Below are 144,179 nucleotides of genomic sequence, written 5' to 3'. Positions count from 1 at the left end.
AACTCGAATATTACCTATAATTTGGATCTGAAAAGTTTGACAAAATTAACTTTGCTCAATAATGTATAAAGAGAAAATGGCCATTAATTAAATAAACAATTAAAAATTCAACCTTTCATATCTTGAACCATGATAAATAATTTCCCATTCTCTTCTACTACTCTGTTATATCCAACAGCTGTAGTTCCCATATCCTCTACTTGACTCCCTGAATTCATAAACCAGTATTTCATCTCAATAATTAATAAGCATAAAACTGATTCTCAAAACACACAACTAACTCACAACCAGAAGGAAAAAAAAAGCATCAATCCAAAAGGTAAGAAAGTAACAAATGAAGCCATCCAAATTCAAACACAATGCCCTTTGGAATTTTAGAATAGTTCCAACACAAATCTTAATTGATCACATACCAGTGCAAATTAAAACACCCCTTTAACAACCAAATTTATCAAGATGGTTCCCATCCTCTAGCAGTATTTAAAGTATTCTGCAAAACAAATTAGGAGTGACCTATTTACCGTGATAAGTTCCTAACAAATAAGAAATTGCAGACTGAACAACGAAAATTCATAATAATATCTAATTGCTCAAGCAAGATCTAAACATAATAAAAAATGTTAACAACACTTTTTCACTTCCTCTACTGAGTAATAGATATTTTTGTGATACCTAACTTCACCTCCATCACGATCGTCACTGCTGCCACAGTATCACATCTTGTTCGTCTTGTTCAAATGCTGCTTATGCTTCTCCTTCTGCTCCGCCAGCACCACCGGAGACTTCTTCCTCTTCCGATCCGACTCTTTCTTCGCCAGAATTGCAGAGAGAGTGAGAAGAGATGTGTCACTGACAGGGCTCCGAATCAGAATCAGCTTCACAAAAAGGAAAGTAGTGAGGAACCTTGGTGCTTCACCAGTATGTGGGATGCCCTAACCTCAGCTCCATCACCACCATCGCTATTGCCACAGTACGACATCTTCTTCGTCTTGTTCAAATGTGGCTTATGCTTCTCCTTCTGCTCTGCCGGCACCATCAGAGACTTCTTCCTCTTCCGATCGGACTCTATCTTCGCCCGAATTCCAGAGAGAGTGAGAAGAGATATGTGACTGAGAAGGCTCCGAATCAGAATCGGCTTGACGAAGAAAACAGATAGTGAGGAAGAGATAATGTCTTCCCAATGGAACACCCCTGTTCCCCAATCAGATTCATTCTAACTCCATCGTGCGGTCCACATCTATTGATCTAATCCATCCAGTATCCTAGAAATTTTTAACCTTTTTTTATGAAAAAATATCTATCTCTACACTATTAAAGTAGTAAGATAGATAACTATGTTAAATATATCAATAAACTAATAGAAGCAACTAAGTATTTGATTAGGGATGACTAAATCGAAAAAAAAATGGATGAAAAAAATATTTTTACTTACGTTTTAGTGCAGTTGATAAATTTCTAATAATAAAAGTCAAATTACTAAAAAATTCATTATAATTTTTTTTAGAAGTTCAAATTTATATTTTTAATTTTTTTTGAAATATACATTTTCACATGATAAATAAATAAAAAATACCTTTAACCAATTTTACTTAAAAATATCTTTTTATATGAGATATCTAAATATAAAATTATAACATGGTTGAAAAAAAATACATTTTTTAAATGATTTTGGGATCCATTATTTAAATTATTCCATACATTTTAATAACTTATAAGAAAACAAATATCATTATACACTAGATAGCCGTGGTTTCATCTCCGAGCTGGAGACCTCCCCGCGTTCCAGGCCGGCTCCTATCCCAGGTGGCACCTCTCCTCCAGCGTGGCAACCCCACCTCAACGCGCATGTGCTTCCCTCTGTTAATTTGATTATGGTTTCTCCTTTTTGCTAGCTGTTAAATTGTTTGTTGCATGTGGTTTGGGCATTTTATAAATTTTTGGGGTTTTCACTTCATTCTTTGGAATTTCCTGTTAATTTGATTATGGTTTCTTCTTTTGCTAGCTATTGCCACTCTTGCCTTCCTGCCTCGATCTTCTCTGTGGGTGTTGTGATCCCGATTCTTCCATCTCCACCGTGTGACCTGTCTTTCTGTCCTTTTTCTCGGTTTCTCTCTGCACGGTGTTAGTGTCACTTTGAAAATCCTGATCTTCAACCCAGTTTTCTTTATCCCCATCCAGTTCGTGTTTCTGGATCCTTTCTTGGATTATCCCAGTTTTCTCCATCTAGGTACATTGTGCATCAAGGTGTCCGACTTCGATCGACGTTTTCTGTCTCGAATGACCCCTCAGAACAGTATTGGTATCATCATGGTGTTTTCTATAATTTGCTTAATTTTGTTTCAAATAAATGCTAATTTACTAATTTTTATACTGTAATGTGTTGGTATATGAAGATGTATAAGAGAAGTTCAAATTTATATTTTTAATTTTTTTTTGAAATATATATTTTCACATGATAAATAAATAAAAAATACCTTTAACCAATTTTACTTAAAAATATCTTTTTATATGAGATATCTAAATATAAAATTATAACACGATTGAAAAAAAAGACATTTTTTAAATGATTTTGGGGTTCATTATTTAAATTATTCCATACATTTTAATAACTTATAAGAAAACAAATATATATATATATATATATATATATATATATACACACCAAACAAAGCCCAGGTCTATATATAATAACCATGCTTTATTCAAAAACACAGAGAAACATACTTACACATACAAATTTAAGCATAAGAAAGAGAACAATAAGTTTCATAAAGATCACAACTCCAGAAAATGAGTTGATAATTACATACCAAAATAGATCTGTTGACAACATACTTTACCAATTTTCCAAATACTTAACACAACTAAGCAAAATTCTAACAATTCTTTAGAGGCTTGGAATTATATATATATATATATATATATATATATTATAATGTAACAAATGATTAGCCACTACACTCGTCCATCCTTTCAACAGCGTCGCCAGTATTTTCACATTGTCCAAAGGCACTCCGAAACTCTTCCTTAATAGTGAGAGGCTGATGATTCCCAACTAAATTAGAACCTTGTGAGGACGAGATTCTTGCATGAAAATCATGGTTAATAGTCTACAGAGAACACAGCAAAATATAAGAAGAAGGAATGCAGAAGCCAAAAAAAATTTGAGATGAGAAAGAAATCAGGTATGATAAAAATTTGAAGACTAATAAAAGAAATATTAAACAAATAAAGAAACAAAATTTAAGCGATATACATGTATGCATATACATATTACCGCAAACATAGTTTACTAACAGATAAAGAATCAAAGTCCATTAGATCAAGAAATACCCAACAATTCCAGTTCAAAACAGAAATCGGTGAAGCCTGACGCACTGGAGCACTTGAGCTCGACGAACATTGAATGCTTGCATTCGAGTGAAACTCAACTGGATTCTTAAATTCGAAAGGAAAATGAGGAACAAAGGGATCCAGATGAAATTTCTAAATGGAACAAGAGAGGAATAACATCAGTAACAGTTAACACATCACGCATGAAAAAACACAAAACAATATAGCCAATTGAGGTTAACTTGATCAGAAATAAAGTGGGCTAACTCAACATCAGATTTACATAATAATGTTATCACCTGCTGTTGATTATCATGGGTGGAGTGAAGAACTGAAGATTGATGGTTTAGAAGTTATAGTAAACTCTCGTTGCAAGTATAGTTACTAAACCAAGCAATCAACCTTTCTTACAAACGTTTTGGTTGTCACAAGTAACAAACCCCTTAAAAATTGATAACTGAAGTATTTAAACCTCGGGTCATCTTCTCAAGGAACTGCAGGGAAGTATGTTCTTATTATTGATTATGAAGATTGTAAATTGGGGTTTTGAAGATGAGGAATAAGTAATTTAAATGGCAAGTGAAATAAATAAATAACTGTAAAATAAACTTTTGGCAAGGTATGAAAAATTGAAAGTCCTATCCTAGTTATCCTTATCAATGATGATGAAGATTAAATCTTAATTCCACTTAGTTAGCCTTTACTTAAAGCAAAGAAAGGTCAAGTGACTAATTAGTTTGATCTTCAAATTCTAGTTAGTCCCTAAGGAAAGATTGGGATTATTGAAGTTCAATTCAATTAGAAAAGATAACAATTATCAATCATGTTGAGTTTGATAACTCCTGAGTTACTGATTTCTTAACCAAGACCAAAAGGGGAAAAGTAAATCTACTTGAATAAAAATGTCTTCAGATTGGAAGCAACAGTAACATAAATAAAAGAAAGCAATCATAAACTGAAATACCTCAAATAACATTAATTCAAAGAATAATCTGTAACATAGAGGAATTCATAAATTAAATTGAGAAAATAAGTAATTAAAAAGGAATATTGAACCTGATAAAAAGGGGCAATCATGAAAGCAAGAAAAATCCTAAATCCTAATCTTAAGAGAGAGAGAGGAGAGAACCTCTCCCTCAAAACTACATCTAAATCATGAAAAGTAACTAATTGGAGACTCTCCTTTTGAATGGATGCATTTCCCCACTTCATAACCTCTGATCTGTGCCTTCTGGACTTGGATTTGGGCCAAAAAGGGCTTCAGAAATTGCTAGGAGCGTTTTCTGTAATTTCTGGTGCGTGGCCTCTGTCATGCGTCCGCGTGGGTCACGCGGTCGCGTCATCTGGAGTTTTCCTTATCACGCAGTCGCTTCAATCATGCGTCCGCGTCATATGCGTTTCGCTTAAGGCGCGCGATCGCGTCAATCACGCGGTCGCGTCACCGCGCGCTGGCATGCGGCCGTGTCGTCCATGCGATCGTGTCACTGCCAGTTTCTCCAAAAACTCCGTTTTGTGCTTTCCTTCCATTTTTGTATGTTTCCTTTCTATCCTTTAAGTCATTCCTGCCTTAGAAGATCTGAAACTACTCAACACATGAATCACGGCATCGAATGGAAATAAAGGGTAATTAAAATAATTATTTTTAGATACATCACATAATAAGGAAGGGAAAGTAAAACCATGCAATTTTCATGAATAAGTGAGTGAAGGATTGAATAAATCACTTAATTTGAGCACAAAATATATCATAAAATATGGGTTTATCAACCTCCCCACACTTAAACAATAGCATGTCCTCATGCTAAATCCAAGATAAAGAGTAAGGTAAGGTTAAAGTGGTGGAATCTCATGTAATGCAATCTATTCTAAATGCAACTACCTAAATGAATCATGCAATTCTAATTTTTATTCACTTGTATATAAAATTTACATGTTGTTAAATTAATTCACATTCTCAAGGAATCATATATGCATAGCCAAACCTTAGATAATGATAAAGCACTTTTACAATTGAGATAGGAAAGAAAAATATTTTACAAACTTGCAAGACAACTAACAATTTAAGCAGAGATATATGTTGATGAGCTATTGAACCCTCACTGGATTTTGTGTTTGCTCTCTAGTCACTCAGTGTTTATTAGGTTAATCACTCTATTCTTCTTTTTATCCTTACTTTCCATAACTTTGTTCTTCATCTAACCAATCAACAATTATAGAATATAGGCATATAAAAATCATGAGGTCTTTAATTAAGGTTGTAATGGGGCCAAGGTAAAGGTAAGGGTATATGTATAAGGCTAAGTGAGCTAATAAGTGAATCCTTGATTAGTCTAAGATCTCACCTAACATACATACTTTGTAAAGCAAGAATTTCTTTACCTATTCACCCAAATTTTCCACTTTTGATGTTACATGCTCATGCATTAGTTTTAATTTTGTCCCATGTGCATTGCTTTATTTTGCATTTGGGGAATTCTTTTGTATCCCCTTTATTCAAATACTGAAAAATAATTTTTTTTAATGCACATGATAATTCAATTATTTTTATTTCACATGAGCATGCTTCCCAAAAAATTTTATTTTGAATTATTTTATTCTTTTTAACTTTCTACCCTTTGTTTTTATCATCCATGTTCCCAATAGGTTTCCCACACTTAAACAATACACACTTTCTATCTTAAGCTAACCAAGGATTCAACTTAGGATTTTTATTTTGTTTTTCTGCTTAAGGCTAGTATTGTAGTTTATAGAATAAGAGGGGATTTAAAGGCTCAATGGGGCTAACAAGGGTGATGTAAAAGGTAGGCTAATTTGGGATAAGTGAGCTAGAATCAAACAATGGCATCAATCACTTTCTTGGTATGTATCTATATTCTATAATCGGACATATAGATTAAAACAAAGTAAAGAATACCAGAATAAAAAAGAAGGGCGGAACACACAGGAATAAAAATTATGGTTTGAATGTAACCATACAATTAAGCTCAAAACTCACAGGCTGTATGTTCTCTAACTCAAAAATCATATATCAGTTATATATGTCATGCAAGTAAAAATTAAGAGTTCCCATTATTCTCAATGTAAATCTTAAGGTGGCTTTAAAGTTTTAGTGTTTCTCCTTGATGAAATGTTGTTAACTAACTAACATGTAATGCTATATACAAGGTGTGTGGATTGTTTTTTTATTATGTTAAAGTCTCTAGTTTACTTCCTTTTTATATTTTCAATTTAAACTAAGTTATCTTATGCTAAAAAGGGTAAACTATACTAATTAATCCACATTTTCTATAACTAATAAGTTAGAATTGCAACTAAACTAAATGGCTAAAATATGAACTAAAGTGCAACATGCAGAAATATAGTAAAAATACATGAAAATAGCAATGTATAAGTACTGAGAAAATAAAAAATAAAAAGATAAATACAGAAAAGTAGCAAAATAAAGTAAAAGAGTCTGTAGTGGTTCACCAAAAAAAATACGCCAGAGATGGCGACCTCCCCACACTTAAAATGAAGCATCGTCCCTGATGCTCACTCAAGCAGGGTGTGAAGGCGTGTCATCACTGGAAGGATGGGTAGCCGGAGTCTCTGTGGTGGTGGTCTGAGGATCTGCCTGCTGCAGAGGGGGTGCTGACTAAATAGGAATTTCTAGGTCTGCAGCCTGAATCTGAGGCGGGGCCTCCTGCTGTGATGCAGCCTACTCCGTGCCTGCCTGCGCAGCCTATCTCTGTGGATGGGTCTTCGCCTTGTGATCATCCGCCTCCTCTTCAGATGGCTCTGATGGGCTGTCAGGCTCGGAGGGGATGTCGCTGCCAGAACGGATCATCAGCTTCAGGTGCTCATAGCGTCGCTTGCTGCGACGCTCAGATCTCTCATATCGGCGCCGGTTGCGGCGCTCCATCTGGTCTAGCTGCTGAAACAGGCGGTGTACTAGGTGATAAACTGGCTCTGAGGCAGGTGGAGGTGCAGTGGTGGTAGCAGGGGTAGCTGGGGTAGCTGTAGAGGAAGAGGTGCCAGCAGACGGTGTGGCTGTCTCACCAGGAGTTGTGAGGAATGGAGGTCTGTAGCCTAAAGCCAGAAAGTTCCTGCTGTGAGGGATAATCTTCTTGTATTCTGCAGCAGGTGGCTTCTCATCAGCATCCTCCTAAGGCACGTCAGCTCGACGACCTAGCTGTGTAATCAGATATGGAAAGGGGAGAGTGCCTCGGACGTGGACCCTGGCCATGTAGTACCGGATGAAGCGTGGCAGGTACAGGTCCTTACCCTCCATCACACACCATATGAGGGTGATCATAGCGGCAGGTAGCTCCGTCTCATGGGTACTCGGCATAACAAAGTTGCTCAGGATCTGATGCCATAGCCGAGCCTCATCATTTAAGTAAATCCGCTTGATCCCCTTAGGCATGGTGGTGTTCTGACCCATGACCCATGGAACAGTCGGGTCAAGGACTATCCTTGCCTTGATGGCATCCCAGTCAAACTTCATGAAGCGCATGTCCTCCTCAGCCTTTTGATAACCATCTGGCTGATCAGATTTAGGCAGAAGCTTCAGAATATCCTCAATGGCCTCTTCAGTGACCAGTATCTGCTTCCCTCTTAGGTTCACTGCATCTAGGGAAGTTTTGAAGTAATTGCAAAATTCTCTTACCCAAGAAGCATTGACCTCAGTCAGGTTTCTCTCCAGGAATAACCAGCCTCTTTGTTTGATCTGATCAGAGGTGTATTGCTGGAGTTCTTCCGGAATTTTCAGAGTCCGCTCCAGGTACAGGTTCCTGGAGGTTGCAAACACCGGATACTTTAACTCGCAGTATTTGTTTGCAAAATTGATGGGATCAGTAGCAGGGAGTAGCTGGTCAGCCTTCTCCTGCGGGGTAAAGTGTTTCTCCCGCCAGGAGTCATCATGCATGATGTCCAGGATGGACATAGAGGATTCTCCTCTTTTTCGTTTGCCAGTTGTTGCCTTTTCTTTTCCTTTTCTTTGGGTGTCAGACATCCTGAAAAACAGAAATCAAGGATATAATAAAAACAGGAAAACAAGGAGGCAAATAACAAAAGAAGCACATAATGGCAAAGAAGCAATAGAATGATGAAAATGAGTTAAGTAAATGTGCATTAAGGATTGTATAGGAGTTAGAAAACTGAGAAGAAAAATTCACAATCCAAAATGTAAGATCCATAGAATTCATGTTAATTAGGAAAACCACAAACATGCCTTGAGTTAAAATAAAAGTAAAGAGTGAGTCAAAAAGCAGAGGGGGTTGTTAGAAAGTTAAAAGTGGTGTGAAATTGAAAAAGATGTTAGAAATAAAAAATTAGTGAGTTAGTAAAAAGAAAGTTAAGGTAAGCGACATGATGATTGGTTATCTAAGTAACAAGGATTCACAATTATAAGCTACAGGCAACTCATATTCAAACAAGGAAGTTGATGATGATTCATATGGATATAGAAATAGTAGAAATTGGAATCTAAACATCAAAAATGCAGATTATTATCCAGGAAATTAAAAAGAATAAGAAAGCTGGCAATGGTATTCATGAATTGGTTTGGTAAAAGCAGAGTTCAAAGTGCCAAAACCAAGACATGAATGGAAACAAAACAGTTTACAGAAAATTGGGCAGCATTCTGGCTAAAATTGGATGTTCCCGGAAAATAAACAGCAACAGAATAGTTCATATAAAATAAAACAAACTACAATTAGGTATGAACAAGAAAGAACATTCGCAATAGCAGCATGAACAGTAAGAATAGCATATGAACAATACTAACATCACAGCAACAGCAGAATTGCAAAAATTATAAAGCAAGTAGCATGAACAGCGCAATTAATCAGGCCTAAATCCACTAACCACATCCTAGGCTACCTAACCACCTAGAATCCACTACAACATGCATATCTAACTAGCCTAAATATGAACATAAATAGAAAAATATGGTATTAACTATGAATTGAAAGAAAGGTGGCGTTCGGCAGAACCTGGTAGGCGTATGAATGAAAGTGGGGCAGAGAGATGGCTGGGGGATAGTGGTGCTGGTGGCTGACGCGGCTGTTGAGGGTGGTTGGCACGGCGGTGGTGGCTGTTCGGAGGCAGGGGGTCTCGGGTAGGGTAATGGGGGTAGGGTATAAGGGGGAAGGAAGGGGAGGGGGGTGTGGGTGGTGGGTGGAGGCGCGGCGGTGACGGCGGCGCAGTGGGGGTGGTGGTCGCGGAGGGGGCAGCGGTGGTGGAGGGAAGAAGAGGAAAGAAGAAGAAGAAAGAAAGGGAAGGAAGAAGGGGGTGGCGTTGCGGTGGGGTCTGGGTGGTCGACGGTGGGGCGGTGGTCAGTGGTGGTGGCTGGAAGTTGGTGGTGGTTGGTTGCAGAGAAGAGAGGAAGGAGAAGGGGGTTAGGAGGGCGCGAATGGGTAGGGTTTCGCGTGGCTGGGTGTTATCGAATTTGAATCCACGCGATCGCGTGGGGCACGCGGTCGCATGGCTGGGGTGGAATGGGGGTTGACGCGATCGCGTGAGTGATGCGATCACATGGAATGGGTAAAAGGATGAATGACGCGGTCGCGTGAGGCATGCGACCGCGTCGTTGGAAATTGTGCTAAACGCACAATTCCAGCGTCGTTTCAGCCCAACTCTCTGTCTCCTTTGGGGTGTTGTGCAATCCACGCGACGCGATCGTGTCGCTCATGCTTTCGCGTGGGATGGGTGTTGTGCAAGTGACGCGATCGCGTCAGGGACGCGACCGCGTGGGTCGTTTTGTGCGAAACGCGCAACAGCCACACGATTCCAGCCCAACTTTCTGGGCGTTGGATCCTTACGCCGATTTTCAGATCATGCATCCGTGTGAATGACGCGGACGCGTGGGAAGTGTTTTTCGCAATTGACGCGATCGCATGAGTGATGCAGTCGCGTCGCGCACCCTTTTTTCTTTTTTTTTGTGCAGGTATGCAATTATGCAGTATGCAATGCGAGTGAATAATATTCAGGTTCAATTGAAAAGGAATTAAAAATAAATAACACGAAATAAAACTGAAAAAGGAACGACCATACCATAGTGGGTTGTCTCCCACCTAGCACTTTTAGTTAAAGTCCTTAAGTTGGACATTTGGGGAGTCCTTTGTTATGGTGGCTTGTGCTTGAACTCATCCAGGAATCTCCACCAATGTTTGTAATTCCAGTAGCCTCCGAGATCCCATACAAGGCACGTAAAGCTTCTGAGCAGCTTCAAACAGATTTTCAGGTTCCCGGGGTGGTGAATGTCAGAATAGATTCCAAGATCCCAAACCTTGCTTTTAAATCCGCCTCCATCTTGATCTATATTTTTCCATCCGTGCGGTTTAGAAAGTAGATTCTCACCACGGTGACCAAACATTTTCCGAGATCCATTCGATTGATCATGATGCCAATCCGTGCACTTCGAGTTGAAGCGTGGAACCTTATTGAACCTTGTGCACCAGCTCTGAGTATGAGCCATTTCCTTCTTACTCTTAAAGCCGCAGAGAGCTCTAAGCTGGCCATCTGTTTCAAGCAACCCATATTCAAGTGGAAAAATAAAGCGAAAGGTTAAGGATTGTACCCACTTGAAGCTTGTATTGGGTGGTAATGGCCTTGGGATAGGTGTTTCCAGTGGTTCTGTAAGTTCTACTCCCTTGTGCTCTTCTGTGAATTTATTCACTTTCTTGCAGACTTCTTCAAATGCATCCATGTCCTTATCAAAGCCTTCTATGTCTTCCTCGTCACTTAAGTCATAAACGGGAGGTTGAGAGAAATCTACTTCCGCATCATCTTCGTATTCACTTGGGGAAGATTCTTCGATCTCAGAGAATTCACTTGTGGATGCAAGTTCATTACTAGGAGAACTTGACTTGAGGTTATCATCATCAAGGAAACTTGCTTCTTGGATTATTCCGTTTAGTTCTTCATAAAAGACTTGCTTTGGGAGTTGTGCACTATCCTCCTTAGCATCAATTGTAACATCCCTGACAGAATTTTCCACAATTCTGGATTCCCATGGAAGTTCAACTTCTCCTAAGTCTTCAACCAACTCTTCTTCTTTTACAATGATAGCTTCCTCTACTTGTTCCAGTACGAAGTCATGCCCTGTTCTGTCCAATGGAGTTTCTAGTATCTCCTTCATACTACGCTCTTCATTAGATTGTTCACATGGGGCTGTGGGAGGTCCTTGAATGTTCAAATGTCTAGAAGATAATTGACTTACTGCTTGCTCCAGTTGATGAAGGGTTGTTTGAAGTTGATCTACTGTTTTCTTGAGGCGAACCTCTGATTCTCAGGGTGATGGATTTGGACGTGGTACATGGGGAAGTGGTGGTGTTTGGGAGTAATTGGATTGGAATTGGGGTAATTGAGGATCATATGGTGGTGAATGGTGAAAAGGAGCTTGTGAGTGTGGTGGTTCGAGGTTACGTTGAGAGGATGGCCTATAAGCACAGGGTGGGGCTTGTTGGTAACTACAAGGTTGTCCACCATGTCTATTGGCTTGGTATGCATTGTAGAATGGCCTTTGTCCATGATATCTTGGAGGGTGTTGTTGCCTAAAGGGTTGATCAGATCTTCTTGGCTCCATCCATCTTTGATTGCTCTGACCTTGATGCATGTTCTTGTTATAACTTTCACTCCTTTCAACAATATTAGAACCAAACTCAAAGTGAGAGGAGTGAGAATTCATAGTAGCTAATGGAAATAAAAGGAGAAAATAAAGACAAATAAACAAGTAAAAGAAAAATATTTACAATAACCAGTAATAAGGCACACGATTGCAGTTCCCCGGCAACGGTGCCATTTTGAGGAATTGAAGATTGATGGTTTAGAAGTTATAGTAAACTCTCGTTGCAAGTATAGTTACTAAACCAAGCAATCAACCTTTCTTACAAACGTTTTGGTTGTCATAAGTAACAAACCCCTTAAAAATTGATAACCGAAGTATTTAAACATCGGGTCGTCTTCTCAAGGAACTGCAGGGAAGTATGTTCTTATTATTGGTTATGAAGATTGTAAATTGGGGTTTTGAAGATGAGGAATAAGTAATTTAAATGGCAAGAAAAATAAATAAATAACTGTAAAATAAACTTTTGGCAAGGTATGAGAAATTGGAAGTCCTATCCTAGTTATCCTTATCAATGATGATGAAGATTGAATCTTAATTCCACTTAGTTAGCCTTTACTTAAAGCAAAGAAAGGTCAAGTGACTAATTAGTTTGATCTTCAAATCCTAGTTAATCCCTAAGGAAAGATTGGGATTATTGAAGTTCAATTCAATTAGCAAAGATAACAATTATCAATCATGTTGAGTTTGATAACTCTTGAGTTACTAATTTCTTAACCAAGACCAAAAGGGGAAAAGTAAATCTACTTGAATAAAAATGTCTTCAGATTAGAAGTAACAGTAACATAAATAAAAGAAAGCAATCATAAACTGAAGTACCTCAAATAACATTAATTCAAAGAATAATATGTAACATAGAAGAATTCATAAATTAAATTGAGAAAATAAGTAATTAAAAAGGAATATTGAACCTGATAAAAAGGGGCAATCATGAAAGCAAGAAAAATCCTAAATCCTAATCCTAAGAGAGAGAGGAGAGAACCTCTCCCTCAAAACTACATCTAAATCATGAAAAGTAACTAATTGGAGACTCTCCTTTTGAATGGATGCATTCCCCCTCTTCATAACCTCTGATCTGTGCCTTCTGGACTTGGATTTGGGCCAAAAAGGGCTTCAGAAATTGATAGAAGCGTTTTCTGTAATTTCTGGTGCGTGGCCTCTGTCACGCGTCCGCGTGGGTCACGCGGTTGCGTCATCTGGAGTTTTCCTTATCACGCGGTCGCTTCAGTCATGCGTCCGCGTCATATGCGTTTCGCTTAAGGCGCGCGATCGCGTCAATCACGCGGTCGCGTCACTGCCATTTCGCGCTGGCATGCGGCCGCGTCGTCCATCCGATCGCGTCACTGCCAGTTTCTCCAAAAACTCTATTTTGTGCTTTCCTTCCATTTTTGTATGTTTCCTTTCAATCCTTTAAGTCATTCCTGCCTTAAAAGATCTGAAACTACTCAACACACGAATCATGGCATCGAATGGAAATAAAGGGTAATTAAAATAATTATTTTTACATACATCACATAATAAGGAAGGGAAAGTAAAACCATGCAATTTTCATGAATAAGTGAGTGAAGGATTGAATAAATCACTTAATTTGAGCACAAAATATATCATAAAATATGGGTTTATCATGGAGTCCTCCAAAAACTTGACAATATCAATATCATCACATATTGCACGAACAACATGAAGTGATGTATTCAATTCATATCCAATGGGTCTAGGATCCACTATGAAGACAATTTTCTTGTTCATCAACTGAGAAATCATTCTATTCGGAACAGTGTAATCATCCTTTGACTAAGGGAAAAAAAAGAATAGGTATATTAGCAAAATTCACATACCTGAACCATAAACACTAAATTGAAAACAAGGACAATTAAATTAAATTAAAACCAAAATGATTACTTGGGAGGAATTTCCTTCGTCTATCAAAAATTCTGAGCAACTCATTTTGAGTATTTGCATCACCTCATCATCCTCAAGTATGAAAATATTGCTGCCATTTGAATGGGAAACAATAATTTTGATGCGATACCTAAATAATGTAAACAAAAGCAAAATATACACTGAGAAACAGATGCAGAAGATGCAATAAAGCAAAAAGAAAACTGGTACCAAAAACTCCGAGAGATAAAATAGATACCTTCTTATGGCATCAACACACTCAACTCTACACAGATAACAATAAAATAAATTTCCAACATGCCAAATAGGTGCATTACACAAACAGCAGTAGTACCACCACTTCTGATGTTTCACCACATCAATAATCTCACCGATCAAAAAACAAATCTGATCCTGTAGAGAAACAGTAATTGGTATATTATGATACATGTTTTATCATACTACACATATTGAAACACAGTTCAGACAGGTGAGAACATAAACATAAATACTAACATTTCTTGATGCAGAAGAATATATTTTAGCACAAAGAATGTCAGCAAGCATCTCTTTAATGCTATGCAGTTGTATTGGAACACCAGATATGACTTGGTTGTTATAACTTCTAAGCTGTCCACTCTGAGAGAAGTCTTCAAGTATTGGGCTAAAGGCCAAATCAGAACTAACATCCTTAAAATTTGGAAGCAAAACATGAATTACAAAACGTAGCCAACTTTGTAAAGTATGAGGCAAAATCATGTTGGCATGTAAAGGATACCATTCAAAACAACAACCAAAGAATTAGAAACTGGGGATCAACAAACTATATCTAAAAATGATTCCTCCAATTCATTAATATTAATATCTAACATAAAGAAAGAGTACTAACCTTGATGCACTGATCAGGCTGAAGTTTGTTGAAAAAATGTGCATCACTAATGACATTGACGATTTTAAAGGTACCGCAATAACCGGGACTGTTAATCTGCTTTGCTTGAACTTTGAAAATAATCTCTTTCCCAATGAGTTGATGAAAAACTGTGGACAGTATCGATGCTCAATTTTCTGTCATAGATATTGAAAAGTGATCACTAATTAATGGACGAAATTGAAGAATAAGAAATAGTTATTGATACAGTATACAGAAATAAAACTTAAGAACATTAACCATACCTCCATTTCATCTTCTAACAACAAAAACACATCAGAACAGGTTCTTCCTAATAGCTTAGTGACTGCACTGTCTAACAAGACAAACATTCCACAAGAAGTCCCATCTTCAACAAGTATCTTAATCCTGTAACTATAACCAAGAAAATAAACATCAGATTAATCTATTTGTGAGTCTCACAAGAAGCTGATACGTGAAGCTTACTTATATTATTGAATCAGAACAGATGAAAGAAATTTTCTAAATCATAACTTGGATTTACCTGGTCATAAAATGTTGGACCTCTCTCCCGCACAGTTGACAATGAAACACATTATCATCACCTACAATTGGATGACCACAAACACAAGAAAAGACCCACCACTCTGGATCTTCAACAATCTCTTTAATTTTTCCAACCACAAAGAATTGTTCATCCTATTAAAACAAAAAATTTATGAATTGAATGGACAAAGCATGTCTACAATATCGAAAAATCAATTAACATGAGTACTTCTTACATAGCACTAAAACATGTTAAAAACCTAATAGTACACACCTCATTGTTTCCCTTAAGATTAGCAATAGTCCGTATTAGCTTCCAGTCAAAAGATTCATCATCGATTATACATACTAAATCCCCAATCTCATTACTACACAGTCTACTGAAATGGTGGCTTGCGAAACGGTATCTATGAAAAAAAATTAATATTAGAGTAAAAGAATTTCAGGAAAACAGCTAGAGAGAGAGAGAGAGAGAGAGAGAGAGAGAGAGAGAGAGAGTGAGCAACTAAGCAATAGAGAGAGAGTGTGTGAGCAAGTGAGGGATGGAGAGAAAGGCAGAAATTTTCAGTTCAGTGGGACAAAATTTGAGGAGAATTGAATCGAACTAACTCATTCAAAAAATTCACAGTTTCCTGCATATTAGGGTTGATTGAAACCCGAGAAATATTGATCACATTTTGGAGACTAACTTTATCTACAAATCACAAAACACAATAAGAAGAAAGTAATTCATAAAGAAACAATTCATTGGTAAACAAAAATATATAAACAAATCAAACTCAGACATGTGTTCAACATGGACAACTTTTCACCTCCATTGACTTTGATCTTGAAAGATTGCAAAATAAGAACTGGTGGTCTGTGATACTTTTTCAAACTATTGATGTCTATAAGAGCAGAACAGTCACCAACAAGATTGCAGGGGATTTTCTTCCTGGGTAATCATTATAATAAATGAGCAACAACAATAGAATAATTCAACAGTAATAAAAAAATGAAAAACAGGCATAACATCATTTAAAAATAGAATGAAAAACAGAAAGGCAAGGGATACCCATCAGCAAAAACTTCAAGGACAATAACTTTCAATATCTTTCCATTACACTCAACATCCGTTTTCCTTTTCAATCCACACAGGACCCCAACAAAATCTGTTTAATCATATTATAGCAGAAAAGATTAAACCGTCGGATACAATACCACAAGACATCTGATTGAGCTGTTATTAATCTCATTTTAAAACACCTTTATTCTGGGTCAATTTTGAAAAAGGAAAACTTACCTATTAAGTACTCATAATCAGTGCACTTTTAAAGAATCTCGTCCATAGATGTTAAACTTAAACCAGGATTAGGTATGACTCTATTTGCAGCTGCAACAACAGAGGTACTACACTTGAAAAGGATGCGGAACCGATGTCTTGTAACCCTAACCAATCCACCATTAGGTATCACTTTGAAATCAGAAATAATGAATACATGTCCTTCTTTTAACTGATGAATAAAAGTTGTGATCAAATCATCCTCAACAATTGCTTGGACCTTGTCGTGCTGGAAATTAAAAAAAAGGAAAAAAAATCATCTGACCATTTCTAAATATCATACCATGACATATTACATGCTAAAGCTGATCACATACACAATTTAGTTAAGTAAAAACTGAGTTTTTGATAGCGCGCGCGCACACACACACACACACACACACACACACACACACACACACACACACACACACACACACACACACACACACACACACACTCACCTGCTTATCCATCAAGACCACATGTAACAGTTTCTACATATTTTCATTAACAATGCTAGCATCTTCCCAAATGGTCAAGATCTTAACCTCAATACTCCAAGTTTCCTTCTATGGAGAGATTTTCTGAAGAGGATCAAACTAAGACTCATCTTATCAATAAATAAATAGTAAAGATGAAAGAATGTGGATGAAAAAAACAAGTTAAAGAACAAAATATCGGCAACAGAAAACTGTGTGGGATCTGAGATTTATCTCAACAGAAAGGAATGCAAGGGAAAAAAGACAAGTAAGGAACAAGTGATAGCTCTTGAAAAATCTCCACAATACTCCATCACCTCATTACTACTTATATCAGAGGAATGAGAAAGTTTGTAAGACAAAGCTTGTAGAATACGTTTCTCTTAGACTCCTTGGCTAGATTGATTGATTGATTGACATATGACATTCAATGTGTCCATAGGTAATTAAATTAGATTTACTCATACCTCTATATAATATAGATATGTCATATCAACCTATCTATGAATCTATATACATCTATCTATCTATCTATAAATCTAAAAAGAAACCATACATACTAATTGATCCTGTCTTTGACTATATAATAATACTATTCCCAATAAGTATGACTGGTGAAATAGAAGACATGTCAACTTATTGCCAATCAGAAACATAGATTCCATTATTGAAATTGAAAATTGATAATCAACTCTTGAGCCCAATCATTAAATCAAGAAGACGACAATAAGAAACTAAGAAGATTAACTCACAGGAAAAATATTTTATCTAAACGAATGAATTAACCCTACAAAATGAAACCAAAGTAGCACTGGATTAGAGGAACTACAAAATTAACTAACAGATCCAAAGTACAACCATGAATAATTAATGACATCAACCACAAAAATAACACAACAAAAAACCCTCTCCAAACTTAAAAATGAAACGAACAAAAAATTTTACCGCCGCACGGTCATACGGATGATTGAAACGGCAGCGAGAACCATAGCCATAGAATCCACTCCTCAAATATTAGATACAATAAGACTCATCAAGCCTTTGGCAAACCCATCAGCAACAGAAGAAGAACCCTCACCTTTGCAAAGGAGAAGATTTTTTTCATTTTTGGAGAACCCATGATAAACGTTAGATTCTGCGGGAAACCCATTAATCAGTTTGGGAAATAATAACCCATGATAAATGTTAGGTAACGTGCTTCAAGCCTTGTGACAAGTATAAAAACCTGTTTTTGGGATAATTGGAAGAGACAGAAGCCCCCTGATTGATGAACAGCATCCATCGTGACTCTCATTGAATCACACAACCAAAATACAAAATCGATGACCTCAAGAGAACCGTTCCCAGCTCTGCGTACTTGGCTTTCTGATTCTGGAGAGGACGAGTGCGAGGGACTGATTGTTGAGCTGACAGAAACGAATTCGAGTTTCAAAGTGAGAAAGAAAAAGAGACGAAGGGACCCGTAAATGAAGAAAATGAAGAAAAGGAACAAGATGACTTATGTGTAAATGGGAGTATGGCACCCTTAAATTGACATGTTTTTGCCAAAAAAGAAAATTAAAAAAAAGATGAGATATATATTTTTTAATAACAATTAAATTTAATCTTAGGTTGAATACATTTAAAAATAGTAATGAAAACCATTTTATTAACCAGTATCTATATTTTTTTCCCAATTGTCAAATTTTTTTAATACTGATTAATAATTAATTAATTATTGCATGGGTTTATTTGAAACTGGTAAAATAAACGCATATTTTTTTTGTAATTAAAAAGGGATTTTATTAAATACATAAAAAAAAACTAAAGAGATATATATTTTTTAATAACAATTAAATTTAACCTTAGCTTAAATACATTTAAAAATGGTAATGAAAACCATTTTATTAACCAATATCTATATTTTTTCCACAATTATCATTTCTTTTTTAATACTGATTAATAATTGATTAATTATTGCACCAGTTTATTTGAAACTGGTAAAATAAACACATATTTTTTTTGTTGTAATTAAAAAAGGAATTTGATTAAATATATAAATATCATAGTTATATCCACATTAGAATTCGGAAGAGACTAACATTGTATTACAAATCAAACAACAATTTAAAGTAGTATCTGAACATATTAAACTAAAAAGCATGAAGATCCTCCACAACAACAACTTAAAGTAGTATCTTAACATATTAAACTAAAAAGTATCTAGATCCTCCACAGCCTCATGATCGCTTCCACATTGGCTGAAAGCATCTTCAACTTTAGGCATAGAATCAACCAGAACATGAGTCTGAACAAAATTGAAATCCTCTCAGTTATTGATATTTTTAAATACTAATAATTGAACAAATTATAAAAACTATACAACCAAACCTTATGCTCATTCATCTCAGCAGCAGCCTCGAAAACATTAATAACAGATGCATCATCCCAAATTTGTTGAACAATATACACAGATCGATTCATCTCATAACCCACAGGCCTAGCATCAACCATGAATACAACTTTTTTGTGCAAAAGACTTGAAATGAGTTTCAATGGAACAACTTTGCAATAAGATCCCTAAAAACGAAAAAAAACAAACAAAATAGTTAAAAAATAGCATAATAATAATTTAGTTTTTCATTAGGAATGTCAATAGATACAAACTAACTATATCTATATCTATATACTAATTAAAACCACAGCTGGATGACAACCTGATTCAACTCTGGGTGATTATCCGAAAAGCTAGAGCATCTTGTCTTTATTAGTTGCACAACTTCACGATCTTTAAGAACAAATATATTGTTGCCATTTGCATGAGACACTTCAATCTTCAAGCAAAATCTTGAAAACCAGGAGAAAACAAGGAAATTTTGAGTTAACATTGAAATAATAATTACTTACGAAAATAGAATAAAACTAAAGAAGAAAACACCTTGGGACAGCATCAATGCATTAAAGCTGACATAGATCACATGATAAAATTTGTTTATTAGCTGACACATAACGTCAAGATACCTACTGATAGCAAAACAAAATATATACAACATATATAAATTTGTTTATTAAACAAAAAATAAAATATGTCCAAGACAACTTAACATATAATTCAAAATATCCATCAAATAGAGTTATACATAGGAGGCCTAATGTCGCTGAATCGATAACTCTATCTGGCGGTTAGCTATCGAGCCGAGTTTCAAAGTAATGATATCACCCTCCTTTAAATTGTATATTCTACAACATTCACTCCACCCGACTCCAAATTTCCATTCTCCACCTCTTCCTCCACTTTTCAGTAAGTGGAAAAAGAACACATTCTTCTCTACATTGGAATCTGGACCGGTGATCGTCCAAATCGAGCCATCTCCAGATAGTTTAAGATATGCAGTAAATTTTGAAGCCAAATACTACAACGAATAATTCATAGTTAACACAAACATAATATTTTCATACACAATGAATAACAGATTTAGGAAGAACATCCAATAAGCTTGCAAGAAAAAAAATAAAAGAAAACACTCTTTTGAGATCAAGTTACCAATCTAGATTGTCCGACATCCGAAGCTGTGATTTTCTTTTCATAAGAAACCTCTGGAGCGTATCTAATTCAGGATAATATGAATATGTTAGTCACCACACTAAAAAATAGCAAGCTATCCCATGATATTAAAATCCAAAACACAAGGAAAAAAGTTACATCTAGCATTACCTATGATCAACCAATTTGTTTGCCGCGTTACTTTGTTCATTGACCTCCAATGATAAACTGCTTCCACTAGACAAATCTATCGGATTATATAGATTATCCCCTACCAGTGCCCCATCTTGATCATTGTCTTCATCACCATCTGATGAAAACTGATCATCCGATGGTTCAGACCCAGATAGAACAATCACATCAGGTGATGAGTCCTCATCCATCCTGGTATACTTTATGTGGAAGACTCTTGATACATTATCAAGTGTCTCTGGATCCATTAGCTCAGGAACATAGCAGTCAGGATCAAGGTGAACTTGGATGGGTTGGTTGTCCTTATCCCACAATGAAATAAAAAAAAATTCAAAACTGACATACCTAAATTGAACAGATGCCCCTCTATCGATAAGATAGAAAGTTCTAATATGTTCAAATGAGGAGTCAGTTATGAGCAACTGATCATTATTTCTTATCACCTCTAGCACTAAACAATTATCTAACTCGTCAATGACGTAGAATATTGGCCCTAATCGTTCCCCATGAGTTGAAACAAAATTTGGGGGAAGAGCTCTGTCACCCTATATTCAAATTTCTTCCCAAAGTTAATTCATGTGTAACAAAACATGCTAAAAAAGCTTCACATAATTTTACCTAATTATTTAGCAAAGAGAGGTATTTTAAATTACCATTATTACCAACTGAGCAACACAAGAAAACAATAATCACGTAAATGAACTAACATTATAATGAGAAGAAAGCTATAGCATAAATAATTGAGAAGATTCTAGTTCAGTAAACAGCTCAATGAATTTAAACAAAATATCCATAGAAAAGGGGCAAAGGGGCAAAGCAATCACTCACAGACATGCAGAAAATAGTAGAAAATAACAAATTAAAGAATATAAAGTCAAATCAGGAATATAATTAATTGAGATTGATACTACTGGCCAAAACTGCACATTGGCCATCAAGCTTATTAAGAATCAAAGAGAAAACTGAGAGATTTCAACAATGAAAAACAAATTTCTATTATGTTGATGGATTCTAAAACCAAATCATGTACATGAACTTCAAATCATCTTTTCAGGTATTAATAAATGTTGAATCTTTAAAGTCAGTATGAATATATGTATGATTAGTAAACATTATATTATTTATTTTGAATGGACATTGATAATTTATCAAAATTAATCTTTTTAGAGTTGTTGTAGTCTACACCCATTTGAGATTAGAAAGATCAGAAACTCAGAATTAACTAATCAAACTCATCTAACAGGGAAAAGAAACTATCAAGAGGAGGAAAGTAGAAAAGACCACTAACTGAATATAAATTAAAAACAAACCATTCGAAGTTAAAGATTTAACCCACCTCTTTAATCGGTTAACATGCATGATATAATATTCCAAATAAAACCAAATCATGTACATGAACTTCGAATCATCTTTTCAGGTATTAATAAATGTTGAATCTTTAAAGTCAGTATGAATATATGTATGATTAGTAAACATTATATTATTTATTTTGAATGGACATTGATAATTTATCAAAATTAATCTTTTTAGAGTTGTTGTAGTCTACACCCATTTGAGATTAGAAAGATCAGGAACTCAGAATTAACTAATCAAACTCATCTAACAGGGAAAAGAAACTATCAAGAGGAGGAAAGTAGAAAAGACCACTAACTGAATATAAATTAAAAACAAACCATTCGAAGTTAAAGATTTAACCCACCTCTTTAATCGGTTAACATGCATGATATAATATTCCATAATATATTTCGTTACCTGCTTACTGAAAATACGAATTCTAAAAACCAGTTCTTTTCTGTTGGGCCAGTATTGCTGGGTTGCTAAAAACCTCCTATTAGCACATAATGGTACGATTAGAATTTAAGACTGAGACTTTTAACCAAGAAAACAACTAACTAAGTATACAAAAAAAATAGTAACAAACTAAAAGCACATTAATGAAAAATACCCAAGAGACCACGTTGGAAAACTACTACACAACATATTTTACAGATTACAACAACTTCTGAAATCTGGCCTACATATAAATGACAAGCCAATAAAATTAAATTACAACATGAAAAAATATCTGAGTAAGAATTTAAAAAAAAAAACTATAGATGGCATAACATCGATATTTAATTGACATTAAAATTTTCAAAAGTTAATCTGAAATATATTGAATGGAAAAGTAAATGAGACTTCAATCGAATTGAAAATGCAGCAAAGAAAACATCTTCTCTAATGCTCAACACCATACCTGTTTGGATCTTCTCTATTAGCATCCATGGCCATTTAGACTTATCAAATAGAGAGACTTGGTATAAAGATTCAAGAAGAAAGAAAAGATCTTGTCTCTTACTGCAAAAGAGAGCATTATAATAAAGTAAACCATAATAGGAGATTTCAACAAATTCAAGAAACACAGGTGATAAAATTGAATCGAGAAACATAAAGAACAAACATAAAGAAGGAATAGCAACCATTCATAAAGAAAAGAAGAAATAGAGGAACAAAAATATTATTATTTATTCTAGTAAATTAAATTTATACTAATGCTAATTATAATGTTGAGAAGTTTCAGAAAGCTAACCACTACTACTAATAATAATTTAATGAAACAATCATGAATTATGAATTTGTTAATTAGAATATGCATTACAAACGATATGAAAAAAGAAAATATACAAAAATTAGATCAATATTAAAATATAAAAGACCATAATCAATATTAAAAAATTATAAATACGATTTTCTTTTTTTTACTCTTAAAAATGTTTTAAATTATCTGCTTAATATTTTTTCTTATTGGATACAATATAGTAATACCAAAATTACCGAATTTCACACAGCCAATACAACCTCACTGAAACTGAATTAATTAACTTGCTAAAAAGAAATTAACAAAAAAAATAGCTTCCTGTTATTATCCTTTGAACTTCTCTCATGTTAATAACTTACATTATAGTATGTTACCTTAAATGTAGCTTCCTAATCAAGATGATTAACAAAAGTAGCAGCTACCCACGTGTGACAACCTGCTAACAAAAAGCATAAAAAAAAAAACTTAATAAGAATCAGACGTTGGCATTATCCAAGTATCAGAGATCAGTTATTTCGGAAATCAAAAATTTCTTTCTTTCTTTTTAAATCGGGGAAGAACGTCTCCTTGAATGATACATGCATGCCAAAATATATGACAATCTCTTATATTGGTTCAAGTTAAGACTCAGCAAGATGCGAGAGCAACAAAAATTTGAGTATCAGTAAAAAAAATACTCAAAAAGGATACTTGAACTGAGGCTATTCACATAAAGGTATTAACTGGATATTTTCAGAAGACAAAACTTTAGTTGATGAAATCACCGAAAGAAAAGATACGAAAAATGAAAAGAAAAGCAAAAGAAAAAAAAGTGAAGAGAAGATTATGTTGGGACTGCAACAGTTAGGGAAAAATCTTAACTTGTTATTCGATTGTCAGAAAATTTTCCTGTTCAAAGAAATGGAGACGCCGGGACCACTGGAGATGACGACAAGTTTGTATCTTGTAGGATTATTTGAGGTTTAACGCTGCAAAAAGTAGGGCGGTGTCTTTCTGGGTTGAGTGAGCTGAGACCCCAGAGGGAGAGGATGGACGGTGACGACGTTAGGTCTTCTTTCTGACCTTCTTTTTTTTATCGCGTGTGTGTGTCTTGTTTGTGAACTTTTTTTTTATTGCATGTGTGTGGGGGTAGGAAGGGGAGTGGGAGAAGAGAGAGACACATTTGGTCTTTTAATCTTTTCTTGGTAACGTTAAACAACCAAAAATACTAATAGAAGATATAAGATTATAATTAAAATAATGTAGATAATTCATTAAAAATAAATGACACTAAAAGAATGGTTATGAGAAATGAATCATTAGACAATACAATTAATTTCACAATTATTAATCAGAAAATTTTTTAATATTTATGATAGCTAAAAATAACTAAATATTGAGAAAAATATATCGTAATATAAGTTTTTCTATTCATTTCAGAATTTTTGATATCAATAAATTTTATGTGTCCCAAAGTTTAACTAATTTTCACAATTTTTTCTATTTTTATTTTTTATTGATAATTAGAGAAAAAAATGATGGAAAATCATAGGAAAAAAATGAAAGAAATAATTACTTAACGAAAATTGTACACAATATAAAACAGATTAACATACAAATTAACAAATATAAGTAAAAAAATAAGTAAGAATGCATTTATTTTTTTATAAAAAAATATGGTTCTTCCTCTTAAATATAAAACTTGTTAAAAGAAAAGTTAATTATTGTTAATAATTTTATCAGTAAAAATTTTTTTAGTAATAAAATCTTCCTAACAATTTTTTAAACTAATATTTCCTTTTTTCTTATATCTGACCGAATCAATAACTTTTATAACATAAAAAAAAGTAAACTTTGTGTAGATATTAACTGTTTATATGTACTATAGAATGAAGTTTCTAATTAACCCACAAACCAAGAAAAAAAGAAGAAGAAAATTAAATATTAAATATACCAATTATCTTCAAGTACAAAATGAAATCTAAAACTTCTATCAAATTAAGATGACATTTGAAAACTTAAAATATCCATTTTTTCAAAAATAATTTTATAAATAAATTGAATCTTGTGAGAATTAAAATTATAATTTAGTCTAAAAAAAATATATAGTTATAATAATGGTATAGGAATTACGAATTAAAAAAAAAAACAAACTCCATCAAAGCATATGATACAAAATCATTAAGTAGAAGTTAGTTTAAAAGAAGGCTAACTTTTAAAATTATCTAAACATAAAATAGAAATGCTTCCTTTAATATCAGAAACGTCAGCCAATACCCATTTCAGCATCCATAACAATGCAATATTAAACTAACCCGAGGAATGGGTCAGAATAAAGTTGCTCCAATCTTTTTGTATCCTAAATTAGAATTTATAACTGAAACAGTTCACGGAAAAAGTAAAACAATTATGGTCATGAAAGGGGAAAAAGATCATCTAAAATGTGGAGGTTTGGAAACTGAAAAAGTAAATTTCTAATCACCTTTGAATTTGTAAGTTTTATTATTTGTGAGCCCTAGTATCTTATTTCAAGGTGATTAAAGTCTTACTTCATCACTTTACCAACCTCCTCAAAATAGATCAACATAAGTCAATTTTTATCCTACTATACCAAACATAAGATAACTTTTATTACTAAAGGAAACATGAGAGAGAGACAGAGACTCTATAAGGTAAAAGAATTCAAGACAGAATCTTGTGCAATAGAAGTCAAGATAAAATTCAATAGTGTGTACCTAAGGAGAACTACAAAAGAAGTCTGAGTTTGCTATTTGTATATGGAATATGAGAATTTTTTTGAGCTAGTGCTGTGATCACATCTCCCAAACAAGAAGGAGACTTGTTAATGAATTGCACTTCCTTTAGTCTTTCCCCTGTGACTTAAGACTTGTCTACTCATTCACTTCCAGAAAGGTATATCAAATGCATACAACTGCGAATGGTGTTACCGGATGTATCTTTTCCGTGAACATGCACGGTGAGCCAACTGGATTAAACAGCCTTTATTATCAGTGTATGCGTTAAACATTTAAATTCAAGTATGAATAATAAAACATAATTTATTGACCGGTAGTAAAAATTCATCATAATGTACAATTTTTACCTCCATTAAATGTGAAAAGGTGGTAAAGATTGAAGAATTTTCACCAATAGTCCACCATCACTAGGACTTTCACCTTCCTTCCAAACCTTGAAATCAGAAGGAAAGTAATTAGTATCACTTCAACGTTTTAGGGAAATTAGGTCAATTGGTCCTTGTACATTTCCCTTTGGATCTTTATAATACCATATCTTCAACTGATTAAAAGGTTGAACCTCTTTTGTAATGATTGGTTGATCACTTTCATCATCATCGTCGTCGTCGTCGTCATCGTCACTCAGCTCTATAACCTGCGGTTGAGATGGTGGTGCTGGCTCGGCCTGCTGTGCTACAGAGATCCTAAATTCATTCGATTCAGCTGTCTTAGACATCCCATTACTCTTCAATTCAAAGTTTAATAGTTGTTCTTCCTTAGACACACCATCATTCTTATGTGCAAAGTCTATTAATTGTTCTGGCTTAGACACAACACCATTTTTATATGGAAAGCCTATTAGTTGCTCTGGTTGCTGTTGATGATTTTCTGCGAAGACAGACATACCACTGAATTATACAATGAATAAAGCTTAATCAATTCTAATAGGCAGAATTAGTTTGATATGAAATAGTTATATTCATAAGCAAATTCGCATAGAGCTACAGACTCATTTATTTCATTTTCTTCTTTTGCTGTCTAACCACATGAAAGCAACCTCATCTAGCCAGAAAATTAAATAGAGAGCATCATGGAATAGAACAAACCTGAACAAATTTTAAAAATTACCGGTGGGAACGACTACTCCTATTGTTCAGTGCAGTGGAACTGACAGCATAGTTGACCTCACCGAGTTTCATCAGGGTCAAAACATCACTTGTAGATGTCACCGGACTCAATGTAGCATCAAGAAGACTCAATCCATCATCATTGCAGCTCCTAATCTCTATTTTATTACCTGTTTCGTCCTCAACAAGTAGGTCTCTAACTTGTTCATTGTAAATCTCAACCATTTGAACATAAATGTCATATGTCATAATGTCTTTCCTGTCATTACACATTCGAAACAAATAGTTAAGAGGAACATAATTGATCCCCATATCCTTAGAGGTTCAACCTGATGGACCACTCTGCCAAAAGAAACAAGAAAAAAAATATTAGATGGATATATAATTGGTTTAAGTTTGCATATATAGTAAGCAGACATTGCTTCTTATTTGATTGGTCTGTGTCCGCGTTAATTAATGTATGGAAGAACAAATGGAATGTGTATCATACTTCTTTTATCTTACCATGGTGTATGTCTTCCCAGATCTAGTTTCACCATATGCGAAAATACAAACATTATATCCATCTATCAGGGATCTAATTAACGGGTCTGTGTCCATAAAAACCTCATCTGTGTACAAAGTTAGAATAAATTTCAATAAGATGATGTAAAAGAGAGGGAAGGGAAGGGAAAATTTCTGTAATCAGCATGTGGAACTCTACTTTAGCCAGCCTTTGCACCAAAAACCCGATTGAAGTGAAAAACTTTCCTTCCATCTTTCAATGTTTTGGATGGATCTAAATTGAATACAGAACCATCCTCCCCAATGAAATCAATAATATTCTTGGATTCAGCCTAGAATGTGGGTCTGATTCTATAGTAAACTCAAATATTACCTATAATTTGGATCTAAAAAGTTTGACAAAATTAATTTTGCTCAATAATATATAAAGAGAAAGTGGCCATTAATTAAATAAACCCAACAATTTGGATTTTAGATAATTATCTTTTGTTCCTTAGATAATTATCTTTTGGATTTTAGATATGTTATCTTTTGGACTTTAGATACAATTTTATTTGGGCTTTAGGGTTTAATGGGTGCCATGCTCAAATATAAATAAGCCTTCAGTGTTTCGGTCCCCAATATACCAAAGCCGCCTTTGTTGCTCTTTCTCCATCAAAAGAGTCACAATTCAGCCGCCTAGGGATACAGAAGGCTTTGGTTGAGGAAGACCGAAGGAACCACAAGACTGAGACAATCCTTTCGTTTAATTTCTAATTTCTATTAGTAAAGGTACGCTTCTGCATTATGATATATTTTTTGTGATTCAATATGGATAATCTGGATTAATAAAATAATTTATTCCAACAAGTGGTATCAGAGCCATCCATAATTAAGTCATCGAAAATATTCGATTTTATCTTATTGGATCAATATATATACATATGCGTCATTTAAATTACATATAAAATTGTTGCGCGTTTGGTGAAATTGTTTCCACTATGCGCGTGCGTCATATGTGTATATGTATATTGGTGATTGCTATGATGACTAAAAGTGTTTGTCTAATTTATCAAAAATGGTAAAAAATTAATATTTAATTTTAAAAATATAAAAGTAAATAATTATTAAATATTCAAAAGTTGTCATAAAAAGTAAGTTAGGCAAAAGTTAGGCACCAAATTATAAGCACCATAGAATTTACCATGTATATTAATACGTTCACTGATGCATCATGGATTCTTTATTACCATGTATATTAGTACGTTCACTCATGCATCATGAATTCTTGATTATGTATGTGCGACTGTTCGTATATATATATATATATATATATATATATATATATATATATAAAATTTTAGTATTGTTTCAGCATACATGTTATTGTCGTCATTTGGATTGCTTTATATATATACTTTCGGCTGCTTATATATATATATATATATATATATATATATATATATATTTTACCGTATCCATTTTTTAAATTTGATATGGTAATTGATTTATTTTGAAAAAAAAAAAAATATATATATATATATATAAAACTTTAGTATTGTTTCAGCATACATGTTATTGTCGCCATTTGGATTGCTTTATATATATATACTTTCGGCTGCTTATATATATATTTTACCGTATCCATTTTTTAAATTTGATATGGTAATTGATTTATTTTGAAACATTAGTACAAAGTATTACTATAATTGTCTCGGATCTAATTGTGTATGTTATCAATTTGGTATAAAATTAATTAATTATTCTTTTAGGATATAAGGATTAATATGTATATGTCACTTATGCGAATATTGATTGATTCAAAAGGAGATTTATATTTGGTCAAGTTATGTGTACATATTAATAATAATAATAATAATAAAATTGAGTAATAGAAAATACAAGTGTAATAACCCGTGTCATGCACGTAATAAAATTGAAATTTTAATTTTAAATTATTCTATTAAAATTAATTTGAATTGTAATAATTTAATTAATAAATAAATAATATGATGTGCATTATTCGTATTTTTTTAAATATTGTATTAAATGTATTAACTCGAATGTAGCTATTAAGTGTATAAAAATTATGTTTGAATTATGAATTCTCTAAATGAAATTATCCCGTTTAAAATATTTAAATTATGATTTCAATCATAAATTACAATTATGATTTAAAAAAAATTTTTTGATATAATATTACATTTTTTTCTTCATTTTGTTATTAATATGTTGATATTGTAAGTCTAAATTACAGTATTTTACTTAATCTTGACTGAAAAAGAAAATAGTTACGTATTTCTATTATTTAATTTATTTAATACACAATGTGCTAACACTAACGATATTTTAAAAAATAATATATTGATAAAAATAGATATAATACAATTACAAATATAACATAAATAAATAAAATATATAAATAAATGCGAAACCAATATGTTTACCAATGTCTTTGTTAAATTATAAATTAGAGAATAAATTATGTATTTGGTTGCTTGGTGATCACATAGATGATCAAGTAATTGGATTGTAAATTGATCTCATAGTGTATATCTTATTTTTTTCTCATTTTTGAATGAAAGCGAGAATTAAGGGAGTAAGTAGTAATATATAAAGAAAAAAAAAATTTGCATCACAACACATAATTATAACCTAAAGAAATATTCATATTAAAATTTTACATACTGCAAATCATGAAGATTAATCACAATGTACTGGTCACTTCTCTCTATTTTTTACCATGATATGAGTTTTTCTTTTCTAATCAAGAATCTAATAACATCTAATTTAACAAAAAAAAAATGAATTAAAAGTACCAAATTAAGGACAAATGAGTGAATAATATAAAAAATTATAACTTCGAACGTGTATAAAATAAAAAGAATTTACTGATTTATTTTATATTAAACAATAAAACTAACAATAGTATATTAATAAAAGGATATACCTTTAAAAAAAAGTCACAATATAATTTCAAATATTTTCATAAATAAACTGTTAAAATTTTTGTTATCGATAAAATGATGCTATTATACAATTTTTTGGAAAAACTTAAAATCAAAAGGAAAATAATTTTGTGTGGGTTAATATAAATTAATTACGTACCAAATAAGTAAAATCGTTCATTTATTTGTTTCAATATATCAGCATGAGCAAGCAAATTAAAATGATTATCCAGAATTTTACGATCATCGACCAAATGTACTATACCTGACTCTATCTTAAAAGATATTTTGCACGTGTGTACAATCAGAAGATATATTTCGCTTGATTTCTCGATCTCAAAATTTGAGAAAACATAGACTTTCCTTTCTACCAATTCATTCTTAAATATTTTTGTCAAATAATTCTTGATTGAACAATGAATTTTATCGTATTGCAAAACAAATTAAATATAAAAGCTATTAGCATTTACAAAGCTATTAAAAAGAATTGTCTTTGACTTGATTGAACAATGAATTTTATCGTATTGCAAAATAAATTAAATATAAAAACTATTAGCATTTACAAAGCTATTAAAAAGAATTGTCTTTGACTTGTGAAATGGTGTACTTATAAAATTAACTTAAAATATGAACTACAAATATTTATAAGAATTTAATTTTGATGCACTGACAGTGTAAAGTAGTTTTACACGTGTATCCAATTACGTAATGACACATCAATAAAAATAAATACATTTCACATTGACCGCGTGAATGGTCATCCAAAAGAACGGATGTGATTGCACGACTATGTAAAACGCTTTACACTATCAGTGCATCAAAATTAAACTCTATTTATAAATTGAACTTAGCATTACTTGAAAAAATCTAGTAAATGAATCAATGAATCTTATCATCTATTAGAACTATTTCTATGTAAACCGTCTTATTCTTGTCAAACTTGAATGGAACTTTTTATAGCCTTATAATTCTTGTCTTTATTTTTCATACTTTCTCTTCGTATAATCTACTATAAGTGATACTATTAATAGGATCGTAGTCAATAATCATTAGGTATGAAAAAAAATAGAATAAAGACTATGTGAAAATTATAAATTTTTTAAATAATAAACATGAAAGAAAATTTACTGCTTATTATATATACTAATAATATGTCAATAATTTTAAAAATTTACTAATAATACTAATAGTTTAAAGATAATTTTACTATAGTTATAATAAATTTAGTTATTACTCTAAATAAATAAAATAAATAATATATTTAAAAATTAAAGAAAAAAAGATTAGCGATAATCATGTTTAGAATGTTCCCATATTTTTTTTTCATTTTTTTTTGTTTGCTATTCTTTCACTGCAATGTTAGATCAAAGAAACTCTAAATTTAAAATATAATAATAAATATGTCATGTAATGAAAAAATAACAAACTATATATATATATATATATATATATATATATATATATATATATATTTGCTTCTTACATTGTCTAAAATTAAATTGGGATTATGTCTAAAGACTTAACATGGTAAACAGAATATAATTAATATCTAATATTTTAATAATTAAAAACCTAAAATAAGTTAATAGATAATAATAATTAATACCTAAAATATCATATATATATATATATATATATATATATATATATATATATTTTTTTTTTTTTGATATTGTCCAAAATTAAATTGAAATTATGTTCAAAGTCTTAATACCGTAATTGAGGTATAATTAATACTTAAAATTTTAATAAGTAAATACCTAAAATAAGTTAATTAAATAACAACAATTAATACCTAAATTATTGAAAAGAAATTTTTAATAAATGTGAGGAATAAAAATAAAAAAATTAATAAATAATATTAGTGTTTAAATGAAAGAGTTGATAAAGAATAATAATTATAAGTAAAAATAGTATTTTATTTTGAAAAAAAAAACACATGAGAAATTGTTTAATAATTCGTGCCATGTACATGATAATAAATTGTTCAATAATTCATACTATATACGTGATAAGTTTGAAATTATAATTTTAAATTATTATATTAAAATTAATTTAAATTATAGTAATTGCGTTTATTTTTTCTTAATCTAGTGTTATGTGTATCAACTCTAATATAGTTATTAATCATTTTTGTTAAGCTACTTTTTTTTCTCTAAATTTATGATTTAAAATAACAATTATAAATATTAATAATTAAACAAATTATTATATTATAATTATTTACGTTTTATTCCCAAAATTGAAAACATACTATTTTTTTTATTTAATGGTTTTTTATTTATTCTACCAGTATATATTAATCGATTAGTCAATGATTTTTTTATTCGTAGGATATATTTATTTATTTTGTTTAAATAATTTTAAATCTTTCCTTATTTAAGTACACATATATTAATTATTTTTTGATTTTTTTATTATAAATAATTTTGGGTAAAAAACCCTAATAAGCCAAGTCAAGAATCATGTAACGTAAATACGCCAAAGTGAAAATCGTTTCAGCAATAAGCCAGACCATATTTTTATGTAATTCGAACCAAGGTGGTTCGAACTCCATTCGTTAATAATTCGAACCAATCCAGTTCGAATTACAGAGAGAGAAGATGGTTCAAGTAAATCGAACCAAGCTGGTTCAAATTACAGAGAGAGAAGCTGCTTCATATAATTCGAACCAGGCTGGTTCGAATTATAGGGAGAGATGCTGCATGAAGTAATTCGAACCAAGCCGATTCGAATTACACAACTCCTAATTCGAACCACAATGGTTCGATTTAGTGGTATACAGAGCAGTATATATAGGGTTGTAAACGTGAGTTGCTCTCATTAGAGGGTGTAAGATGGCTAGTAAGGAGAGTTTTGTTGTTTTGGTTCACCACAGAGGATCCATTAAGAGGAAAACTCGTTCCGGTTTGAAGTTCACAGATAAGGATCCTCTCTGTATTGTCGTGAATCCAACGACAAGCTATGATGACCTTGTTAGATCTGTGCTGATGAAACTTGGTCTGGAAGGTGCGAAGCAGGTTAAGAAGTTTTTCTATCGCATTCCAGTCACGGTCCTGCAGGATACCGTGAAGTATGATTGTTTCACGATTGGTAGTGATGAGGACCTGCAAGTCATGTTTCTTTGTCGGAGGCAGTTTCCAGAGGTGAGGACACCAGAATTATTGGCAAAGCTGGTTGATGTGGTATCCAGCTCAGGGGATTCGAACCGGAATACCACCACTGTAGCCACGGTAGCCGGTTCCAGTTCCAGGCCTACCGTTGCTTCTTCGTCCGTCCCTGTGTACGAGCCAGCGGTCCAACCTGTCGCCTCCCCGTCTTTTGCTGTTGATCTCAATGACGGAGTAGGCGACGTGGTAGGATCATTTGATATTCAGCCGAACGCTTTACAGGGCGTTCCACCGGTTGGCATCGGAGACGGATTGTTGGGTGATGCAGAGGAGGACGACGTCGAGCCGGATATGATTGAGGATGACAGCGGCGACGAGGTCGGAGCGACTGAGCCTGCATTGGGGGTCGGTGGTTCTAGTTCTAGCACACAGCAGTATCCACCACATTTTTCCTCTTTGGACCTGGACGCCATGAGGCAGGAGGGTGTTTCAGGGCACTCCGTTGGATTCGGAGTTAGAGATGCGGAAGGGACTGCTGGTCTGACAGAGTTCCAGGTTGGTCAGCAATTTCAGGATAAAGATGAGGCCCTGTTAAGTGTGAAGACTTACAGCATCCGGCGAGGGGTACAGTACAAGGTAGTGGAGTCTGATCATCGCCGTTATGTGGGCAAGTGTTCTGAGTTTGGGAATGGGTGCACATGGTTGATTCGACTGAGTCTCAGGCAGCGCAAGGGCATTTGGGAGGTCAAACGGTACAATGGACCTCACACTTGTCTTGCGACCTCCATCTCGAGTGACCACCGGAGCTTGGATTATCATGTGATTTCGGCGTTCATTATGCCAATGGTTAGGGCTGATGCATCCGTCAGCATCAAGGTGCTCCTAAGTGCCACGGCAGCACACTTTGGGTTTAGGCCGACTTACAGGAGGGTCTGGATGGCGAAGCAGAAGGCTATTGCTCTCATCTACGGTGACTGGGATGAGTCATACAACGATCTCCCCAGGTGGGTGTTGGGAGTCCAGCTGACGATGCCCGGTACTGTTGCAATCCTACGGACGAGCCCCGTTTGAGTTGGTGGACAAGTAGACGAGTCTCAAGCTTTTTTTCACAGACTTTTCTGGACGTTTCCACCGCTCATCGAGGCATTTCGTCATTGCAAGCCGCTAGTTAGCATTGATGGCACCCATCTGTATGGGAAGTACGGGGGTACTATGCTCATCGCGATTGAACAGGATGGGAACTCCAACATTCTACCTGTTGCATTCGCACTAGTAGAGGGTGAGAATGCAGAGTCTTGGTCATTCTTTCTCTCCCACCTTCGACAGCACGTGACATCGCAGCCAGGTCTGCTGGTTATATCCGACAGGCATAACGGCATCAAGGCTGCGCTTGAGGCTCCTGACGGAGGTTGGTTACCTCCATCTGCATACCGTGCATTCTGCATTCGACACGTAGCGGCTAATTTTGCCCTAACCTTCAAGGGCAAAGACGCACGAAGGCTTCTAGTGAATGCGGCGTATGCCAAGACCGAGGTTGAGTTTGATTACTGGTTTGATATTCTGCGGTCTGAAAACCCGGCGATGTGTGAGTGGGCGAACCAGATTGATTATTCCTTGTGGACTCAGCATCGTGATATACGCACGAGCATATCGGCGCACAGTCTCATCATCGGCTCCCTCGGGGCACTCACCAAAAGTCTCCTGAAACCAGCTGCAGTTCACTGCGTACTTCTGAACCTGGCTAGGAGGAGGTATCACTCCAAGCAACTCTTGAAACCACTCCCAGGCTGGACGCCCACCCTGGATGTATATATGGAACTCTGATAGGCAGCCGCTAACATAACGCCCGTCCACTGGCAAACCCAACTAGTATGCCACGTCCTGGAGTGTGATCGTGCACTCTCCGAAGGGCATATGAAACGTGTGCGTTTCCGGACGCCAACGCTCGACGAATGCACTGACAAGGGCCTCGTCTAACCGGAACCATCTATCGTTCAGCCTTGCAAGATGGTATAGACCGGCCATCTGCAAGTACGGAACGTATCTGTCATCCAGTCGCATGCCCTGCTACCGCCGCATGCTCCTGATGCATCGCTGAGGCTGCGCATGAAATGCACCGCAATGTTAGAACCAGCTTAATAAACAACGACAAACACCACCAACATGATAAATCATCAACAAAACATTATACTAAGTAAAATCGCATCATAATACATCAACAAGAACCACATGCAAAACAAACCAATAGACCGCACAACTAAACCGCTAACATAGAACAGCTTAAGTAGAACCACTGACATAAAACCACTAACATAAACCACTAACATAAACCACTAACTTAAACCACTAACATAAACCACTAACATAAACCACTAACATAAACCACTAACTAAAACCACTAACATAAACCACTAACATAAATCTCCTACATAAACCACCATCTAACCCGCATGCAAAACCACTAAGTCACATATACCGCTAGCACGAAGTTATTTCTGTACTAACTTCCTTGTTGATGACCCCGGCTATATGAGCAACTCCGTCCAAGCAATATAACCGTGCCGGATCGTCCCCCATCAGCAGAGTATTCCGTTCAGGTCTTCGTCGGAGAGAATCTGGGTCGTTTTCTCTGGGATTTGGTGGGGTAGGGCAAAGGAAGAATGGTTCGAATGAGGCTGATTCGAACTCCTTATATAGCCAAATCACGAGTAATTCGAACCAGGTTGGTTCGAATTACTAAGGAGCCACTTCAAGGGTAATTCGAACCAGGTTGGTTCGAATTACATGGGTTGATTTCGAATGCATAATTCAAACTACACCAGTTCGAATTACATTGATTTTGAGTTCGAACCACCTTGGTTCGAATTACGTTCAATGTTTCTCTCACCCTAATTCGAACCACCCTGGTTCGATTTACTAAGGATTGTAGTTCGAACCACCCTGGTTCGAATTACATTAAAATAGTGTTTGGCTTATTGCTGAAACGATTTTCGCTTTGGCGTATTTACGTTACAGGATTCTTGACTTGGCTTATTAGGATTTTTTACCCAATAATTTTTTTAGCCTACAATAATTATACTGATTTTGTTATTCAATTAATACCATCGTAGGCATAATAATATTCATAAATCATACTAATTTCCATATTTATTTATATATATCAATTGTTTGGTTAATAATTTTTTTATTTTTATAATATATTTATTATTTTAAATAATTCTAAATACTTCTTTATGTAGTTTATATATATATATATAAACTACATAAATCGTATATATATAAACTAAATATATTTGTATGTAAATATATTTAAATCGTATATATTAATTAATTTTTTATCATAATTAATTTTTTTGAGTCTACAATCATTCAATAATTTTTTATTCTTTATTATTAATGTCATTGTATGTGTACTTTTTATAAATTATAATAATTTCTTTATTTATCTATACATATATATTAATTTTGTTAAATAATTCTAAATATTTGTTTATATATATATATTAATTGTACATATAAAAATTTAAGTCACATATGCTAATTATTTTTTTGTTATGATTATATATATATATATATGATTATTTTTTATTCTATAATCAAGTAATAATTTTTTATTTTTTATATCCATGCGTATTCCTCAATCCATTTTCATATGTATGATTAATAATTTTTTTTAAATGATGATATTTTAATTTTTTCTTTCACGTATTTTTATATATTAGCAAGAAAGCAAAATCACGTATTGTGACTCTTTTTCCTTTTTCGTGCCTTAATTTTAATTAATCAATCTTGTGTCCAAAACAGATGTTAGTTAATCTTAATTAAACTTTTAATCATTCTAATTTATTGATGAATTACATTTCTCTTAATAATTGCATTACTAATCTGAAATACAAAAAAAAGGTGATACATATATCAAAAAAGAAAACAAACTTAAAAAAATCATATTAAAAAGTTTAAAAATAACATATCCATAAAGAATAGTCATAATATATAAATGGAGACAACAATTTAAATTTCTCTAAAACTAATTTAATTAACTACCAATATTAGAACTAAATTATTTAAATAATATTTAATCTATTCTAATCCTTAGATACGTATAGATTAGAGTCATTCTCGTAACAACCAACCGAAATAACATCATAAGATCGAATACTTAGAATCGGTACAAATTCAGACTATCTTTTTGTTAAAATTATCAAATTAAATTGACTTTATTCTCTTCAATGGCATTGCATTAATGCACCAAAAGACCAGTAGTTTCTGAAAAAAATACAATATGTTATAAAATTATTTTTAATACAAAAAGCTTAAGAGAAAAAAATTTAAATATAGTACCAATCTTTGAATTGCATCTTCAAGGTTAGCACGAATTTTTCAAAATTGAACTTAAATTGAGAAAATTCGATCTCATTATATGCTCCACTTCAAATATTTTTGGACAAACGTAGATGGGATGTGACTTGAACTTGACCTACAAAGCTCTTTAGAAACAATTACCTAATCAAAAAAGAATAACAGATTAGAAAAAAAATACTTTGATTCTTAGATTTAGACTCACTAACCACAAAAAACACTATATGTAGCCTTTAGTAGTACAAAAATAATTATAAAAATTAATTATTGCAATATCAATTTACCACTATGAAGTTAGTATCATATTTATAGCAATTAGAATTATAAATTTATGTTTAACTTTTTATATAATTATAATTAAGATATTTTTTAAATCAGTATAATTATGCATTATTCATTAAATGCGAATTGTAATATAATTCTAATAAAGATATTTTTTAAAATAAATTTAGAAGAGAGAATAGTGCCTTTATTTTGAAAAGAAAATAAATTCATAAGAAATTGACACCTTACTTTCATTAGTTGGGGGAAAATCCAATTTTAGAATATTAAGTATATTATTTTATATAATTATAATAAATATATTTTTCTAAATTGGTATAATCATGCATTATTCGTTAAATGCTAATGTCATATAATTATAATAAAGATATTTTTCTAAAAATAATTTTAGAAGAAAGAATAGTGCTTTTATTACATGAGAATAGCACTTTCTAAAAATAAAGATATTTTCCTAAATTAGTATAATCATACATTATTCATTAAATGCTAATTGTAATATAATTATAATAAAGATATTTTTCTAAAAATAATTTTAGAAGAGAGAAGAGTGTTTTAATTACATGAAAATAGTACTTTCTAAAAATAAAGATATGTTCATAAATTAGTATAATTATGTATTATTCATTAAATATTAATTATAATATAATTATAATAAATATATTTTTTATAAAATAATTTAGAATAGAGAATAGGAAAGTTCATTTTGGAGGAAAAACGGAGTCATGAGAGATCGACACATCACCTTCATTAGTTGGGGGAAAACCCAGTTTTAGTATATTAAGTAGATTATTTAATTGTTACATAAGGAAACTAGTAACAATTTGGATTATTATACCCACCCATTTTTTAAAGTTTTGGTTTTGGAATAAATTGATTGAACATTATGCTGCCAAAGTAGCCTCTTTTGTGAAAATTGATTTATTTAAAACATTAGGGATATGATGATATGTAATTCATGCGAATATTGGTCAGCTTAAAGGAAGGTCTATATTTGTCCGAATTACATACACATATTGATGGTAAATATGTGTTTGGATAACTAATTAAGAATAAAGTAATGCTTATTATTTATGCGGACAATAATCGGCCCAAAAGAAGTTTATTGTTTGGCCAAATAATAAGCATTACACACTTTTGTTTATTTTCTATTAATTATGCGGTCAATAATCGGCCCAAAGGAAGATTATCGTTTGACCAATTAATAGAAATTATATGCGGTAATAAATAGGTTGCGAAGTTTAAGTTTCCATGTGCGCATTCAGTCGGTCCAAAGAAAGGCTTAATGTGTGACAGGAATTTTGACAATATTTGATTACTGCAATGAGAGTATCACTTACAGTTAATTTTTCTATCCAAAGATTGAAAACTAAGGTTGTTCTAGATATCTCAATATAGATTTTTTCCCATTATTTAACTAATGTTTACTGCATGTTCCTTTTGTTCTAATCCAGAAACTATGTCTTTAGCTACCAATGTTTCTGCACAAATTAGCAGTATTCCTATGCCGAATGATTCAAACTTTAAAGTTTGGAAAGATACCGTAGAGATTGTCCTCGATTGTATGGATCTAGATAGAGCTCTTTGAGAGGAGAAATCAACTTCCACTCCTGAAAACCTTAATGAGGTTAAAATAGAGAAGTGGGACAGATCCAATCGAATGAGTACTATGATCATAAAATGCTCAATTTTTGAGGCGTTTTGGGGCTCAATTACTGAGGATAAAGATGCCAAACGTAAGAACCCGCATTTTCACGTAAAACCCTTTTAATAAAATAATTTTAGTGCCCAAAATAGATTTAAAATTTAGAAGTTTTAATTTGAAAATAAAAATGTGAAATTTGATTTCAGTGAATTTTTCTGAGCTGGAAAATGTATTTCTTTTGAAAAGTTTTTGTAAAAATGCGTACTGACACTTAAGCTGGCAGTACCGGCTCTAGACTGTCCAGTATCGCGTATTTTGGAAAATAATATTTTGAAGATTGGTTTATTGTTTTGAAAGGACAAAAATAATTTTGGAATCGAAAATCGGACACTAATCTTAAAGGTTTTGGGCCAAAGTGGGCCAAACGGACCAAAAATGCTAACGGATTGGAACGGGCCCAAACTGAGCCCAAGGCCAAATATATATGCTCATTTAATGAGCAATCAGCCCATTCCACTCTAAAACCAAGAGGGAGGGCGCAACTTTGAGAGAGGGAAGAAGAGTGGAGTTTCACTATTCATCTCCATCTTCCGGGAGCCATAACTTTTTATCCGGAATTTCGATTGACGAGTCGTTTGCAGCCACGCGAAGCTCTTGACGAGCTTTTCCTTTCTATTTAAAGAAATCTGGTAAGAGATTTCATCTCACTCTCCAGTTTCGTGCTCTAAGCTCTGCGCATTTTTGGGTTATGGTTTTGAGTAGATTTTGTAGTTTTGCTTGTTTAAGTGATCTCTAGAAGCAGATAATTGATAGAGTTTACCCCTAATCTCATTGGGTAAGGTAAAGTTTCACTAAACCCTTGTGTTTAGTTGTTTCATGTATCTTAGATTTTGATTTTGGTGATATATGTGTTGTTAGTTTGAGCCTTGGTATTGGTTGGAGTTGGTTGAGGCTTTGGATCAAGTTTGGTGGTTTCGTTTGGGAATCGGCTAAGGTATGGTTTCAGTTTCCTTTATGTAATATGTAATGTTCATGGACACTTAGACAAGTGGCCCATAGGATATGATTGAATTAGATATGTGGTTGTTGTGGTATATGTATGATGATGGTAATTATTGAGGATTATTGGTGCTAATGATGTATTATGATATTGGTTAATGTTAGTTATTGTTTGGTGATAAATTGTTGGAATTGATGAGGATTTATAATGGTTATTGATGTTGGTTTGTTGATGATGCTTGATGAATTGATGTTGCAAATGTTGTTAAATAGTGATATTGAGGTATGAGGTATATTGAATTTTAAATGAATATGTATTGTTGATTATTGGTACGAAGTATGAATGAGGTTGTTGACGAAGCTTGCTAGTGAAAGAATGATGATTGGTAAAGGTGTTGGTGGAAGATTGATTATAGTATTTTATATTTGATGTTTGGATTGATGAGTGTTGAAGGGGTTGATAATTTGAGATATTAAATATTGAATGGTTTAGAATGTTGTGTGAGTGAAAAAATAATTGAGGTAATGTTTGTATAAATTTTAGACTGTTTTGGTTTGGTTGATATGTGATTGAATTGGTATTGGATTGAGGTTTGGTTAAAAATTGAGTTTGTGAGATTTTGGGTACAAATGGATTTTGGTGAACTTTTCTTGGTCATAACTTTTGCCTCAGTTTTCCAAATTGAATGAAATTGGTTTAGAATTAAAGATCTTTGAAAACCCTTTGATTTGATATAAAGTTTGTAAAATTTAGAATTTTGTAGAGGAAGTTATGATCATTCAAAGATTGGTGTTGAAATCTAAAAATTTTGCAGAGTTGCAGAATTTTGTGATTTCTAGTATGTGCGCACGCACAGCCTTATGCGCACGCACAACCCTGTAAGATTTTAGACCTGTGCGCACACATAGGCAGGGATGGGCATGCTATTTGCAGCGCTAGCACAGCTTGTGCGCGCACTAGGGGTGTTCGCGGTGCGGTTTGGTTCAGTTTTTGAGAGAAAAGTCATCCGATCCGATCGTCTAATTAAACTGCGGTTCAGTTTGGTTCGGTTTTTTTATCAATGCCATCCGAACCAAACCAAACCAATTAAAATCGGTTTGGTTTGGTTCGGTTTGTTCGGTTTTTTCAATTAATTTTAAAAAAAATACTACTATACTATTTTACAAAGTCATAACATTGAAATCGACAAACACAAATACACAGTAGCTAACAAAGTATTGATCTAATGAAATTTAACGACAAAAGGAATTCAAAAATGACAATAAAAAAAGTTTAAAAGTTCAATAGTCAACACAACTGAAAATAAAAATAAATTTTTATTAAAAGATAGCCAAGTTATAGTGTCTTCTCCAACAAAACAGCTAAACTTCTTAACGCAAACCAACCTGAAATCAAAAGGCAGTAACACTATTAAAAAATTATTCTAATCTAGTTATACATTCTAATAATAAAGAGAACAATTCAAATGTTAATGTAATTTAACATTGGCATTACTCACTGCTGCTCTCATTTGATTGAGCCCTCCATTGCAAGAAACCAGAAGATAACCATTGTTCTTATAAATCCATGATATCAACAATGTACCAACCAATTAGTAAATTAAGAAAATTGTTAATATCAATAACCATCATATGACAGTTGAAGAACTTACTTTTGGGAGGGAGAACAATAGCCCTATTATGTGGAAGAACAAAAGGCTTTTCTACTATGGCCTGAGAAGATGAATCCGAAGGATGGTGATTAAAACAATAATAAGGCATACCCTTCAAGAACCTTGGACCCCATAATTCACAAATTGACATAATCTGAACCACACTAGTCCAAATTAACACTAGTCCAAATTCACAAATAAGGCACGAGCCATCCACACCTTAATCCTACTAGACCGTATAACCAATCTCTTATTATTATTGGATTTGATTACACCATCATCTCCAGAACCCAAAACATTGAACCCTATCACATCCATTTCCTCACTCTCATGATCATGCTCCTTTCCCCACCTCAGCATCATTCAAATCTAGTTATACATTCTAATACTTCAAACATGCTTCCATTATCTCGTTATTCAAATTTATCTTTTACCATACTGATTTCAATAAATTGAACAATAAATCAATAACCAGCAACAATACCAACAATAAAATAATTCAATAATACTAACATTACCTGACAAATAGCAACAATGAATCAATAAACAGCAATTGGTAAATAATGAATCAACAAACAGCAAGTCAGCAACAATGAATCAACAACAACAATACCAACAATAAAGTAAACAAAGCCAATAAACTGCAACAATGAATCAATGATTATTGAACAAAAATTAGTTAAATTACATACCTGACTGGCTCGGGCTCCATATTGACTTTAAATGACTTGAATCGGTGGCTGGGTAGGGGACTCGGAAACGCTGCTGGGTGGTTGCCAGAAATGCTGCTGGCTAGTGGCGTCACTGGCGTGGTGCTGTGCTGGCCTGCTGGGTCAGTGGGTGGTGGTGTCGTGCTGTGCTACTGCTGCGTCGGTGGCCAAAAATGGTGCTCTGTCCGCTGGGTGGTGCTGAGCAAGTGCAACTACTGGGTGCGAGCCTGCGACGGTGGTGCTGGCTGTGGCTGGGGCTTCGTGGACCGTAGTGCACGGTGGGGTGAAAAGATCCTGAGAGCAGTGGGTGAAACGGCTTCGGTGTTGGGAGGAAGGCTTCGAGGTGGTGGGAGCCTGGGAGAAACGGTCTCTCGCCGTCGACCTTGAGACTCAAGAACATGGGTGTGGGTGACTGGGTGCACCGGGTGACTGGGTGCAGAGAGCGAGATTGTAGAAGAGACTCAAGAGAGCGCTAGGTTTCAATTGGGGGTGGGGGTTAGGTCACATAGCCGCAGCGCTCATTTGGGGGTGGAGGGTTTAGTTTTTTAGGATTTTTACTTATTCGGTCCGGTTCGGTTCGGTTGGGGTTTTTATAGTCAGAACCGAAAACCGAACCGAACCGCAGAAAAACAGCAAAATACAGTTTTTTTTTCAGTTTTTTCGGTTTTCGATTTGTTCAGTTTTCGGTTTTTTTTGTTCGGTCTGTTGGTTTAGTTCGGTCCGGATCGGTTTTGAACACCCCTAGCGCACACACACCAATGAGGAATTGCAACCTGTGCATACGCACAGCTCTGTGCGCACGCACAAGTTGGGAAAGTAAATGCCTGTGTGTACGCACACATCTTAAAATCTTCTGGCATGCGCGTGCACACCCCTATGCGTAAGCACACGTCCTGTTTTATGACTTATACTTTGTTTTTTTTAAACTATTTCACTTTTCCAACAAGGTTGTAAGCTTCTATAACACCATTTTAAGACTTTTGGGTCTAGTTTTGAGTATTAGAACATGGGATATAATCTAAGGGTTCTGGTAGATCATTTTATGATAAATTAGAAAAACGGAGGCCTAGGTTTCTGGTATGCTGAGAATGGGTTGGGTGGAGATTAAAGAAGAATTGTTATATGAGATGAGAACTAAGGAACTATGGATTCGGAATGGAAATCATGAATTGAGGACGTTTGAGATGAGTCGAGGACTCGAAGAGAAATGATGATATTAATGAATATTGAGAATTGATAACTGAGAGTGATTTGAGATGAGGAATGGTAACGTCTGGTGATGTTTTGATGATGAGTAAATGATTGGATTATATGAGAGTGTGCGGAGCCTATATCTCCGGTGTGGCAGATTGTTTTGCTGCATGACCAGTTTTGTTGAGAGTGTGCGGGGCCTATATCCCGGTGTAGCAGATAGTTCTGCTGCATGATTTGTTGTGGTTATTTCCTTCTCTGTTGCAGGAAGTGTGTGGGGCCTATATCCCTGGCGTAGTAGACTCCCTACTACATGAGTGTGTAGGGCACTATATCCCTGGTGTAGCAGAAGAGCTGCTGCATGAGTGTGCAGGGCACTATATCCTTGGCGTGGCAGAAAAGGCTACATCCGGGAGGATGTGTCGGGTTGCCATTTACGGACCGACAAGTGATATCACGAGCCAATAGGACAGGCATTCATCATATGCATCTTCTATATGCTTGCTTGCTTTGATTACTTGAGTTTGCCTAATTGTATAATATGCCTACTTGCTTCTTGACTTACCTGTTCCATGTATGAATTCTACCTGTGCTTTCCTTGCTTGCATTATCTGTGTTTGTTTGGTGCTGAGGAGGTTAGATAGGCGGTGGCGATGGGATTGCACGGAGGTTCGGTTGGCGAAGGCTGTGTGATATAGCGGTGTGACTAGTTCTAGTTAGAAATCCCCTAAGTTAGAAAATCCTGCTTATGATTTATGGTCTAAGTTCTTTATTTATTTATATTTATTCTAAGCTTGAATATCAATATGTGATGTGAAGTTCTAGGATTGCCTTCGGCGTCCCGGAGCCTTACATCTTACATCATTGGGCACTGTTACCATACTGAGAACCTCCGGTTCTCATTCCATACTTTGTTGTTATTTTTCAGATGCAGGTCGTAATCTACTTCGGTGAGATTGCGGATATGGTGACAGAGCGGAGTATGGTTCCTTGTTGGTTTAATTTATTTTACTTTGTTATTGTTACTCTCACATCTTTTGTATTTTATCTTTATGGCCTTAAAGGCTATGTTGAGAGATAGGTTGTATAAGCTATTTTAATTCTAAAACTCAGTATTTTTATATTTGTAACTAGTCGGCTTAAACTCCGCAAGGTGCGGCTAGTTCCCTATGTTTATATTACTATATCTATACATTTGTTCTATTCTCTTGCACCTATATCTTGTTTCTTATACGTTAGCTTCGTGTGAACATTTTGCGCTTTTCAAATCTTATTTTTGAGCTATATTCTTCATCAGGCTTCTAGAATATATTATTTCCTTCTATATATAAATATGTATAAGCCTTAGGACTGTCATAACCCCTGATTAACCTTTGCTTTACGGCTAGAGGTAAGGCTTAGGGTAATTGGGGTGTTACATTTAGTGGTATTAGAGCGGTTCATTCTCGTGAGCCTGAGGAATAGACCGATTGTGCTTCGTTGCACACTTTGGATTATTTTTCTTTCATGCTATTTAGGTTATCTACTTGATATTTCATAGCATGCTTGTTTGTGAGTGCCTTTTTGGGATAATTGAAGCACTAGACTTTTGATATTGAGACTGATCACCTTGATATCGACTGTTTGGTATGGAAAGGAAACCCGAATGGCAACTCACGAATGAGGTTGGTCACATTAATGGAGAGGTAGTGAGGATGGCTAACCCACCGTATGCGTTACGAGCTCCACATGTTTCGGAAAATCAGTTCATGGAGTTGTGGCATATCGGATGATGGGTGTGGCTTAACACTTGTGGCAACTGAAGTAACGAGTGATGCTTTTGCGGCTTTTACTTAATATTTTCAAATTCTACACGGTATGGCTTGGATTATTATTAAGAAGGTTTTAAAGCTTAAAACAATTTTGAAAATTTGTTTGAAACTGTTGAAAAGAGTTTGAAAAATTGTTGGTTTGATTTATTGGTAATGGGTTGAGAGTTGGTAACGATTTAATATTAAAGTTGGTTGGATTTTGAAAGTGATTTGACATTGGAATTATTTGATATTGAAGTTGGATGAGAATGGATTGGAAAACATGGTTTTGGTTGGGACCCGAAAAGGGTGGCAAAGTCCAAGTTTTAGGAGAGATACTGCCAAAATTTGTATGAAATTTAAGATTTTATTTTAAGCATGTGATTTAGAAAAGGAATGAATTTGAGAGGTTCTATTACTTGGTTCTTGATTTATTAAGAAATAGATGTTTTTCGAATTTAATCTGTCCACGGGAAGTGGATGTTTTAAGATTGATTTAAATGAGAAAGGACCTATGTTTTGAAGTTTGATTAAAGAAGTACTTTTGGAAGAGTTTTAGTGAATTTTAAAAGAAGTTGAACTTTGATTAATTAGGTTCGTTTTGCTTTTGAAGTATTCTTTAAATTTTGACTCAGCAAGAATAAACAACTCCGAGCTTTAGAAAGGTTTTCGATTTACGAACGAAATGGAATTGGCTTTTAAGCATTTTGGTTTTGAAAGTGGCTCAAAACTTTTGGCCTACATGCCTTGATTTTGATTTTAAGTCTCCATTTTAAATGGTTTCAATTTGAGTAATTGTGATTCCGAGGATTTCTAAAGAGTTTAAGAAGTGAGGCAGGTTATTCTTCCCTAGAGTCTTGTGTCTTCTAAAAGAAAGTTCCGTTTTAAGGTGATGATTGAAAGTCTCTTGGAAGTTTTGTGAAATGTTATATTAAGTGACTAAGATTTGAAAGGAAATTGATTTTGAGGAAAAAGTTGAATTATGAGTTTGAAGAGAATTGAGAAATAAAAAGTGACTTATGGCTTGAATAATGATTGGTTTGATATTGATCTTATTTTGAAGGATATTGTTTAAAAAGAAAAAGTGAGTTCTATGATTTTATCAATTTGTGAACTTGGTTTCTAAATGATCTTGTTGAATGCGAATTTAAATTGAAAAGTTTTAACCGAGGAAACTGTGATTTCAAGTATTTGATTTGCGAACAAATGATTTTGACTCCTTTGAAAAAGCGTTAACAAGGAATATGTTTAGATTGAATTTGTTTTGAAGGTTTTGAAAAGTATTACCAAATTGGTATTTATTTTAAGGAAAACTTCGGGTGCGCAATGACGATAATCAGAGTGACGCAGCGGAAGGCGAAAGGAAACATCGACACGGTGGGATGTTTTGATAGGGATATGTCGCGTAACTCGAATTTTCGAGGGCGAAAATATTTTTAAGGAGGGGAGGATGTAAGAACCCGTGTTTTCACGTAAAACTATTTTAATAAAATAATTTTAGTGCCCGGAATATATTCAAAATTTAGAAGTTTTAATTTAAAAATAAAAATGTGAAATTTGATTTCAGTGAATTTTTCTGAGCTGGAAAATGTATTTCTTTTGAAAAGTTTTTTGTAAAAATGCGTACTGACACTTAAGCTGGCAGTACCGGCTCTAGACTGTCCAGTATCGTGTATTTTGGAAAATAATATTTTGAAGATTGGTTTATTGTTTTGAAAGGACAAAAAATAATTTTGGAATCGAAAACCGGACACTAATCTTAAAGGTTTTGGCCCAAAGTGGGCCAAACGGACCAAAAACGCTAACGGATTAGACCGGACCCAAACCGAGCCCAAGGCCCAATATATATATTCTCATTTAATGAGCAATCAGCCCATTCCACTCTAAAACCAAGAGGGAGGGCGCAACTTTGAGAGAGGGAAGAAGAGTGGGGGTTTCACTATTCACCTCCACCTTCCGAGAGGCAAAACTTTTGATCCGGAATTCCGATTGACGAGCTGTTTGTGGCCATGCGAAGCTCTTGATGAGCTCTTCCTTTTTATCTAAAGAAATCTGATAAGAGCTTGCATCTCACTCTCCAATTTCATGCCCTAAGTTCTGCGCATTTTTGGGTTATGGTTTTGAGTAGATTTTGTGGTTTTGCTTGTTTAGGTAATCTCTAGTAGCAGGTAATTAATGGATTTTACCCCTAATCTCATTGGGTAAGATAAGATTTTACTAAACCCTTGTGTTTAGTTGTTTCATGTATCTTAGGTTTTGATTTTGGTGATATATGTGTTGTTAGTTTGAGCCTTGGTGTTGGTTGGAGTTGGTTGAGGCTTTGGATCAAGTTTGGTGGTTTCGTTTGGTGATTGGAGTGTTGGAAATCGGCCAAGGTATGGTTTCAGTTTCCTTTATGTAATATGTAATGTTCATGAACACTTAGACTAGTGGCCCATAGGATAGGATTGAATTGGATATGTGGTTGTTGTGGTATATGTATGATGATGGTAAATATTGAGGATTATTGGTGCTAATGATGTATTATGATGTTGGTTAATGTTAGTTATTGTTTGGTGATAAATTGTTGGAATTGATGAGGATTTATAGTGGTTGTTGTTGTTGTTGGTTGGTTGATGATGCTTGATGAATTGATGTTGTAAATGTTGTTAAATAATGATATTAGGTATGAGGTATATTGAATTTTAAATGAATATGTATTGTTGATTATTGGTACGAATCATGAATGAGGTTGTTGACGAAGATTGCTAGTGAAAGAATGATGATTGGTGAAGGTGTTGGTGGAAGATTGATTATAGTGTTTTATATTTGATGTTTGGATTGATGAGTGTTAAAGGGGTTGATAATTTGAGATATTAAATGTTGAATGGTTTAGAATGTTGTGTGAGTGAGAAAATGGTTGAGGTAATGTTTGTATGAATTTTGGACTGTTTTGGTTTGGTTGATATGTGATTGAATTGGTATTGGATTGAGGTTTGGTTAAAAATTGAGTTTGTGAGATTTTGGGTACAAATGGATTTTGGTGAACTTTGCTTAGTTGTAAAATTTGGAATTTTGTACAGGAAGTTATGATCATTCAAAGATTGGTGTCGAAATCTGAAAATTTTGCAGAGTTGCAGAATTTTGTGATTTCTGGTATGTGCGCACGCACAGCCTTGTGCGCACGCACAACCCTGTAAGATTTTAGACCTGTGCGCACGCACAGGCAGGGATGGGCGTGCTGTTTGCAGCGCTAGCACAGCTTGTGCGCGCACACACCAATGAGGAATTGTAACCTGTGCGGACGCACAGCCCTGTGCGCACGCACAAGTTGGGAAAGTAAATGCCTGTGCGTACGCACACATCTTAAAATCTTTTGGCGTGCGCGCGCACACCCCTGTGCGTACGCACACGTCCTGTTTTATAACTTAAACTTTGTTTTTTAAACTATTTCACTTTCCCAACAAGGTTGTAAGCTTCTATAACACCATTTTAAGACTTTTGGGTCTAGTTTTGAGTATTAGAAGATGGGATATAACCTAAGGGTTCTGGACTTCTGGTAGATGATTTTATGATAAATTAGAAAAATGGAGGCCTAGGTTTCTGGTGTGCTGAGAATGGGTTGGGTGGAGATTAAAGAAGAATTGGTATATGAGATGAGAACTGAAGAACTATAAATTCGGAATGGAAATCATGAATTGAGGACGTTTGAGATGAGTCGAGGACTCAAAGAGAAATGATGATGTTAATGAATATTGAGAATTGATAACTCAGTGTGATTTAAGATGAGGAATGGTAACGTCTGGTGATGATTTGATGATGAGGAAATGATTGGATTATATGAGAGTGTGCAGAGCCTATATCTCCGGCGTGGCAGATTGTTCTGCTGCATGACCAGTTTTGTTGAGAGTGTGCGGGACCTATATCCCCGGCGTAGCAGATAGTTCTGTTGCATGATATTTTATGGTTATTTCCTTCTCTGCTGCAGGAAGTGTGCAGGACCTATATCCCTGGCGTAGTAGACTCCCTGCTACATGAGTGTGCAGGGCACTATATCCCTGGCGTAGCAGAAGAGCTGCTGCATGAGTGTGCATGGCATTATATCCCTGACATGGCAGAAAAGGCTACATTCGGGAGGATGTGTGGGGTTGACATTTATGGACCGACAAGTGATATCACGAGCCAATAGGACATGCATTCATCATATGCATCTTCTATATGCTTGCTTGCTTTGATTACTTGAGTTTGCCTAATTGTATAATATGCCTACTTGCTTCTTGACTTACCTGTTCCATGTATGAATTCTACCTGTGCTTTCCTTGCTTGCATTATCTGTGTTTGTTTGGTGCTGAGGAGGTTAGGTAGGCGGCGGCGATGGGATTGCACGGAGGTTCAGTTGGCGAAGGCTGTGGGATACAGCGGTGTGACTAGTTCTAGTTAGAAATCCCCTAAGTTAGAAATCCTGCTTATGATTTATGGTCTAAGTTCTTTATTTATTTATATTTATTCTAAGCTTGAATATCAATATGTGATGTGAAGTTCTAGAATTTCCTTCGGCATCCCGGAGCCTTACATCTTACATCATTGGGCACTGTTACCATACTGAGAACCTCCGGTTCTCATTCCATACTTTGTCGTTATTTTTCAGATGCAGGTCGTAATCTACTTCGGTGAGATTGCGGATATGGTGACAGAGCGGAGTATGGTTCCTTGTTGGTTTAATTTATTTTACTTTGTTATTGTTACTCTCACATCTTTTGTATTTTATCTTTATGGCCTTAGAGGCTACGTTGAGAGATAGGTTGTATAAGCTATTTTAATTCTAAAACTCGGTATTTTTATATTTGTAACTAGTCGGCTTAAACTCCGCAAGCTGCGGCTAGTTCCCTATGTTTATATTATTATATCTATACATTTGTTCTATTCTCTTGCACCTATATCTTGTTTCTTATACGTTAGCTTCGTGTGAACGTTTTGCGCTTTTCAAATCTTATTTTTGAGCTATATTCTTCATCAGGCTTCTAGAATATATTATTTCCTTCTATATATAAATATGTATAAGCCTTAGGACTGTCGTAACCCCTGATTAACCTTTGCTTTACGACTAGAGATAAGGCTTAGGGTAATTGGGGTGTTACACCAAACAGTTCCTAAAAAATGTTAAAAAAATTCTTTACTAAGAATGAAAAGGCGGAGGCAAGTAGTCTTTTGAGCAAACTTGTCTCCATGAGGTATAAAGGTAAAGGGAACATAAGGGAGTACATTATGTAAATGTCTCATCTTGCTTCAAAATTGAAAGCACTAAAGTTAGAGTTGTCTGAAGATTTACTTGTGTATTTTATTTTGATTTCCCTTCCTGTACACTTTGGGTAATTCAAAGTGAGTTATAACACTCTGAAGGACACTTGGTCCTTAAATGAGCTTATATCTCACTGTGTGCAAGAAGAAGAGAGGCTACAGCAAGATAAGACTGAAAGTGCTCACATGGCTTCATCTTCTAAGTATAAAAGAAAGCGTGATACTACTGCAGATGTGCCTTCTCAGCAGAAAAAGGCTAAGAAACAGGATCAAGTTTCAACTTGTTTTTTCTGTAAGAAGGTGGAACACATGAAGAAGGATTGTACCAAATATGCCACCTGGCGTGTAAAGAAGGGTATAATTCTTACTTTCATTTGTTCTGAGGCTAGTTTAAGTTATACACATGTTGATACTTGGTGGGTAGATTCTGCTGCTACTACTCATGTAAGTGTTACTATGCAGGGTTGCCTGTGGAGTCGACCGCCAAGTGATGCCGAAAGATACATCTATGTGGCAGACGGCAGTATAGTTGCAGTCGAAGCTATAAGAACCTTTAGATTATGTTCCACGAGTAGATTTTACTTGGATTTATTAGAGACATTTTATGTACCGTCATTTAGACGGAATTTAGTTTCTGTTTTTCGTTTGGACAAATTAGGTTATTTTTGTCCATTCGGAGACAATAAAGTCAGTCTCTTCTATAATTCGAATAATATTTGCTCTGGTCATTTGGTGGATAATCTATATAGGATTGACTTAAATTCTTATAATAATGAAATACTGCAAATGGATACAAAACGAAAACTAAATGAGAATTCGTCATCATTATGGCACAAACGCCTAGGTCACATCTCTAAACAGAGAATTCAGAGGCTCGTGTTGTATGGAATTCTTGGACCCCTAAATTTGGCAGACTTTGAAGTCTGCATTGAGTGCATGAAGGAGAAAAGGACAAACGAAAGGAAACTGGGTGCCGAGAGAGCTAAAGATTTCTTAAAACTGATACATACTGATATATGTGGCCCATTCCCTACTGTCTCTTGAAATGAGCAATGGTACTTTATTACATTCATAGATGATTACTCTCGTTACAGGTATCTATATTTAATTCATGAAAAGTCTCAAGCATTGGATGTTTTCAAGTCTTTCAAAGTTGAAGTTGAGTATTGTTCCGCAATACACCATGCCAGGCAAACCTAGCACGAATGGTGTTGCAGAGCGAAGGAACAAAACTCTTAACGACATGGTGAGAAGTATGATTAGTCATTCTTCCTTGTCTGAATCACTCTGGGGAGAAGCCTTAAAGACCGTAGTGTACATCCTTAATAAGGTGCCAAGCAAAGTAGTTAACAAAATCCCTTATGAAATTTGGACTGGAAAATGGCCAAGTATAAAGCATTTGCATATTTGGGGATGTCCAACTGAGACGCGACCTTATAGGCCACATGAAAGAAAATTGGACTTAAGGACAATTAGTTGCTACTTTGTTGGTTACACTGAGCGTTCACGAGGGTACAAGTTTTACAATCCTGCATCAAGGTCTATTTTTGAAACGGGAAATGCGAGATTTCTTGAGGATGTTGAGTTTGGGGGGAAGGAAAAATTAGAAGTGTTGCTTTTGATGAGGATTCTGTAACTGATAATAATAAGGTCTTTGTACCTATTATTGTTCAAGATACAGTTATAGTACAAGAGCACAATAAGAATCCTACTGTAGATCCAGTCACAGTACAAGAGAACAATGAGAATATCATTGTTGCTTAAGATACTGCTACATCACAGGAAAATAACGAGAATCCTCCTCAACCCCAATCCATGCAGCAAGCTCAACAACCTCAAGAAGTACCATTAATGAGATCCAACAAAAAAAAGGAGAAAATCCATCTATGATCTCAAACAAGCTTCCCGTTAATGGTATCACAAGTTTCATCAAGTTATTACCTCATATGGTTTTGAGGTAAATATTATAGATAAATATGTATACCGCAAGTTCAGTGGGAGTAAATACTTTTTTTGGTCTTATATGTTGATGACATTCTACTTGCCAGTAGCGATATAGGCTTGTTACATGAAACTAAGAAATTTCTATCGAACAAATTTGAAATGAAAGATCTTGTTGATGCCTCTTTTGTATTAGGAATCGAGATACTAAGAGATCGCTCTCAAGGTATTCTTGGATTATCACAAAAGAACTATATCGAAAAGATTTTAAGTAGATATGGTATGGAAAGATATAGACCAATGAACACACCCGTAACTAAAGGAGACAAGTTCAGTCTCAAGCAATGCCCTAAAAATGATATTGAGAGGACAGCAATTCATGATAAACCTTATGCATCAGCACTAGAGAACTTAATGTATGCTCAAGTCTACACACGTCCCGATATATCATTTATAGTGGTAGTGTTGGGTAGATACTTGAGCAATCCAGGCAGGGATAATTGGATAGCTGTTAGACGCGTAATGCGTTATTTAAAGAGAACAAAGGATTACATGCTTATTTATTGGAGATCAGAAAATTTGGAGATCATTAGGTACTCTGATTCCGATTTCATGGCATATAGTTGCGAAACTTTGTCACTGAGCTTCATGTAGTAGATGACATTGAAAGGCCATTAAATATATTTTGTGATAATAAGTCAACAACACTATACTCCAACAACAATAAGAGCTTGACAAAATCGAAGCATATAGACATCAAGTTCTTAGTTGTCAAGGAGAAAGTTTAAGAAAAACATATTTCCATAGAACATATAGGAACAGAGTACATGCTAGCAGACCCATTAACCAATGGATTGATCCCTAAAGTCTTTTATGAGCACACTCCTCGGATGGGTGTCAATAATTGTGATGCCTTGGTTTAGTGGGAGTTTATTTTTTATACTATATGTTCTATGACAGATATTGAATTATTTTTCTGTAGAATTAAGTTGATGGTTTATTTCATGTTATGTGAAATGTTCATTTTGCAATATTTGTATTGTGTTTGATCTCAATAAAGTTTTAAAGTTAGACCAGCTAGAAATAGACATGCATGAGATCACTTGACATGTAATTTCCATATTACTCATCCAAATTTGATCTCTGTCGTTTAGTATATTAGGATGGTGATTGTCATGGTTTAGTCACAACATTAATGTGATAAAAGCTGCGGTAGTTCCATATCTAATGTATGAGACAGACCAGATTGTTAAAGTAATGAGAGAAATACATTCAAATGCGCACATAAAGTTTATAAGATGTGATTATGTCAAGAAAGAATATATGTATAGCCCAGGTGGGAGATTGTTAGGAAATTATTTTAATTTTCTAATTTGTTTGTGGGTAATACATATATTAATTATAATCATAAATTATGCTATTTCAAATTAAATGACTTATATAATGGTGATCTCATTTATTGTTATAAAGGCTAAATTGAATAAGTCATTATTACTTTTGATTTGGAATTAAATGAGAATAAAACCAGATATTATCTTTTGTTCTTTAGATAATTATCTTTTGGATTTTAGATATATTATCTTTGAGACTTTAGATACTATTTTATTTGGGTTTTAGGGTTTAATGGCTGCCATGCTCAAATATAAATAGGCCTTCAGGATTTCAGTCCCCAATATACCAAAGCTGCCTTTGTTACTCTTTCCCCATCAAAAGAGTCACAATTCGGCCGTCTAGGGATACAGAAGACTTTGGTTGAGGAAGATCGAAGGAACCACAAGACTGAAATAATCCTTCCGTCTAATTTCTAATTTCTATTAGTAAAGGTACGCTTCCGCATTATGATATATTTTTGGTGATTCTATATGGATAATCTGGATTAATAAAATAATTTATTCCAACAGCACCCTCACCCATTGCACCCGTCTTTGTGCTCCTATTAAGAGGGATCTAAAGTGTGGTGTTGTATTTTTTCTTTTTTCTTTTTCTATTTCTCTTCAATTTGTTAATGTTAGTGATTGTTAATGTTGTTTGTTGAGGAGGAAGAACGTTAGTAGAGGGAAGATGGTGATGGTGATGGTGAGAAAGAGAAGAACCAGATAATAAAATGTGTGGGTGTTGGTGGATTGTGAATATTGTTGTTTATTGGGGGAGGGAGGATGTTGGTAGAGGGGATGCGGTGATGGCGATGGTAAAAAGAAGAGACATATGGTGAGATTTGAGTGCCACGTCATCACTCCAGTGACGGAGTTGGAAGGAAAGGCCAATTTGAACTACACCTTAAAATTTTAGGATATAAATTAGGTCAATTAAAAATTTAAGAATTAAATTAAATCAGTGGTCAAATTTCAGAGGTCATTTTGAGTATTAGTTCAGATAACTTCTGTTAATGAAGCAGATGAAATAAAAAACTGTAACCATTAAGTATTTATTTATGTGAATTTTTAATAAAAGATTTTTTAAAATGATCTTTTTTAAAAAATAAAAATAATTTTATATTTTAATATTTTATATAAAAAATTTATTTATCAGTTATATTTAAATACAATAATATAAAAATATTATTTTATATTTTTATTTATTTATTATATAAAGTTTTTTAATATTTTTATTTTTATTATTTAAAATTTGTCAAACAAACTGAAAATTAAAAAATATATTTTTTATTAAAAAATTATTTTTCTATTAACTTAATGACTTGTAAACCAACACTAAAAACGATTCGTTTTTACTGAGCCATACATCACTATTCTGTTGTGTTTCGCGCACTGAATATAAGAAAAAGACATCAGGTAGCGTTACGCTTAACAGCAGTACAACACTAAAACGCTTGATTAATATTCTATATTCTACTATTTTAATAACACATCGCACGCTTAATAACAGCTATTAACGCGTTTTTAAACCCATTCCACTACAATCATGAACAATATTGCGATATCAACAAGGCGCAATCCTAAACTGTACAAAAAGATGTTAATGAAAGCCAACAAATGCCTGACTTGTTGCACATTAATAAAGACAACATTTAAGGAACTTTAGGCTCGTGCTATCAGTTTCAGAATCTCAGCAGCTTCCTTCAATCTCCTCTGTGTTATCTTTTCTTAACTGCACTAGCACTTCTACCATTTCTGCATTTCACAAAACAAAATAACATGTAACTAATTGAATTGAACTATTTCTCTAAAATCAGAATGAATAGCATGCAATTATTATTTTTTCAATATCCTGACTTTAACAACACCTTTTCTCGTAAACTGCCTTTCTTTTAAGCCCCTTAACCGAGGAATATCTACCCCTAAATGTCTCCTGAAGGTGGTGGTCCGTAACATCTGCAGCCAAATCTCCAACAAATATAGTGTAATATGGACTGTCATCATGACGCCTCTCGCGCCAGCGCTAAAGGTTGCCCAGTTCAACCTGAAATCTTGCTCGCCATTTGGCATAAGGGCGCCATTGAATGATTGTAGTATTCTCTCAGCAGCAGCACGGCTTGTAAACTCAATAAACCCATAACCCTCGGATTGACTAGTTTGCTTATTCCTAATTACTTTAACAGATATCACCTGCAACCATATAAGTATACAACCTTAATTTATCATTTTTACACACAATATAATGAGTAATGACAGATATATAGTCCATCTAAACAAAACGCTGTTTAAACAAAAATCAAAGCTAATCAAGATCTCTACATTTTTTTCAGAAATAAAAAATATATATATTTTTCAAGAAACCATTTTTAAACTTTAATTCCTCAAATACGATTTTTTTTGTATAGAGCAAGTTCGCCGCACACGACGAACTCTATAAAAATTATAGAGTTAGCCTAACCCCGGCGAACTCTCAAACAGTATACAGGAGTACACAAAAATACACCGACAACAACCATGACTTTTTAAGAAAATTTTAATTATAAATTAAAAAAAAGCCATATTTAACAATGACAATCATTATCATCGTCTACAAAAATACACAGGTACACTAGAATAAGCCATATTTAACAAGGATTTTTTAATTATAAGTCGTATTTCACTTTGAAAAAAAATTAAAAAATATAAATAATTTTTTTCAAAATAAAATACGACTTATAATTAAAAAAAGGTTTAATTACTCTACAGGTCCCTATAGTTTCACCGAATTTTCAATTAGGTCTCTATATTTTTTTTTTCTTTTCAATTGGGTCCCTATACCTTAATTTTTTTTCAATTAAGTCCCTGTTAAGTGTTAACGTTTAACGTTCAAAAAAACGTTAGTGAGTTGTGAAATGACTTATTTACCACTGTCTCCTCCCTATAAACACTCTCGTTGAACTATCTGAGGTTTCTCTTCTTCTCCCTTTTCCATTTTCAGTTTTTATATTCCCCAAATTTATGGCTTAAAATCAAGGAACCTCATTCATTCTCTCTTCAGGAAGCTGTGTTTCCAGGAGCTCCAACCTGAAGGAAAGAAGACACCTGTGTTTTTGTAGAGAGGCAGTAACCGTCCGCCGTTTCTCAGCCGTTTCTAACCATGGTAGGATGTATGTTACTTGTGGGAAGATACCAAAATGCAACTTTTTTGAGTGGATTGATGATTTTGATTGGATTGAGGTTGATAACGGTGCAAAGAATGAGTGGCCAAAGAAAAAGGAAAGATCTTGTTACATAGGGTGTTTCATAATTTTGTAGGGACGATACGATGTCTGCTGTCCTATGATGTCAGCCTGGGATCTTCATAAAGCTTGGCCAGAGGCAGATTTTAGGATATGACTGAATGTTAGTTGCATTATTTTTTCGGTATAGACTTTGAATTCTAATCGTAATTCTGCCTAATGAATCATGCTATGAAGCAGGTTGTTGATGATGCGGGACATTCAGCCAATGAACCAGGCATAGCTGCTGAACTAGTGGCTGCAAATGAGAAACTAAAAAACATAATCAAGAATAAAGGGAACTGAAGTTACTCAACAAACAAACGAAGAATAAAGGCGCGCAACGGGAGACTGATCATCCGCATGCTGCAAACATTTCTGGTTTATGATATTGTTATCCTATTGGGAATTGTTTGTTTCAAAATACTAAGCATACTGTACCATAACCTCGAAATTTTCTTTCATTATTGTTTCAAGGGAAATGGGAGGGAGTTTAATTTATTATAAATTTATTATTCTGAATGTGGTCTGTTGATTTACTTAACACGAAACACAAATCAATGGTATTATATAAATCATTGTAACTTTGGTACTGTAAAGAATCCTGTTATTACACAAATCAATAATGATACAACAAAAACACACATTCACCCTTTTCTTCAATATTACACCAAAGCCACTAAAAATTCAATGATGATATTGAACAAATCTCTCTAATGCCCCATAGGAGCCCCCTATGTAGGATTCCTGATGGTACAGCTCCTTGGTACATGGAGACTATGAAACTTTGGTTCCTTTGGAACAGTTAAAGTCCTCCTTCCTCGTGAACAAGGTTTCGAATTGGAAGCAGCACCGTTACTTGTAGGTGAAGAAGCATCATTTTGACGTGGCTTTGCTGTGTCCTTTGGTGAAATCATGAAACTTGTCACCATGATATATGTCTATGGTGAAATCTGAATCCCCATCACTACAGGTATTAAAAACAGAAACATAATCCATTTAAAGCAACATCATCACAACCACAACAATGAACATTCAAGAATAAACAAAATTCATCATCCAATGCCATAGTAGCTCCATTCAAGCACATAATTAGAAAAATAGGTTCAGAATTGAAGTCATCCCAGTTCAACATACATCCAGAACATAGAAAAGAATTAAGGCAATGATTGTGAAACCATCAACACAATTTATTATTTGAACATGGAACCTATCATAACATAAATTCCCAGCTCAAATCTTGCGATACATCTTCCTATCTTGTTTAATTCCGTAACTCAAAACATGAAAAAGGAACCGTCGATTTATACATCTTCACAAAATTAAACTATTGCAAATCACACTTTTACACTTTCACAAATCACACTTTCACAAATCCCCCATTGAAAGCAGAATCCATTTAATAAAAACAGAAGCAGAATCTATTTAAAGCAGCACCATCACAGCAACAACAGTCAACCAATGCCATATTTTTTTTTAAAAAAAATAACATAAACATCAACTTTTAAAACTGAAAAAAGGAGGCTTTTTTTTTGTCACCTACTTGTAGAAAGTTCGAGTGCAGGGGGATGGAGCAGAGGCACAACGCGGGGACAGGAGGCCAGGCGCTCGGAGGCTCGGCAAGGGGTTTCACCGCGAGGGACAGAGACGCCTTGGCCGGACAAATAGTGGAGAAGACCTCTGACAACAACAACGCAGATGGGCCCAGCGCAGAGGCAAGGCGACGGAGAGCACACCAGCAAGCGTCCGTTGCAGTCGATGCCAGACACAGACGCCGACGACGGACCAACGCAGGAGACGGGAGCAACTTAGGGTTTCTTTTTTTCTTAGGAGTGAAATGCGAGGAGTTCTTTGGGTATTTGAGAAAAATTCAAATGAGTTCACCTAGCCACTCCAGCTAAATGACAAGAATATTCTTTTTTTATCAAGAATATTCTGTTATCTCAAACGTTATACTGACGGCAGGGGCTTAATTGAAAAAAATTAAGGTACAGGGACCCAATTGAAAAGAAAAAAAGTATAGGGACCTGCAGAGTAATTAAACCTTAAAAAAATCCTTGTTAAATATGGCTTACGATGTACCTGTGTATTTTTGGAGACGATGATAATGGTTGCCATTGTTAAATATGGCTTTTTTTTTAATTTATAATTAAAAAATCCTTAAAGAAGCCATAGTTGTTGTCTGTGTATTTTTGTGTACTCCTATATACTGTTTGTAGATCTATATACTATTTGGAGATGATGATAATGGATTAAAAATGCAGATTTCAAAAAAGTTAAAGAGAGTTCGAAGGGGGTTAGGCGAACTCTATAATTTTTATAGAGTTCGTCAGGGGTGCGGCGAACTTGCTCTATACAAAAAAAATCGTATTTGTGAGCAAAACAGGTGTAGAGGTAGTTCTCACCCATCCAGTACTGCAAATCACCGATCTAGAGGGTTCGGACCTCATCGGCACTGGTGGGCTGAACGGGCTGGGAAGGAGGCACGGACTGTGTCAGAGCCTGGGCGGAGGGGGCCCATATCTGTGGTGGATGAGCCTGCGGAGGCATCATCATGTATGGCTACTACTGCTGGTACTGCTAGTTGGGTTGCTGGGCCATGATGATTGGAGGAGCCATGCCAGCTCCGGGCTGCATCATCTTCTTCCTGTGCTTGAATCTGGAATTCTTGAGAGGAGAGAGTGAGATGGAGAGAGAAAAAAGGGGGAAGAGAGTGAGTTTCTCGAATGGGTGTGTGCTTTAAACAGTGGTTGAAAGTTGAAACTCAAACCCTAACCCCGTCCGTGACGGTTGGCTGGTTCTCTTTCTACTTTCTATCTTACCCTTCGCACAATTTTCTTAATTTAATTCATTCAATTTCGTTAATCAGGGGTGAACACGGGTGGGGTTACTAGATTACTCGTCCAAATTCGAACCGAATAAATTAAATTGGTTCTTGAATTAACGAATAATTAGGTCCAATTCGAACCAAACTAATAACTCTTTTTAATAATTAGTTTGGATAACGGTTTTTAGAGTGATGAACTCGAACTAATCCATAGACCCGACTATAAATTAAATGAAAAAAAAATTAAATTATATATGCCTTTTAATATGTTTAGATTTTAATGTTTTTAGTGTTTAATATATTTAGATTTTAATGTGCTTAGAGTTTTTAATGTATTTGGTATTTAACATGTTTAGATTATTCCTATTAATGTTATATGTTTATTGTACTTAAAAAAAATTTAAAAAATTTTTTAATAATTTTTTTTATGAATTTTTTTCATTGGATACCTAATTATCTGAACCAAACCAATCTGTTTTTAATCGGTTTGATTTAATTTGGATACACAAAAAAAATATAAATTCAAACCGAATCAAACCAATTATAATTCAATTAATTTGGTTCTAATTTAACCTTAAACCCAAACCAACCCGACCCATGCTCACCCTTAATTTATCTTTCATATTCTGGAAATAAACCTTCTACAGGTTGGAAAAATATTCTATAGGAATATATATAAATTCTTTTCTTTTGATACACGAAGAATCTTCAAGTGCATCTTTTTTTCCTTGTAATTATTGAAAATGATAACATAATAGATTAGTAGAGAAACAAAATTTAAAGTAAATTAATTAACATTACTTTTAAACTTCTAAATATTGATTTGACCTCAACTAATTTACATTTTATATAAATTAAATACTGTAATATATCAAATTTTTGTTACCTTAACAATTGTTCTTGGATGGATGACCTGGATGCAGCTCGATCTCAGATAGTCGATATCGAGCTGTTATCCTCAATACCGAGTTATAAGTTTGAAAACCTAAGCTTCTCGTCCAGCAGTATATCACGTTGGGGAAAATAAGAATGGGGGAGTGTACCTGTAAAAGATACTCCAATGCTTAAGTTAGTATTGTGAATTCAGAGTGTATCCTACCAAAGATAAAATGACATACCTTTATAGGTGAAGTAAAATAGGTCGATTACGGTTCTCGCAATCATTTTCATTGAAGGGCATTAACGCTGTATTAGGTCGTTATGATATTTATTCTGTGTGTATCCGATTTATGACATTTGAATGTCATAACATGCGGGGCCGAGTTATAACGCATAAAGCCGATTAATTGCTTTTTAATTACGTTTTTCCGACCATATCATAACCCCCAAGTTTGGCCTGGTGATGTTTTAATAGAGCAGGTTAAGCTTTTTTATGAGTTATAGCTTGGCCAACGTGGTGGGTATGGAGCCCCCAGATTGTTCTTGGGTGGATGACTTGGATGCAGCTCGGTCCTAGATAGTCGATACCGAGCTGTTGTCCTCAATACCGAGCTATAAGCTTGAAAACCTGAGCTCCTCGTCCAGCAGTGTATCACGTTGAGGAGAACAAGAATGGGGGAATGTACCTGCAAAAGGCACTCCAATGCTTAAGTTAGTATTGTGAATTCAGAGTGTATCCTACCAAAGATAAAATGTCATACCTTTATAGGTGAAGTGAAACAAGTCGGTTACAGTTCTAGCAATCATTTTCATTGAAGGGCATTAACGCTGTATTAGGTCATTATGATATTTATTCTGTGTGTATCCGATTTATGACATTTGAATGTCATAACGTGTGGAGCTGAGCTATAACGCATAAAGCTGATTAATTGCTTTTTGGTTATGTTTTACCGACCATATCATAGCCCCCAAGCTTGGCCTGGTGATGTTTTAATAGAGCAGGTTGAGTTTTTTGATGAGTTATAGTTCGGCCAATGTGGTGGGTATGGAGCCCCCAGTTCAACGTGCTTTATTAAAGGTTAAGAAACAGTTCAACTGTGCTCCGTCGCAGTTGCATCCGAATGGGTGGGGTTTCCTACGTTGTTTTGAAATATTGATGGATTATATGGGGAAAAAGCCGCCCTTAGGTTTATTTTTCTCTCTGTTCCAGGCGAAAGGGGTATGGAAGGGTAGTTGGGTAAACATAAATAGTAAACTGGGCTTCTTGGTGTTTAAGTTGTATAAGTCATCCTTTAAAGATTTTAAAGAGATGTTTTTAAAGGTTCGTACTTTCGAGGATATTTTCCCGTTTTATTTCGACGAGAATGTGGGTGAAAGGTTTCCTTTGTTTTGGTGTTCTGAACCGCAGAAGATTTTAGGGCGAGAGAAAATTTCGCCTAGGAATGAATTTATAATTGAGTACTTAATTGAAGCTATTGATAGAAAAGATTTTATTTCTATTTTCGAGTTGTTAACTTGGGAGGATGATAAGCAATCAATGATGGATTATTTGGGTAAGAACCTTATAAGTTTTTCAGCAATGCCAGTGCAATTGAGCTTATTGACGTTTTAATTTGTTTTTGGCAGGTGGTAAATATCCTGGGGTGTCTGCGGTGAGTTTAAAGTCGTGGCCCAAGAGTAAGAATCTGGAGAAGGAGGGTTCATCGTCGAACCCTAATAAGGCTGCTGCAGCAGGAGAATTTAATCAGCCTCCTCATCGTCGGAAAAATGTAATTTTCAAGAAAAGAAGATCGGACCATGTGGACCTTGATTTTTCTAAAGATTTAACTGAGAAAGGGAGGGGTATTTGGTTGGTGGGGTGCCCCATTTCCCAATGCCAGAGTAAAATCCATTAAAAAAGGTCTGATAAGAAGTATGTCTTCGATGGGTATGGCGCTAGCTAAGCTTGTAATTACTGTAGCTCCCCAAAAGCTCATCTGACCCCAAGGTGGTACGTATCCTGTAAAAGCTGTCACAATCATTAATAGGAAGATTACAACTCCGAGACACCGAACAAATTCCCTAGGACTGCTATAACTCGCATGACAATCAGAAGAAGTTGCATGGTTTTGCCGATGATCTTGATGGTTCCTCGGTATCGAGTAAAGGGTTTCCTTTTATGGTCATTTCTGATGAAGTTTGCCAAAGTTCTACAGATGTGGCAATGGCTAATGAGGTTGGGGATGTATCCATCGATCAGTTTATGCAGGTTTCTTTTGTACTGTTTGAACTTGTATTTTCTTTTAAGGATGGTGATTGATGTAGTGGTTCCTGTCTGTCCTTTTTGTAGGTGGTTGGTCTGCGTCTGGCCAGTCTTTGTCGAAGGCAAGAGATAAAACATAAGATTCTAGAGCAGGTGGATGAACCAATCAAGTTGAGGGAAGAGCTTTCCTTGAAAAAGGGTTTAATCTCGGATTTGAAAAGTAAGCTGTTATTGAAACTAATTGGAGAAAAGTATGAGAAAGAGTCTGAGTTGTTAAGAAAAATGAAAAAAGAATTGGCGAGTAATAAGGACCAGGTGGCTAATCTCACTGTGAAGCTGAGTGATTTTGAGAAAATCAAAGAAGCGGAAATACTGGATTTTTTTGTGGACGGATTTGAACGTGCTGCTGAGCAAGCCAAATTTTTTTCTCCGGATCGAGATTTTGCTTTGATGGATCCAGCGAAGATTGTTCAAGACAGGGGTTTAGTTGATGATGAAGAAGGTGATGAAGATGATGATGATAATTTAGGTCATGATGTATGAGTTGTAGCTTTTATTTTGAATTGTGTTTTACCATCCTTTTAGGATGATAATGACTGCTTATACTTTGTTTGATTTGGGCTGTTATTTGACTGTTTGGTTGTTCATTTTTGAGATTTGAACTTATTTGTTGATTTGGTATGTGAAAGGCAATGCATTAGTGCTGTCTGCCTTTGATTGTCTGATTGTTAGTGTTCAGTTTTGGACTATCACTGATGATAGTGGTAGATCGGTCCCACAAATATTATAATGTGTGGGTTATTTTGATAATAGTAATATTGGATTGAATAGGATTATATGATATAAATATTGCTCGTCGTTTGCAAATTTGTTATATCTCAGAGATATAGTTTGGTTTAAAGAAGTAGAATAGTAAAGAAACAGGTAATAATATAATATGGACCTTTTGTTGTACAAAGTACAAGTAGGCCAGCCTTGTTAAAACCTCTCCAAGCAAAACCCTTTCAAGAAAAATCTTGTGAGTAGAAAAAAGAGTACCTGCCTGGCCCTGACTTTTAACTATAATAAAGCTTTAAAGATGAAATATTTCATGTATTAGGTATAGTGGTACCATCAAGTGATTGTAGACGATAAGCGCCATTGCCGACGACCTCTTTAACTCGGAAAGGTCCCTCCCTATTCACTGCTAATTTTCTGTGGGGCAGGGGCCTTCTGGCCTGTTTAGTTTTTCTTAATAACAGGTCATTTACTTGAAAAGATCTTAGGTGAATTCTGTGGTTGTACTACCAAGCTATGTGTTGCTGCACAGCTCGGTGATTAATTTTTGCCATAGATCGGATTTATTCAATGATGTCAAGTTCATGCTACCGAGATGTATTCGTTATGTTGTGATTGGCGTTTTGTGCTCGTAGAGACGACTGGGAGATCTCCAAAGGTATCATTGCTTCAGAGCCATACACCAGACAGAAAGGTGTTTCTTTTGTTGTTGAGTGGGTGGTGGTGTTGTATCCCCATATCACTTCCGGGATTATTTCGGCCCATAGGCCTTTAGCATTATCTAGTTTTTTCCTCAAAGCGTGCAAGATAACTTTGTTGGCGGCTTCTGCTAAGCCATTTGTTTGTGGATGGTCTACTAATGAAAAGTGTTGCTTGATCCTTAAGTTCTGCAAAAAAGAGGTAAATTTATGATCGGCAAACTGGCGACCATTATCAGTGATAATGTGCCGAGGTATGTCGAATCTGCAGATAATATTTTTCCACACAAAAGAAATCATTTGCTAGGATGTTATTTTTGTCAGAGGTTGAGCCTCTATCCATTTTGAAAAGTATTCAATTGCAACTATAAGAAATTTTACCTGTCCTGCTGCTAAAGGAAAAGGGCCAAGTATATCGAGCCCCATTAATTGAATGGCCAACTTATTTCAGAATTGTGAAGAACCTCGGCTGGTAGGTGTGTGATTGGACTGTGCTTCTGGAAGTTACTGCAATGTTTCACCTTTGTAATGCAATCTTGTTGCAATGTCAGCCAGAAGAACCATGCTCGAAGTATTTTGGAGGACAAGCTTTGGGCTCCGACGTGTGTTCCACATATTCCTTCATCAGCCTCGGCGAGTGCAAGTTCGGCCTCCGACCTGGAAAGGCATTTCAGCAATGGACGAGAAAAACCTCGTGTATACAGAGTATTGTTATATATAGTAAAATTGGAAGCTTGGCGATGGAATTGCCGAGTATTGTCAATATTTGGTGGAATAACTCCGGTCTTGAGATATGCTATATAGGGTGTTCGCCAGTCTTCATCCTGTGTGGTACTTAAAACCTCGTTGAGATCTATGCTTGGTTTGAGTAGTGTAGACTGATATAGGGTAGAGGTCAGTGTCTGTGTGCTTGCGAGCTTAGATAGAATATCAGCTCGGCTATTGTGCTCACGAAGTATTTGAAGGATTTCAAATTTTGAAAAATTAGAGATAAGTTTTTTTACCACAGCCAAAGATTTTGCTAATAATGGGTCTTTTACTTGAAAAAGGTTATTTACCTATTGCACAACAAGCAGGGAATCACAATATACCTGTAAGTCCGAGGTTTTTAGGTCGGCTGCAAGCTTTAGGCCCACAATTAGAGCTTTGTACTTTGTTTGATTGTTGCTTGCCTTAAAGGAGAGGTGTAGAGATTGTTCTAGAACAAACCAGTTGCCGTCTTCAAGTAAGACTCCGGCGCCACACCCTTGGACGCTCCATCTACGTATAGGATCTATTGTTCTTGGGTGGATGACCTGGATGCAGCTCGGTCCCAGATAGTCGATGCCGAACTATTGTCCTCAACACCGAGCTATAAGCTTGAAAACCCAAGCTCCTTGTCCAGCAGTGTATTACGTTGGGGAGAACAAGAATGGGGGAGTGTACCTGCAAAAGGCACTCCAATGCTTAAATTAGTATTGTGAATTAAGAGTGTATCCTACCAAAGATAAAATGCCATACCTTTATAGGTGAAGTGAAACAGGTCGGTTACGGTTCTGACAATCATTTTTATTGAAAGGCATTAATGCTGTATTAGATCGTTATGATATTTATTTCGTGTGTATCCGATTTATGACATTTGAATGTCACGACGTGCGGGATTGAGCTATAACACATAAAGCCGATTAATTGCTTTTTGGTTACGTTTTATTGACCATATCACCCCGTTATCACTTTTTAATTTTAATATGATAATTGGTGATGTGAATTATACAAAAATAGTAAAATTTCGTTATTTATGTATATATAGTTAATTAAATTTACAAAGAATAATTTTTTTTTGGGTTAATTTGGCCAAACGAATGGTATTTTTAAAAATTGAAAATTTAAAAAAATCAATAAAACTCTCGCAAATTATTTTTTTTTTTAAATTTGTTTCGATAAGTTTATTTTTCAAAAAAAAAATTGCAATTCGCTTCGCAAATTATAAATTTGAAAAATAAACAAACCCCTCCCTTCCCGTGCAATTTCCTTTTTCTCCCATATTACCATAAATTCTCAGGGATTTTTATTTGTTAAGATTTTACCTGTTAACAAACCGTAAACAAACTTTGATGACATTCCATTTTTTCATTCTTTGAAATCTTTTTAGATCTTTAAACTTTAGCCAAAACCACATGTAAACAAACTTTAAGATAAACATAAACAAACTTTGATGACATTCCATTTTTTTAATTTTTCGAAATTTTTTTTAAACTTTAAATTTTAGCTAAAGACATATGTAAATAAACTTTTTTTTCTCAAAGATAGTAGGTTATATTTTATTAATTATTGAAAAATGAAATATAAAGATGTCTAAAAGCAGGAAACATAATAAAAGGTGGAGATTTCCCAAAAATACTACACTGAAGGTATTCATCCAACGATGCGTGGTCAAAAAATAAAAAAAAATCTTAAAGAAGAAAGAATGATAAATCAAATTGAATGAAACTAAGAGTTTGCCTCATGGAGAAGACGACCTGAACAAGGAGTTCTTTAGATTTCACGGAACAACTTGACAGAGCTTGCTAGAATGGCAGACGACATTGAAGTAGAACCTTCAAAAATCAACTGGTTGCGAGCTTTCCAGCGGTTCCAGCAAATGATGGCAAGCAATTGAGGATTACGGTCAGCATTCTTCAACGGGTTAAGCATCTCTATTGATGCAGTTCACCATGTCCAAAAGTCATTAGGACTCTGAGGGGGAAGACAGTCACGAAGATAACTCTGAGACCATACATCTTTAATTCTAGAGCAATCGATCAAACAATGAATGACTGTTTCTATTGCTTCATGACAGCAGGGGCATATTGGTGATATAGATGGGATGCGGTGATGAATCTGAGCAAGCACTGGAAGCCGGCCATGGAGAGCTTTCCAGATAAATAGCTTAATTTTGTGAGGCAAGTTCAACTTCTATAAATCAATCCATGGCTTTTTCTGCTGCATATAATTAGGACAAAGTTCCAGAGGCGGGTGGTAAAATAAATAACCAATTCTGTAACCTGAAGTTGTATCATATTGCTTGAATTTGTTCAAATCCCATTGCAATTTGTCCCTACTCTGCTAAATTTTAAATGACAAAATCCTATTTGCAACGTCTTGGGAAAATAATTCTTGAATGAGATTCTGATTCCAATTCCTATATTCAGTAATTAGATCTTTAACTCTTGGAACCAACTCAGAAATAGCCTGTCTATTTGGCATGTCAGAAATCATTAAAGGATACAGAGGAGGCAGCCAAAGATCCTCAAAGGTTCGGATATTCTCTCCAGTACCCACAGCCCAATTAAGACCTTTTTCAACAATCTTTCGGCCTTCCAGTATGCTCCTCCATCTCCAAGAAGGTAAGACTCCAATTTCTGCCGTTATAGCATTACCATTGCTAAAGTATTTATCTCTTAGGATTTTGGATAATAGGAAAGTAGGCTGTGTTATGAGTCGCCAAAACTGTTTGCCTAAAAGCACCAAATTTTTGGATTCTAAGATCTTTACATCCAAGGCCTCATTATCTTCGTGGGTGAGTCATAGTGTCCCAACTAATCCAAACCATCCGCCTTTCAGAACCTTTTTGTCCCCACCAGAACTGAGAAAGTAGAGAGTGAATTTCCGAAATTAAACCATCAGGCAACTTGAAGCAAGACAATGTATAAATAGGAATAGCTTCTCCCACTGCCTTAAGCAATACGTGTCTACCACCTGACGATAGAAGATTGCGCTTCCACCCTTGGATTTTTTCCGAACCTTCTCTTTGATCATGCTAAAAGAAGCCTTTTTCGATTTAGAGACTGTAGAAGGCAAACCAAGGTATTTATCCTGAGCCCCAATATGATTAATATTCATAGAGTTAGCCAGTAGTGTACGAATAGTGGAGGAAGTATTGTGGTTAAAGAATACAGCAGATTTATTAAGATTTACCCTCTGGCCACTGATGCTTTCATAACAATTCAATAAATACAGGATGTTTGAACATGCTTCAGTATTAGCCTTACAGAATAAGATGGAATCATCAGCAAAGAGGAGGTAGTTGCCCTTGGGACATCGCCTATATATCTGAAGACCTTGAATTAGTCTGTTTTACTCTGCCTTGTGTAGCAATAAGGAGAGACTTTCTGCACAGAAAAGAAAAAGATAGGGAGATAAAGGATCTCCTTGTCGAATACCTCTATTTGATTTGAAGAAATCATAGGGTTGTCCTTCCACAATAACAGAATAAGAAATAGTTGTCACTAATTCTCGAATCCACATGATCCACCGGGAGTCAAAACCAAACTTCTCCAATATAAACCAAAGAAAGTGTCATTCCACCCTGTCATATGCCTTACTCATATCTAATTTTAGCGTTATTTCATTTTCGAGTCCATTTTTTTGTTCTTCAAGTAATGCATACACTCGTGAGCAATTAGGATATTATCAGAGATTAATTTATCTTTAATAAAAGCACTCTGTGTAGGGCTAATTAGTCTATTCATCATACCCTAAAGTCTATGTACAAATACTTTAGAGATAATCTTGTAAAAGCCTGAGGATAGGCTTATTGGTCTTACCTGAGTTATATCTTTAGCATCAGAAATCTTAGGAATAAGACAGATCTAAGTGTGGTTAAAATCCTTTAAAATTCTGCCCCCTGAAAAGAAGCTCTTAACTGCTCGAAACACATCACCACTGAATATGTTCCAAAAGCTTTGAAAAAATTTTGCTATCATACCATCATCTCTTGGAGCACATTGAGGATGAATGCTAAATGTTGCACGATTCACTTCCTCCATAGTCACTGGTCTTTGAAACCTATGGTTCATGTGAGCTATAACCTTAGGTTCAAAATCAGTAAACAGAGGTTCAGGGTTCTCATGACAAGTGGAGGAAAAGATGTTCTTGAAATAAGATTCAGCCACAGAAGCAATCCCAGCATTTGAAGTAGCCACTTCACCATCACTGCCAGTTAGTTGCCAAATTTTATTCCTTTAGGTTTGATTTCTAAATTTCTGATGGAAGAAAGATGTATTCTGATCGCCAGATTTGAGCCATTTGACTCTAGACTTATCTTTCCAATAAGATTCTTCTTTTTGCAATGCTTTTTTAAGTTTGTCCTCTATTTCTGAAATGATGTCGCCTCCATGAATTCCTGCTAAACGAAGTTCCTCTAATTCAGACTGTAGTAAATCAATCTCCACCTTCGAATTAGATCTGTGTTCTTACTGCCATCTGACAATCTTATGCCGACAACGCTTTATTTTATGTAAACAAACTTTAAGATAAAGTGCAAAACGTAATTGTATTTTATGAATGTTTTTTCGAGATCTAGTTTACACGTATTTAGGAAGATTTTTTAGTCTATATTTAGTTTATTTTGTTGTTAAGATTTATTAAAAGATTTGATTTAATTTTAATTTGTTTAGTAGTATTTTTAGAGAGTTTAAATTTAAATTAAATCTAGTCTAATCCAATAAAGACTAAATCTGATTTAAATTAAATTATTTTAAAAAATTTAAATTCAAATTAGATATTTAAAAAGATTTATCTCATTCTTAGGTTGATCTATTAAAAAATTATTTAAAAATTTTTTGTTATTTTTTTTTGAATTAATTTTTAGGGTAAAACGCGTTAATAAGCCAAAGCCAAAACAAAATTTCACAAATCAGCCAAATTGAAAATCGATACATGAATCAACCAGAAGCACATTTTCATGTAATTCGAATTAGGCTAATTCGAATTATACATTCAATGTAATTCGAATCAAACTTATTCGAATTACACACACGCACACATCCACTAGGGGTGCACAAGACTCGGTCCGGCCCGAAGACCCGGACCGGGCCCGATGACTTCGGGGCTAATTTGGCCCGACTTCGTTATGACCCGGTCAAACCCGAGGTTTCAATAGATGGCCCTGGTTATTTATTAAATCGGGTTCGAGCCAAGTCTCGAGTCACCTGGTCCCGACCCGTTGGACCCGTGTTGTTGTTTGTTACTTAATATTTTGTTGTTATTGGTTGGTATGACACTATAAATTATTATTATTATGTTAATCTTGTGTTGGTTGTTAACTTTGTTTTAATTGTTTTTTGAACTTTGAATGTTTAATGTGTAATTGATATAATTATTATTATGAAACTTTAAATTATTATTATTAGATTCTAAATTATTATTATGTGAATGTTGCAATGTTATGGAATAATTATTTTCCAAAATTTAGAGGTTCAAAAGATGTAGAATCTAATTTTTGGTGATGTCGTGATAAAGTTGATCAAGACCCGGACTTCACCCGGTTTAGACCCGACTTAAGTGTGGCCCGGAAGTAACACAATTTCATCGGGTTTAGGGTCGGGTAAGGGTCTCATAAATAGACCCGATCATTATTTAGGGTCGGATTCGGATCACGGCCAGGGGCGAAGCTTCTTAGGTAGTAGGGGAGGCAGTGCCCCCCAAAAAAATTTTGTTTACAAGAATAATAAAAAATTAAAGAGTGGCCCCCCTAAAAAAAAAGGTAGGCCTCCCCCTTTGAAAAATATATGCTATCCATAATTCCATTCAAAAAATGGTTTAGAAAGTAGTGTGTTATTTGGGCTATAAATAGTGGGTTATAAACTTGGTTAAAAAAAGCCCCAATCCATATTAAAAGTGAAGAATCTAAAAGGCAATAACAAAAAGTCAACAAATCACTTTTTCCATTCTTTCCTCTTCTTTCAATTAGAAAACAAAACATCACTCCATATTTTCATTATCATTACAACTTAGAAAATAGCAAGTAGTCTTTAGTTTTCCATTATCATCTTTCATTCTTTTTTTTTTGTAAGTTATTTATTTTATTTGTTTTTATGAATAATTTATATATTTATTTATTTATCTAGTTTATAATATTGTAATAATAATTTAGGTTTTTGAATCATGTAATTATAATGTTATTCTTGTATTGTTTTTAATTTTTTTTATTATTAATTGTTTGTGACAGTGATATTATTGATTTGCAAAAAATAAAATAAATTGACTTTAGTTAAGTTGCATAATGTTTATCTTATTATCTATGTAAATTCTTAATTGTAGAAATTTAGTTGAATCATGAGTAAGATGAAAATAATAGATACTTTTTTCAAAAAGACTAACCAGAAGAGTGAAAATGTTTCTAATGTTGTTACATCAACACCAACCTCTAATAATATTGTTACTAATTTTTTTATTGCATAAGTTATGGTTGTGATTTAAATTATTTACATGAAGGTTGAAGCATAATACATTTTTTTAATAATTTTGCAGGAAACGTCTAAAAAAGAATTGAATAGTATTTGAAGATTCTAAAAACAAGTATGTAACAACTTATATTTACAATATTTGAAATTAGTTTTGAGATATTTGTGTTTAATTATTTTAATATACAATATGTTCAGTTATCTTATAAAAAGTAAAATTTAAGTTTTAGTTGTTATTTTTAACTTTTTTTGTTAAAATAAAAAGCTAAAAAGAATATTGGCCCCCTGATAAATATTGTCTAGCTTCACTCCTGGTCACGGCGAACCCGGCTTCACCCGGTCCCATGTGCACCCCTAACACCCACTAATTCAAATCAGGATGATTCGAATTACACACACAAACTCACATACTAGTTCGAATTGGACTTATTCGAACTAGTACCCGGTATATTGACTCATAGTAATTCGAAGCATGCTTATTCGAATTATGGAATATTTGCCAAAAATATTAGAAAAAATATTAGTGAAATATTTGCTAAAAATATTTTTAAAAAATACTATATAATATAAAAAATATACTACAAAAAATATAAAAAGAATTTATAAATATTAGTTGAACGTGAATTCTATAGCAGAAATCTAATCCATACAATTATTTTAATATACCAACAATTATATCTATATGGAGCCAATGCTAAATCGAATTCAATTAGTTTCAATAATACGAGTCTATGAAAAAAATTGCATTTTATAAAGTTTAAAATTTTTTATTATGTGATAGGTTAGTAACGAGTACATTACAAATTTTTATAGTACTCATTGTAACAATGTTTAATTTAATAATTGTTATTAAAATTTTAGTTGTATTCGTTACAAATAAACATATTTTATTATATTAGGTTAGATAAAAACTAAACTATTTAAATAAATAACTCGGTATTTAGAAGTCAAGCATTAGAATAAATTTTTGGGAAGTATTTATCATATTATAAATTCATAATTATGTAAGTATGTGAATGATTTATTTTTTAAATTACGTTTTTAAATTAAATGGCTTTCAATATTATTAGATTGTCCTATTTTTAAATCGATCAATTCATTTTATATTTATATATTGTAATTATTTATTTTGTAACGAGTACAACTAAAATTTTAATAACAATTATTAAATTAAATATTGTTACGATGAGTATTGAGTACTATAAAAATTTGTAATGTAAAATTTTTAAACTTTATAAAATGCAATTTTTTTTCATAGACTCGTATTATCGAACTAATTGAAATCGATTTAGCATTAGTTCCATATAGATATAATTGTTGGTGTATTAAAATAATTGCATGGATTAGATTTATGCTATAGAATTCATGTTCAACTAAGTTATTTTTTTAAGTTTTTAAGATATTTTGAGAGAGATGAGAGAGAGAGGAAGAGAGCGAGTGTGGGTGGGAAACACAGGGAAGGGTAGAACGATAGGTCAGGTCAAGGATCCTAGGGTTTAGAATCGAGAGGAGTATCGACGATTGAAAAATGAGTCCTTCTCAATTTTTGTCGATAATCTCCCATCAGACATATCGAGGAGAGAGTTGTTCGAATTGTTTAACTGGACTGGACGTATAAACGACATCTACTTATCGAGAAAAGAAAAGAATGGTGGCCTATACATCTTTGCGTTCATACGATACACCACAAAAGGAGGGGCTTTGAAGGCTATCGTAGAGATGAATCGTATGAGATTGAGAGGTAAAGTTGTCTTTGTCGGGGAAGCTAAATATAGGAGAATGTCCGACGTAAAAGACGCGAAGAGGATCTCTCCACGAGCTAACACTCGAAACGCTATGGATAGACAGACGCCAGAAGAAAGAGGAGTGACTGAGAAAAACAAGGACAATCCCAACAAGGTTGTCACAAATGATACTATAGCTAAAGATCCACATGGCAACGGGTGGACGAAGAAGGTGGAAATAAAGGTGGCGAGCGAAAATCTGGTCTGGCTGCAGAGAAGCCTGGCTGGGGGAACAACGAAGGCGATTGATTTTAGAGTGCTGAAGGCATCGGTTGCGAGAAACTTCCCCCATGTGATCCAGGTGAGAGAAATGGGTGCGTATAAAGCACTGTTGACCTTTGACAGCCTCTTGAATGCAGAAGAGGCATACACCTTCAATATGAATGGCCTTTTGCAGTTGTTTCACAATGTGTGGAGATGGGACGAGTCAGAGAGAAGCGAAACGCGGAGAGTGTGGCTAGAGTGTTTTGGGGTACCTCTACATGCATGGTCGGTGGATACTTTTGGACGAATAGGCAGTCAATGGGGTGAGGTGGTTGGTTGTGATAACGCCACAGAATCGTGCTCCTCCTTCAGTGTCGGCCGTGTACAAATTGATACATGCGTAATGGACGTGATTAAAGAATAGGCCCATGTCACAATTGACACTAGTGGCTTTGATATATTGGTAAAGGAGGTAGGATGTGAAACATGTGGAGGAAATGTCAAGGTGGAAATAATGAAGGATGGTAAGGCTAGCAGTGCAGATCAGGCAGCAGAAGTGCTCGACGTGAGGCGTGAGGAGGTTGAAGACGAGGGTAGATTGGTAAATTCAGAAACAATTTTGAATGAGTGGAGTTATGATAATTTAAGGCACAATCAATCCAAGTTGGCAACTTATCAATCCATTAAACGTCATAATGAAGGCATGGCAGATTTTATGAGATATGATGAGGTAGATTCTGAAATGACTGTTACGTGGAATTATGACTGCAACAATTATGGGCCAGGAAGGGAAGACTCAAGTCGAGACAAGGGGTTACAAGCAAGGAAGGCCCTTATGGTTTATAAAAGCAATAATAGTGAGATGGGCCATGAAGAGCTGAGGCCCAAATGGAACAAGAAGACTTGTGATGCGGGTGAGGAACTTGGGCCTGCTGAGGAGTACACGGGTCGGGTCTGGCCTGGTCCGATCCAGCAGGGAGCGAAACAGAGTTCTGGGCGTGAGGAAGGGATCCGGGTGAAGCAGGGGAAAACAACGGCACCAGGAGAGCGAGGAGACCTGGGGGCTGCGACACCAACGCCTCGGGAAGCACAAACCGGATCTGATGAGGGACAACTCGCTGCAGCTATCTCAGAAACTGAGAATCAACCAGCCCGCAATAGGGGAGACGTTGGCTGGAAGAAGGGGATAACCCAGGCAGGAAGCCAGCGTTGCGCGGTGAAACAGGCAGGGCACGAGGGTCGGCCGGATGATCTCCATCGCTCCCGATGTGGTGGTGGGCTCGTGACTCGGGCGGACGGCCTAAGAGAAACCAGGCTGAAGGGATGTATGGTGGAGGAGGGAGGAGACAGTTTGAATTCTCATCTAGAAGGGGCTGATGGGCAGGGAGAAGTTGCAAGCAAGAAAGATGACAAACACAATCAGGGACATGCTGAAGTGATCGGAGAGCCTGGGCGGGATACGGAAGCTTATATGGAGAGCAACTTTCCAGTCCCTAACGAAGCAGACGGATATGAAGAAGATGAGGACGAACCGGAAGACGAAACTCAAGCCAATTACGCAGAGGCCAGTGACAATGAAGATTTAACATTGGAGGACCAGATGATAGAAAATAAAAGAACCTGGGAACTAGCAACGGAGTCAGGAGCTGTGCTGTATGACGAAGAAGAGGACATTATGGCGATCCTTCAACAACAGAACGAAGAAATTGCTCGTAAAAAAAAGTTGGCGAAAGAAACAGCAAAAGCGAGGCGGAGCAGACCCAAACCATACAAAAAGGTGTGTAATAATTTATTGAAATGATTTTTACATCTTGGAATATTAGGGGGTTGAGGGGGGGTGGTAAGATGAGGATGATAAAGGACTTGAAAAGGAAGTTTAGATTAAGCATGCTAGGACTGGTGGAGACGAAAAGACAGGTGGTGACTAAATTTGATGTACAAAAAAATTGGGGAAGTAGTTGTGCGAGATGGGATTTTGTGGAATCTAAGGGTGCATCTGGTGGGTTGCTGTTAATATGGGATGATGATTTTTTTAAATTAAGAATTAGCCACAAAGGGGAGAGATGGATATATGTTGAAGGGGAGCTGCTGCAATATAATTTTAACTGTGCTTTTATTCTGGTATATGGGGAGCATTCTAGACAAGAGAAACTGGTTGTATGGGAGGAGTTAAGCTACATAGCCGGCCTATGTCAGGTTCCCTGCTGTTTCATGGGGGATTTTAATGAGATTGTACAGGTGGAAGAAAGACGGGGTGCAGTTAGCTTATCCCTGTCAGCTGAAGACTTCAAGAGTTGGATAAATGACATGAATTTGGTGGACCTGCCGATTACAGACCGAAAGTTCACCTGGTTCAGAGGTAGTTCGTGCAGTCATATCGATAGGGTTTTGGTTAGCTTGGAATGGATTGAAAAATTTCCAGAGATTCGGTTACGTGGGGGTCCAAGGGGTTTGTCTGACCATTGCCCAATTATAGTGGAAGGAGTGAGACAGAGAGATGGTCCAAGGCCTTTCAGAAGTCTTGACTCGTGGTTTACACATGAAGGATTCCTGAGGATGGTCAAAGATGAATGGAGAGGTTTAAGTGAGACACAGTTCACAAAAAAATTAAAGGCTATGACAGCTCCTATTGGAAGATGGCATAAAGAAAATTTTGGGGACCTGGATAAGAAAATTTTGAAGTTTGAGGAAGAGATCAAGAAGATTGATGATATGGTGGGTGAGGGAGTTTATGATGGAACATTGGAGGCAAGAAGAAAAGCGTTAGTGTCTTGCTGTGAGAAGTGGTATGTAAGGAAGGAGCTACATTGGAAGCAGATGTCGAGATCTAGACATGCTAAGGATATTGATAAGAATACAAGGTATTTCCATAATCTAGCCTCCGCAAGAAGGAGAAACAACAGGATCGATGCGCTTCTCATTAATTGGAGAATGGTAAGGAACCAAGCTCGTATCATGATTGCGATTAGAAACTTTTACAAGAAGTTGTATCATCAGAAAGCGACTCCATTGGTGGGATTCAGGAACAGACTGGTGGAAATGATTGGTGAAGATGACGCTTTGGCTCTAGAGGTGCAACCGACTCTTGAGGAGATTAAAGAAGCGGTGTGGGATTGTGAATCAAGCAAGGCGTCGGGCAGTGATGGCTATAATATGAACTTTATAAAGAGGTGTTGGGCTGAAATTGGCTCTGATTTCACAGAGGCGGTGATGAATTTTTTCTTGACTTGCAAGCTACCGGCAGATGCGAACCTCACCTGGGCGGCATTGGCCCCGAAGTTCACTGGTGCAAAAGAAATTAAAGACCTGAGACCGATCAGTATGGTAGGTTGTGTGTATAAAGTCATATCCAAAATACTGGTAAGGAGGATGCGAGCAATCATGCCACGACTGGTTGGTGAGACTCAGAGTGCCTTTGTCAAAGGACGTAAGATTCATGACGGGGCCCTTATTGCTTGCGAAACTGTTCAATGGATGAAAGCGACGAAGAAGGAAGGGGTAATAATAAATCTAGATTTCCAGAAAGCATATGATAAAGTCAGATGGAGCTTTGTGGATCTTGTGCTGCAAAAGATGGGTTTTGGCCAAAGATGGAGGAATTGGATTATGGAGTGCGCAAGTACGAGCAGTATGTCAGTGTTGATAAATGGTTCGCCATCAAAGCCATTCAAGATGGAAAGAGGCTTGCGACAGGGGGATCCATTGTCTCCGTTCCTATTTGTTCTTGTTGCGGAAGTCATGCATCGGATGTTCAGGGAGGTGGTGAGAAATGGGCGACTTTCGCCGTTATTGGTGGGTAGAGATTACGTCGAGCTATCACATCTTCAGTTTGCGGATGATACTGTCCTGTTCTGTCCACCGGAAGAAGAAACCATAAAGAATTACAAGAGGATCCTGCGTTGCTTTGAGCTCATGTCAGGTCTGACTATTAATTTTGATAAGTCCAGCCTGATTCCTGTAAATTGTGACAGCCAGTGGATACAACGTATGTCTCGAGTGTTGGGCTGTAAGGTGGCCTCTCTTTCGGTGAAATACTTGGGGATTCAGTTAGGAGCGAACCCGAGATTGGTGAAGACTTGGAAGCCCATTATAGACAAGGTGGAGCAGAAACTGAGCGTGTGGAAGTCCAAGACCCTAAGTAAAGCTGGTAAGTTGGTACTGATTAAGTCTGTTTTGAATAGCCTGCCAGTCTATTATTTGAGTTTGTATAAGATGCCAAAGGCTGTTGCCGAAAAACTGATCTCCCTACAGAGAAGGTTCCTATGGAGTAAGGAGGATGGTAGACTTGGTATGGCCATGGTTAGGTGGGAGGTGGTTCAGACCCCCAAAAAGCTCGGAGGGCTAGGTGTTGGTGATTCCATGGTGCGTAACACAGCTCTTCTCTTTAAGTGGTGGTGGCGGTTTTCGAAGGAAGATTGCCCCTTATGGAAGAAGGTAGTATGCTCATGTAATAACCTCAACCCCAATGTGATGTTGTCATCTCAGGTGTTACCTACCCGGGGGGGCCATGGAAGGATATATGTCAGTTACAGTTCAAGGATCAACGACTGAAACAGAAAATGATCAACGGACTATCCATGGAGATTGGTGACGGAAGAGGAACTCGGTTCTGGGAGGATCTATGGTTACGTGGTGGGACCCTAAAAGATCTTTTTCCAAGGCTTTTCTCAGTTTCAAACCAAAGAGGATCCGTCATAGGGGATTGTGGGTTTTGGGACGGGTTAGAGTGGAGATGGAACTTCCAATGGAGGCGAGTGCTATTCCAATGGGAGTTAGACTTAGTCAACCAGTTGCATGAAACATTAAGACTGGTTAATTTAGTATATGGGAGGGAGGACAGAGTTGTGTGGAAATTTGATAAACAAGGTGTATTTTCTACTAACTCCTTTGTGCAGGCTATGCAGGTGGAAATGCTTCCAGAGGATATAGCGAGCTACAGCTTTACTAGGACAGTTTGAAAAGGTTTAGTCCTATCTAGAGTTGAATTGTTCATATGGTTTGTCTTGACTGGAAGGGTTAATACGAAGGAGAGGCTGAGTCGGCTGGGAGTGGTTAACCAGGAGGATACTGTCTGTGTGTTGTGTAATGAAAGTATTGAATCTGGATACCACTTATTTCTTGGTTGTGGATTCTCCTGGCAGGTGTGGTGTGCTTGGCTCTCTCTTGTTGGAAGACCATGGTCGTGCCCGGGAACGCTAAAGGAGCATTTTCAAAGTTGGACTGAGTTATCAACTAGTAAACAGGAGTGCAAGAGGTGGATGGTATGCTTCTTTACCATTATCTGGAACATTTGGCTGGAAAGGAATAAGCGGATTTTTCAAAATAAAGGAAAAGGGATTGAAGAGATCATCTACCAGTCCTCCATACACTACAAGGAGTGGATAGGTGTGGATCCCTTCTGTTGTTGATAGCAATGCCGAAGATGACAGCGGGGATTATTTAGTAGTTTTATAACGTACTCCTTTTTATAGTTGTGTCTGTTTGTTATATCTATGCTCCACTTGTTGTGTTGAGCTTCTCCTTTTAAAAAAAAAAAAAGAATTCATGTTCAACTAATACTTATAAAAAAAATTTTATATTTTTTGTAGTATATTTTTTTATATTATATAGTATTTTTTCTAATATTTTTGGCAAATATTTCACTAATATTTTTTTTAATATTTTTGGCAAATATTCCATAATTCTAATCAGCATGTTTCTAATTACTATGAGTCAATATATCAGGTACTAGTTCGAATCAGTCTAATTCGAACTAGTATGTGAGTTTGTGTGTGTAATTCGAATCATCCTGATTCGAATTAGTGTATGTAATTCGAATCAGGTTGATTCGAATTAGTGGATGTGTGCATGTGTAATTCGAATTAGACTAATTCAAATTACATAAAAATATCCTCTTAGTTGAACCCTGTAACGATTATTCGTTGAGTTGATTCACCTAATTTTTTGTCCAACTTAATTTATAGGTGATTTGTCCTAATTTTTATGAATGAAATTTTTTTTAATTATTTTTTTAAAGTTTAGGTGTAAACAAAAGAAATAAAATAATTTTTTTTAACTATTGCATAAAAAAACAATTGAGATAGAAATTTTTTTTTTCTTTCTAACTTATTTTGGATACCGTTCTGTATTGTCTAGCCCTTTCAAAAGTTCAAATCAAATGTTTAAAATTTTTGTTTTCCTTATAATTCCCGCATTTTTGTCCTCTAGTGTGTTAGATTATACAAAGTGAATGGCAAAACATAAATTGTGTCTTATACTTTTATGAATGTTTCCACAAGATAACTTGTGTCAACGAAGCAGAAGAAATAGAAAACTGTAAACATTAAATATTTATTTAGGTGAACTTTTAATAATTTTTTTTAAATTATTTTTAAAAAAATAAAATTAATTTTAGATTTAAATATTTTATACAAAAAAAATTTATTTATTAATTATATTTGAATACAATAATATAATAATATTATTTTATATTTTTATTATTAAAAATTTGTCAAACAAATTAAAAATTAAAAAATATATTTTTTATTAAAAAAATATTTTTTTATTAACTTAATGACTTCTAAACCAACACTAAAAACAATTCGTTTTTACTGAGCCATACATCACTATTCTGTTGTGTTTCGCGCACTGAATATAAGAAAAAGACATCAGGTAGCGTTACGCTTAAGAGCACCTCCAATGGTGAGTTCCTCTTTGACTTTTTTCTGACATATAGGAACTCTAACCATTGGAGGAGAGAAGGAGTGAGTTCCCGCACAAGGATCAAGGTAAGGGAGTCCCTCTAAGCAGGGACTCAAATTAACTAATAACAACTTGCCATTTGGCAAGTTATTATAAAAAAATAATAATATAAAATCTAAAATAATTAAATAATTAAATAATAATTAAATTAATAATAATTATAATAAAAATTATATTAAATAATTATATTTTTATTTAATTAATAATTTATATTAATTATTTAAATAATAATTAATTAGATTAAATAATTAAATTTTTATTTAATTAATTATTTATATTATAATTAATATTGAATATTATTTATATTATTATATTAAATTATAATTAATTAAATTTACTTACATTAAAAAATAAATTTAATTTTTATACCTTATAAAATAATTTTTAGTTGAGTTGGTTATTTTTATTTTTAAAATTTAAAATGCTAATGATATTATTAAAATTAGCAGTTGTAAACACAAAACTATAAATTAGTATAATCTCGAATTATATATTGTGTATTATTATTATATATGAATTTATTTAATATTAATATTTTTTAATAATGAATTATTTTTAAATTTATAAATTTAAATAATATTATTGAAAAAAATTAATTATATTAATTTTAAGTATTTTAATTAATTAATTAAGTGGGACCACAATAGAGACTAAAGTTAGTTCCTCCTAATGGAGAAAAAAGATGCTTTGAGTTCCTATTTATTGTTTATGACGCAAAAGCTGATGTGGAGTTACTTTTTATGACAGGTGGGCCATAAACAAGAACTGGGATGAGTTCCCTACTGGAGATGGTCTAAACAGCACTAAAAACGCTTGATTAATATTCTATATTCTATTATATAACACATCGCACGCTTAATAACAGCTATTAACGCGTTTTTAAACCCATTCTACTACAATCATGAAGAATATTACGATATCAACAAGGCGCAATCCTAAACCGTACAAAAAGATGTTAATGAAAGCCAACAAATGCTTGACTTGTTGCACATTAATAAAAACAACATTTAAGGAACTTTAGGCTCGTGCTATCAGTTTCAGAATCTCAGCAGCTTCCTTCAATCTCCTCTCTCTGTTATCTTTCATAACTGCACTAGCACTTCTACCATTTCTGCATTTCACAAAACAAAATAACATGTAACTAATTGAATTGAACTATTTCTCTAAAATCAGATTAGCATGCAATTATTATTTTTTCAATATCCTGACTTTAACAACACCTTTTCTCGTAAACTGCCTTTCTTTTAAGCTCATCAACGAGGTTGTGCAGTCGTTTAAGGAGGGCTGGGGACTTGAATACGGCTTGAACCCCAGAATGAGTTGAACAAATCTTCTTCATAAGTTCAGAGGCAATGAAGTATCCCTCCTCCTTATTCCTGGAACGTGTTACACAAGTTATATTATACACTAAGAAACGGCAAGTATAATCCTAGAACAGATTTCGAAAGCCTAGAAACTTTTGAGGATTGAAACCTTAGTAACTCCATGACAATTATTTGTACAGAGTTGTGTGTTTGGATCAGCACTTCCAGTAGATGAGGGTAGCGCCCAAGATTTCGTAGAGTTGAGAGAGCATGTTTTAGAACCTCCTGATCAGGTATACTCCTGCTGACTGATCGGATAAGCCCCAACAAGGTGTCAATTGCACCTGCAGCCACAAGTTCTTCACAGCATTTCTGAGAATGTTCTGTGGCCATATCTGTGAATGACACATACATGAATCAACAACGAAACAAGAATGTAAAATTTTAAAAGCAATGAAGTAATTGGGCTCTTATAACATTTGTGTTGCCCTATATATATTGTAAACTTTTCACATGTAGCACTCACCTAATGTAGAACAAGTATGCAGGACATCATTAAGACTTTTCATGTTAAGTAGCTCTGAAAGCGCTGCCAATAGTCTATTTATGAGACGCTTGCTATCATCTACATTTCTGGCAGACTCTTTCATTCTCAACCGCAAATCAAGTAGTTGCTTTGACTCTCTACGTGCAAGGTAACCTTTCCAGTGGGACTACAAAAATTGTAATTTTTTAAAAAGAGGAAAGAAACATGAATAAATCAGAACAAATTAATTGAAAAATGATAAACATTGTTGGTAACAATTAAGATGCTACCATACTTGGATGACAACAATTTGGTGTCTATGAAGAACGGCCTTTCGCATGGCTATCCATCCACGAATGCAAGATTGAATGGTAATGGCAGAGTTGGTCATATTTTTTTGTGTCAAGAACCTTTTCCACCATCGTTGCAATTTCACAACAGAAAACAAGAACAGTTTAAGTTGAATACTGCAACAGCCAACTGGACTTGAAATGGAATCAACAGGAATAGCTGCACGTAGACTGGAAGCACACCCTGCATTGTAATAACAAGAGAAGAGAAGTATGAAAATGTTAAACAACTCTATCAAGTAACTACTAGCTTTAACTAGAGAGAGAGTAAAAAACACTAGTAATTTGTCAACTGATTACCTAACAGCCGATTTCTAGTTATATGCCCCCTAACAAATCTCTGGATCTCCACTGCAGCATCTTCCTGGAAAACTCAAGCACGTAGTAACACACATTAAACACATACAAAAGGAAACCAAACACATAAATAAACAGACAGAATACCATACTTGGACAACAACAATTTGGTATCTGTAAATATTGGCTTTTCTCCTGGCCATCCACCCACGAGCACAGGACTGGATAATCATGGCATACTTATTTGCCAATTTATGGAACAAGAGACGCTTCCACCACCGCTGCAATTTCACAACTGAAGACAACAGTAGTTCAAGTTGAAAACTACAAACTCCAACCGGTCTTGAAATGCAACTAATAGGAATGAGAGCACGTAATGTAGAAGCACCACCTATATCATCAGAAGAGAGATAGTACAGTAAGTAAATGCCAAACTACAACTAAATCCAGCAAAAATTAGCTACACAAAACATGCATTAGTAACCTAATAGCCGATTTCAAGCTAAATCCCCCCTGATAAAACGCTGGATCTCCAACACAGCATCTTTTTGACAATTGAGAACCTTTTGGCATGCCATGCTTCGTATAATACACTGGATCTTCACTGCAGCATCTCTTTTGAGCAAGAAGTCCCGTTTCACCAGCCAACAACCGGCAATGCCTCTATAATTATTCAAAGAAAGTAGAAGTTAATAAAATATTCAACACCACCACCACAAAACACATGACATTTATCCAAAATTCAGAAAAATCACAAGAATAGCAATTTCACACAATAATGCTATGCATTCTCTGCCCTGCACCAAACTAGAAAGCCGTTCAAATTAAAACCAGGCATAATCAAAAGAATATGAGCCAATGTCTTACTTGAATGTCAACAATGTGATTCTTGCGTGCACAAGCTTCTTTCCGTGCAATCCATCCACGCAAGAATGCCTGAATGAAAGTAGCTGCTCTTGATGTGACTTTTAAGTGCTGTAAAGCCTTCACACATCTCCACATTCGGAAATAAGATTGAACTTTTATGGTAGCTTTAACATGATTTAAAAATCTTTTTCTTAAAAACCACCTACGGAAATTACTTTGAATTTTAGTTGCAAGAAGATGCTGCTTCTGGCAGGTTGACTTGCAGCATCTGTAATTCTTCCAAGCAAGCTGAATAGTAACAGCTGCATTTGTATGAAGATCAAGTGTAATGTTCTGTTGGGCTAAATTCATAGCTTTCTCTTTTAGATCAAGCTCAAAAATATATCTATATCGTGCCATCCAACCACGGACAAATTTCTGAATAGTAATGGCAGCAGTCACAGGATCTAGTGTCCTGACAGAAGGACATCTACTGCATCCTTGCTGCTGCCTGCAATAGAGCCAACTCCTCACAGCTTGCTGTATTAGCTTTGCAGATCTCTTCAGCCTCACTAAAGAATGCCTATGAACAAAAAGCATGGCATATCTCCTATACGTTTGAGAATGCCTCAATACGTCTGCCAGAGTGAACAAGGATAAAACACCAATAAGTGACTGGCCAAAATACAAATAAATGTTTGATACTAGTTGATAAAGCATATACCACATGAAAAGTCACAGGCTTGACTGGTGGTGTATGCCACACAGACCAACTCCTGCCTTGCCCTCATCCATGCTCTGAAAACCGATTGCAAAAAGGTGACAGCATTTATCATCGTGTGAAACTTACTACGAGTGATAAATCCCCGGAAACGTGATTGTATTACTTTTGCAGCATATTCTGAAAATATTGAGTAGCGATTGTCACCAAGAGAAAAGACACATCAAGAAGACATGCGTTGCAAGAAAATAGAACAGGTGAACAAGCAACAATGTGCAAAAGTGGAAATGAACTAACTATGCTTTCCATGTCAAACACTCAAATCAAAGAAGTCTATACTTTCCCAGTCCAAAAAAAGGTTTTAGCCTAAGTTTCTAAGCCTTCTTCAATTCCAACGAAATTGAATCAGCATTTAAGGAAAGGATGATGAATGAACTACCATTACCATTTCTGAGAAATTTCAGGAACAAGTATCTATGAAGTAACGAACTAATGAACCTTTTGAGTGTTACAATAGCAGTAAACGTATGAATGGTGACATAGTAGCAACGTAAAGAACCGTGTAGTCATGTTCGTTACCCCTTTTAGTATCAGTGCCAGATTCAATGGTCCTGGATCTCTGCAAATTAGAAAAATCTGGTTTCCTGATACAGTTTCTTTCAGCCATATCCTGCCACCAAGCCTGGATGGCCTTGAATTTTCTTGCAGCATCTATCATGATAATCACAATAATTTGATCAAAAATTTATATAAAATACAATAAACAACCACCACAGAATAAAGAAAGATAAGTAAATATTAATATCTTCAATAAGGTTCTAAAATTGCTTTGGACACTGTTTCTTACTCAGCCAACTAACATGCAATGAAAGAACTACAAATCGGAGGATCATCTATACTTTAAAGATGAAGCCTATTTAACATTAGTTGATCTTATTTTCTTACCTCTATTCTTGATACTAGAGTTGTGTGAATCCAACTTATACATCTATCCTATGGATTGTTCCATTAGTAGTTTATTTATACAAAACAAGAAATATAAATAAATCCAAAGCATACAAACAAAAAGGTCACACAATTAGAGAGAAAACAAGAAACCTTCATTGCCTTGTACATATGAATCATCTGGATTTTGTACTGATTCAGAACTTGAAAGGCACTGCACCATCCTCAAATGTCTGCGGTTTGCACTTTGGCAATCATAGCCTAGGAGCTTATGGAAATTTAATTGATCCTGGAAAGAAACAAAGAAAGGGAAAAGGAATACATCACTTTGACAAATCCCAGAGAACAACAATAATAAGATCCATAATCGTTGTCCATTTTACCACATTTTTCTTGACAAATAATTGGCTTGCTAGGAAGACCAACAATATCACCACACTTCGATCACTGCGAGCACCATTATATTGAAGTAGCTCACTTATCTGAAGTACCTGTAGAATAAAATTCCCAAATTGCTTATATCACCTTCTGGTCTACAGTTAATATTCATGCATGAATAAGTAAACTTTTTCCCCTTGAGGTTAGACTATCACAATATTTGTGGATTTTTAGATACCAAAGTTATCCATCTAATGTTAGATATGCAAAAGCTGAATCTTTGACCCTCACAAAAGGGAGTCCTTTGGGCAAATTTTTATTACATGAACTTGCAAAGTAAATGTAAGACAATTATAGAATAAGAATATATAAGTTTTTATTGATGCCAGCTGAATGGGGTTTTCAATGTGTTATAAATTAGGGTACTATTACCTCTGGAAAATTCCCAAGTATTGTAGTCAACTTCTGGGATAATATAAAATTGTACAATGCATCTGAGTATTCATCAACTGACATTACTGATGCCTTGTTACTTTTCATATTAACTTCCTGCAAAAAGCATAAAATATCAACTTAATGAAGAAAAGATCACACCATGTTCCGCAGCAACCTAAACATGTTCAAGACCTTCAATGAGCAGGAATTATGGAATTTCTTCTGGAAGTAATAATCAAGTAAGCACCAGATAGCTTTGCCATCAACAAGGGAATGAAAACTGTCAATTCCACAACCATAATTTTCACAAACGGCCTGCAGAAAAAAAATTGAGACAAGGTGAATTCGAATATATCAAAATTAAACATTATTATTTAAGTGTATATCACCATCTCACAAAGTTCAATTGCATGATCTGATTCTCATGCAAGGGGATAGAAATATATATGAAACATAGTGTGGCAGACCAAGTATCACAAAATAAATTTCTTTAAAGCATACACACCAAACCAACACAATGTCATTTATCAGTCTATATCCACTGATGAAATATTACCGGATGAACTTGTGAACAAGATAACCAAAATGTAATGAATCTAGAAAATTGCCGCCCCTTTCTCTAATCAGTCCCTACGAGTTCTCATATGATACTGTAGTTTTGAATGGTGTAATAATTAGTAGAAAAAAGCATGAAGCCAAGAAAAATGGTTAAATAGAGAGTAGGAGTCTCCCATTCGGTTTCCAAACAAAATTATATAGGATATATGAAGGTATCCTATGATGGTACCTGAATCCAATTCAATAGCATCTCCAGAGAAGTCGAATTTGCACTGTTTATGAGATCCTGGGACATGAAGTAATAATAAAATCTTAAGAATAATTAAACATCAGCTTAAAAGATAAATGCAGCAAAGAAATGCTAGTTGATAACAAATTCAAAACATGAAACTGATACCATGCCGATTCCTCGAATTTTGGAAATTTCCCCCACCAAACTTGTTTTGTCAACCAAAAGCGGTAGCTGCATGCCATATGACATGGAAAATTACATTGCTGTTTTAGTTTAGACTTTCATAGTTGTAAATTCTCAGCAAATAAAATTATGGAAATTTAATGAACCAGGTATAATAGAACTGCTACCTGCAAGTGAACAAACATATTCCAGAGCAAGGAAAGTGTAAGTTCTTTATCACCACTAACAATGTCATCGGCTAAAATCATCATGCCATCTTCATCATGTAGGGACACACTAGCTTGTTTAAGATATTGAAGGGCAAGAACACAGTTTGCTAAATTTTTCTTACGAGTATCTGAGGGAACTACAATTTTCTGTCAATACAATGATGATGCATCATTATTCATAACCAATGGCATTATCCATAGAGCAACGGCATTGGAAGTTTCAAATAAGCCAATACAATTTCCAACATATAGAGTGAGTAAAATTAAATCTGACTAACCATCAGGATAGAGGGATTATGTTGCAAGAGCTGAATAGCCCGACACAGTTTCACTCCATCTTGGAGATCAACGAATAAATCTCTGACACTGAAATCATATCCAACAAGATGACCCTACAAAATCACAGAGCAGTCAGATAAAACAAAATAACACATCTTGAAGTCAATATAACAACCATAATCACACTAATCAGTTGTGGTCCCAAAAGATTAAAGTGCTGCATCTATTATAATCATATAATGCACCCAAATGATGTTGCCCCCATGCAGGTGGAAGTGCAAGTGCCCGCACATACACAATCCCAGTAGCAGACAACTTCACAATCAGACAAAAAAGCATAGCACTTGGAAGAATATCTCACCTGTTGATGAGATACTTTGTAACCTAAAATCAACAAGTGTGCTAAAAGGTTTCCTTCTCCATGCATTACATCAGATGATAGAAATTCTAATTTCCAACCAAAAAGAGAGAAAGGTCAACCTACAATGAAAACGCCCGTTACAGATATATCAATAGAAAATGCAACCAAAGCATCCAAGAGGACTTGCCATGAATCAGTTGACTACTCGATCTAATCCAAGACTCTGCTCTGAATAATAAAGGGGAACCCCCATCTAATCCGTCAATGCCATACTCAAGCGGGAGGCAACTTTGACATTTAGCTTTATCCAAGACAAGCACAAGGAGTAGTATCCGCTTCAAAATGACATTCCCCAAATTCTCATAGTACCTTGCCCTATACACGCCTTCAACCATTTTGTTATAAGAGAATGCTTTAGCTAGACCCTCATGTGAAAAGAATAGCTTGTCAATGAGCATTTTCAGATACTTGACATCTTGATCAGAATCAACATCTTCACTTGACAGCAAGGAATCACCACCGAAAATTATATACAGTCCAATTCGCAGCCAAATTGGATTATAACACATAAGGATTCCTATGGCCTTATTTTTCAACCCAACATCCGTTACTATAGGGCAATGTGCCTTCATGCTCAGCCTTTCGCCATCAATTGTCTGAGAAACAAAGAAGCAGAGGAAATTCAGACAAAGCTCATTTGCTTTTCATTCAGAGCCTACTTCATTTGAAGTTCAGTTAATTATCCCCTTTCTAGTGTGTTTCTATTAGTTTATTTGAAGTTCACAACAACTATAATCAAGAGCTAGCTGATAAAACAAACCTTTGTGACTAGACTCATGACTTCAAAAATCTCCTTACAACTCCCAAGGCTCAGATAAACCCTCATTCGCTGCTTCAAATATTCAAAGCTGCACACATCTTTCAGAGAATCGCTCAAAGAAGAGAACACCAAATTTGGGAGCTCAAGTGCGGCATTCTCATTGCCAGCACGATACTCGTTCCTGGACCATGTCTTTCTCTGCCTCTTGGGAGTTCGCCAAGATGAATCGACCCCAACCGAGATCCCAGGGCCACTGTCCCTCTTTCCCTTGGGGGCTGGCATGGTGGTAGTTCCATCTCCTACGGGGACACCGGCGATGGACAAGTCGCAACCGCAGGAGGCTGGGTTTTGGAGGAGGAAGTTGAGCCATACGGTGATGGATTTGGCTAGGGATTTAAGGGACTGCTCCTTCTTGACTTGGGCCTTTCTGGAAGATTGTGCCTGCTCAACTTGGAAGGCCTTGAGCTTCCTGGCTGCGGCGGCTACTGATTTCTTCGTGGGAGGAGCAAGGGAGGGGCGACGACGGGAAGCAGAGGCGGAGGAGGAGGAGAAGCGAGGGGTTAATTTGGAGGCAGTGAAGAATTTGGTGTTTGGAGTTTCGACGGTAGGGTTGACGGAGGGGCGTTTGGGGGTTCTGAAGTTGGTGATGTCGTTCAGCAGTGAGGATGAAGATTGGCGAGGGAACGGAGATGGAAAAGGAGCTTCGTCGCCATCCATTGTCGGAAACTGGAAAATGTGAAAATGAAAGAAGGTTCCGTTAGGTTCGATCTTTTATTGCTTTTTGAGTTTTGAATTTAAAATCGCGACTGAAGGCGGGTAAATTCTGGTGGTAGCCGTTGGAGGAGGAGGATTCTGGTGGTAGCCGTTCATCTTTTAAGCCCAGTAATGATGTGGATAAATTGGGCCTATCTGGGCTGAATTGGAGATAGAGTCGGCCCAATAAATATTTTGTGGCATGCTAATGGAGTCAAATGCTGTAAAAATAGTAGTGCATATAAACTAAATTGAGTTGGTCTAGTGGTTAATTCACTAATCTGTTTAAATAAGTATTAGAGTTTGAATTTCGCCTTGTACATACAGCAAGTAATGCATATAGAGCTATAGGCTAATAATAGTGTGGTAGAGAGAAGCATCAATTTGCGCGTTCTGTTATTTCTATTTCATAATTAGTTAAACAAACAGTAATTAATAGACAGACCTAATACGATTTTTATTTTATAAAATAACTTCATTTTTTTTGTTTTACCTTTGGATTAGTTGAAAAAACCAATAAGAAATTTTCGCAGCTCATTAATTTTTAACTGTTTTTTATATTCGTTAAAATATTTTGATTAAAAGTAAATGATAATTAATTTAAAGATATAAATATGATTATTAAATAGAAAATACGAAGAAAAAAACTAGATAAAGAATATTGTAACGTAGTTAAAAGGGTAAAAAATTTGATTATGGATTTATTATTAGTGTTTTAGTTAGAAATGGGTGCAGTAACTATATTTACAAATTGGTGGGGTGTCACATGAAAGCTTCAACACGCGGGAGACGTGTTGAATGCAGCACGTGAGGAACATGATTGTCACGTGGCGAAGTCTGGTTGCATGAGATTGCAGCACATGGGGGGGAGGCGTATTACACGCAGCAAACTGTCATTGGCTGATGAATCAACACGTGGGGGGCGTGTTGAGTGCTCCCCTCTATATAAGGCAAAGCTGGTATTATTTTCATTGCGAGGAAGAGTGTTCTTTGATTGTGTTGCTAGTATAATTGAGGGTACCACAAACTTGGCAGTGTATCACAACGGTGAGATTATACAAAATACTCATGAAGGAGTGAGGTTTGTGTGTCAAAATCCATTTTCGTTTGTGGTTCCATGCACCATGACGTTGATGGAGTTTCAGAACGATCTCTGTCAAAGTATGGAGAACGGTATGTTGAGGAGAGTGAGCAGTATTTTGTACCAGAATTCAGTTATAGTTTTTGGTGATCTAATACAGTTCGATATTATGCCGATCATTGACAAAGCGAGTATGCAGAATATGTTCTAAATTCACTGGCAGACTCAGATGCGACAGTCACAAATTGAGCTGTATGTTGAGTTTGAAAACGTAGAGGTAGATGGGATTCAAAATGATTTAGATATAAAGGAATGAATAGTGATAGCAAAGAGGACTTCGAAATCACTTATGAAGCCGGCGACGAAGATGAGGATGGTGATGTGGGAGTCGAGGCAGCAGCAGAGAATGTAGTGGTTCATCCTGCAGTTAGTCAACCGATGAACGTCCCACCTTTTATGCGTAACTTGGATTTTAACGCCATGAATGCACCGGAATTTTTGGAATACGCAAACATAGGTACGTGATGAGTGAATAATACGTTTTTGTGTTTTTATATTTTGGATGGATCAATGAATAATGATTTCTGCTTTCTGTAGGTGTTGCTGACCCTGAGGACGAAGAGTTCAAGATCGGAATGGAGTATAGTTCTAGAAAGTCTGTCGTCGCAGCAATCAGAAGTTACACTATCTTTAGAGGAGTCAACTACAATGTTTTTGAGTCCGAACCACAGACATTCTATGCAAAATACAAGACGTATGGACGTGGGTGCGACTGGCTTATCCGAGCCAGCTTGATACGGAAAAAAGATTGTTGGGAGATACCGAGATACAACGATAGGCACACGTGCACCATGGAAATGATTTTACAAGATCATTCCATGTTAGACTCAAACACAGTTGCTGAGGCTATAAGGCTATTGGTAGAGACTAACCTATCCATCAACGTTAAATCTATAATTGCGGAAGTTCAATCAAGGTTCAACTACACCATTAGTTACCAAAAGTCTTGGTTGGCAAAGCAGAAGTCCATAGCCAAAGTTTTTGGTGGTTGGGAGAATTCTTACCAAGCTTTGCCATGGTGACTCTCGGTCATGGTTCAGAAGATGTCTAGCTCAATTGTCCAAATAAAAACACGACCCCTGTATAACGAGAGTGAGGAGGCAGACGATGTCAGAATACTTCACCGCGTATTTTGGAGTTTCAATCCATGCATTAAGGCGTTCAAGCATTACAAGCCTCTAGTTCAGGTTGATGGCACATACCTATATGAAAAATACAAAGGTACACTTCTGATTGTTGTTGCACAAGATGGAAACCAAAACATTGTGCCTATCACCTTTTCCCTAGTGGAGGGGGAGACAGCTAATGCATGGCACTTCTTTCTCAAAAATCTACAAAGGCATGTTGTTAGAAAAGACGGTGTGGATATGATCTTAGACCGACATGAGTCAATCCGGGCAGCAGTAAATCGTTCCAGTAGTGACTGGCAACCTCCAAGACCATGGTGGATGTTCTGTATAAGGCACATCGGTAGCAACTTCTTAAGGGCATTCAAAGTCCCGTACTTGTAAAAACTTGTTGTCAACATAGGGTATTCAAGGACGGTGGAGGAGTACAACATCAACTATAAGAGGTTGGAAGAGCGAGGCGAGGCATATGTCCGGTGCTGCGATGCCATTGGACTTAGACACTGGTATTGGCATTTGATTAGGGTCATTGATGGGGCCATATGATGACGAACCGTGTGGAGTACATTAATTCAGTGTTGACGGGTGCCCGAAACCTCTGTGTGTTGGCACTCGTTCGAGCAACGTATTATCAGTTAAACGAAATATTTATGAGGAAGAGTGCCGAGAGTCACAAGCGCAAGCGTACTAGATTTACTTACTCTGTATTTTCACAACAGCAGATAGAAGCAAATATGCAACGTGTTGGAAATATAGTTGTGCACCGGTTTGATAGACGAAACAAGGTGTTTGAGGTGCGTGAAATGCCTAATGGAAAGGTGTTGGTAGTTGATCTTACGCGGCGGACGTGTGACTATGGGCACTTTCAAGTGGAATGACTACCATGTCGACATGTTATTGCTTGTTGTGCCAACAGCGACTCGACGGGCAACTGTATATGCATGATGTTTACAAGATGACAGAGGTTCGTAAGGTCTACAGATTTGAGTTCGTACCATTAGGCGATGCAGAGACATAGCCTGCTTATCAGGGACCCGTGTTGGTTGTTAATTCCGCCTTGAAGCGCACGTCGAAAGGTCGTCCCAAATTGACCCGATACCTGAATGAAATGAATTTACGCGACATGCATGGTCCCCGGATATGCCGCCTCTGTGGTAGACAGGGTCATAGTCAGAGTTGATGTCCTGAGCGTGCTGGACCGAGTGGTGCTGGTGACGATGGTGGACCGAGTGGTGCTGGTGACGATGATGGTCCTCGATCTTTGTTGGTCTTTGTGTTTTTATGTTTAGGTTAATTTTATGATTTTGATGTTCATCGTGTTTGTATTTTTATATTTAGGCTTATCCATTCATGTTTTTCTCGTTCGTCGTGTTTATATTGTTAGGTTAATATTATCATCTAATACCTTGTGAGTTAAACATACAAAAGATTAACTAAGAATTACATTCACTTAAATCTAAAACCATACTAGATTCTAAAACCATACACAGGATTAATTAAGAGTTACATTCACGGAATTCTAAAACCATACTAAACATACTAAACCACTGCTCACTTTTTTCGAACCAACCAGTTCAGTCCCTTACTCATCTTGCCCTGACCAAACCGTGACAAAGTAAGCCTATCAGGTGGATTTTGTTTCGTTTGTAGGTCATACGGATGACCTCGGACTGGGTCATCGATAGCCGGAGTGGCCGACCCACCTGACTCTGCCGGAGCAGATGCACCGGGGTTGTACTCGTCAACAACCTCAAAAGTCGCATGCGGCTCGATGAAACCACTATCACAGGACGCCCGCCCTAACGTGTGATCAGAAGCAGGACCCCGCATACCAGTGGCCATATCTACTGATGCCCAATGTGGATCATCCAACTCTGACGGTGAAGGCATAGTGCTAAGATCTGGATGACCACCCAAACCAGCGTTGTCTCATTGCTGTATTTGTTCATCTCCATGACCGTCAACGGAAATCTGCAATGGGATCAACGGAAACTCAACACATTCTTGTCAAGGCGAAATGTACGGTGTGGGCTAATTATGTTGAGAGTGCCGACTGTGCTGAGAGTGCTGATTCTGCCTACTGTGCTGACTATAGACAGCAAGAAGCACGACGATGGTGAGCAAAGGTGAGAGACAGAGAGCGTTGGAGTTGGGGTGCCATTTTGAAAAGTGAGAAGGTGAGAGTGAGAGAATTGGGGAGGGGCGGGTGGGTTTAGATAGCCTATAAAGTTTTTGGTCATTTTCAAATGGTTAAATTACACGGTTGGTCCCTATACCTTCACTAAAATTACAAATTGGTCCCTATTGTCAAACATGTGCAGTTCATATGTTTAAAATAGAGAATATGTTGAGAATATTCTGTTAAATCAAACACTTTTTGAACTGTGGGACTAAATTGCAAATTTTAATTCTCTTTAGGAACCAAATTACAAACGACCAATTTGCAATTTCACTAAAAGCATAGGGATTGTTAGTATAATATCCACAACTTAATTAGCCCCAAGATCACTCACTCACATAAATAGCACTACCATATTTTTCATCACTCAAACTTACTAACAATCATAAGAATATAAGGGAAGATTTTTGAAACAAACATTAAGTATTTTGATTCATGGAGAGATGATTAACAACATACATATGAAGCCTTTTTATAGACAAACCTTCATAATAAAATAGTAATTTTTATAACAGCTAAACACTAGTTGTAGTGATTCAAGAAACAAGTAGAAACTTTGACTAATCAAATTTCTTGTTTAATTTTGCTTCAAATTCTTAGTCATCAATCTTGAAACTTTCAATTCATGATTCATCATTCTTCTAGTATGGAGGTGATGAGTGCAACTTGTTCATGATTCTTCCAACGTGATTTGTAGCCTCTAATTTTGACTAGAAGATAAAGTCTGACTTGTAATTCTTCTAGCTTCTAGTTTCATCACTTATAATTTTTGTAACTTGTAATTTCATGATAATTATAGTATGGTGTAGTTGTACTACTCTCTCGAATATTCTTGATTTAATTATCTAACAGGGATCAACTGTGTAATTTAATATTTTATAAATTATTATTTTATTATTTATTTATTATGTTTATTAACAATTAAAAACAAAAAATAATAACAAAATAGATCTTCTATCAATTGTGATTTTTATGAATATTTTGACAATGCGAATCAATAAATTTTTTAATCCTTTAATGTTACAATTGTAAAACTTAAAAAAATCGTGTTAATTAATTATTCAATCAATTGAAAGTAATTGAATTTCGATGACAATATGAATTTTTCAAAATTCAACAGGTTCTTGTTAGGGACGGAAACAAGGTGAGTTTCGATGAGCCTAATCCTTTTGCTAACGAGGGCGAGGAAGTTGCTTCTGTGGCGTATAGGTATAGAAGGTGGAAGCTCGATTTGATATGCATCTCGTGGCGAGATGTGAAGTGCATGGTCTTCTTGAGCTGAATAAGAACAAGTCTTTCCTTACTTTGAATGCTTTGGATGATTTTGATCCAAGTATTCCGGTGTCGATTGGAGGCAGAAGTTGGAGACTCAAAGGGTAGCTGTGTTGGCCACTAAGCTCAAGAACAATGCTAATAAGCTGCCTAAATGGACTGCACAGGCTTTGTTGGCCGGTGCCGATATAATGAAATTGGGATATGTGTCTAAAATCCATCCCCGTGACTATTTCAACCATGTGATTTTTTCATCCTTATATCCGTAGGAGCTCCGCTATCCAGAAATTAGAAATTAGTAAAAAGCTTGATGAAAGATTCGAACATGGGGCCTACAATATACAAGGTCCCCTCTTAGAGTAACTCCAATGCATGAGTGCCAATTTCACTTTTTCTGACGGAGAGAAGTCTTAACCGTTGGAGGAAAAGAGGAGAAAGTTCCCACACGATTTTCAAGAGGAACCAGGCCCTCTGAATGGGAACTTTGAGATGGCCAATAATAACTTGCTAAATGGCAAGTTATTATTTAAATAAATAATTATATAAAATTTTAATTAATTATATTAAATAATTATAATAATTAATTATATTAAATAATTATATTTTTATTTAATTAATAATTTATATTAATTATTTAAATAATAATTAAATCATAATTAATTTATTAATAATTAAAATAATTAATTAGATTAAATAATTAAATTTTTATTTAATTAATAATTTATATTAATTATTTATTGAAAGAGGACTTGATTGAACACATATGGCAATTTCACAATGTTTGTCGTCAACTATAGAGTTTAATTATGTTTTTTTTGTATTAATTAATTTTACAAATTAGTGTAATCCCAAATTATATATTGTGTATTATTGTTATATATGAATTTATTTAATATTAATATCTTTTAATAGTGAATTATTTTTAAATTTATAAATTTAAATTATATTATTGAAAAAAATTAATTACATTAATTTTAAGTATTTTAATTGATTAATTAAGTGGGACCACAACAGGGTCTAACGTTAGTTCCTCCTAATGGAGAAGAGAGGGATGCTTTGAGTTCCTATTTACTGTTTATGACGTAAAAGCTGATGTGGAGTTACTTTTTATGACAGATGGGCCACAAATAGGAACTGGAATGAGTTCCCTACAGGAGATGGTCTTAAACCACTCGGCCAATGTAACACCCTCACTATCAGAAGTCACGCTTCCGGCTGCGCTACTCTGATAGCAAGAAGTATTACGACTACTTTACATACTAAATATTAAAATAGGAGCATGTGACTCGATACTGTATCGCTGATTTCTATGAAAACTGAAAATAAATACTTTATCTTAAGAAAAATACAAGCAGGCATAGATTCATATACAAGACTCCTTACATAATATCTCATAATATAATGAAAAATATAAAATATACAACTCCTATCCCTCTTACAGACTTGTAATAACAAAGACGAGGGAAAATAAAATAATCTAATTAACAAAACAACATATAAATCAAACGCAGTATAACTTCTCTTAATGCTTCTTCATCTGGTTCCTGAAAAAGTAAAGCTATAGGGGGTGAGAACCTAATCACACGGTCTCACTACGGAATTTCAAAGTTGTCATAAGAAGATATTTAATAAGAAAACTATTTTCAAACTCAGTGACTATCATTGCCTTATGAATCTTTTAAAAACCAATAGGTAATCGTTCAAAACCTTTTCAAAGAAATAATGTTAAATCTTTCAGAAATCCGAAACCTTTCATTTCTTATAAGAAAATCTCAATCAGAAACCAACCACGCAATCAAACAACACAATCATTAATTCAGCACCAAAGTTCATTCTCAAATGTAGCATGCCAGGACAAACACAGGCAAGACAGACAAGAAAAGCACAAGTAGGTAGCAGTTACAGCAAATAGTTCAAGTAGCAGTTAAGAACAGTTTAACAATTAGGCAAACCAAAACAAGTTCAAACCCAAGCAAAGCATACAAATGCATATGATGTATGCCTGTCCTATGGCTGATGAGGCTCATCTGTCGGTTATCCAGCCAACCCGACAAGTCTAAATTGTTCTTAGACTATCCCCCGACGTGCATCCCCAAGAGTCTATGCATAGCTTTTTCTCAAATAATCAATATTGCTCAATGGGGGTAACATTCCCGAGAATTTATATAGTGCCCGGTCACACTTACGTCGTAGGGTCAATAGAGTATCAAATTTTCAATCTAGTACACGTGGTGGCAAGCCACGACACTTAATCCAGGGAACCTCGTATCTCAGATATTTCAAATTTATAAGCCATATGAATAATTCAAAGATCATATCTCAACATTCTCAACATCATAATCATTCATCAATCCAAATCTCATTTCCAAATTCATTCAAAAATCATATTTCAAAGAAAATCCTCATCAATCCTCATCATCCTTCTTTCCATCCCGTCCATTAACAATCCCAATTCAAAACATAATTCTTTCTTTGATAAATAAAGAAATCTTAAAACATATAATGTTTAAAAACAAATCTTTTTAATTAATTACTTCAAATAAAACTTCCAATTTTATAAAATTTCGGCAGCATCTCCTCTAAAACTTGGACACTGCCACCCTTTTTGGGTCCCATCCAAATATTTCTCAAACCTTTTTTTCAACTATTTCCAAATCTCAAACATTTTCCAGAGTTGAACCAGTTCCAATATCAAATTATTTTCAAATCAAACCAATTCTAACAATAGAACTCTTTTTAAAATCAAATCAGTTCAAATATTAAATCATTTATAAAATCAGACCAACTCACAATCAAACCGCTTTAACTCCAAACCAAGGAAAATCACTTCTCATAATAATCAAGTAATTAACTTTTCAAACCCATTTTCTTATCAATAGCCGTACATTACTCAAGCAATCAAACAACCAATAATCCAGTCCAACAAACCATCACATCCACAAGACAAATATAATCAAATAAGTATATCTCTTTGCATCAATATCTATTTATCACAACTCTGTAATGTAAAATATATTTTAAGGAAAATCCCTACCTCGAATAATCGAAACCCATAAACCAAACGCATCAAGAGGCCCTTTCTTTTCGGCCCGCAATCAGTGGCAGCTGCAGCCTCAGCTCCAAACCGCTTATGCAGCAACCACAACTCCTCTAATCATAGCAGAAAATCATTTTAAACACAGAAATTAATTCACTTGCATTAATCCACTAAACTCATCAGGTTCTCAATCTCAAAATACTTTAACTTTAAAACAATCTCCTACCTCAATTACTCAAGTTCGCATAAACCTATTGTAACAACTCACTTTCCTTTTAATTCATGGCATCCACTTCGACTGCCTCTTCAAACAACAGCGACGATAGAACAACACCGCGAGGCAGCTACAAAACGACAATAGCGGTAAATCTAATAATCTACTGTGGTTTAAGGCTGAGTAAGGATACAAGGGAACATTTATGTGAAGTTTGACAGTTAATTAATGAAACATTATAGCGAGACAAGGCGCGACAGAATAACCTTATCAGAGGAACATGAGACTGGAATTGCAGCAGCTCCGACGACCCTCACCGGCAAGAACAGAACTGGCGGTAACTTCAAGGGGCTGAGATAGCAAACCCTAAGAAACAGAAGTGGAATTTTGGAGTAGCAGCAATGGCACTGGTGGCCCAAAGCAGCAAGAACGCGACGCCGGCTCACCTCCCGTGACGGCAAGCTCCACCGACGGCAGAGGCGCAGCCAGAAGCTTCGGTAGCGACGGATCTAGTGGTGGTTCAGACGAAGACGATGCCGGCGACTGGGCGAAACTGCCTCCGACGGCGCACTGGTCTCCTTCCTCCTCCTCTCTTTAATCGCGTCACTTCCTCTCTCCGCGGCGGTGGCACGGCAGCAGTGACGAGCTTCAGCGGCGGCGAATCGCTGGCAACGGAGGTTTCGCAGTGGTGAACGGCTTCTCCTCCTCTGTGCGCGTTCTGCTCCTCTCTTCCACCAATCAGCGACAGCAATGCGGATAGGGTACGGCGGTGCAGACGGCAGCAGCTCCCTCTCTCTCTAACGCGTCGCTCTCTCTCCCCTTGGTTCTCTCGCGATGGTGGTGCGGCGCGACGGCAACGGAGCGGCGGCGCGGCGGTGACGACTGCACGCGGTCCCCCTCCTTCCCGGTCTCCCTTTTTCCCCATATCTCTTCCTCTCTGCCCTAACCATTTCTTTCTTTCTTTTTCTTTCTTGCTTTCTACTGTTGCTGCCGTATGTTTGATTAAAAAAGGGAAACAAGGGCGGCTAGGAGTAGCTTAGAAGGAATTAGGGATTTTTGTTTCAATTAGGGTTTTATTTTGGGAAATTAGAGTTAGGGTAAAATTCATATGAGTAATATAACAATTTTATAAAATTAAGAGTAATAGGATAATTAAAAATTTATTTTAACCCAACACTAATATTTATTAAAAAAAATACTATTTAATTATCAACTTACAAATTATTTTTAAATAAATATTCTATTCGATTTTAGAGATAATATAATTAATTTCCTTTATTCATAAAATTAAAGTATTAAGTTCTCAAATCACAATTATTTAAATCAAACCATGTAAATTCTTATTATTCTACAATTTCTAAATTTTATAATTTAAATATGAAAATTATCCAATAATTATAAAATTAGATAAAATTAATAATCAAAAGTTGATTTAGTTAGCTTTAATAAAATAATTTCTAAAATTAAAATCTTTAATAAATAAATAAACTGAAATTGACTCATAACAAGATCTTTCAAAAGTTTCGAATCTTACATCCTACCCACCTTATAAAAATTTTTGTTCTCGAAAATTAAAGTAATATACAAAATACTACATAGTTTTAATGGTTTGCTTTTGAATATTTTAGAAAAGCAAAATGTCTTGATATATATATATATATATATATATATATATATATATATATATATATATATATATATATATATATATTTTCAAATTCCGGTCAAGCCACAATACTTATATATAAGAAAAGAGTGTGGTGTAAAGCAAAAATTATAAGATAGACTCAAAACAGAGAGGTTACATGGTGACAACATTAAGGGCTTAACATAGCTCACCATCGCGACTCCCAACTGTACTTTATCGCAGAATTCATCTGAGAGTTTTCAACTTCAATTATTTCTCAAACCCACACTCGGTCACAAGCATAACATCGACAAAACTCTTTCGCATAGAACACAGCTCCATAACATTTTGTGGTATCGCACATTTACAAGTTTTACCGTTCGCATTCACAAACCGTGTCCTACGAATTAACGTATTACTTGCCGTATCTAAGATCGCACGTGACATTGAGACAAATTTTGAGTTTACTCATAAGGATACAAGACCTCAGAAAGGAAGGATAAGTGACAAGGACAGCACTCACAAGGATTTGAAAAACTGCTGAGATCACAAGTACACAAGGATATACAAGCAATGAAGGATGTTGGGACGAAAATCAAATTACAAGTTTAAGAAAAGATCTCAAATCAAAAAAATTCAACAGAAACATTAAGGAGAAAACAGTGCAGCAGTTTGAAACAAAACTAAACCGAGTCAAAGAAGTATGAGATCGTAGGAGAAAAATAACTAAATCCAATGATAATGCTCACAAAATTTTAAAAGTATGGTTAGAAACGTCTTCGAATACATTGTTCATAACAAATGAAAAACTTAAGGAAAAATCATTTCATGTTCTAAAAGAGAAAATGAGTAACAAACATCCTTCAAAAGATTAATAAAAACGTAAATGTGGCATTATTTCAATATAAATTCAAGTGGAAATAGATTACACAAAGTTTGTAAATGGAAAGATTAATTTGGGTAAAAGAAAAATTGTATTTTCTCTTCTTTTTCAAGTATGCATGAAAACTATGATCTTGTTGGAAGAAAACCTGAGATAAAGTTTTGCTTATAAGAGGAAAAGAAGATGCATTACAATGAAACAAATTTAAATCACATACAAAAATTTTCAAAGTAAGGGAGTGTAAACTAAGTTAAAAGCGATTTTATTAAAACTTCAAGAGATGGTTGTGTCGCTCCAAAACAAATTCAAGTTACAGCAAAGAGAGGCACTGCTCAAGTAAAGGAATGCAAAGTCAAGAACAACCTTGCATAAAAATAAATCAAACCTTGTTTAAAAAGGTTTTAAAAAAAAAGTTTAAAACAATCCAAGAATATACTAGAAATCACACTTTATAAGGATATTCAATAATATTAAGGTGCATTATGTATGTTCAAAGAGATACAAATTGCAGGAAGAGAAGAATAAGAGACAAGGATAAGATTCATCTGAATTTGGAAGGAGGTGTAGGATTACAACTAAGCAACAATGTATAGACATAAGAAAATGTTGCAGAAAGTGTTATTGCTCATCCTAACAGGAAGTATTGAATCTAAGAACTCCAAAGAAAACAAGAGAAGGGTAGTGGTAAATTAGATCAAAACAAACTGAAACCAAATTAGAGAAGCACAAAGTTCACATAAATATGAAGGAATGATTCTAGTCACCAACAAACTAGAATGGTCAAAAGTCGTGAAGTATGTCAGAAGAAAGAATTGAAATACAAATAGGAAAGAATTTCGATTTCAAAGAACTTCAATAGAAATCCTAAAAGAGAACAGAACGATTATTTAAAAATTCAAAAGAATTGGTAAAAATATAAATATTGCGTCATATTAAAACAATTTCAAGTCGAACTAGATTATGCAAGATTTGTGAAATGAAAATTAGTTAGGCTAAGGATAAAATATTTTCTGAAAAACCTTAAAAGACATTTTACATAATCAAATAAGAATTTGCATTTGCATAAAAATAAATGCGAGGTTGGTAGGAAATCAAGCTGTAATTCTAGGGAGGAATTTGAATTTAAGAACTTCAAAAGGAACAATCAAGAGGAAGAACGGTGCACTTTTTTTAACCAAATCTAAGCTGGGTTGAAAAGAATACTAAAAATCAATGGTAGCGTCCACAAGGAATGGATAAACTCAAAAAGAAATGAATTCACTTTTTCAAAAAAAAAATATAAAAGGTATTGTATCAAAACAACTTAGATTAAAATTAGATAAGCAAAATTTATAAAATAGAACTTAATCAAGTTATGACCAGAGATATTTTTTTCAAAAATCTTGAAAAAAATACTTAGATGCAAAATCTCATAAGAATATGTATAAAAATTGTGATAAAATTAGAAGTAAATCAAGTTCTAGTCAATGAAGAAAATCCAAAATAGAAATTGTTTTCACATATCTATAGAAAAAATAGATGGAGTATTGCAGATAAACATATTTAAACCATATAAAATTTCTTTAATCCATGTAGAAAAGTATATGCTAAATTAAGAGTGATCTCATTAAAAATTCATAGGGTGGTTGTGAAACAGAATTTGGTAGGGAAAGAGTCAATTCAAAACTTTTTCAATCTAAAACAAGAACCTTAGGAATAGACTGTACGGGATGATGCATTTCACCAACACAAGCTCAGTTTACGTCAAGGAGATACACAGATCACAAAGCAGTCAAGGTTAGGAACTATGATGTCGAAAATTTAAGAGATAATCAAGAATATGATCAAATCAAAGTATACATTAAGTATAACGCAAAAGAAGCAAGTTACATAATTAGCTTAGTTTGAACCGTAACTTTCAAGGTTCAAACCGCTCAAGACTTAAGGATCATACATCACACCAAAACAGGTTTAAGATCTGATCAATGAGAACAAGATTTCATGAAGATGAACATAGTCAATAATAAAGATGGATATGTTTTGAAAGTCTCAGGTAGATCCTCAGGAATACAACGAAAAAAGGTTATAGACGAATAATAAAATATGGTTAGAGAATGGTCAAATCATGGTTCAAAAAAGAAACCCGAGTCAAGGAACTTCCATGAGAATAGTAAAGAAGAAACAATATGCCAACCTAAGCAACGTGAACAAGAATCATTAGTTGAAACCAAGCACAAAAAGCGCAAATTCTAGTATTCCCGAACCACGTGACTCGTATTATCTATTACTTATCAATTCCAATTCGCCTATAATTACTTATTAACTTTCCCGTTCACATAAGTCATCAACATTAAGTTGGCCAGACTTAACATTAACAGATATGCAACGGTAAGCTAACAGTGTTAATTGATAGGCAATCATGTGCATAAAACTTTAATTCTCGTTATCTAAACGAGACCTATTACATGACAGATGCTCAGAGTATCCAATTGAAGCATAGTCGGTCCATTCCTCAAGCTCTACAAGAAGGACCGCTTTGATACCATAATGTAACACCCTCACTATCAGAAGTCATGCTTCCGGCTACGCTACTCTGATAGCAAGAAGTATTACGACTACTTTACATACTAAATATTAAAATAGGAGCCTGTGACTCGATACTGTATCGCTGATTTCTTTGAAAACCGGAAATAAATACTTTATCTTAAGAAAAATACAAGCAGGCATAGATTCATATACAAGACTCCTTACATAATATCTCATAATATAATGAAAAATATAAAATATACAACTCCTATCCCTCTTACAGACTTGTAATAACAAAGACGAGGGAAAACAAAATAATCAAATTAACACAACAACATATAAATCAAACGCAGTATAACTTCTCTTAATGCTTCTTCATCCGGTTCCTGAAAAGGTAAAGCTGTAGGGGGGTGATAATCTAACCACACGGTCTCACCACGGAGTTTCAAAGTTGTCATAAGAAGATATTTAAAAAGAAAACTGTTTTCAAGCTCAGTGACTATCATTGCCTTATGAATCTTTTAAAAACCAATAGGTAATCGTTCAAAACCTTTTCAAAGAAATAATGTTAAATATTTCAGAAATCCAAAACCTTTCCTTTCTTATAAGAAAATCTCAATCAGAAACCAACCACGCAATCAAACAACACAATCATTAATTTAGCACCAAAGTTCATTCTCAAATATAGCACGCCAGGACAAACACAGGCAAGACAGACAAGGAAAGCACAAGTAGGTAGCAGTTACAGCAAATAGTTCAAGTAGTAGTTAAGAACAGTTTAACAATTAGGCAAACCAAAACAAGTTCAAACCCAAGCAAAGCATACAAATGCATATGATGCATGCCTGTCCTATGACTGATGAGGCTCATCTGTCGGTTATCTAGCCAACCCGACAAGTCTGAATTGTCCTTAGACTGTCCCCCGACGTGCATCCCCAAGAGTCTATGCATAGCTTTTTCTCAAATAATCAATATTGCTCAATGGGGGTAACATTCCCGAGAATTTATATAGTGCCCGGTCACACTTACGTCGTAGAGTCAACAGAGTATCGAGTTTTCAATCTGGTACACGTGGTGGCAAGCCACGGCACTTAATCCAGGGAACCTCGTATCTCAGATATTTCAAATTTATAAGCCATATGAATAATTCAAAGATCATATCTCAACATTCTCAACATCATAATCATTCATCAATCCAAATCTCATTTCCAAATTCATTCAAAAATCATATTTCAAAGAAAATCCTCATCAATCCTCATCATCCTTCTTTCCATCCCGTCCATTAACAATCCCAATTCAAAACATAATTCTTTCTTTGATAAATAAAGCAATCTTAAAACATATAATGTTTAAAAACAAATCTTTTTAATTAATTACTTCAAATAAAACTTCCAATTTTATAAAATTTCGGCAGCATCTCCTCTAAAACTCGGACACTGCCACCCTTTTTAGGTCCCATCCAAACATTTCTCAAACATTTCCAAATCTCAAACATTTTCTAGAGTTGAACCAGTTCCAATATCAAATTATTTTCAAATCAAACCAATTCTAACAATAGAACTCTTTTTAAAATCAAATCAATTCAAATATTAAATCATTTATAAAATCAGACCAACTCACAATCAAACCGCTTTAACTCCAAACCAAGGAAAACCATTTCTCATAATAATCAAGTAATTAACTTTTCAAACCCATTTTCTTATCAACAGCCGTCCATTACTCAAGCAATCAAACAACCAATAATCCAGTCCAACAAACCATCACATCCACAAGACAAATATAATCACAGAAGTATATCTCTTTGCATCAATATCTATTTATCACAACTCTGTAATGTAAAATATATTTTAAGGAAAACCCCTACCTCGAATAATCGAAACCCATAAACCAAACGCATCAAGAGGCCCTTTCTTTTCGGCCCGCAATCAGTGGCAGCTGCAGCCTCAGCTCCAAACTGCTTACGCAGCAACCACAACTCTTCTAATCATAGCAGAAAATCATTTTAAACACAGAAATTAATTCACTTGCATTAATCCACTAAACTCATCAGGTACTCAATCTCAAAATACTTTAACTTTAAAACAATCTCCTACCTCAATTACTCAAGTTCGCATAAACCTATTGTAACAACTCCCTTTCCTTTTAATTCATGGCAGCCACTTCGACTGCCTCTTCCAACAACAGCGACCATGGAACAACACCGCGAGGCTGCTACAAAACGACAATAGCGGTAAATCTAATAATCTACTGTGGTTTGACAGAATAACCTTATCAGAGGAACAAGAGACTGGAATTGCGGCAGCTCCGACGACCCTCACCGGCAAGAACAGAACCGGCGGTAACTTCAAGGGACTGAGATAGCAAACCCTAAGAAAAAGAAGTGGAATTTTGGAGTAGCAGCAGTGGCACTGGTGGCCCAAAGCAGCAAGAACGCGATGCCGGCTCACCTCCCATGACGGCAAGCTCCGCCGATGGCAGAGGCGCAGCTAGAAGCTTCGGTAGCGATGGATCTGGTGGTGGTTCAGACGAAGACGACGCCGGCGACTGGGCAAAACTGCCTCCGACGGTGCACGGGTCTCCTTCCTCCTCCTCTCTTTAATCGCGTCACTTCCTCTCTCCGCGGCGGTGGCACGGCAGCAGTGACGAGCTTCAGCGGCGGCGAATCACTGGCAACGGAGGTTTCGCAGTGGTGAACGGCTTCTCCTCCTCGGTGCGCGTTCTGCTCCTCCCTTCCACCAATCAGCGACGACAACGCAGATAAGGTACGGCAGTGCAGACGGCAGCAGCTCCCTCTCTCTCTAACGCGTCGCTCTCTCTCCCCTTGGTTCTCTCGCGATGGTGGTGCGGTGCGACAGCGGCGGCGCGGCGGTGACGACTGCACGCGGTCCCCCTCCTTCCCGGTCTCCCTTTTTCCCCATATCTCTTCCTCTCTGCCCTAACCATTTCTTTCTTTCTTTTTCTTTCTTGCTTTCTACTGTTGCTGCCGTATGTTTGATTAAAAAAGGGAAACAAGGGCGGCTAGGAGTAGCTTAGAAGGAATTAGGGATTTTTGTTTCAATTAGGGTTTTATTTTAGGAAATTAGAGTTAGGGTAAAATTCATATGAGTAATATAACAATTTTATAAAATTAAGAGTAATAGGATAATTAAAAATTTATTTTAACCCAACACTAATATTTATTAAAAAAATACTATTTAATTATCAACTTACAAATTATTTTTAAATAAATATTCTATTCGATTTTAGAGATAATATAATTAATTTCCTTTATTCATAAAATTAAAGTATTAAGTTCTCAAATCATAATTATTTAAATCAAACCATGTAAATTCTTTTTATTCTACAATTCCTAAATTTTATAATTTAAATATGAATTATAAAATTTGATAAAATTAATTATCAAAACTTGATTTAGTTAGCTTTAATAAAATAATTTCTAAAATTAAAATCTTTAATAAATAAATAAACTGAAATTGACTCATAACAAGATCTTTCAAAAGTTTTGGATCTTACAGCCAACACGTTCCTCATTAACATGTACAACAAAAGATAATTATATACTAACTTTCAATGAATTTTATTTTTTATTTTTTTTAAACATGAATTCTCATTGATACCAAATTTAATATATTAATTGTGTTATGTTTTTTTTTCTCTCTTATTCTTTTAAATTAAACAAGTATTTTATACTAATAATTAATTTATTATCTTTTTTGCATCATAAATTATATCTAGAAATTGATATTTAATTGTTATTAATATTTTTGTTAAAACATATATTTTAAGTTTTAATTTTTAATTTTATTTTTATAATTTTATTTAATTATGACCGGGTCAACCGAGTGAACTAGCGACTCACCGGTTGACCCAGTGACCTAGTCATATGACCGAGTTAATTACCGGTTCGATTCTGATAACTATGGTTATAATTTCAATTAATTGAATCTTAAAAAAAGTAATGTGAAATTCAATTACTTCTAATTGATTGAATTATTAATAAATATGATTTTTTTTATTTTTACGGATATAATGTATTAAAGAATAAAAAATTTATTAATTTGTATTATTAAAATATTTATAAAAATTACTACTAATAAATAATTTATTTCGTTATTTTTGTTTTTAATTATTAATAAATATGATAAATAAATAATAAAATAATAATTTATAAAATAAATAACAAATTTTATAATTAAAAAATAAATAAAAATTAATTTATAATTAAAATTAAATAAAAAATTATTTAAAAATTATTTAAAAATTTAAAAAATATATTTTATTATTAAGACTATTTAATAGTCTAAATATTATGGGATCCTCCAATTCTTTGCGGACAATCTAATACGCGGATGTCCAACATTAGCTTTCTTAGTTATTCTTTGATTAACTAATTATGAAAAAGAAACGACAAAACATACAAACTTGATGCTTCTCTCTGACACACCGTTATTACTCCATGCACTACCATTTTTGGCAACATTATGTCACTCCAGCAACTTGCAACAAGTCCTCACATGTAGATAATGTTTGTGCCGATAAAAATGCATTCTAATTATTTTTGTGTTGATTAAAATATTTTTAAATTTTATTATTGATAAAAATATTTTTAAATTATCTTAGAATATGACAAAAATATTCATGTGACAAAAAAAATAGAGTAGGTCTCTAATCACAACATAACAGTTTTTTAGATTTTTAAATTATTTGAAGACATTTTGATCAATAATAAAATTTAAGTATTTTTTTTAATAAAAAAATAATTCAATTGCATTTTGTTGGTTTACCTAAGTATTATTATTTTATTTTGACTGAAAATCATTCTTTTTGACAATGATATTGCAGCATTCTTACAAGAAAATTGCCATTTAAAAATGGATTTCTACTATAAATTGGACTAGCGATTGCTATATATTCTCGTTCAAATAAAGATACTACAATTGGAACTTGTTACGGCCTGGCCCAAGATCCCCGCGGGTCAACCCGACCCGAGTTCCACCCGGTCCGGCCACGCATCCTGTAACCGACCCGGACACGCGTTCTGTACGGCTCGCACTCAGCTATGGGACAGCATCTTTTAGGGTATGGGCTTGTCCCCATGGGGCCCACCACTGACATGTATATAAGGGGAAGACTGGCTCTTCCCCCGAGGTACGTCACGTTCCTACACCACCCTCTTTCCGCCTGCACATATTCTGACAAAAGCGTCGGAGTGCCTTTGCAGGTGGCATCCCCCCCTTTTTCCACACGAAGTGCTCGGTACCTCGCACCTCCCGGACCTGAAGACCGTGACCAGACGAGCCCCTTCCATCACTCCGAATCCTGACCCGAACCGTCCGGTAACCGACCTACCGAACATTGGCGCCGTCTGTGGGGATCTCGTCCATGGACTTCGTGCTAGTCCAAACTGGGACAGGCTGCGAGGCAGCGCCTCCCGTGCCTGGGGGAGGCGCCGTTGCGGTGGAAACTCGGCAACAACAGAGGTCGGCCCCAAGGGACGCGACGCAAACTCACGAGAGACGCCCCTTCGGGGGGACAGGCGACAACCACGCCAGGATAATGCAAGAGCTGCGCCATAGGATGCAAGACTTAGAACGCAGGCTAGCAGAAAGAGAACGCGACCAACGCTTCCCGGAGCAGAGCCCCACCCGCTCCCATTCAAGGAGCCGCTCGAGGCGCACACCCAGCCCCCAATACGAGTCGGAGAGCACTGGGGGACGGGGGCGCGCCAGAAGAAGAACTCGGGACCCCATCATTTACGCCCGACACTAAAGGCGGCGTGCGTCAAACAGGGGCGAAGAGGACGCCCGTCGGGAGAACGACGAGTCGAGAAGAACTACCCGGGGACCCGTGATAATAGGAGCGACCCCTTTCCACCATTCCGTACTCGAGGTCCGGCTGCCGAAACACTTTGACAAGCCAACGGACATGAAGTATGATGGAACACAAGATCCCCTGGAACACTTAACGGCCTTTGAGGCCAGGATGAACCTAGAAGGGGTGGGAGACGAGGTCAGATGTCGCGCCTTCCCGGTCACCTTGGCGGGCCCAGCGATACGGTGGTTCAAAAACCTCCCGCAGGGCTCGGTGACCCAATTCTCCGACATCAGCCACGCCTTCTTGGCTCAATTCACGACCAGGATTGTCAAAGCCAAACACCCAATCAATTTGCTAGGGGTGACACAGAGACCCGGGGAGCCGACCAGGAAGTACCTGGACCGTTTCAATGACGAGTGCTTGGAAATTGACGGTCTGACGGACTCGGTGACAAGTTTGTGCTTGACGAACGGGCTCTTGAATGAGGACTTCAGGAAACACCTTACCACAAAGCCCGTTTGGACAATGCAAGAGATCCAGTGCGTGGCCAAAGAGTACATCAACGACGAAGAAGTCAGCCGGGTCGTGGCTGCCAATAAACGGCAGCCCGCCTACAACCAAGCCTGGCACTATGAAGGCAGAGAAAAACCAAAGGAACACGTCAGGGACGGCGGTCCGAGTAAAGCACCCAAACCGTTCCCCCGAGTTGGGAAGTTCACCAACTATACGCCCCTCACGGCATCAATCACCGAAGTTTACCAACAGATAGCGGAAAAGGGGATACTGTCAAAGCCCCGACCTCTGAAGGACAGGACGGGAGGAAACAAGAACCTCTACTGCGAGTATCACAAGGGTTACGGGCACAAGACCCAAGACTGCTTTGACCTAAAAAACGCCCTGGAACAAGCTATCAGGGATGGGAAACTTGCCGACTTCTCCCACCTTATAAGGGAGCCAAGGAGACGCAACCGGGACCACGATAGCGAAGACAGATCCCGGTCAACAAGGCGACGACAGGAACCAGAGGGTGACGACCACGGCCTTACGGTGGTAAACGTGGTAACGGCCAGGAATACCGCCCCAAGGTCAAAGTCGGCGCAGAAAAAAGACGCTAAGGTCCTAGCGGTCTCCACCTCGTCTGTTAGAAGTTTCCGAGGTCTCCCACCCATCTCCTTCGGCCCAGAGGACCAATGGTTTGACGAGGCGCCGGAAAGTCCGCCCATGGTCATCACGGCCAGGGTCGGAACGGGCCTCGTCAAACGAATCCTGGTAGATACGGGGGCAGACTCAAACATCATGTTTCGAAACGTTTTCGATGCCCTGGGACTCAGAGACGCCGACCTGATGACCCACCAGCACGGTGTGGTAGGGTTGGGGGACCACTTCATCAAGCCGGATGGAATCATCTCACTCCCGACCTCTGTGGGACAGGGGCAGAAGCGACGAACAGTCATGGCGGACTTTGTAATATTACGAGATTCCACGGCTTATAACATCATCCTGGGGAGAAAAACCATCAACGACGACGGATCCATAGGATCCATCAAAGGCGACTTGGAAACGGCGGTCGCTTGCGACCACGCCAGCCTTTCTCTCAGGAAAAAGTCCAAAGAAGCATCTGGGGTCTTCCTTGCCGACATGGACGCCAGGATAGACGACAAACCCAGACCAGAGCCAGAAGGAGACTTGGAAAAGTTCAGGGTCGGCGAGGAGGACGATAAATTCACATTCATAAACAGAAACCTCCCCCATGAGATGAAGGAGCCTTTGATGGAAATGATCAGGACTAATGCCGACCTCTTTGCCTGGACGCCTGCCGATATGCCCGGGATAGATCCCCAGCTCATATCGCATCATCTGGCCGTCAAGGCGGGAACCAAGCCAGTGGCCCAGAGGAGGAGAAAAATGTCGCAGGAAAGGGCAGAAGAGGTAGCCAGGCAGATGGCCAGCCTCCTAGAAGCATGGTTCATCCGGGAACTGGACTATTCGACCTGGTTGTCGAACGTGGTCCTGGTTAAAAAGCACAATGGGAGATGGAGAATGTGCGTGGACTACTCTGACCTCAACAAGGCGTGTCCCAAGGACTGCTACCCCCTGCCTAACATTGACGCACTCGTCGATGCAGCGGCGGGGTACCGGTATCTGAGCTTCATGGATGCCTACTCAGGATACAATCAGATACCGATGCACCGACCCGACGAGGAAAAAACGGCGTTCATAACGCCAGGGGGAATCTATTGTTACAGGGTAATGCCTTTTGGTTTGAAAAACGCTGGGGCCATGTACCAAAGGCTGATGAATAAGATATTCAGTGAACTCATAGGCAAAACAGTAGAAGTCTACGTGAATGACATACTCGCGAAGACCAGATATGCGATCATACAAGGACAACTGTTCAAAAAGGGACTCAGCCAGCCCCTATTGAAATGTTTACACCCCGACCAGACGGACTATGTACTTAGAGAAGTCCACGAGGGGTGTTGCGGGCACCACATCGGGGGTAAAGCCCTAGCGAGGAAGCTCATCTGAGCCGGGTACTATTGGCCGACAATGATGAAAGACTCAAAGAAATTTGTCAAAAGGTGCATAAAGTGTCAACAAAACGCCAACTTCCACAAGGCACCGGCCTCCGAGCTGAGTTCACTAACGACCACTCGACCTTTCAGTCAATGGGGAGTGGACCTCCTGGGACCTTTCCCAGTCGGCCCAGGACAAGTCAAATACCTCATTGTCGCCATTGATTACTACACCAAATGGGTAGGGGCTGAACCACTGGCCACAATATCGTCCTCCAACTGCCGGAAGTTCATGTGGAGGCAGGTGATAACCCGTTTCGGTATCCCAGAGGTCGTCATCTCGGATAATGGGACACAGTTCACGGACAAGAAGTTCACGGAATTCCTCTCTGGCCTGGGGATAAAACAGAGGTTCTCCTCGGTAGAGCATCCCCAGACGAATGGGCAAGTAGAAGCCGCAAACAAAGTCATCCTACTTGGCTTAAAGAAGCGCCTAGATAACAAGAAAGGAGCATGGGCCGACGAGCTCGCTTCTGTCCTATGGTCCTACCGAACAACCGAGCAAAGCGCCACGGGCGAAACCCCTTTCCGCCTAACATACGGGGTCGACGCGGTGATACCCGTCGAAATCGACGAGCCAAGCCCCCGGCTACTACTCGCAGGTGTGAACGAAGCGGTGGAAAAGGACCTGGTGGAGGAGACAAGAGAGATGGCTCACTTATCAGAAACGGCGTTAAAACAAAGAATAGCCCTGCGTTACAACACTAAAGTCCTCAGAAGAGATTTCGAGGAAAGAGACCTCGTCCTACGACGCAACGACGTCGGCGTGCCGACCTAGGGAGAAGGGAAGCTGGCAGCAAATTGGGAAGGTCCCTACAGGATTAAAGAGGTGCTCGGAAAAGGTGCCTACAAGCTCGAAAGACTCGACGGCAAGGAAATACCTAGAACATGGAACGCGGGTAACCTAAGAAGGTTCTACTCATGACCAGACGACTCACCGACCTGAGAACCTAAACAGATAGTAAATACTTGCTCTGTTCGCATGATAATTTACCTTTTTATTTTATCAAATACTCGCCATATTGATTAATTTGCCTATCTAACGATTAACTCTTACTTGTCAAAAATTTTCGTACTTGTCTACCACTTCCCTACGTGTGCCGCGGACGAGCGCACCTTAAAACGGCAAACCGGGACTGATCACCCCGGGGGCCATCTTCCTTACGGCCAAAGCCAATGACGGCGACAACACGACCACGGCGGTCCAAGCCATAACAAACATAAAACGGGAAAACGGGCGTGAGCCCACCCCCGAGAGAAATAACGGCAACAAATATAGTAAACGGCAGCCCGGGCAAACGACTGAATAAGCATAATTTATAAAGTGTCAAAACAAAAAACGAGCAATAAGTTGTTCAGTAAATGCGCGACAAAATATCCCAAGTTACAAGATCTCACTTCCTCGGCATGTCAACAATCTTTCCGTCCTGGATAGTCTTGAAAATGCCAATTGCCGACGTGTCGAAATCAGGAGCTACGATCTTTAGCTAAGCCTTCAGGGCATCTTCGGTCATGGAGATCGCGTTCTTCCCTTGCTCCTTGGTCACTTTGAGCTTCTTCTTAAGCTCTGCGGCTTCAGCTTTAGCGGTTTTTGCCTCTGAGACGGCTTGTTCCCGCTCTTTCTCCAAGGCGGCAACCCGACCCTGAGCGGCATTCAGCTGACCCTCCAAGGTCATCTCACGTTCGACCAGTCGGGCCACGGTCTCATCGGACGCCTTCAACTTCTCCGCAACGGACGACGCTTTCTCCTCAGAAGCACTGAGCTTTTCCCCCATCTCGGACAGCTGGCCCTGGAGCAGTTCAACTTGGACCTTGAAGTCATTGTTCGCTTTGACAGAGGACTCGAGCTTCCTCCGGAGCGCCTCCATTCCCGACAACTCGAATTCAGCCTTTCGAGCTATCACGACTCCACAAAGCAAGGTCCGGTACATCCACCTCGCCTGCCCGGACAGCTCAGTCCCATGAAAATGCTCCTCCGTCCCGGGTATCAGCTGCGAGTCAATAAATTTGGTAGCATCAAAGTTCCTTTCCATTATAGTGAGGGCCCCTTCCGGGCTGGAAGACATCCTCCGCCTCTTGGGAGTATAGATGAGCTCCACATCACTGTCCGGCAGGGGGTAAAGGACGCATGCCCTTCAACGAACACCTCCTCACGAATAGGAGAAGCCTGGGCCCCTGTAGTCTGTTTCTCCAACACGCCGGTATCCTGGGGAGAAGGCACAGCCTGATTCTCCTTCTCCCCAGAAGGACCCTCCGACCTCCCGGCATCCTTTTCTTCGGCATTCTCGTCGTCCCTCGCTTCAAAAAAAGTCTTCATCAAATTCTCAAGTCCGGTCACGGTAGCGGACATTTCCACTGCAGCAAACAACAGACGCATTAGTCGTTAGATCGGGTAAAGAAAACAACAATAAACAAATGAAGGCAAGCAAACAAGACAACTCACGGATATAGCTCCTAGCGACCTCCCGTTCACCCATGAGGAGATGGGGGTTCACGGGGTTCTTTTCAAAAATAGCAGAAAGTACATCAGCTATTTGCTTATCTACGGGCGACAACCTTTTATACGTCACCTTAATGAAAGAGTTCGACCCCGCCCCAAAACTCCAATAAGTTGGGATAAGGCGCTCCCCCTCTAACGACAACCAAAAGGGGTGGCGACCTTTGACGAGGCGAACTTTGAAGTACTTATCTTTGAATCCATGGTAGGAGTCCTCGAAGAGGCCGAATATTCTCCTACCCTGGGCAGATCGGAAAGAAAAGAACCCTTTCCTAGCTTTCCCTTGTTTGGAAGGATTAGTAAGATTGAAGAAGAAGAGGAAGACGTCCACCGACACCGGTAGCTCGAGGTATTCGCAAACCAATTCGAAACAGCGGATTGAGGCCCAGATGTTTGGATGGAGCTGTGAGGGGGAGACGGATATCCGGTTGAGGAGCGCCATTTGGAAATCAAAAAGCGGTATCCGAACGCCGACTTGTGTGAACATGGATTTGTAGAACCAAATCCAATCGGGGACACGAGGAGAGTGGAAATTGATCTCATAAATACGCTCGTTGGGGGCAGGAACAGCGGCCTCATAGTTGACCTCCTCGTCTGTTCCCCCACACAAGTAACCGGCTTGCCGGAACTCGGTCAACTCCGCCAGATCCATTTGGTTGGGCGAGTCATTTATATCGGAAGTTACCCAGGCATACGGGTCGTAGGCCGCGCCAGATGCAGAAGCCCGGGAGACAATGCGAGGCATACCTACAGCGGGGTACCACTCCGTCAGTCTATGAGGTCGGGAGCCCATAAAAACCCAAAAACTACACCTTTTCAAACTCAAATCATGGCCAAATACGGTTAAAAGCTACGCCTATCACGCAAATCACCTAAAAACCTACCCAGGAATGGTACCCCTCCCTTAATTCATCTACCCCAGCATTGGAAAGTCATTCGGCAAAAGTAAACCAAGCATGCAACAATCACAAACAGCAACTACGCAGCAGCAAAACATAGTGTGAACACAAGAGAATAGGAACCAAGAATTACCTGAATTGGTTGCAAGAACTTGAGAACCAAAAAAGAGGTACGAGAGGGCTCGAACAAGAGATTTTGGATATCAGGGAGAGAGGAAGGTGAAAATAGCAGGAGTAGGAGAAAAAGAGAAAGAAACTGTTTAAAAACCACCACTAGGAGCGCGAAAAGAAGCAGGGGCAAAATGGTCTTTGCGCACGGAATTTTTTAACTTATTATGAGCATTTAATGCTCAGCGCGAAGAACGAAGCGACAAACGGACGCCTCAGCAAACCAAAAGACACGCGCGCAAGAGACGCGTCTTCTCCACGGTCAGCCGATTCGACAACAACACACGAAACGGGAACATCACGCGCCACCAATAGCCCTCACGACCATCACTGGCGCGTCGGGGGCACTGTTACGGCCTGGCCCAAGATCCCCGCGGGTCAACCCGACCCGAGCTCCACCCCGTCCGGCCACGCATCCTGTAACCGACCCGGACACGCGTTCTGTACGGCTCGCACTCAGCTATGGGACAGCATCTTTTAGGGTATGGGCCTGTCCCCATGGGGCCCACCACTGACATGTATATAAGGGAAAGACTGGCTCTTCCCCCGAGGTACGTCACGTTCCTACACCACCCTCTTTCCGCCTGCACATATTCTGACAAAAGCGTCGGAGTGCCTTTGCAGGTGGCATCCCCCCTTTTTCCACACGAAGTGCTCGGTACCTCGCACCTCCCGGACCGGAAGACCGTGACCAGACGAGCCCCTTCCATCACTCCGAATCCTGACCCGAACCGTCCGGTAACCGACCTACCGAACAGAACTTTACTATCCAATTCCCCTCCAATATTTTGCAGCATATACTATAAAACGTCCACTCTACTCTCTACATTAAAAATTTGTGATTGGCCTGAACCACAACAATGAAACTTATCCTTCTCCTGATGAAGCTGAATCTCACAAGTGTCTTAACTCTTATACCATTACTGAATAGGATGATACTGAGCTGATATCCTCCTTGGTGACAATTTGCGCAGTATGTAGAGGACTAAAGCTGAAGGTAGCACCTCAACCACCTATATTTTCAAATATGAACAAGCTAAGTGAGTTCCCAATTCTTAGAAACTAAAATTCTGGCAGCTATCAATAAAAAATGGGATCATGCTCAGCAGTGTACCAAGTAGTAGATCAAGTCCAAAAGAGGATGATAGAAAACATCAAGAGATGCATCTGAATCGAATGCAGATAGAAAACCCTGCGTGTGCATGCATAAGTGTCATTAAGAAACAAAATCGTATACTATATATACTGCATTATTCTATATGGTCCATGTATGTCAAGAAAACGGTTATCACTTACCATAACACATCTTATCAGAAAACAGGTGAAACAAATAGCTGTGACAGATCCAACCTGCAATATAATGTCACAACTTAATTGATATGAACAAATCTTCTTAGATTCATTTGTTAAATGAGTAATTTATATATCACAAACTACAGAATTCGATATTGTATCGATCAAAATGTCTATCCTTAAAAAGGCTCAAGTCTTAATTTGTTGTCATTTAAGAAATAATTACTTTGAAGCACAACACAAAACAACTGCATGAAAATGCACAGGTAAAACTCATTCCTCCACATCATTTGCTTGAAAAGATTTTGAAGTGAAGTACCATTTGAATTTTAGAAGTGAAAGCTAGACATGACAAACAGAAATTGTTAAAGGAATAAGGTAAGGATACCTCATGAAGTTTCTTCCTTCTCCCTCTAGATTCGATAGGGAAATGCTTCAGCATGATAAATAATCTAGCAAACATTTCACATATTCCAGCGGCCCATGTCAACCACAAATCACCAGTGACTAAATGAAACTGAGGTGTACAAGTATTCAAATAAGACAATGCAGAAACCTCACCTTCCTCCATATAGCAAGAAGCCTAATGCAGCCATAAATGACACAACTGAGGAAAAGAAAAATCTCACTTTAGAAAATGTATATGCATAAACCAACCAACCATTCATACAGAAAGCTAACCTGCAATAAATATCTTTCCGATGAATATCACAACAGTGTTGTCATCTATCCAAAGGTATATCCAAATACAAATCTGAACACAGAATCACATTTTAGTATACATTCCTTTCAGCTAAAAAACTGGAAAAAGATTTTACTAGCTTCACATAATTATGCAGAAAATACTTGAAAACAATAGAATAAGATAGGTATCTACCTGAATAAAATACAAGGCACCATTTATTGAAATATAAACTATCTTGAGCTTATCGGTAGGTAAGCTCCTTGCCTGTTTAATCATTGAAACAAACTCAGACACTCTTTTCTTTTTTCTTTTTGTTTCAGCATAACTTAATTCTGTTAATTGTTAATTGAACTAAAATGCCTGATCAAATTGAAGTAGAAGAAGAAGCTAGAGTTGCCTGGTGATAAATTTCTGCCCAGAAAAGAACAAGAAGTGTATAGGTAGAGAAGAACAGTAGGCCCGGCAGATCTAACAGCACCAAAACCAATACCTAATTATTCAACATTGAACAGTAAACATGTAAGTATAAAAGGCAGCATTGGAGCAGAATAGACCTAAAGTTGAAGCAAGCATAAAAAGAAGAAACCTTGGGACGCAAAAGAAAAACCAGCTTGTGTAATCCAAAGACGAGTGCGCGAACTGTGCATTGTGAAAATGGCAAGAGAAAGCAAAAGATTAAATGCGAGAAGAAAGACCTCCGTTGACAATGAAGTTCATAAGATGGAAAATCTTTTGGGTAGTCCAGCCATATTGAGGAACTCTGAGTTCAATTCTTACCAATTGAATCTGCAGACTGCAGTGTATGAGTGTTGGTCAAAGAAATGGAGGAAGAAGGAGGGCGGAGAGGGGAACTTACGAGGGCGAGGGAGGAGACGAGAGCATAAGCAGCGCAGAGTATGTAGAAAAACAGCGTCCTGCCAGAGAGTTGAGTTGCTGTTGTTAGCATGGTGATGGTGCCATTGCCACTGGCGCCACCGCAAATACAAAAAGGATGCAGTGTCCATGGCAGCTTAATTGGAAAGGGAAAAGGAGGGATTACGGTTTCATGAATAATGAATTAATGATGATGCAATCTCTCTACCAAACAGTCTTCTCTCTCCCGCTCTCTCAGCTACCAACTGCTTTTGGCGCTCTCTTTCTTAACGCTCAACTAAGCTTCAATTCTTTGCTTTGCCAATTTTCTTTCTTTTAAAACCAACAGATTAATAATTGAAAACGACAACAGAATCATCCCCGCCTGTGGGAGGCACTTTTTTATTTTTCTGACTGTAGGTTGCTGAATGTGGCGCCAAGATAAGTGTTGATGTTGACCCTTTTAATTGTTAATCATATCGTTTTATCGCAGAGAAGCATCAACAATCGGATCCGTGGCGCAATGGTAGCGCGTCTGACTCCAGATCAGAAGGTTGCGTGTTTGATTCACGTCGGGTTTAATTCCCAGGATCCATTAATTTTGGTCTTTTTGTTGTTTTCTTTCCGACCCTTAATTATTGAGCATGAGGGGAAACTGTCGTATGTTGAGACCCTTTATTCTAAAACCAACTTTTAATATCCAGAAACCCAGCTTGAATAGATGAATAGATGAAAAATGAAATAGTTGCTTCAAATTCCACTTTTATGTTTGTACCTTTTGTTTACCCCGCATAATAGCTTCCTAAATTAAATTATCTTAACATATATTACTTTTACTTCAAATTATTTCTAACTAAAGTCAAACTCAAGCTAATTAGTCCCATCCCAATAATTTTCTTTCACCTCACATAGCTGTAAAGTTGGACACTAGAATGCATATTCGAACAAGTTTGTTAGAGTTTAAACTATGAAAAACACTTTAAAGTTTCCATTGGAATAAGTATACATTTATAAATTTTGTTTTCAAACATGCTCCGAAAGATGATAACGCTAACATATGTACCCATGATAGATCGAAACTGATCTTATACCCACGAGAGTTGCCCTCCGTGTGACAAAAATACCATGTTTTGGTTAAGTGCTTGCTTCGTTATTATCCGAACCTACATGGCACCCCAACCCACCAAAACCCTATCCCTCTTTAATTCTATTTCTAATTTCAACCACCTATTCCTCTTTCATGACGGCAGCTTCCTCCTCCTCTGCCGCCACTGTTGCTCTTCCGTTACTTGGCACTATCGCTTCATCCCCGCGCTTTTCTTCCCAAATCCCAACTCTCCCTCTTTTCCAAACCCCCCTCCATCAAAAGCAAGCTTTGGAATTACTTGGCACTTTTGTCCAAAGAAAAAAAAAAGCACAAAGTGAATGTGAATAATATTACTCTCAAGAAAAGCACTTGAACTCCGAAGGCAAAAACTCGTGTATAAATAAAAGTTGGTTTTGAACAACAAAAATACGAACACATATCCTACTACTTTTACACTACTCTAGCAAATAATAATGGCTTTGCTTAATCTCTTTTCCATCTTCATGCTTTTACCCTCATCATTTGAGGCTTCACTTTCATCAACATCGAAGCATCGAAACCCAAGATCTGAACCCCATTATGCTTTTACCCTCATCATTTGAGGCTTCACTTTCATCAGCATCGAAGCATCGAAACCCAAGATCTGAACCCCATTATTGCACAAGCCTGCATGAACATCGAAAACCAAAACTCAGGCCTCGCCAACATCCAAAACGAGCTCGTCAAGATCGGCCCCCAAGCCCCACTTCTGTGTTGAGCGCCGCACTCGGTGAGAAAAGTTCACCACGTTCTCCGTGAGCAACCGCGAGCAACTAGACATAGAGGACTGTAAGGAGCTTCTACACTATTCCGTTTCGGAGCTGGCAAGGTCCATGGGAGGGATGAGAAGAATCCGTAGCGGAGATACAAGCACGTAATAGGGTTGATAGATGGTGGTGATTTTGCGGAAAGTTGAGCGCCAGCGATGGAGAAGGGTTTGAAAAAGAGGGAGAGTTGGGAAAGAGAGCGTGAGGATGAGACGAAGGTGCAAAGGGACGGAAGAGCGGGGGTGGCGACAGAGGAGGAGGAAGCTGCCACCATGAAATAGGGATAGATGGTTGAAATTAGAAATGAAAATTGAAGAGAGATAGGGTTTTAGAGGGTTGGGATGCCACGTAGGTTCGAATAATAATGAAGCAAACACTTAACCAAAATAGGGTATTTTTATCACACAGAGGACAACTCTTGTGGGTACAAGATCAATTTCGATCTATCATAGGTACATATGTCAGCGTTATCATCTTTCATGAGTACAAATAGTCATTTATTCTAAGGGGTTTACTTGCTTTATTTTTCATAGGAAAACTAGCACGTCTACAATCGAATTGTAGCGAGTGATGTTTCACGGTAGAATTATTAACACCTGTCTCTAGTTAAATTGTCTCCTCACCAGATAACGTTAGCACTATAACAAAAGAGGACGGGAGAGTCAAAAATGAAAAAAAAATCAAAAGTTGCTAAAAATTCAAGACCAGACAATGAGGTTGATTTTCTTGTGATGAACATTGGTCAGCCACTTTGTTGAAACTGTATCCTTAACCCAGAAGCCAGTCTATGAAAAGTGAAAGCAAACTCGGCCTAATATTACCATAATTCACTCTGTTCCATCTATCATCCCTCTGCAGCACCAGAGTGCAGGATGCTTCATGATCCTTGGCTTCAACGAAACATCAACTAGACCGACTTTGAAACTATCACGGAACTCCTAAGATACTGTGCTCCATAAGATGCCGAAGATGCAATTGTTGTTGAAGCCACTAAATAGCTGCAGCAGGACATGGGTGAATTAACAATCTGGGAAGGCATGCTACAAAGGCATAAATAAATAAACAAATGATAGCTTAATTACCTCAAATAATTAATGTATGATTGAGTTTCTAGTGTTCCAAACTCTGGTTGCAGAAGGGCTGCAGCAACTAATGCTAATTGGAGCACTGTATTCACCTGTTAACATTGGTATTCTTCCTAAATAAACAGGATAGGCAGAAGGAAAATTCATAGATAGATCTACTCTGATATATAAACCTTTTGAGATGCAGCATAAGTTAACAGACAAATTGGTTTGGGGAACACACAAATGTTCTATATTTGCACGCCTCAATCTTAATCCTAACTTCAACTACGCAGAGCCACACCATAAAGTTAAAGTCATAAAACTAATATACATAAGTTAGTATGAACTCAAGGTCCAACAGCATGCAGAGCAAATAAACTCCCGCATCTATAACACTTACCTTGCTTATAAAGAGTGGTTCAATCTTTTGGCGGGATGTCCCATCAAGGTTAACGAAATCAGACCAGCTTTTCCACTGAGAAGTACAAAATGAATGTTTCATCTAGCAGATTAGATAATAATCAAGCAAATGGAAAACTTAAGATCTAAATTGTTCTCACCTTCCAACCCAAACTACTTGCTCTCAAATATACTGCACCACCAACAAGGAAGACATCTCGGAACACAACAATACCAACAAGTGCAGCTTCAAAAAAGAGAACAAAAAGACATGTTCAACACCACATATATACCTAATGTATACAAAATAATGCAACAATTGTCTAAACATAAATGCATAAAGTTATTCAACACACATAAACATAAATTGTGTGTATATATGTATGTTCTCTAAACATAAATGCTAAATGATGCAACGATTGTCTGAAAATAAAATGCTTGCGCACACATTTTCCAGCCACAAGAGTCATCAAGCCCAAGCAGCATATAATTACAAGGAAACATAAACCATTGCTGCACCAATTACTATACAAATAAACAGCTAGTCACAATATCTGATATCACTTTTGGAACTAGGCATGGGACATTATAAGGTTGAAGGGCTTCTATGGTATATTAATAACACAAAATGAGGATGAGGCTTATCCCTACTACCTTCCTTTTAGCATCTCACTCTTCATTAATCATCACAAAATCACAAATACCTAAGCCAAGCCATTAACCATTATCATTCGAAAATTGAAGAAGGTTACATAAAATAGAGGGATCAGAGAGTCTATAACCACTCACGATGCAGTAAATCTTGATGCACCATTGCAAGAGCGACACAAGCAATAAGAACCTGCACCACGAATTGGAAAACAGATTATCAAAATGCACACAAATTCTGCAATGACACTTGAGCAGATAGAGGCTTTTACCTTGTCAGCAAGGGGATCAAGGTAGGAACCTACTACAGAATCAATCTTCATCTTCCTAGCCACGTATCCATCCAGCTACAATCAACCATACCATAAATCAGAACATAAATATAATCATGCTTATCATGTCAAAAATGATTACTTTTCAATATTCATACCCAATCACTGGCACCAGATATTGCCAACCCGACCATTGCTGAAGTATACATCTCATTCATGATCATCCTACACAATTCCCAATCAAACAAAGCATTATGAAAAATATCATTTTTTTTTTCTTTTGGAACGGAAAGGGTATACTTACCATCCAAGAAAAGGACCCGAAATTAATCGAGAGAAGGAGATGAAATTGGGAGTATTGACGAAGCTATCGAATAGGCTGTTAGTGGAGGAGGACCGGTCCGGATTCTGGTCAACCCGATCGAGCAAATGGAGCGGCGGCAAGGGATTGGTCCGGCGGCGGCGAAGCAAATCCAAGGGGTTCTGGACTTTGGGAAAAACGACAGCGTTTGCGCGGAGGTAAAGAGGTGTGGCGGACTGTGAGAGCTTCCATGGCGGCCAGCTCAGGAAGAGAGGGCAAGGCCGCCGCTGAAACCGAAACGGAGAGACAAACCTGAGCGGCGAAGTGCTGAAGAGTGGGTGGTTGTTGGTGGTGTTGTTGCTGTAACTGTTGCGGAGAGGAGCGTACGATGGCCACAATGGGATTGCGGTTGTTGAGGTCACAAAGGTTCGAGCTTTGTTCTTGGTTTCGTTGTTATTGAGAATTAATTTTAGGGATCTGAAGAGAACCATTGTTATCGAATCATTTTGAGCTGAAAAGACAAGAAAATTCGGGGGTTTTGGGTTTAAGAGTACAGAAGAGAGAGATACGTGCGTTGTTGCTAGTTGAAGCAAATGTCGGAGGTTGATTCAAATACGCGCTTCTTCTTCTTCCACGTTGAATTTGTGACTTTTCCACCTGAACGGGAAGTCGTTTTCTCCCCTGGTTGATCAAAACGCAGAGTCGTTCGGGTCCGAGGAAGCATGCCAAAAACAAAAAGGCCTAAAGGATAAGGATTGGAATGTATTTTTTTTAATTAAATATTCGTTTGGATTAACTTTATAAAAAAATAATTTTTCTTATTCTTTTGTAAGTAAAAAGAAAAAGAAAACAATTGTTCATAAACAGAAAACATAAGAAATATATTTGTTACATTTTCTTTTTAAATTTATAATCAATTGTGGTTGTTGGCTTGTTGCTCTCACCTGAAATGGACAATAATCTCTTTCTCTTAATTATAATTTATAAGTATGTAGTAAATGATATTTAAAAAGCTTTGGAATAAAGGATAAAAATATTTGATTGGGGAAACTCTAAGCTGAAAGCATATTCATGCCAGCAATTATGAGCATGTATAATAAATCATTTATAGTTCATGCGTTGTTTAGTATTAGGTTTGATGAATATTGAATACAAATTGGTCACATAAACGCAAGATTCATTAATCAACAGGCATGGCATTCCTTCCCTGTCCTATGATATGATCTGATTATTCATTTTTCTTCTTGGCCGTCCCAAAACACCAACGAGATTGCAGAGAAATAGAAATACATGAAGCTCAAGATAACAAGAAAATGGCTCAATGTGATAACAACACGTGACAAACATAAGATGAACATGCATGCATGCTTCATCGCATGTAATGCAGAAAGTCAATCAGAGTTGCAAGTTATCGATATCGTTCTTGAGGATCCTGTAGTTGTAACCAGGAATTCTGTTCATTGGAATATTGCTTTCTGCCACTTGTGAAACAGAACACATTCTTGGGAGGAACCCATTTGTGCTTCTTCGCTTCCTCTTCTTCCCTATCATTAGCAACACCCAGAAACTAGTCCTGAACGTGGTGGAAACCATGTCCACGAGGTGTGGCTGATGAGGCTTATGTGAAGTCCCTCGTTTATCTAAATCAAACTTTGTGAAGTACTCAATTTCCTTCTTTACAAGAGATTCAATAGTGCCTCTTGTGCCTATAGCAACTGGAGCTGCAGGAGCAGACATATTCTATGTGAGAATTTGGTTCTACTGAAGGAGGTTTAATTTATTTCTATATGAAGAAAATTGTGTCATGGTTCTCTAAGTTTCAGTTTCAATAGAAGCATCCCCTTTTGATCATCCCTTATTACCACTATTGTAGACGATAAAAAGCTTTATGAAAAGCAAGAGCTTCCATGATTGGGAAACTCGCTTGTGTTACGGGCATCATGCTTTACCCTTTGACTTCTGAGACTATAATAGCTTGCTTCTAATGGACACAAGTCCTAAGTACAAGAATTACTGATAATCATAAGAAATTGGCTGTGTTGTTTTTACCGTAAAAATCATAAAAAAGATTTGCTGTATTAGAGTTGAGAGTTGAGACTACTACAGTCTACGGCGCTCAACTTAATAATGATTTCATTATTTATGTGTGCTGATCCAAGTTACCTTCCGCCAATCATGCCTTGGCTAAAGGAAAGGGGAAGAGATTGATCTTTCGCTGTCTTGTCGTATCCTTTTTGGGTACGAGGGTCCTGCTGTGTTTGCTCATAATCATAATATCCCCACTATTTCAATTTTCAACTTTCAAGATTCTTTTTCTATCAATAATTGTTGTTTATTATTCTATTAATTTGAAAATTAAAATTATGCACATTGTTTTGCTAAAAAGATGAACATTTTGCACATTTATTCACCTCAATGACAGAAATAATATTAGTCAGCTGGTAATGGAATAGGACACTCATGTTAAAGCCACGAAAATTAATTATTAAAAAAAGTTGAGAGAATAAAGTGTGATCTTTAACTTTTTAATGTTCTCTCAATTGTTAAAAAAAATTGAAAAAATTTATTTCCGTTACACATGCAAGTAATTTAAGACCCAAGTAAATCAGAAGTAAATATAGTATAGGAAGGTTATCAGGTGTACTGGGAACACCGATGTTCCAGTTGTTTTAACCGTTGATCTTAATTATAAAAGATATATATAATATATATTAATTGAAATCAACGGTTAAAACAACTGAAACATCAATGTTCCCCGGTACACCAGATAATTTTCCTATAGTATAACAAGTAACGTGTTCAACAATCTCTAGTATCTGAAATTCTGTGTCAGCAATTTGATTATGATGTTTGGAAAAAATATATATATTATTAGGATCAACCTCCTCTAAAGTGAAGAACTTAGTAAAGTGAAAATTTGATAGTCTAATCACTCTTAAATTATTTTATCAATTTACAATTCTCCTCGTCTTTAGAGGATTTTTTCCGTATTATTAATATGCTCCAAGGTGTCTATGTAGGAACTGATGGAGGTTGGAGAAGGACAGCAACCTTTGTTTGATAAAAAGGTTCTTCCGAAAATAGAAACGATTTGCTATGGAACATGTAAAAAGTTTAGCCAGTATTTATAAGAGTACTTTAATTACAGACGATCTGGCTAGCAAAGCTTTACCAGGAGTATTTGAACAATTGCATCTAAGAACATCTTAACCAGCGTCAAAATTGAATGTAGAATGTAATTCTACAGGATCATGTCTCCAACTCCACAGATGCTTCGCATCCTCTGTACATGGGTTGATGTATATTTCATCTGTGTTTGTATTTATTATAACCGTTCATGTCATGCTAATATCTTATTATCATTATAATTAGTTTTATTAAAAATAATTAAACAAATTAATCTATACTGGGGAGATGGCACGCATACCCCAATCTTCGATGCGAGGCCAGAGCTTCTTGGAAAGCAACAAGGACACTAGCACCCTCCCTGAACAATGATTTATACAACTCACAGATAAATTGTGACAGTTCCTCTTCATCATTGTCAAATAATGATGAGATCTTGGTCCCGTTTTTCTCCACGTCACTATCTTCCCAGTCACTTTCTGGACTGGCGGGTGTGACATCATCATCCCCTTCATCCTCTCCAAGTTCAAACCTTCCATTTTCCATCACATTCAACTCTCCGTTATCATCAAAGGTCACCTGAGACAGTGGGGGTTCATTTGAAGGACATACAACAGCTTTGGCACCGCCATCCATAAAGGCCTTAACAAGAGCAGGAGTAGGTCCATATGTCCCTGTGCATATTATGATTCTGTCTCTCCAAGCTCCAACCTATGCAGAGCACCAGTTAGAATGTACAAAATGTAAACTAGTTGGAAATTTTCCAATATATGACACAACATAATTTAAAAAGAAATCTACGGGGCCATCTGAATTTATGACTTTTGGTCATCACCTAACCATCAACTCAATTTATTTAGTCTAGTTCCTTTAATCTAGTAATTCAACAACGTACTTTATTCCATATTTTTAAATATTAATGGCTAAGTAATGGCCAAAAACATAAATTCTGATGGCCTACATTCCTCTAATTTAAAAATGGTTAGCAATTTATCTGCTCCCTCCCTGTAGCTAGTAGCTACCCCGGTGAAAGTGTGGTTATGCAGTGGAACACACATATCACACAGCACAAACTCCACTGCATCTGGGAAAAGTATGCCAAAAGATAAACGTTTGGCTCATAGAAACATTCACCATAATGGTCGAAATTATGGCTGTACAAAATTAAATTCTACTGACTCACACAGTACAGATGCTTTACCAAAATCAGCCCGAGCTCATGTCATGGTAGACTTATATCCAGAGGGGATTGCTCAAAATACCCCCTTTTTAATAATTAATGAATTAATATCAAAGGCATATTAAGCTATAAGAAAGCTGTCCCAGGCCCAGCACAACATAATGTGACAGTTGCCCTTAAAGACCTCAAACTTCGTAAACATAAAAGTGACAAATATAATGACAATATGAAAATGAAAGTGAAAGCAATGCACATACCATCCATCTTACATCGTTCGCTGATAGTTGCATAGACGGTACAGTCCTACGAAACGTATATGAACTAATTTCTCGATCATCTTCCACAACCTTCATAAAGATATCCAAACTCAATTTTCTAATGGATGCACTAAGTTGATTTTAAGAAGTTATGCAAAGGATAAGGTGAAGAAAACATACTATGGTTTGACAGCCTAGATAGCGGTGGACAATGCCTCCTATGTGGAAATAAGACTTGAAGGCAACAAGATCAGAAACAGTGACTATATTGGCCAGGAGAGCTGCTCCCTTTCTGCGGTGATTTCTCATTGTTGACAACAAACTGAGTTTAACACTTTCTACAAACTTCGTAGCAAGCTCTCCAGGTTCAGCAACCACAAATACATCATTGTGCCAGCTAAATGAAAAGCCAGTAACATCATGCTTCCATCCACATATAGAAGAATAAAAGGTGATCATGAATAGAAAAACATTAAAAATAATAACAAAAACCTCATTATCAAGCCATCTGAGTTACTCTGAAGAGCCAAATGTACAACACCCACTTGTGGTGTATTTTGCAATTTGTCGTGCAATTGTCTGACAGGTGAAGATAGCAGTCTAAGTCCTCGAGGAGAAACTGGAGGTGATGTAGTTGGTTTTCCTAATTGACTGTCTAAACTTAAAGCGGGGACCAGATCAATCCGTCCAATCCTCTGAGAATCAGGACTATACCGACGTGGGCTAGAAGGGAAAACAGGAGATGCATATGGAGATAGATTTGTTGGCGATGGCACTTTCTTTAGAGTCTCAGACAGACAAACCGCGCATAAGGGAAAATCTTATTCCGTTACGAGCACAAAATGACTCTAGCACCCGGGCATGGTTAATCACACTTCCGGAATCTGGACTGTGTGAAGCTTCAACAAGTAGTACATTACGCCTCCACCCTAAAGTGGGACTACTGTTACCTGATAAAAATAGAAAATAAAAAATCTTAAATTTTAAGGGGGTCGAGGGAAGTCAAACCTTACAGAAAAGACAATACATAAGCAACTATACCCTCATTAGACTCATTTGTCAGGGATGATTTGGATCTCAAATTTTCTAACCACTTCCGGTCATGCTGAGAAGGAAGAAGCAATCTCTCGCAGGCATTTCCAAGAAATGCCTGACGATTCTTTTCTATGTATTCTTCAACGCAAGATTCCAACTTCAGCCAGATAGTTGGATCTGTTGCATCAAGTTCCATATCACAACGTTCATCAACTGCAAGGAAAACCACAAGATCATTTCTTGAGAAGTGAAGCTACTTGTCAAGAATCGGTCCTGTCTAAAGATATTTCTCTATCTACCCAGGAAAAAGGAAAGAAAATAAAAACTGAAGTAGAATAGCAAATTGATGAAAATTCATGGTAATAAGATTGGTAGAAAGATTCTTCCATTCCAGCACTGCAAAGTGCAAAGTCCAAAACACAAGCACAATACCTGGATTGAAACGAAAAATACTGTATCTCAGGAAGCATAGGTAGCAATGTACTTAAAGCTTCCTCCACCCGGTCAACAGAGCATGAACTCTCTATCAACACCTGTCCAGTGTCCAGATACCGCCAACCACCTTTTCGCATCTAAAACAGCATAAGTGTTTGACAATCAAATATTAACTATGCTTAATTGTCAATGACATACCCTCTAAAATTGAAATTACTAATCACATTCTGTCTGGTTTTTATGTCGACAAAACTAAAAAAGCAAGTGTGCCATTAAAATAATCATCAAAACCCTTGATCTTCTTTCACGAATACTGAATATATTGCAGAACCAAAACAGAGAAGAGTAATTACCCTTGGTGGAACATCACCACACCCTACAGAAACCAGACAGTCAATTTTTGTGTCGGGCCACAGAAGTTGTGCTTCTCTTATGGCAAAAATTGTTGGATTGTTTGCTACTATTGCCCCATCTTGCCAGCGGTTTACATCTTAAGTCACATTCCAGGATGAGAAGACATGTCAATAATGAAAACTTAAATACAACCAACTGATGTAAACAATAACAGAGCATTCAGTACCATCTGAGAAATCATCAAGATAATAAGGAGCAGCTGAGGAAGCTCTGATAGCCTTCCATATTTGATGCTTACAACTTCCAATGAATGCACTGCGCTTATAAGTATAGCCAACTTGTGCATCTGTAGGTGACACTAATACGACCCCAGAGCTTTCTGACATTGCAAGAGTCACCTCCGGTGTACCAGTAGGGTACTGCAATTTAGATAGAAGTAAAGACATAGGAGGCAAGATAATGAAAGATTATTAAGAAATAATACATTAACAGCCACAAACAATTGTAGGCCAATAGCCACAATAGACAGCAATGAAAATATTAGGCCTCATACCTGATAGTTGCGAAATATGAAAGGCTGTGCAGGCATCATGCTCACCAAGGTTGACACAACAAAAACTTTGGGCACATTTTTCACAGCAGAATCTATCAATAGATCACCATCCTCATCAGCGCACATTTCCTTCAATAAGCTCTCATACAGATCTGCACCGTGCTGCAAGACAATTAAGTCATGATTCTCTTTTAGGGTAAAAATAGAAATAGTTGATTGACATGGCTATATAAACTATACAAAGCAAACAACTTCGGGCAAAGGAATGAACTATGAACTCCTTCAAATGTAAAAATTATTTCATAACATAAACTTTGGGAAATAATAATAATAATAATAATAATAATAATAATAATAATAATAATAATAATTTGCCAATGAAAATTCAAAAGTGCATACTTTTGATCCATGAACAACAACTCTAAAACTCTGTGATGAACTCTTATAGAGTTGATCTAACTTTTCCCTCCAAGTTGCTGATTCATTCTCCTTGGGAGAAGGCTCAGCAAAAACAAGCTTCCCTGTTTAAAAATGTCATTGAATCAGTTTATCTAGATTCTAGAATTGCAGGAAAATAAACAGACCAATTAGCAAAGTAGTGCATGTTGATTCTTAAGAAACACCCTAACCTAGATTTTTGTATATATCTTCACATTCTTCCAAAGTCATTAACTTAATACCAAGGGCAACAGCGAGCATACCACCTGTGGATGTGCCACATATTAAATCAAACAACTCATGTATTCGTTTTCCGGTACCCTTCTCAATTTCCCTTAACATTTTTACAGTTGCTAGACCTTTCATTCCACCTCCATCCATTGAGAGTATGCGAAGGCCTTGCTTTGCCACTTTTCTCCCTCTTATAGCACGCCTTAGATTTTCATTCTCTCCTACAAAACCATAACATGAAGAAGCTTATTATTGGGATAGAACATCTTAGAATATATGGATAATTTTACATCCAGAACAAACCAAGAATTGCCAAAGCACGAGCTGCAGCTTTATAAACACGCGGTTCAGTTACAACAGCCAGGCGTAAGAGAAGCTCTCGTAAACTTTCAGAAGTAACAAGTATTTGACGATTCTCCAGACTGAAGGCCAAATTCCCAACAGCTAAAAGAGCTAGCTTTTGTACCTAAAGAAATGTAAATTATAAAATCAAGAACCATAACCAAATGAATCAAACAGTTATATCAAAAAAGAAACAAACATGCCTCTGGATCTTTATGGGCGCATAAAATTTTCAAAGATTTCAAAACATCTTTGGTCAACATCTTCTCAGCCACAGTATTAGATGTGAAAGCCAACTTGACCACAACTTGCAATACAGATATTAAGTCTTCCCGGCAAGCAGATTTGAGAACTGTTCCAATTGGTCTCATGATGTCCGCTCTCATCAGCTGCAATGCAACAGAATCATCAGAGGCAAGGGCTGAAAGAGCAGAGCATGCTTGTCCAACCTGTAAATATTGAGAATGATCACGCCACCGATGGCAGTAGAATAGATAAAAGAACCCATAATGTTTAAACCTTTTAAAACATACCACATGACAGTTGTCACTAGTTATCATACTTATAAGCTGCCGCACTGCATTCTCATCTTTACCAACAAAAACTCTATTTCCTTCATCTTGCATTATCTTTCCTAGTGCTGACGCCAGTAACGGGTGATGACATGAAGAAAAACGGAATATAAGAGAGAATGCGGCACTGAGCTTATGCCTGGATGCTACAAAATAAGAACTGTTTTCCATCTGCAATGACAAGGAAAAAACATGTTTGACTGAAATACATTAAATGTTATTAAGAGAATATTGTCACTGCCAGGTATTAGTCTAGGTAGTTGGAGAAATATTACCTCTATTTCCACATTCACTGATCTCAATTTTTCATCTGCTACAACCCTAATGTTTGCAAGAGTAAGGTGCCGAAGTTTTCTGAGTGGCAAAATTTCTGGAAGAAACTCAAGAGGATTTCCAAATAGCCTTAGAACCCGTAACTCAGCCATAGCCCTGCCATATGTCAAACAATAAGATTACTTGGAGCCTAAACAACTTCATAGGTTCTCAGCTAATAAATAAATAAATAACCTGAAATCAAGAAGAGGCCGAACAAGCTTGTTGTATTCCAGTGACAATTCAACCAACTGCACACACTGTCTCAGTTCCACTGATTGAAAACCCAAAAGAAAATTAATATTTGAGAAAAGAAAATGGCCGGGGGGGGGGGGGGCGCAGGGGATGTTAAATGAGCATTTTTGCGAGAAATGTTAATCCTTAAGACCAAGTTACTTTAGGGAAGATGTAATTTATATATGCTATATAGGACTGGACATCAGATACAGTCCTTGATTTTTTTTTTTGAATGCATTGATAAAGAGGAGGGCTAGAGCTTGCATTTCATTTGTGCTTTCTATGTTTGCGTTCAGACTAGAGCTTCACAACATATCTAGCATGGCTTGTTACTTTAGTTACTTTAAGGCAATGTAGCGCAGTGATTAAAGTATAGTTTGTAGATGATCCTAAAAACTTCATACAGTTCTTCTAAGTACAGCGATAAAAAGTTACTAGTGAATTGCTATCTTTCCATGGAAATAATTCGGACAATTAAAAGCTTACCAGGCACCGAGACAAGCATGTTGTTGTCAGCGGATAGCACTTTTAAGCGTCTAAGCTCCCCAAGCTCAGGTGGCAAGACAGTTAGCTTGTTGTTATCAAGATAAAGTTTCTCCAAATTTGGCAACCGAGTAAGCTCTACTGGAAATACCTGTGCATGACTTGTTACAAACAACTCAACTAGATGACTTCCAATAAAATCATAAAATTTAAGGAGCTTTCTGAGCACAGGATTAAACAAGTAGAATAAAATAAGACAGGCAAACATATTTGCACTATTATTTTATTAGTACTGAAGAGAAGCAAAATAAAACCACCATATTATTGTCTTCAAATATTTTATGGAAATTTTTTAAAATATAACTTGACAAGAGACTTGCAATAACAAATACTCACTGACAAGCCACAGCCGGAAATTGTGAGCACCGAAAAACTCTTCCAATGGTCGCCGTAATCAGCAACTCGCGGTGGAAGCGGGGACGCTTCAGGAGGAGACGACAAATCAGAGCGAAACAATCGAATCAAAACACCGGTGCCATCGCTCTGCTGGCCGGAGCCAACAGCCTTGATCATCGTGACCGCCCTGAGAGGATCTCTCTTCTTCACAACCTTCATATCCAAATTCACAGTATTATATGCATCATCTTCCGGATCCCGAGGCCTCAGTTCCACCACCACGGTGTCCTGCGTCATCGGCAGAGCCACCATGAGCTGCGACTGAAGCTTCAGCGCTGCCTGCTCCTCATCCTCCGTTGCCGACCAATCCAATTCAATGCGGAACCCTAGCTCCTGATCCTTCAAGGCGGTAGGAGAAGAGGAGAATGACGAAGACGTCGAAGACGAGGCCGAATGGTACGTGCTCGAGTCGCGGCCGAGATTTTCCGTCAGATCGTCGTTGCCATAGTTGAGAGTGAGTCGGAAAATCTCCGACGGCCTCTTCCATCCCAATCCCCAAGACATTGTTGAGGATCGCAACCGCCGATTCGGGGATTCAGTTATGCCATCGCGAATCGGTGAAGGAAACCGAAATTACGTTGCTGGTTCTTACACAGAATTCGAATCCGATTATTGCTGAATTCCAAATGCCGAAATTGGTTATTGATGATTCAACGAAACGATAATCTCAGAATGAATTTTGAAGCGGCAATGTTCGGCAGAAAATGAGAAAAACCCAAATCAGCCCTGACAACTATTTCGAAAGACAACGAGGCTCTTGACAAAAAAAAATTTTAACCCCGGCTCCTGATAAAAAAAAATCCAATTCGGTCCCTGACAATTACCGTGAAAGGACAATGAGGCCAGGAGCTGGATTGAGTGTTTTTTTTTCTTGAGGGTCTCGTTGTCCTTTCGAGATAATTGTCAGGGGCCGAATGGGATATTCACTCGCAGAAAAAGTGAGCTGACTTCGTCAGTCGGTCCACAATCACCCAGATAGCATCAAAACCAGCCCTAGTCCTTGGCAATCCCGACACAAAGTCCATTGCAATACTTTCCCACTTCCATTGTGGAATCTCTAAAGGTTGCAACATCCCGGCAGGTTTTTGATGTTCAATCTTTACCTTTTGACAAGTTAAGCACTTTGAAACATATTCCGCCACATCATTTTTCATACGCGGCCACCAAAACATCGCTTTTAGATCATGGTACATCTTAGTACTTTCCGGGTGAATGGAGAATCCGCTTTTGTGTGCCTCTTTCAAAATATCTTGCCTCAAAGTGCCAACATCCGGCACAATGATCCTACACTTGAATCTCCATAACCCATCTTTTTCTTCCGACACTCTCCAATGTTTTCCTTGCTCAATAGCCGGTAACACCTTCCATAACGCTTCATCATTTTGATGAGCCTTTAGGAGTTCGGACTTAAAATCACTTGAGATTTCTAATCGGCTCAAACGCAAAATTCCGGATACTTCTCGAGTACCAATTTTTAGACTCTCGAATCCCTTGAGTAACTTCTCCTCTTGAAGCATCATCCAAGCCGCATATAACGACTTCCGGCTTAACGTATCCGCCACTACATTCGCCTTTCCCGGATGGTAATTCAACTCAAAGTCGTAGTCCTTCAATAATTCCATCCACCTCATTTGCCTCATATTAAGCTCTTTCTGATCAAAGAGGTACTTCAAGCTCTTATGATCAGAGAAAACTTGGAACTTAACCCCATAGAGGTAATGCCTCCACACCTTTAGCGTAAACACGACCGCAGCAAGTTCCAAATCGTGCGTAGGATAATTGACTTTATGCGGTCTCAACTGCCGTGAGGCATACACCACCACATTATGATGCTGCATCAGCACGCACCCTAGACCCTTCAATGAGGCATCACAGTACACCTCAAATGGCTCGTTCGGCTCAGGTAACACTAACACAGGTGCAGTGGTCAACTTTTTCTTCAAAGTCTGAAAGCTCTCCTTGCACTCAGGAGTCCAAACAAACGGAGTGTCTTTGCGGGTCAACTTTGTCATTGGCAAAGCTATTTGTGAAAAGCCCTTGATAAACCTTCGGTAATAGCCAGCTAAGCCCAGAAAAATCCTTATCTCTGTTATGGTGGTTGGTTGCTTCCAATCCATCACAGCCTCCACCTTAGTTGGATCTATGGCTATTCCCTTTTTACTCACCACGTGACCCAAAAACTTCACCTCACTCTTCCAAAACTCACACTTAGACAGTTTTGCATAAAGTTTCTTCTCCTTTAGAATCTGTAACACGGTCCTCAAATGTTCCGCATGCTCTTCTTCAGTCTTGGAGTAAATCAGTATGTCGTCAATGAAGACAACAACGAATTTATCCAGAAACGGACGGAAAACTCTATTCATGTAATCCATGAATACTGCTGGAGCGTTTGTCAACCCAAAAGACATTACAGTGTACTCGTAATGACCATATCGAGTCCTGAAAGCGGTCTTAGGGATATCCTCACCCCTCACCCTTATCTGGTGATAACCGAATCGCAAATCGATCTTGGAGAAAACCCCAGCTCCTTGTAACTGATCCATGAGATCATCAATTATCGGCAATGGGTACTTATTCTTTATTGTGACCTTGTTCAGCCGCCTGTAATCCACACAGAGCCGCATACTCCCATCTTTCTTCTTTACCAGTAACACTAGAGCACCCCATGGAGAGACACTTGGTCGGATAAAATTCTTACCCAACAAATCCTCTAACTGAGACTTTAGCTCGTCCATCTCTAATGGTGACATCCTATAAGGAGCACTTGAGATTGGTCCCGCCCCAGGCACCAACTCAATAGCAAACTCAACCTCTCGGTTAGGTGGAAACTCATCAATATTATCGGGAAACACTTTCGGAAACTCACACACAACCGGAATCTATTCCAACCTTTGATCATCACCCGAAACACCCGCGGTTAACAACAGGATACCCAGACATTCAGTTCCAGAACAGTTCACCACCATCAAATTCAAGTAATAATTATTCACCACGACCGACCCTTCTGTATCCTCAGGCATAAAGTATACCGACTTTGTAGAACAATCAAGCAGGACATGGTTCTCGGATAACCAGTCCAATCCCAAGATAAGATCAAGACCGATCATCGGCAAGCAGACTAAATTATGAACAAAATCGCGCTGCTTGAACCTAAAGGAAACTTTCGGGCATCCTAGCCTAGTTACCATGGCTTCATGGGTAGCATTGTACACTCTTAGATCATAACCTAAGGTTACAATCTTCAATCCTAACTCATGGGCTTTCTCAAATGCAATGAATGAATGCGATGCTCCCGAATCAAATAAAGCATTTAAAGTTTGACCACCCATTTCACAGTTACCTCGAATAAGTGTCTCAGATCCCTCAGCACCTACAGCTGAAGTAGTGAACACCCGACCAGTCTGTTGTGCCTTCCCAGTACCTTGCTTCTGCCTCTCCGGACAACTTGCGGCTTTATGCCCCGCCTTTCCACAATTGTAGCACAAACCCCATCCGGCCTTGCATGGTGCTCCCGAATGGTGACTCCCACATCTAGTACAAGCTTGATCATTCTGAGGCTAAATCCCAAACTTCTTTTCTTGGGAGTTGTTGTTGTTGGGCCTCCTAAAGGAACCTCCCCGCTTGAAAGACGGACCTCTAGGTGCAAAGCTCTTCACTCGGTTTTGTAGGAATGATCCTTTGTGACTTCCTCTCTCAGCGGTTTCCCTCTTTACACACTCTTCAGCAACCCTACACTTGTTTACCAACTCGGAGAAAGTCCTAATCTCCATTGGTCCCACTGAACTGAAAATATCACTCCGAAGTCCTCCTTCATACTTAACACACTTCCATTCCTCATATTCCATCGGAGTCCCTTGACACATACGAGAGAACCTGAACAGCTCTTCAAACTTGTTGGTATACTTTGATACGGACATAGTACCCTGCTTCAGCTATAATAATTCAAGCTCCTTGGCCGTCCTAGCAGAAGTCAGAAAGTACTTCTTATAGAACTCCTCTTGGAAGACATCCCAGGTGATATAATCATCACCCTGCTGCAGGAGGCGTCGGATTCCTTGCCACCAATGCGACGCTTCACCGGTGAGCATATAGGTAGCAAACTCGACACGCTGCCCTTCAGGTACCACCTGCGCTTGCAGTGCTCGTTCCATAGCCTGAAACCATGTATCAGCTTCAGTCGGCCTAGTAGTTCCCTTGAACTTAGGTGGATTAACCTTCAAAAAGTTTGCCAGTGTCATCGGGCCCTGAGCTCCACCTCTATTATTACCATGGTTGTTCATCTATTGACCAAGAGCCTCAGCAGTGGCTTGCATAGCAGCAACCATGTTCTCCAACGCAGTCATAAAGTTCACCGGGTCATTAGGGTTATTCTCCGGCGCACGAGCATTCGTATGACCTCTCACATGACCTCTACCGCGTCCACAAGGCGCCATCTGGTTCCTATACACACCAAACAATCGATATTAAGTTGATCAGTCTCAATATCGGAAGTCTAGTGCTTCAAAGTCCCAAATGCATGCTCATGAACGTTTATGCCAATTATATCAAGCAGATATACTAATAGCACATAACACACACACAGAGAATGCACAGAAGCATAGTCAGTCGATCCCTCAGGCTCTACAGGAACGAACTGCTCTGATACCATAATGTAACACCCTACCATACAGAGTCTTATGCTTAAGTCATAATTCAGAGATGGCAAGGTATTACGACCTCTAAAATAAAAAATTTAGTACGTATAGTAGTATGAATGATTGATTATAACTAGGAGCCTTTGTAGAAAAAGGGGTAAACAAAAATCGCAACTCGAAAGCGCAACACTCCGATCAATAACGTAACGAACAAGGATAAACCAATGCGAGATTATATATATACAAAGGAGTGTCAAAAACAGGAATATCAAGACTCAAAATCCGGCTGCGAAGATAACCGGTCCGAGCATAGCAATATATACATATAATAAAATAAGGAAAACCCCAAAGGAAACCCATAGGGACACAAATACAGAAACCTATTCTCCAAAATCTCCCATAAGAGGAGTCATCACAGTTCGTATTATTTAATGGAGATAAAAGTATCTAAGCAAAACATATAAACCAAAACATAGCCCCGAGAACAAGGATCTTCGCAAATCTAGAAGTCTCCAGCATGTCTCAGTGGGAAACCTCACGTCCTGCATCTGAAAACCACAAAATCCGCATGGGTGAGAACCAGAGGTCCCTAGCATGGTAACAGCTTCCACATATATAATACATAATAATAGAGGAAAGCAGAAAGCAATCCTAGAACTTCCTCCAGATAATATCAAAGCTTATAAACAAGCTAAACCATAAAGGGCATCTGACTAAAGATTCTTCAGTCTAAAATAATACTTTCCTTTCCAATCCCTTCAGACCTCCCAACCACCAGCAGGAGCATAATGTAGCAAACACAGTTATATCAAACAAGAGATATACAAATAGGAACAAGTAAGGCATTTAGACAAATAGCAGCTAATATGCAGTCAAATAGGCAATCTCAATCAATTCACATAGTATGCATATGATGAATGCCTGTCCCTAGTGGCTGATGATATCATCTGTCGGTTATAGAGCCAACCCGACAAGTCCTGGTAGCTAACCATTGGACTGTCCCTCTGTCGCGCATACCCGGCTCCTGACAAAAAAAAAATCCAACTCGGTCCCTGACAATTACCGTGAAAGGACAATGAGGCCCCTGTGCCAAAAAAAAATTAATGTTATTTTTTTTGGCACAGGAGCTAATCAGTCTCAAAAAAAATTTATCAGGAGCTGGATTGGGTGTTTTTTTTTCTTGAGGGTCTCGTTGTCCTTTCGAGATAATTGTCAGGGGCCGAATGGGATATTCACTCGCAGAAAATCACTGACCAATCCTACTTTTTAAGTCTTTTAAGTTTCAACGATGTTTCAGCATTTAATTGTTTCTTTTTCTAAATTATAAAAACTTGGAATACAAGCTAGCAAAATATTAAACATTAGGCAGCGCATTTGAATTTGAATTCGGTTAACTACACTCGAAGGAAGGGAAGCAATGGTCGTCTCTTCTGCAAAATGCGAAAACTTCGGTACCAAACTTTTTATTTAAATTTAAAAAAAAAAAGATGTTTATTGTTATCAAATTCAAACCATCTCCCTCCCAAACTCAACCCCTATTACAAGAATTCCTTCTGCACTCTACTTCTATACTTCTTCATTTTCACACATCATAACCACCTAAAACCCCCTTAGCCGAATCATTCACACACCTCCATCTCCTCCATCTCTTTTTTCTCTAATCCTTTCTTTCTTCTTTTGCTCAAGGATGAACAAACCTTTTAAGTTTGGTGTGAAAAAAAGCTCTGCTTTTTGTTTTTCCATAATCATTAATGGCACCTAAGGCCGGAGAAACCTCTAGGAAGAGGAAAGGGAAGGCAGTTGCTTCCAACATCGAGTCATGGGAGATCGAGAGATTCATCTCAAAAGCCCATCACTAGAAAAAAGGATGGAGCAAATAAGAAAGCCCACTCATGGACCTCAACAAGAGCATGAGGAAGTCCCTCATCAAGAAATCCCTGAGATGCCTCAAGGGATGCATTTTCCTCTACACAGCTATTAGGAGCAACTCAACACCTCTTTACGAGATTTGAGTTCCAATATGGAGCAAATAAGGATGGAGCACCAAGAGCACTCTATTATCCTCCATGAAATCAGAGAGGACCAAAGATCCATGAGGGAGGAGCAACAAAGGCAAGGAAGAGATATTGAGGAGCTAAAGCACTCTATAGGATTTTCAAGAGGAAGAACTAGCCGTCATCACTAAGGTGGACCCGTTCTTTAATTTCCTTGTTCTTATTTTTCTGTTTTTCGATTTTTTATGCTTTATGTTTTATCTATGTTTGTGTCTTTATTACATGATCATTAGTGTTTAGTGTCTATGTCTTAAAGCTATGAATGTTTAATGAATCTTTCGCCTTTCTTAAATGAAAAATATTTTCTGAAAAAGAAAAAAGAAGTACATGAATTTCGAACTCTATCTTGAATTTAGTTTAATTATTTTGATGTGGTGGCAATACTTTTTGTTTTCTGAATGAATGCTTGAACAGTGTATATTTTTTATAGTGAAGTTTATGAATGTTAAAATTGTTGGCTCCGGAAAGAATAATGAAAAAAGAGAAATGTTATTGATAATCTGAAAATCATAAAATTGATTCTTGAAACAAGAAAAAGCAGTGAAAAACACAAAGCTTGCATAAAAAAATGGCAAAAAATAAATAAAAAGAAAAAGCAAGCAAAAAAAGCCAATAACCCTTTAAACTAAAAGACAAGTGTAAAAAGGATCCAAGATTTTGAGCATTAATGGATAGGAGGGCCCAAAGGAATAAAATCCTGGCCTAAGTGGTAAAATCAAGCTGTCCCTTACCATGTGCTTGTGTCATGAAGGTCCAAGTGAAAAGCTTGAGACTGAGTAGTTAAAGTCGTGATCCAAAGCAAAAGAGTGTGCTTAAGAACTCTGGACACCTCTAACTGGGGACTCTAGCAAAGCTGAGTCACAATCTGAAAAGGTTCACCCAGTTATGTGTCTGTGGCATTTATGTATCCGGTGGTAATACTGGAAAACAAAATGCTTAGGGCCACGACCAAGACTCATAAAGTAGCTGTGTTCAAGAATTAACATGCTAAACTAGGAGAATCAATAACACTATCTGAATTCTGAGTTCCTATGGATGCCAATCATTATGAACTTCAAAGGATAAAGTGAGATGCCAAAACTGTTCATAAGCAAAAAGCTACTAGTCCGCTCATCTAATTGAAACTAAGATTCATTGATGTTTTGAAATTTACTGTATATTCTCATCTTTTTATCCTATTTTGGTTTTGGTTGCTTGGGGACAAGCAAAAATTTAAGTTTGGTGTTGTGATGAGTGGATAATTTATACGCTTTTTGGCATTATTTTTACATAGTTTTTAGTTTGTTTTAGTTACCTTTTATTATATTTTTATTAGTTTTTATTCAAAAATCACATTTTTGGACTTTACTATGAGTTTGTGTGTTTTTTTGTAATTTAAGGTGTTTTCTGGCTGAAATTTATGGACTTGAGCAAAAATCTTATTCAGAGGCTGAGAAAGGACTGCAGATGCTGTTGGATTCTGACCTCCCTGCACTCGAAGTGGATTTTTTGGAGCTACAGAAGCCCAATTGTTGCGCTCTGAATTGCATTGGAAAGTAGACATCTTGGGATTTCCAGAAATGTATAATGGTATTTACTTTGCCCGGGATTTGTTGGCCCAAACTGGCGTTCAAACGCCCACCAGAGAACTTTTTCTGGCGTAAAACGCCAGAACTGGCACCAGAACTGGAGTTAAGCGCCCAAACTGGCATCCAAGCTGGCGTTTAACTCCAAGAATGGCCTATGCACGTGTAAAGCTCAATACTCAGCCCAAGCACACACCAAGTGGGCTCCGAAAGTGAATTTTTGCACTATCTGCACTTAGTTACTCATTTTCTGTAAACCCTAGGTTACTAGCTTAGTATAAATAGCACTTTTAACTATTGTATTTCATCTTTTGGATCATCTTTTGATCTTTTGATCGACTTTAGGGGAGGCTGGCCATTAGGCCATGCCTAGACCTTTCTTTCTTATGTATTTTCCTATAGTGGAGTTTCTACACCTCATAGATTAAGGTGAGGAGCTCTGCTAATCCTCATGAATTAATGCAAGTACTATTATTTTTCTATTCAATTCACGCCTACTTCTTCTCCAAGATATACTCTCATACTTAATTCAGTTAAGTCAGAATGAAGGGTGACCCGTGACAATCACCCACTATCTTCGTTACTCGCTTAGCCAAGATCCGCGTGCCTGACAACCACAAGTGGTCTACATGATGTTCAACGTAGTCATTGGACGACAGCTGGAGTATAATCTCTTGGATCTCTGATCCACGAATCTGAATCGTCTCTCCTGACAACAGAGCATTTGAATTCATGACATTAGAACCTTTGTGGTATAAGCTAGAACCAATTGGCAGCATTATTGAGATCCAGAAAGTCTAAATGTAACACCCTACCATACAGAGTCTTATGCTTAAGTCATAATTCAGAGATGGCAAGGTATTACGACCTCTAAAATAAAAAATTTAGTACGTATAGTAGTATGAATGATTGATTATAACTAGGAGCCTTTGTAGAAAAAGGGGTAAACAAAAATCGCAACTCGAAAGCGCAACATTCCGATCGATAACGTAACGAACAAGGATAAACCAACGCGAGATTATATATATACAAAGGAGTGTCAAAAACAGGAATATCAAGACTCAAAATCCGGCTGCGAAGATAACCGGTCCGAGCATAGCAATATATACATATAATAAAATAAGGAAAACCCCAAAGGAAACCCAAAGGGACACAAATACAGAAACCTATTCTCCAAAATCTCCCATAAGAGGAGTCATCACAGTTCGTATTATTTAATGGAGATAAAAGAATCTAAGCAAAACATATAAACCAAAACATAGCCCCGAGAACAAGGATCTTCGCAAATCTAGAAGTCTCCAGCATGCCTCAGCGGGAAACCTCACGTCCTGCATCTGAAAACCACAAAATCTGCATGGGTGAGAACTAGAGGTCCCCAGCATGGTAACAGCTTCCACATATATAATACATAATAATAGAGGAAAGCCGAAGGCAATCCTAGAACTTCCTCCAGATAATATCAAAGCTAATAAACAAGCTAAACCATAAAGGGCATCTGACTAAAGATTCTTCAGTCTAAAATAATACTTCCCTTTCCAATCCCTTCAGACCTCCCAACCACCAGCAGGAGCATAATGTAGCAAACACAGTTATATCAAACAAGAGATATACAAATAGGAACAAGTAAGGCATTTAGACAAATAGCAGGTAATATGCAGTCAAATAGGCAATCTCAATCAATTCACATAGTATGCATATGATGAATGCCTGTCCCTAGTGGCTGATGATATCATCTGTCGGTTATAGAGCCAACCCGACAAGTCCTGGTAGCTAACCATTGGACTGTCCCTCTGTCGCGCATCCCCAACTCGAGTTATACTCATCA

General features: G+C 36.8%; 7 protein-coding genes, 1 long non-coding RNA gene, 1 other non-coding gene and 2 pseudogenes across 13 annotated transcripts; 1 reads left to right on the top strand and 10 right to left on the bottom strand.

Moving 5' to 3' along the window:
* Positions 1-2,948: 2,948 nt before the first annotated feature.
* Positions 2,949-14,101, bottom strand: LOC148578817 (uncharacterized). The gene is made up of 6 exons (XM_088501310.1): positions 14,082-14,101; positions 13,844-13,973; positions 13,566-13,735; positions 3,633-3,651; positions 3,334-3,486; positions 2,949-3,110 (listed from the first exon to the last, which is right to left on the bottom strand). The coding sequence occupies exons 2-6, from the start codon at positions 13,901-13,903 to the stop codon at positions 2,949-2,951; spliced, it is 564 nt and encodes a 187-aa protein (XP_088357436.1). The 5' UTR covers positions 13,904-13,973; positions 14,082-14,101.
* A 650-nt stretch (positions 14,102-14,751) lies between these two features.
* Positions 14,752-15,377, bottom strand: LOC148578816 (uncharacterized). The gene is made up of 3 exons (XR_015902655.1): positions 15,256-15,377; positions 14,996-15,125; positions 14,752-14,887 (listed from the first exon to the last, which is right to left on the bottom strand). It is a non-coding gene; the product is annotated as an uncharacterized LOC148578816 (long non-coding RNA).
* Positions 15,378-20,167: 4,790 nt separating this feature from the next.
* LOC148578815 (uncharacterized) lies at positions 20,168-23,025 on the bottom strand. Its single transcript, XM_088503220.1, has 5 exons — positions 22,991-23,025; positions 22,507-22,582; positions 20,734-21,299; positions 20,563-20,626; positions 20,168-20,431 (listed from the first exon to the last, which is right to left on the bottom strand). Exons 1-5 carry the CDS (start codon positions 23,023-23,025, stop codon positions 20,168-20,170), a joined length of 1,005 nt encoding a protein of 334 aa, XP_088359346.1.
* A 33,623-nt stretch (positions 23,026-56,648) lies between these two features.
* On the bottom strand, positions 56,649-60,827 carry LOC148578814 (polyadenylate-binding protein RBP45B pseudogene; annotated as a pseudogene).
* A 21,597-nt stretch (positions 60,828-82,424) lies between these two features.
* LOC107615155 (uncharacterized) lies at positions 82,425-90,757 on the bottom strand (annotated as a pseudogene). The gene is made up of 21 exons (XR_015902585.1): positions 89,989-90,757; positions 89,356-89,824; positions 89,169-89,254; positions 88,807-88,920; positions 88,487-88,675; positions 88,302-88,367; positions 88,134-88,190; positions 87,539-87,661; positions 87,344-87,460; positions 86,917-87,024; positions 86,687-86,822; positions 86,168-86,299; positions 85,592-85,768; positions 84,506-85,505; positions 84,174-84,412; positions 84,025-84,088; positions 83,670-83,908; positions 83,375-83,561; positions 83,018-83,243; positions 82,765-82,920; positions 82,425-82,655 (listed from the first exon to the last, which is right to left on the bottom strand). The product of XR_015902585.1 is annotated as an uncharacterized LOC107615155 (transcript).
* Positions 90,758-97,975: 7,218 nt separating this feature from the next.
* Positions 97,976-121,635, bottom strand: LOC107620226 (tobamovirus multiplication protein 1-like). 4 transcript variants are annotated; one of them, XM_088502114.1, is made up of 12 exons: positions 119,515-121,635; positions 119,354-119,444; positions 119,245-119,297; positions 119,056-119,148; positions 118,851-118,922; positions 118,655-118,727; positions 118,535-118,580; positions 118,362-118,425; positions 117,977-118,030; positions 117,795-117,872; positions 117,591-117,693; positions 97,976-98,004 (listed from the first exon to the last, which is right to left on the bottom strand). In XM_088502114.1, the coding sequence occupies exons 1-11, from the start codon at positions 119,602-119,604 to the stop codon at positions 117,601-117,603; spliced, it is 807 nt and encodes a 268-aa protein (XP_088358240.1). In that variant the 5' UTR covers positions 119,605-121,635; the 3' UTR covers positions 97,976-98,004; positions 117,591-117,600. The 4 variants fall into 4 exon arrangements, with proteins under 4 accessions (XP_088358240.1, XP_088358239.1, XP_088358241.1 ...); XM_088502113.1 differs by lacking the exon at positions 97,976-98,004 and having other exon boundaries at positions 117,482-117,693; XM_088502115.1 differs by lacking the exon at positions 97,976-98,004 and having other exon boundaries at positions 117,482-117,693; positions 119,436-121,635.
* LOC110263781 (uncharacterized) lies at positions 109,497-117,338 on the bottom strand. Its single transcript, XM_021105562.2, has 2 exons — positions 115,560-117,338; positions 109,497-115,471 (listed from the first exon to the last, which is right to left on the bottom strand). Exons 1-2 carry the CDS (start codon positions 116,404-116,406, stop codon positions 115,149-115,151), a joined length of 1,170 nt encoding a protein of 389 aa, XP_020961221.1. The 5' UTR covers positions 116,407-117,338; the 3' UTR covers positions 109,497-115,148.
* Positions 120,020-120,091, top strand: TRNAW-CCA (transfer RNA tryptophan (anticodon CCA)). The gene has a single exon. It is a non-coding gene; the product is annotated as a tRNA-Trp (tRNA).
* A 264-nt stretch (positions 121,636-121,899) lies between the features above and the next one.
* On the bottom strand, positions 121,900-124,884 carry LOC107639779 (cardiolipin synthase (CMP-forming)). The gene is made up of 8 exons (XM_016343384.3): positions 124,094-124,884; positions 123,948-124,014; positions 123,790-123,864; positions 123,659-123,710; positions 123,031-123,116; positions 122,871-122,945; positions 122,486-122,580; positions 121,900-122,401 (listed from the first exon to the last, which is right to left on the bottom strand). Exons 1-8 carry the CDS (start codon positions 124,579-124,581, stop codon positions 122,311-122,313), a joined length of 1,029 nt encoding a protein of 342 aa, XP_016198870.1. The 5' UTR covers positions 124,582-124,884; the 3' UTR covers positions 121,900-122,310.
* A 310-nt stretch (positions 124,885-125,194) lies between these two features.
* On the bottom strand, positions 125,195-126,168 carry LOC107620216 (uncharacterized). The gene has a single exon (XM_016322417.3). The coding sequence runs from the start codon at positions 125,825-125,827 to the stop codon at positions 125,486-125,488; it is 342 nt and encodes a 113-aa protein (XP_016177903.2). The 5' UTR covers positions 125,828-126,168; the 3' UTR covers positions 125,195-125,485.
* A 1,018-nt stretch (positions 126,169-127,186) lies between these two features.
* Positions 127,187-134,775, bottom strand: LOC107615140 (phospholipase A I). The gene is given in 20 exon segments (XM_088502112.1): positions 127,187-127,927; positions 128,654-128,743; positions 128,834-129,050; positions 129,146-129,453; positions 129,455-129,603; positions 129,695-129,901; positions 130,121-130,136; positions 130,138-130,260; positions 130,477-130,613; positions 130,704-130,896; positions 131,031-131,192; positions 131,430-131,551; positions 131,660-131,920; positions 132,003-132,165; positions 132,245-132,490; positions 132,575-132,784; positions 132,889-133,042; positions 133,121-133,199; positions 133,649-133,796; positions 134,042-134,775. Coding segments are annotated over 20 exon segments (3,990 nt in total). The 5' UTR covers positions 134,606-134,775; the 3' UTR covers positions 127,187-127,486.
* Positions 134,776-144,179: the final 9,404 nt, after the last annotated feature.

Source organism: Arachis ipaensis, chromosome B1 (genome assembly GCF_059453495.1).
Source record: "Arachis ipaensis isolate K30076 ecotype BB chromosome B1, ASM5945349v1, whole genome shotgun sequence".
NCBI classification, from domain to species: domain Eukaryota; kingdom Viridiplantae; phylum Streptophyta; class Magnoliopsida; order Fabales; family Fabaceae; genus Arachis; species Arachis ipaensis.
This window is presented reverse-complemented; position numbering and strand designations above follow the sequence as displayed.

Excerpts from the sequence above, each read along its gene's own strand:
- LOC107620216 (XM_016322417.3), bottom strand. The coding sequence starts at position 125,827 with ATGTCTGCTCCTGCAGCTCCAGTTGCTATAGGCACAAGAGGCACTATT.
- LOC110263781 (XM_021105562.2), bottom strand. The coding sequence starts at position 116,406 with ATGGGCTCCCGACCTCATAGACTGACGGAGTGGTACCCCGCTGTAGGT. Across the intron at positions 115,472-115,559 it reads GGTCGCTAGGAGCTATATCC|TGGAAATGTCCGCTACCGTG; the intron begins GTGAGTTGTCTT and ends TGTTTGCTGCAG.
- LOC148578815 (XM_088503220.1), bottom strand. The coding sequence starts at position 23,025 with ATGGCCATGGATGCTAATAGAGAAGATCCAAACAG. Across the intron at positions 21,300-22,506 it reads TTCGTATTTTCAGTAAGCAG|GGTGACAGAGCTCTTCCCCC; the intron begins GTAACGAAATAT and ends ATTTGAATATAG. Across the intron at positions 20,432-20,562 it reads ATGTCGGACAATCTAGATTG|TATTTGGCTTCAAAATTTAC; the intron begins GTAACTTGATCT and ends TATTCGTTGTAG.
- LOC107639779 (XM_016343384.3), bottom strand. The coding sequence starts at position 124,581 with ATGGTTCTCTTCAGATCCCTAAAATTAATTCTCAATAACAACGAAACC. Across the intron at positions 124,015-124,093 it reads TCGGGTCCTTTTCTTGGATG|GATGATCATGAATGAGATGT; the intron begins GTAAGTATACCC and ends GGAATTGTGTAG. Across the intron at positions 123,711-123,789 it reads TTGATCCCCTTGCTGACAAG|GTTCTTATTGCTTGTGTCGC; the intron begins GTAAAAGCCTCT and ends TTCGTGGTGCAG.
- LOC107620226 (XM_088502114.1), bottom strand. The coding sequence starts at position 119,604 with ATGCTAACAACAGCAACTCAACTCTCTGGCAGGACGCTGTTTTTCTAC. Across the intron at positions 118,728-118,850 it reads GTGCCTTGTATTTTATTCAG|ATTTGTATTTGGATATACCT; the intron begins GTAGATACCTAT and ends TTCTGTGTTCAG. Across the intron at positions 117,694-117,794 it reads TGGACTTGATCTACTACTTG|GTGGTTGAGGTGCTACCTTC; the intron begins GTACACTGCTGA and ends TTGAAAATATAG.
- LOC148578817 (XM_088501310.1), bottom strand. The coding sequence starts at position 13,903 with ATGCAAATACTCAAAATGAGTTGCTCAGAATTTTTGATAGACGAAGGA. Across the intron at positions 13,736-13,843 it reads ACGAAGGAAATTCCTCCCAA|TCAAAGGATGATTACACTGT; the intron begins GTAATCATTTTG and ends TTTTTCCCTTAG. Across the intron at positions 3,111-3,333 it reads TTTTGAACTGGAATTGTTGG|ACTATTAACCATGATTTTCA; the intron begins GTATTTCTTGAT and ends TGTTCTCTGTAG.